At 39.6% G+C, this 144,179-nt stretch overlaps 3 protein-coding genes across 4 annotated transcripts in view; 2 read left to right on the plus strand and 1 right to left on the minus strand.

Moving 5' to 3' along the window:
• Positions 1-33,247: 33,247 nt before the first annotated feature.
• Positions 33,248-44,612, minus strand: preb (prolactin regulatory element binding). The gene is made up of 10 exons (XM_079894237.1): positions 44,426-44,612; positions 40,336-40,497; positions 39,297-39,492; positions 37,696-37,934; positions 37,541-37,621; positions 37,283-37,410; positions 35,874-36,047; positions 35,706-35,778; positions 34,024-34,183; positions 33,248-33,606 (listed from the first exon to the last, which is right to left on the minus strand). The coding sequence occupies exons 2-10, from the start codon at positions 40,468-40,470 to the stop codon at positions 33,512-33,514; spliced, it is 1,281 nt and encodes a 426-aa protein (XP_079750363.1). The 5' UTR covers positions 40,471-40,497; positions 44,426-44,612; the 3' UTR covers positions 33,248-33,511.
• A 3,478-nt stretch (positions 44,613-48,090) lies between these two features.
• On the plus strand, positions 48,091-112,935 carry adcy3a (adenylate cyclase 3a). The gene is made up of 20 exons (XM_079894223.1): positions 48,091-49,856; positions 54,044-54,193; positions 58,445-58,575; positions 58,665-58,776; positions 62,818-62,945; positions 63,082-63,240; positions 66,616-66,781; positions 66,863-66,982; positions 68,964-69,106; positions 70,628-70,789; positions 73,758-73,845; positions 74,961-75,077; positions 78,438-78,706; positions 79,774-79,855; positions 82,121-82,279; positions 94,889-95,035; positions 95,147-95,263; positions 95,359-95,485; positions 95,889-96,013; positions 110,900-112,935. The coding sequence occupies exons 1-20, from the start codon at positions 49,182-49,184 to the stop codon at positions 111,080-111,082; spliced, it is 3,360 nt and encodes a 1,119-aa protein (XP_079750349.1). The 5' UTR covers positions 48,091-49,181; the 3' UTR covers positions 111,083-112,935.
• Positions 112,936-121,672: 8,737 nt separating this feature from the next.
• Positions 121,673-144,179, plus strand: part of wdr26a (WD repeat domain 26a) — a 45,381-nt gene continuing 22,874 nt past the window's right edge. For both annotated transcript variants that reach the window (XM_079894229.1, XM_079894228.1), the window contains exons 1-2: positions 121,673-122,666; positions 141,575-141,674. In XM_079894229.1, the coding sequence (XP_079750355.1) occupies positions 122,422-122,666; positions 141,575-141,674 (345 nt within the window). In that variant the 5' untranslated portion in view covers positions 121,673-122,421. The remainder of the gene's footprint in view (positions 122,667-141,574; positions 141,675-144,179) is intronic.

A 144,179-nucleotide genomic window follows, 5' to 3' on the forward strand; every position in this document is an offset into this window, starting at 1 on the left:
AACTAAAACTATTAAATAATTTTCGGTAATTGAAAAAAGCTGGAATTTTTTTTTTATTAATTTGAAATGTTGCCTGAGATGGTAACTAACTGAAATAAATAAGTTGAAGCTGAAGTACTAAAATTAATAAAACTAAAAAAAAAAAAAAAAAAAAGATCTAAATCTATAAAAAAATTATTGAAAAAAAAAAAAACTAATAAAAATTGCAAAAACACAACAAAGTTACTTAAACTAAAATGAAAACTGAATACATAGAAATAAAAACGAATTCAACATAGTAATACATATTATGATAGTATATAAATAATACTACAATAACTCTGCTTATAATTTTATAAAAGCATTTATTGAACAAATATTTGTCACCATTATGTTCAGGTCTTAGTTCAGTTCACTGACTCTTGCTTGTTTACATTCATCAAGTGTCTCTTTGTCTTTGTGTTCCTGCAACTGATCACTGATCAGTCACCATAGACACTACACTAATCACCACAGCTGTTTGTCATTAAGTTATCATCTTTGTGTTACAATATTGTTGTATAAATCTTGTTGATATTGAAACAGTCAGTATATTCATGTTTATGAAGTGGCCACATTCACTCCATTCCTCCCTCACTGTATGTGTTTTTGGAAATATTTTTTGTAGTAATCAACATTATGCCACAAATGCTTAAGATTGAGCTTAATCCGGAGTATTCCTTTAAAGGAGCCTAAATGAAGATCAAACTTAATAGTTTTGATTACATTCATCAGTTGTGACGGTTTAATGCTAATAACTACCCAGTGCAATCTATTCCCAGCTATGACTTAAGATCCTGTATGAGCGAACAGCTCAGGAACTCTTTCAGAGATAAAGCATGTAGCAGACGTTCTTTACATGATGATGTCACACTCAAATTTACTTGCATCTACCTTGAGACCGTTCTATTTCACTAGTCATATAGCACATATATCTCATATGTGGTAATGTCACGACTAAATGACTCATGTTCTGTCTGTCTGTCTGTCTGTCTGTCTGTCTGTTTTTCTTCCCTCAATCCTTTTTGTGTGTGTTTATGTGAGATTTTATCTGGAAAACATTCGCACATGCCAAGAGAACACTCATCCTTCTTTGAGACGGCCAACACATGGTATAAAATTTTGGAATTAAGATGTGAATACCTTGAACAGATCAGACTGCTCTTACAATGATGATGATGACACACACTATGGCACCGGTGTCGACGAAGATTAGTCATGCAGCCTTTTTCAGACTCAATGATATCATTACAGTTTTGTGAATCACTCACTGTGTCAGTGCTCCTGGATTTTACTGGGAGACAGGGAATATGCTGCTTTAAATAATGAAAGTATAAACACGAGTGTCATCGTGAGAGTTTGGGGAATTTGTGAGCACACTTAACCAGATGACTCACGCTAGTCTACGTGGACGGAGTCGTCCAACAGTCGCCAGTCACGTGTGATCTGTAGAATAATTTGTGTTGGGGAAACTGCTTTGAAATTGTTGCTTGTCAAAATCATTTTCATTTTAAGTAGTTAATCTACACTTTTAAAAAAGTGGATTAAATATATTGAAGGTATATGTAACTTATTTATTCATTAGCTGCTGTAGGTAAATAACTATTACATATATAAAAGGTGCACTCTCAGAAAAAAAGGTACAAAAGCTGTCACTGGGACAGTAATATGTACCATTTAGGTACTAATATGTACACGTTTGGTACCAATATGTACCTTTGAGGGACTTATATGCACTCTTTAGGTACAAAAGTGTACCTTTTGTAAAGGTACCTCCACAGTGACCGCTTTTGTACCTTTTTTTCTGAGAGTGTATGTATACCTTTTATACAACTTATTAATTAGCCGCTGTAGGTAAATAACTAAGAATAACAAGGTTTTGTAAATGGTAGAACTATTTGCGCTACAAACCAGTGTGTTTATGATTGCGGATGACATCTGAAGCCTCAACACTTTTAAGTTACAGATGGAGCCACTATTACATTAACAATAAGGTGGCTATAAAGGGGCGATATCTTTTCAATGTTATAATTGGCAGATTGTATGATTTGACGGGATCAGGTCACACTTTAGTTTGGGGTCCAATTATCACTATTAATTACAACTTTTTTCTCAATAAACTCCTATTTACTATTTATTACAGTTTTTGCCCATTGCTTACACACTAAAACCGAATGCTTAGACCAAAGCCTCAATACCTGAACTTCTTGTAGCATACCTTAAACACAGTGTAACTATAGCTTAAACACATTGTCAACTTTGCACTTTTTTACACTTATTGCAAAACACACACGTTTTCTTACATTAGACACTTTGTTCAAAAATGAAATCACCTGTTATCATTGGGAAAACACTCTGTTCAAAATGCAAAACTCATCTGGCAATTGTAGGCACTTACATACACACCTGAAAACACCAATCGGTCTGAGACCCTTAGCACTACAAATAGGCCATTTTGAGAACTTTGCAAGCATGGAGGCAATGAGAGTCAGAGTAAGAGGAGGACAAAGAGAGAGAGGAGTCGGACGTGGAAGAGGACGAGGACAAAGACGAGGACCAGTGCGGAGATGTGTATCAGATGACATCAGGGCTACTCTGGTGGAGCATGTGATAAATCATGGCCTGTCCATGAGGGAGGCTGGGCAAAGAGTCCACCCGAACCTCAGTCGCTACACAGTAGCATCGATAAGAAGGACTGGAGAACAGGTATATCTTCAAGTTTCTACTCCAGACTGTACCTACTGTATGTGTCACATGATTCTGTATCATATTATAGTATTACTGTACTATACAAAAATGGCTAGTGCTGTGAAGTATATCTGCTCCAAGATTGGTTCAACAACCATAACCATTTCACACTTTTATACCTGCCCCCTTACAGCCCCTTTCTAAATGCAATCGAGGAATTCTTTTCAGCGTGGCGGTGGAAAGTATATGATCGGCAACCACACGCCCGCATGACTCTTCTGCGAGCAATGGAAGAGGCATGCGGAGACATCAAGGTGGGATCAATCCAAGGGGGGATTCGGCACACAAGGCAATATTTTCCCCGATGCCTGTGATGTTGACGAAGTCTTGTGGCCAGATCCGAACAGAAGGCGGGATCCTTTTTTTCCCCCAATAGTAATTTATCCAGTAATTGTTTTGTTTTTTTGTTTTTTTACTTTTGTTTTGTTTGCTAAATTTCATGATTAGTGATTCTATTTTTCTTTATTTCTGTAAGAATCTTGTTTGATTATTGCAGAAATTCCACTTTTGAGGTTTACAAAACACTGAGTCTGAGAAAATGACAATAAAAATAGAAACACAAAGACTGCAGTGTTTTATATAAAGCCCATCGGTGTGTTGCTGGTGATATGTAAGAGTAATTCAAATGGTGCTTGTGTGTATGATTTTGTTGCAAGAATTTCATTTTTATAAAGGAGTGTTAAGTTTTGATTGCAGTGTTTCATTTTGGCATAGATGTGAGTTGTTAATCTCCAAGTGCTATGTCTGATTGGCTTGTGTGTAGAGTTTAGACATTATGAGCCAAATTCTGCAAAAAGTGTGCAAGCAATAGGCAAAAACTATAATAGTTAGTAAGGTAGTTGTTAAGTTTAGGTATTGGGTGGATTAAGGGATGTAGAATATGATCATGCAGAATAAGACACTAATATGTGCTTTATAATTACTAATAATCCTAGTATGCTAATAAGCAACTAGCTAATAGTGAGAATTTAACCCTAAAGTGTTACCCAAGATACATTTTTTTTGCACATAAAAATTATATTTTTAATATACAGACAGAATGTTTGTACAGTATAAAAATCATTATGTCTATGTAGAGTCCCCACAAAGATAATAAACCAGACGTGTGTGTTTGTGTGTGTGTGTGAGAGAGAGAGAGAGAGAGAGTGAGAGTATGTGTGTGTGTGTGTGTGTGTGTGTGTGTGTGTGTGTAGGCCTACACTATGTACTGTGCGTTTGGTTTATATTACATTGTGGGAACCAAATGTCCCCACAAGGATAGTAAAGCCTGAGATCACCTCCATTGTGGGGACCAGCCAGCGGTCCCCATGAGGGGAATGGGTTAATAAACATCCTAAATTATATATTTTTGAAAATGTAAAAATGCAGAAAGTGTTTTGTGATGGGTAGGTTTAGGGGTAGGGTTAGTGTAAGGGGATAGAATATACAGTTTGTACAGTATAAAAACCATTAAGTCTATGGAAAGTCCCCACAAAGATAGTGAACCAGACATGTGTGTGTGTGTGTATGATCATGTTCTACCGCCACCACAGAAGATTTTGGACATTTCACATGTTTCATTGAAAGTCATATAGTACTGCTAATTTATGCTTATGAAGCCTGATTGATTTAAGGAGGTCTGGCTCTGGCTTCGTGTGGATGTGGCCTTAGTTTTCCCCTAAATGTTAGTTAATGCATTAACTATACTAACATGTAGTTAAGACTGCCGTTTTGTGCATGACTCATTATGCCTTACTTTACTCATTACTTGAAAATAGTAATCTAATTACGTAACTCACATTACTTGTAATCCATTTCCACCAACACTATATAGCTGAATCAAAAACATACTGTATATTACATATTTACATTAAATGCACCACAAGGATTTCCAGGAGCACAACAGGAGTGATTGAGAGAGTTGCTTTTTTTAAACCAGTTCATTCAAATGAACCACCCAAACAAATCAACTCACTAAAAATGAATCAGACTTCCCAACAGAGAGACTGTGACACAGTCTAGACATTGACTGAACAATGTTTGATTATTGCCTCAATGTTTGATTATGCCTCAAATGGCTCACTTGGAAAAAATAGTTAACTGTTGGAAAAGCTTAATGGTCAAACTACTGAATAAAGTGGTTCAGTTGACAGTGTCTCCACCGTTAGTTAGTTACTCTCCAACTCTGATAATATTGTGCATTATGGAGTATGTGTATGTGTTTGCGACTGTTGGTTCACGTAGAGCTCTGCTGATAGTTTTCCCTGTGATTACAAAAGCAGCTGCAAGCGTCCGCCAGCGGAAGGAGGCAATATTGACTCAGAGCCCCGTGAGGGCGCTCATGTTTTCATTCGGTGTTTGGGGGCCAGGCAGCTGGAGCACTCAGGGTGACAGAAACTTACTCAACCTTTTTTTTTTTTATTCATCCGCCGCTTTATTTGGGCTGCGTGGGGCCATCGCTGCCAGAGAAAACCTCTTGCTTGCAGAGACTGTGGCTTAGCACAAGGGTAAACACTTCTCTCTCCAATCACAATACATGCTGCCCAAAGCTGCTTATGTTGAAGACGGATCACATTCAAATGTCACTCGATTAACATTTCAAAGCATGATCAAATGGCTAAACACATTACTTTTAATGTAGTGCCCTACAGCAGGCCTCGGGCGGGAGGAGGAGGCATTGACTCCATGGTAGGATTCTGAGGTGATAATAATCAACATTACAAAAATGTAACACAACAAAAATGATTAAATATGAGATCAAATTGTGTGTAAAACACTCCTTTTTTCTAGTAACAGTATCCAGTGCCAGTCGGACATCTGCACTTTCTGTCATTTCTGAATCTAAATGAACTTCAAATTTCTTGAAATTATGGTTTCAGCTCAGTTAAATTAAAAGTACACTTCTGAGCCACTGACATTCATGACACAAATCACTGTCTGCATTGTTTACAGAGGATTCGGAGGCATTTGGACTTATACTGTGTAGAGCCTTGCAACAAAAATGAGATTTGTGATCATGAATTAAGAATTTGTTATCTTTTAGGGGCCATGTTGTACTTATTTGTTGTCCTTTGTTTTAAATGTAGTTAAATTTATGGCTGTGATTTAACTAAACTGAGGAAATTAATTAATTACGTAAAATGAGGTCACCGTGTCACCTTTGGTTTGCTCAGTTGAGTTTAAAAGACAATAAATATTCAATAATATCATTGATTTGTCTGCACTGACACTATCAGATGAGAACAAAACTTTAAATGAATTGAGCTGTCTTCTTGACAGCTGAAATTGATTTTGGTTCATAACTGATACATTTTACAACATTAACATGTTTTTGTTTATTATTGTGAATCTGGCTGCTTTGAAACCATCTTCATTGTATAATGAACTATATAAATAAATGTGACTTGACTTGACTTGAACAAATTAAGTCATGGGAACAAATGCTTAATTCCTGGCCACAATATTTAGTTTTTTCCCCGCATGTCATGAACAGGGTTCGATACTTGAGACAGGACTCTAACACTGAATATGTTCACATGAGATTTGCGCAAAACCAGGCTTCATTCACCCTAATAGAAAGCAAAGTATATTTACACTGTGTGAATCGCTCAAAGTCAAACTGAAGACTCGGACTCGAACCCTTTTCTTATCTCAGTCTTGACTCAAACTCAACCTGTTCAGGTCTCGGCCTGGACTCGGAGTCGAATGAGCTGGTCTTGACTACAACAATGGCTGGTGGCTTATAATTTAGTGTTTTCCCCCATTTCATTAATGAGTTCAAGTCAATTACCCCCATTAGGTGGTAGTCTAAAACAGTGTGCAGTTTTCTTTTGCAATTCAAGACCATCGTTGAGATGAATTTGAAATATAAAAATTGCAACAGCACAAATCTAAAATGTGAACAACATTTTGGGACGAATACATCATTAGACTGTATAGACCTATTGCTGAAACAGACCAATGGTATTACAATAAATGGCAGAAATTGGAATGTCTAATGTGACAGCTCTAGTAAAGTAAGCCCCGACTTAAACAAGTCAATCGCCAATTGGTCATCGCTTTGTCTTAATGTAAAACATACTTTGCTCTGCACTACACTTGTGCATCGGCTGGACCCACCTGAAACATACACCACTGGCCTCAGGATGGCCCACTTCATTTCTCAACATGTTATCATGAAATTCATGGAAGACAATCCCTCTGCGTGTCTATTTCAGACACAATGAGATGGTAGAAGTCCCCAAACGTTTCCATTAGTGCCTGAAGGAGGTTCTTTAACTGTGGGCACTCCTCCAAAACACATATTTTTCTACAGTCTGTGCTATCATGAGACAGTGCCTGCACTGTGTTCAGAGATGCTATAGATGGCCTTCCCCATTTAAGGTCTGTGGTATAATACAAAGCCAGCGCGATCGTATGCCGCACAACCAAATCCAGCGAGGCTTTGATGTGGTGCACACATTCAGCTATACGGCCATTCATTTAACTTACCTTGTTTTCTTTTAACACTCCGTTTTGTGTTTATCTGTAGCTCACATGCACTATTTTCCCTTCCCAATGTGCATTTCTAACCTAAATATATGGCTGAGTAAGATCACACCCGTCGCACCTCGACACAAACATTCTTCTGATCTCGCTGCCAATGTAAGGTGAAGTCATGCGGGCGAGCCTTTTTTATAGCCTTGAATTTACACAATGGGTATGGTGCACTCTGTAATTCTACCTTGACTTTCCCCGCAATATGTTTTTCCATTGATTACTGTCACCTGATGGAGTTTTGGTTCCTTGCCACTGTCGCCATTGACTTACTCAGTTTGCTCAGTTTAAAAGACAATTCATTTTCAGTAATATTATTGATTTACCTGCACGTTATCGGACAAATAATATTTGACATCACCACCGGTATAAAGCACTTAGGAGGTTGACATAACTGTTTTGCTCACCGGCCACTGTGGCTAGTGTTTTTCCAAAGTTGCTAGCCACTCAGCATTTTCACTGGCCACAATTTTGACATCGATACCATAGGGAAAAACTGCAATATAGATATTTTTAATATTATCTCATAATTTGGCATCAGGTTGATTAGGCTGCTGTCACTTTAAGACCTGACGCATGGATACTTTTACACATGCGTTTTCTTTCTCAACTGTTTACGTTCACTTAAAACCTAAGCTAACCTAAAATGACTGTATTTACGTGAATACTTGCCAAGACCAGCATTTTGACATTATTTTGTGTGTATTTGACTGTTTAAGCACAATAAGCAGTGAAATAGAACTCAATTTAGTCCTGAGAGGCGGCTTTATGTGCGCACACTTTGGGTGTGAGTGTAACATCTGCGGGAATGAGTAAAATTATGCGCAATACGTGCAATCCCACGCTGAAGCCTGTAACACCAACAATATTCATCTGGAGCAAAAAAAATTTGTGAGGGGAGGCGAGTTTATGTGTAACTCGCTGTCGGAGAGATGAGAGAGCAAGAAAGCAGCTGGTATCGTGTATCTATTCTGCGGGAAATGAGTATTGGAAGCATTTCAGATATTTAAGTATTGATATATATTGAAAAACTATTTGTGACAACACTACATTGCACTTAGTTTATTATTTCAGACGTCGAAGTGGCTAGTAGGAGTGACTGCCTTACACGCCAATGCTGAAATTCACCCGTATTTTGGCGGGTTGGCGGGTGTTAATGTCAAACCCTGACAAGCACTATATAAATAAATGTGACTTGACTTGATTAATGAAAGAACAGTGAAAGATTAGACAGTAGGATACACCGCATGGAGATTTGTGAAATGCCACTCCTATTGAGAATGAGTTAAAAATACAAAGTGCTGCTGGGATAATGTCTTTAGCCAATCATATAATGCCTGACTAATAGCACAAGTGATCTGGCCAATAGTTGTAGACATTCTAGAGAGCATTCCAGCAGTCTGAATCCAGCCAGTGGTTGACACACAGCATTGCATTACAGACAGACTGTTCTTGTATTTGTCATGGATTTTTGATAGGCCGTCTTTGCCAGGTTCTATGGGCTGTGACGTTCAGAGCCAGATTCACAGGGCGTTCAGGGGTGTGTTGTTTATGAGACCACTGATGGTTTTACCAGAGCATTTTCTTTTTTATTTTTGCTTTATTTATAGAAGTGTCATAAAAACTTGAACTGTTATGTAATACATTCTTAAGAGGGAGCAGTTGTTTAAGCCATTTTAACGTGAAAAGCTATTTAATGCATTTCATATGTTGAGAGATGATTACTGACATCTTTACTAATGTAATATAGGAAGGGTGTGACCAACTATGCGTGCCTGTAAACATATAACAAAGTCCTTACAAGCTTTCTAAAGAGTAAGGTGGAAACTGCACATAACAAATATGAGAGTTTGATGTCGATATGAAGACTTCTAAGTGTACAACTGAGTGTAAAAACACTCAAAACGTAGCAATATGCAAGGGCATCATCACATAGATACACAGATAATGTCAGTGAATGTATATGGAATCAAGACACAAGGTTGAAGGGATCACAGTTTCAAATCAGATCCAATTGATTCAGATGAGGACCGTTGGCCAAGGCTGGAACCTCCAAGGAGGTTAATAATTCCTGGAGAAAGCTAACATTCCCATTCATCTCAATAGCATCCCACATCCCATCTACCTTCAGGGCTAACTAGACCATTATAACTAGCCAAACGGTGACCCCTTGGTAACTACCATAAACTGTAGTGGTATAGATTATTATGTTTTTCAATAGCCAATTCACAACATTTTACTTTTGGTTCCCCTAATGCATATTTGGTTACATCCTCTGTCACTGCTGAAAAATTGGTGTGGATGTGCCAGAGCCCCACTCTCTGAGAGCAGCTCTGGCCTCTGCGTCTAGAAGCAGATTGATCTGCAATCCTAAATCCAGGTTATCCTAGCTGAATCCCATTATCTTGGTTATCCTTCTCAGTCCACCATATATGACATATTATAACCCTGATGATGAGGGTCCACTAATGCATGTACCATTTAAGCTGGACTGCCACTCAATAAATAGCCGGGTAAGGTTGATATTAATGGGCATACAGATCTGAGCATTGCAAGCCAGCCAAACACTATAAATTATAAGTAAGGAAAAACTGACAACTGGCCTTTGAATTATTGAAAAGTAATTTGGTTACTTTATTTTGAAGTGTCCTTGTTACAGTGTAATTATACAGTAAAGTACTGAGTAATATTAATTAACAACATGCACTTAAGGTTAGGGTTAGGATTAGGGTTTGGTTTGGGGTAAGTTGCATGTAGTTGCGCACAATTTACTGTTATTGCTATAGTACAGTAAGTACATGTAACATGTGTAACAAGGACACTGTACAATAAAGTGTTACCAATAATTCCAAGGCCACAGCGTGAAGTGTCCACACCTCAAAACATTGTTTGCTTGGTCAATCTAAATTTGTGGGGTTTGCTTCATTTGCTGTTGCAGGCTGTCAGGAGGACCTTTGAATAAACTGAAATAATTTGGTGAAGATGCCTGTGCGTTTACTGGAAAATAAGCCCACACTTTAAATGGCCAATTAGAATTAAGTATTCAACACTCCTGTGTTTTATTTATTTATTTTAATGGACCAAGTTTCCAGGAAGATTAAATTGAAGGTCACAGATTAAGTGCCACAAGTGACATTCTGCTTAAATTTTTTGAAATTCTATAATTAGTTTGAGACATACATATGGCGCTTGCTTCCCACATGGAAATAACCTATATAAACATATATTTTTTAATATAGGTTTTGATATAGGTTTTTAATATATGTGACATATATAAAATTGGCCGTTTTCCTATATTATATGTACATATATGCACATATATGTACATATATGTGTACATATATATTTGTGCATACATGTACCTATATAGGTACATATATGCACGTATATATGTGTGCATATATGCACGTATATATGCACCTGTATGTTCACCTATATATGCACCTATATGTTAACCTATATGTTTACCTATATATTAGTAAAATTATTCAAATCCATAGCTACTAGCTAGGCAACATAAATAAAAGCCCAAAATGTAGAAATTTACATTATGTATTTACTTAAGAACAATCAAATAGTACAAGAACAAAAATAAGACAAAAAACTGAACAGAAAAAAATAATCTTTTTGATCTTCTCAGCTCCGTGAGCTTCGAATTGATAGATGTGCCTATCTGAGCTAGGCATCATGTATGTATGACAGTTGCCAAAGTGAGATATGAGCTACAAAATGACCAGATCCTGCCATGAGCTATATAGGAGACATATCTTGTATGTACATATAGGGCTTATATGTGGATATAAAGAAGCAATACAGGAGACCTATATGGCCTGTATATGCACATATACACACCACAGTTTTGCCTATATGTGGCATATATACGCATATATGCAGCATATATATTATCATACACTCACCTAAAGGATTATTAGGAACACCATACTAATACTGTGTTTGACCCCCTTTTGCCTTCAGAACTGCCTTAATTCTAGGCATTGATTCAACAAGGTGCTGAAAGCATTCTTTAGAAATGTTGGCCCATATTGATAGGATAGCAGGTCTTTGGTGTTTTATGCCCCCAACGTCGCCTTCCAGGCAGCGAGGGGATGGGTAGGTTTAAGGTTGAGGGTAGGGTTAGCTGCCTCTAAGGAGCCATTGGGGGCATAAAACACCATCGAGCAGGATAGCATCTTGCAGTTGATGGAGATTTGTGGGATGCACATCCAGGGCACGAAGCTCCCGTTCCACCACATCCCAAAGATGCTCTATTGGGTTGAGATCTGGTGACTGTGGGGGCCATTTTAGTACAGTGAACTCATTGTCATGTTCAAGAAACCAATTTGAAATGATTCGAGCTTTGTGACATGGTGCATTATCCTGCTGGAAGTAGCCATCAGAGGATGGGTACATGGTGGTCATAAAGGGATGGACATGGTCAGAAACAATGCTCAGGTAGGCCGTGGCATTTAAACGATGCCCAATTGGCACTAAGGGGCCTAAAGTGTGCCAAGAAAACATCCCCCACACCATTACACCACCACCACCAGCCTGCACAGTGGTAACAAGGCATGATGGATCCATGTTCTCATTCTGTTTACGCCAAATTCTGACTCTACCATCTGAATGTCTCAACAGAAATCGAGACTCATCAGACCAGGCAACATTTTTCCAGTCTTCAACTGTCCAATTTTGGTTAGCTCGTGCAAATTGTAGCCTCTTTTTCCTATTTGTAGTGGAGATGAGTGGTACCCGGTGGGGTCTTCTGCTGTTGTAGCCCATCCGCCTCAAGGTTGTGCGTGTTGTGGCTTCACAAATGCTTTGCTGCATACCTTGGTTGTAACGAGTGGTTATTTCAGTCAAAGTTGCTCTTCTATCAGCTTGAATCAGTCGGCCCATTCTCCTCTGACCTCTAGCATCAACAAGGCATTTTCGCCCACAGGACTGCCGCATACTGGATGTTTTTCCCTTTTCACACCATTCTTTGTAAACCCTAGAAATGGTTGTGCGTGAAAATCACAGTAACTGAGCAGATTGTGAAATACTCAGACCGGCCCGTCTGGCACCAACAACCATGCCACGCTCAAAATTGCTTAAATCACCTTTCTTTCCCATTCTGACATTCAGTTTGGAGTTCAGGAGATTGTCTTGACCAGGACCACACCCCTAAATGCATTGAAGCAACTGCCATGTGATTGGTTGATTAGATAATTGCATTAATGAGAAATTGAACAGGTGTTCCTAATAATCCTTTAGGTGAGTGTATATGTGCATATATGCTGTATATAGGTTTCATATATGCGCATATATCCTCATATAGGTTCTTTCCATGTGGGTTAGTACGTAAAGACTTTTCAGGCGTCATTTGAGGGTTCCCAGAATCAGTGGAACGAAATTGGCTTGTTGGCAGCGACTCTCGGCTAAAGATCCTGTTCATTTCTCTCATTTTCTATTGCTTTATCAAATTAAATTCAAAATGCCACAAAAAAAGGTTTCAAAAGGAGGTTTTCACAGCTATGCCATAGAAAGAAAGTGGAATGGAATGGAATGGAATTGGGGGGGGGGGGGGGGGGGGGGGTTATCCAGCCAATCAGTTTTTGTGAAAACTCTGGTGACAGTGACCTTTGAGATGAAACTGAACTCACAAATAAGTCTAAAACTGAACAATAATTTTCAGAAAGGGTACCAACCACAAGCTCTGATACCGCTGGCTGTGCATGTGAACTCTTTGAATGTGATTCACTTATTTCAGACAAACTGTCGATGCATATAAGTACAATGCTATTTAAAGCAACATGACTTAGCTACCTTAATCAGAGCCCATATTTCTCTGAAGCAATGCATGCCATTGTTGAGGGCTTCCCTCGCTGTCCTGTCCCTGCCGGAGCCCGAGGGGCATGTTAACCAGGTAAAATGAGCTTTCGGAATGAGTGCTCAGTAGGGAAACAAGACCACGAGTTGAGCCACATCTGTAAAGCTCATTACAGGCTAGAGATTGGTAATGTTTTACTGTAATTCACCTCATGATAATGAGGCTGCCCACATCTGGAGCAGCTGTACCAGAGCTCCGATTTATTTTCACGTCATACCACTCGAAATGACCTCTGCCCTCATCTTCTCAACCAACCTTTCAGTGGTGAGTGGAAGAGTTAGCAACTCCCACGAAAGCACACGTCTGCCGCACTGAATCACAACATGTTTGCGCTATGAACCAGACGTATAATTTCATTATATTTGTGAGAGCGTGTGCACAGGCGGCAGGGAAAGTGATGTCATGAGCACGAGAGGAGCCCCCACCGCAAAGCCAGCAGCCTAAAATGTAATGTTACACATGGCTTTGGCTCCGAGCTGCCTTTGAGGTCAGGCACATCTCCCTCATCATTGGGAGCATTAGGGGCCAGACTGTATGTCTCTGGGTGTCTCTACAAATGGGGTATCTTAGCCTACATCTTATAACACACACCCTTCATTTTTATATTTGCGTCATCACTCATTCTCCTCTCCCTGTCAGTGTCCTATATTTCAAGCTCTTTAAGCTTGTGATGTCAGCTCTGTAAGACTTTAAGAGAAGTGTGTCTATCCTTTGACATGTCTGAATTGTGATGTGGCATTACCCCACAAAATCAGTTTTCCAAATGCCTGGCTTCGGTAGACAATATTTCCCGCTTTCCAGACCTTTCTGGGAGCGACAGGAGAAAGTGGAAACGTGACGTGAACGAGTCAGACGTGGGGACACGATTGTTCCGTTCACCCTGTCATTTTCATCCAGAAACCCGAGATACTCTCTCTCTCTTTTTACAAATGTGTTGTTTTTTCCCTGGTATTTATTGGAAGTTGCTTTTAATAGGCAAATTGCCCTCTGGTCGTGTGTGCACCCTAACTAAACTCATCATCTAAAAATTCTCTCTCCCACGCTCACATAAACCGGGCCAATGTGGTGACGTCCTTCTTTTTTCCCCCCAACGGTTTGGGGTTTCGCAAGTCTGATTCATTAGCGCAACTACAAGCCAGTGGAAGACAAATTGTAAGGTTTGGGCCCACAGCGTGCCCCCTCGCTCTCTGGGCAGGACGGCCGGTGGGGAGACGGAGGGGTGGGTCATGGTTGAGTGGTCAGACAACAGCAAAACACCAGAGTCTCAGTCAGAACCACTAAACGCTGCTCAGTGCTTTATTGTGGTCAGACCTCGTATGCTGTAATGGCCAAAATCGGAAACAGTTCCATATCAGATGTAATTAAACAGCATGTATATTTCAGTTCTCCCATGAAAACGCCACATCTGTCTCTCCGCACACAAAATAGTCAAACCGTTTAGCCGGTCAGACTGTTTTTCTAGATGGAACATAGAAAAGCTTATTTTTGCATTTTTGTTTGTGGAAACTGGGCTAATTTTAAAATTACAGTCTGGGGTTGATTGTTTGAGGGCTTGACATGTTGCACAAATTTGATTGAGTTTGTGTTTTTAAATAAAAATATGAGTAAAACTTTAGTTAAGGGTCCACCTCTCACTATTAACAAGTTGCTTATTAGCATGCACATTACTGGAATATTGGCTGTTTATTAGTACTTATAAAGCACATATTAATGCCTTATTCTGCATTACCATATTCTACATCCCTTAATCCACCCAATACCTAAACTACCTTACTAACTAGCAAGCAGCAATTAGAGGTTTATTGAGGCAAAAGTCATAGGTAATAGTTAGTTAATAGTGAGAATTGGACCCTAAAATAAACTGCGACCAAAATATTAAATATTTATAAATAATTCTACATTTTAGGTTTGTATTAAATAATTTAAACTTCTGTCCAATTAAACTAATCCCTAACAAGACAGATGAGGTCACAGATGTATTGTTAGCAAGGTTCAGACAGACAGATGAGGATCAGGAATAAAGTTCAAATGCAGAGTTTAATAATAAATCCAACAGGTAGTACAGATAAAGACACTAACACAAATGAGACCGGACAATTTTAAATACATGAATTTAAATACATATGGTGATAACCTAAATGATGAACAGCTGTGATGATAATTAGTGTCCATGGAAACAGATGAGTGGCGGGAAACTCAAATAAAGGAATACATGTGATGAAAGAAAGCAAAGTAAGAGTCCATGAAAACAAAACTAACAAACACAACTGATGTAACGTGACATGTGTAACCCATACGTTTGGAATAAAAAGTTGGGTTTGGTTCCAAAAACAGTTTGCTTTGTTTGTAAAAGTACATGCTCAGTTATAAGCACAAAGTCTTTTATAAAGTATTCAATTATGAACCGAAAAGGGCATGAAACGACTAGCAAAGTATCAGGCGTTAATATATATGGAATTTGACCAGAGTGGGCATAACCAACCCGATCTCATGAGAAAACAACTATTTTATGAGGGGGCGATTTTGTATGAATTCGTATAATGTGATTTGTACGATACGATTTTTTTAAAAGAAAGCATGAAGGTCCACCCATGCTTTTGGAAGCAGATCGCACGAAAAGGTACTAATGAGATTGTACGAGTTAGCCACCAATTTGCCAAAATGTCAAATAGTTATGAATTGAGAGCATTCATGATGTACATGAGATTGTTCATCAACATCACAATTCATTATATCGAACATTAATGAAATGAAAACTCCTGCTTAACTGTTCCTGCGTATGTATTAGATACGTACCTGCTGCAAAGTGATACAACTAGTATCTACTAAACATAGAGCGGGTGCGAGTCAGAAGAAGCGGGCCTCCCCCTGATCAGTCCGTTTGTGTTCACCACGGCCTCCGGGTCGCACCAGTTGCACCGTCCTAAGCCCAGCCCTGGTTCCAGTGCTCAGCATAAATCAGCATCTGGCATCTGGCCCTGATGGCATTGGCTTTACTTTTCCTATGGTTAGGAATATGACATTTTTAAACTGTGCAATTTTTATGCTAGTGTTTTACTAACTGGACAAACAAAAGGAAATCTGAAATTTTTAGTTTTTGTAAATTTTGTAGTTTGGTTCAATTGGTTCTTTTGACCCGGACCAAAAAATCCTGTTTCACTTAGCATCAACACTGTAATTTTTTAGCTGTAAAGATACAACAACAAAAAAAAAAGGTTTAATGACATATATTTTGCAACAGAACTTACTGAACATCCACAACAATGCTGTGTGTACTGGGATGAATGCACTTCTCATATGTGTGGTACATATGATGGTATTTTTAGCAGTTGAGATCTTGTGAATAGCTTATAAAATGTGTAAAGAAGTCAAAACAGCGGCATGAATCTGCTACAAAGAGACGCTGTTCAGACTCCTGTACCGAACTGTGATGGGCAACATCGTGACTATGATGAGAAAAAACAGGTATGCTTGAGATTTCTGTCCTTTTTAGGGTCACATCTTGTGACATCACATCCAGTTTTTGATTCTTTTAGGTGTCGTTGTGTTCATATTTCAGTCAAACCGCACCAGAGTTCGTTTGAAAGTGGATCGAGGCCCCAGGGTTTCACTAACAGAGCAATCGCACCAGGGTTTGTTTTAATCCAACCAAACATGCCAAGTGTGAACACAGCCTTAGTCTTCCAACCCTGTTCAGATCTTTCAACGTAGTACCAAGAAATAGACAACGGTTTGATTTCTTAACATTGTGTTTTACTAATTGGATCACACTGATGCTAAATTGAATTGTTTTCTAAAAGATGCTGAAGTTCAGAGAGGGGTGAAAGGAATCATTTTTGGCACTCTTCCATTTATCATGTTTACACACTGCTGTGTCTACTTTTAGCTGCATGCAACAGCTTTCCACTTTGGCCGTGTGGCGACTGGTGAGTTGACGTCAGAGATCCACAAACCCTTGCAATGCACTGTAAATAGGATTGGGTTTTCTCCCTGCAACACCCAGCTTACTCACGGCCTCCTTCCTTGTCTGTGTGTGAGGCCGCAGAGGACAAATACTGAGCAAACACAAAACACTTTTACAATTCAGAGTTTAACAACATTGCATTTTAGTTTTATTTTATATGGCTGTACAGCATTTTAAAAATGATATAACTTTACAGTAATCTAAAAAAAAATAGTAATAATACCACACATACAGTTTACGGTAACACTTTAGAATAATGGTCCGTCATTAATAAGTAACTATGCAGGAAGTAATGCAGGACTAATGAGTAGTTCTACATTAACACTTCAGTTTCCACTATTAACTAATATGGAAACAAACTTAACTAATCAGTAAGTAATGTCAAATTTAGGAGATAGTTCATTATTATGTAATCAATAATTACTTAATGAGATAAGCCTCATTAATAACTATTAACTAACTAATTATTAAGAATATTATATCGTGTGTCTGAGACGTAATCAGTCATCATTTTTACTCTGAATGTAGTCATAAAATGCATCACTAATTACTCAAGTGTTACCTAGTAACTATGAAGGAACTTCTAGTGATCTGGACCATTATTTTAAAGTAAAAAAGATGTTTTTCATGTTCCTGCATAGTAACCCTGGAGTAATTAGTGATGTATTTTATAACCACGTTGAGAGTAAAAAAAAAAAGACAATTGCTAACGTCTCAGACATGTTAATGTTGTGATTAGTAATTAATTAGTAATTATTTATAATTTGTCATGATTGCCTATTAGTTCTTAATGATGCCAATATCATAAGGTAATTATTGATTACCTAATAAGGAACTATCTTAGTCCTAAACTTACTGATTAGTTAAGCTTGTTTCCATATTAGTTAATAGTGTTAATGTAGAACTAGTCCTGCATTACTTCCTGCATAGTTACTTATTAATGATAGACCATTATTCTAAAGTATTACCCAGTTTACATGTTTATAATACCAAAAATTCAGCACAGAGAAAAGTGACATTGGGCGTTTACACCAGTGGCATTCTGAAATGAGGAGGCAAAGTTTTGTTTTTTCAACCTGAAATAAAATTAAATAAAGAAATTCTAAATATTATTAAAAACTATAATAATATATAATTGATACTAAAATAACTCTGAATTTAACTCAATTTGGAGAGATATGTCTAATCAGTGGAAAACAAAATCATCTTAATCAGTGAACTTGAATGATAAACTCCCACAGAAATGGTTCACCAAGCCTGAGCAAACAGGGTTTACGGTGAGACAGCGATGAGCCTTTGGTTCACGTTTACAGATCGAGTCACTGTCTGCCACCCAGACGCGGGGGTGAATCCAGATTAGGGGCCCAGCAATTAAAGTTCTTGACACACATTTTTGCTATTTTCTTCCATGCCATGCCCTGCAGCCCTCAGTCAAAAACAAACTCTTTTTGGAAGCTCTTCAGGGTTTTGCCCACCACAAAATGAAACCGTGCAGATCACATTTTACTGTACACACGACCACCAACAACCTCGTTAGCGGTATTTCTCTGTTTATCTTGAGTTTCCATGTGCACAGCAGGGCCACACTCATTCAGTCAAACACGCTCACACACACACACACACACACACACACACACACACATAAATTGAAAATAAATGTACAGCTTTATCTGTGAAATTTAAACCTAACCTCTAACCCATCCACTGCACACTGGTTATGATATGAGTCAGTGAGACAGAAATAATGTGTGTGTTAAAACATGCTGAAGCAATAATACTCTAATGTGTTCCATCTCTCATAAAGCGCTGTACCTGGTGCCACACTGGCGACCCCTCCATCTCATACCAGCACAAATCTCTCCCACACACACTCACACTTCAGCTCCAACATACCTTACACATGTAGTCCTGAAACTATCGAGCTGTGGTCTACTGATGCCTTATATTGTGGAGTTTCTCCCACATTTCACATATGGATGTTTCTCTAGATCATTTTTTGGTCATTTTTTATATATTTCTGAAAGAAGTCTCTTATGCTCACCAAGACTGTGTTTATTTGATCAAAAATACAGTAAATATTTTCAAAGAGTTTTGTATTAAACTGTAATTTATTTCTGTGATCATCAAATCATCAATTATCAGCATCATTACTCCAGTCGTCAGAGTCACATGATCCTTCAGAAATCATTCTAAAATATGCTGATTTGATGCTCAAGAAACATTTCTGATTATTATTAATGTTGAAAACAGCTCAGATTTTTGTGGAAATCATGAAAAAAAAATTTCGGGATACTTTGATGAATAGAAAATTAAAAAGAACAGTTTTTTAATAGAAATCGTTTGTAACATTATAAATGTCTTCACTGTCACTTTTTTAGTATTGAAGTATTCATTTCATATAATTTTATAAAAGCTGCATGTTGATAAATTCCAAAAATAAATGAAAACGAAAAGAAATTGAGAAAAAAAAAGGTTCTATGGGGTTCTAGAACTCTAGTAGCCTGACAAGCCAGACCAACATCAAGATGTTGGGTCTGGGAACTCACCATTGACACGGCTCAATCCGAGGGGCGGGATAAACGGTTGTCTTTCAAATTCCCTCTGCACGCAATAGGATAGCGCTACAACCAACCAGAGCGTTTTCCCACCAGCGGAGCTAGTTGATAGATTAAACTTTTGGCGTATCCGGTCGGCAAAACTCCAAACACATCTTCCTTTTTTAAGAATGACTTCAGTGCCGTTCTTTGTTCTTTTCTCAAAGAAAAGCTTAACACCAAGTCCTCCAGAGTTGCGTCCAAAGCCGATTGGAAAGACCGCTGTTCGCCAGCAGCAGCTCTTCATTGTTTTCAAGTAGCAGGGAATTCATGCGGAACCGTCACAACTCTATCATCATTATGTTAAGCCCGCCCACCGACTCTATACACGATGTGATTGGCCTGACTTTAGTTTGGTTTTTCCAGCTCGCAAGCCAATGGAGAGTTGCTAGAGACACTGGCTGCAAAATAAAATTAGGATGTGTCTATAGATTTCTAGGTTAGAACTCTAGGGTTCTTGACTCAATTTTAAATAACCCTTTATGCCCAAAGGTTCTATATAAGGAGAACTGTTTTAAAATGATGTAAGGGATAATCCACGGCTAGCTGTGCATTAAACGATTTTAATGCACGATGTCGAGGCAAAGAACCACTCAACGTGAAGCAGAGTGCATTCAAATCGTTGAATGCACAGCTAGCCGTGGATTATCCGCTTATACCATGGTAATTTGCCAGCATTGACCATTTTAAGCTGTGATTGATGTTTGCAGAGCAATATTTGAACGGAACAGTTACACGTTAGATCTAGAATTCTGTCTGCTTAGAATCAGACACAGAGATAAAGTAGTGCGGTAAGATTACATTTATTTGAATGAGTGAATTATAGAATATATTTGAATTAATTCTCTAACTCTAACTTTAGCTGGACAATAACTTTATTCTAGAGCGGCTGTAAAGCCAAAGCAATCTCTGTTACTTAAATGTCCTATTATCACTGTAAAGCTGCTTTGAAACAATCTATATTGTTAAAAGTGCAATATAAATGAAAGTGACTTGACTAATTATCGAAGAGAGAGATGCATGTGTGAATTAGCCTACCTTCGTCTGTTCAACATCTCTCTCTATTAACAATGAAGCTGTGAGTTTAATTACTTCAAAAGCAGCGATGTAACCCTCTCTATGCTGAGAAATATAATGTATTGATTCAGTAGCGAATGCTCCTGAATGTTTTTGTGTGCGGAGCGTGATCTCTGACTGATGTGTGTGTGTGCGCTTCAATGACAGCAGCGCATTAATATACAACGGTGATTACACTGACTGGAACTACCTGTGAATTAAACCGTTTTATTGCACACCTTCCAACCAATCACAATCGAGTATTCAGACAGACTGTGATATAATGCATAATACAACATACTTTAATGCTTAATGTTTTTTACTTATTTATAAAGTATGTTTAATTGCTAAAATGTAATGTAAAATAAACACAAAATTAATGAATTGCAACTAAATCCATAAAATGATCCCATGATGTTCTAAAACCCCAAAGGTTCTAAATGAAGCGCCTGACGGAACCCTTTAAGTTCTTTATGGATGAGAATGAAAATAAAGTGCAAATAAATCACTGCAGAAAGCACAGTTTCTCTCAAACATCTGTACACAAAGAACAAGCTTGACATTGAGCAGTACTGTCAGATATTTCAGTGGAGCACCTGTAATAACTGACCTTCAGATGTGCTTCAGTGCAGGCGTGTGTGTGTGTATCTGAATGCACTTCTGCAGGTATTTCAGGCAGTGTGTTTTCTCAGTTGTTTGTGGTGCTGCTGACACAAGCAGAAGCAGGTAATGTTGCTCTGCCCTGTCTGTTTTACATTAGCTTTACTTGACTGTTCTACATTTAAGAGGATTTTTTATGTGAAATTGACCCCAGGAAACCTTTTTCATCTGGCAGAATGCATTTTTCTCTCCTTAATTTGAAATGCTTGATCTTCCTGTGCGTGTTAGGCGGCATCAAGAGAGGCCCTGTATTTATGGGGGAAACGTGCATGTTTCCCATATTTTAAATCACACCTTTGAAATCCCGTCATAAGGCCTGCTGACTTAACCCATAACTCTTTCCAACTCAGAGAGCTGATTTATGGTTTTTACTGAAGTGAGGACCAGGACCAGGCACTTTCAATATAGCTGGGACAAAAAGCTCAGGTTATGCAGGCTACAACACTCATTATATATACGGCGGGTCATTGTAATTTGAGACTGAAAATGGTTTAACCTGTTAAAATGAAAAGGTTACTGCTGAGGTAACATCAGGCCTAACTACCACATTGAGGGACCACCATAGCGGGACTCGTCCACCCCAGTATTCAGATTAGCCATATATATATATATATATATATATATATATATATATATATATATATATATATATATATATATGTATATATATATATATATATATATATATGTATATATATATATATATATATATATATGTATATATATATATATACACACACATTATTTAAATGCCTTCTCAAGAACATTAGAATTCAACCAGTATATTTTAGAATTTGAATAGGTAACTTAGTAATGGTTGTTCCACTCTTTTTTGGTTTGACTTATAATCATATTTTAGCATAACATAAGTAAATTAATAAATTAAATAAATTTATTCCTCAACACGCCACGCAGTTTGAGGAATCATTCATGTCTGTAGAATTTAAAAATGTAATTAATTAAATCATAAAAATGAAAAAATGTAATATTTAAATAATTTTTAAATTAAAAAAAGGTCAAAATAAGTAAATTGTATAATTCAAAACTTTTTCTAAAAAATAATTTATTATGTTATATTTGAATTGCATTACATGAAAGTTACAGAGTTGAAGATTATAAAAAAAAAATAAAAAATGTCTAGTAATAGCCTTAACTCAAATTATATTACAATACACCATATTATAATCACATCACATAAAAAAATTTAGTGGCAATTTTTAAAGTCATGTTCTGCATGTACATACTATAGTTGTTCCGGTTTGTATGTCAGGGTTCTGTCACTTCTGTCTAGTTTATTTCTTGGTTTTGTGACAGAGCCCTGACACTCCTGTTTTGTCTTGTCTGTGTCTGAGCGTGCGGATTTGAGCGTTCTTTTGTCTGTGTGCCTTGTTTCATATGCGAGGTGTGGTGTTTGGATCCCGGCACTTCGGTCTAGTTTGGCTTCGGTTCTGTGGCGGAATTCGGACACTCATGCTCCGTGTGTTTGTATTTCTGTAGTGAGCTCACAGGATGAGCCTTTGCTTGTTCTCATGCACTCTGTCTTGTCACGTGAGCGTGCGGTTTCGAGTTCGGTCGGGCCGTACTCTTCTGTCAGTGTGTGTTGTTGTGTCCTGTGTAGCAAGCGGTTCGTGTTTACATCGGCCGCATGCTTTCATGTCACGTTTTGTCTTGTGCTGTGTAGCACACAGCTTGTGTTTTGTGTTTTACACTAGCTGTGTGCTTTCATGTTGCCATGTTTTGTGTGAACACGTGGCTTATGAGTGTTCTCATTATCTACGTGTTCATGTCTCCTTTTGTGTGAGCACATGGCTTGTGATGTGTTTCCTTGTGCCATGTGCTCTCCTGTCAATTGTTTAGCCCCTCCCATCTTGTTACCTGATTATTGGTTCATTTGCCCCACCTGTCCTCCCTCATTAACTGCCTTGTTTGCTCCCTATTTATTCTCCCTGTGTTTTCAGTGCTGTGCTGGATCTTTGTTTAATGTTACCTCTTGTGTCAAGTCGTGTCGTGTCGTGTCGTGTCGTGTCGTGTCGTGTCGTGTCGTGTCGTGTCGTGTCGTGTCGTGTCGTGTCGTGTCGTGTCGTGTCGTGTCGTGTCGTGTCGTGTCGAGAAAATAGGGATTTCCAGAAAATATTCATCCCAGAATGACCTTAAGTTATTTTTTTCTACATTAGCCCATCTTGTAGGCCTATCTAACCAACCAAGAGCACATGCAGCGTTAAGAGCTGGAAAGACCGCCATATAACTGGCATCTCTGCAGAGACTGGATATTTACATGCACAACTTCTGTTTCTGTCGGACTGAATTCATTCCGATTGATGCATCTGAATGTATTGTAGTTTACATGAACGCTAAACATCGTGATGTGATACATGATCGGGTTGATGTGCGTGTTTATAAGTCAAAAGATTCAAATCGGAACATGAACATATGAACCATTGTGCCGTGCTGTTTGTATTTATCACGCAGTAAAAATGCCCAAAGTCGTCTGTATGATACAAGGATCTGAAACAAGGACTGGTGAGCCGTTGTCCATGCTTCACTTCACAGATGCTGAGTGAAAGGAGAATTATAGAATGACAGGACACTCATTTATGTGACACTTTATTCATAAGGAGAACAGCTCGTTCAGCGCGTCATACGTCGTCCTTTCAGTTTCGGTTTTCAGTCGATCAAGTTTTTTCACGTTCTCTCGATAAACCACCCCTTTAAATCCGATCAAAATTATTTGTAATAGAGCTGACACTTTTAGTTTTTAAAGGGTTATGTTAAAGCCCTACTTGTTATTAATGGTTTTATGAAATATCTCTAGTGAATGCATTAACATATCAACGTATTATATTTACCGCCATGCGAGCCTCAAATTAAAGCTTGGCGAGCCGCATGAGGCTCGCGAGCCGCGCAATGAGTAACACTGGTCTAGGCGGCCATGGCTGTGACGGAGCTGTAGCGACAACCCCCCCCCCGAGATGGAAGTGGAGATCCGGAGGGTTGAGGTGGAGCCGTAGGGTTAGAGGGCCGGAAAGCAGTGGACGGCCCGCAGGTCAGTGGTGTAGTTGACGCGATGACTGACCTAGCAGACTGACCTAGAGCGATGGGCCGAGGCAGAATGGCAATTGCTCTTCAGAAATGGTGTAACCACGGTACTGAGAGGGGGTAAGGGAGGCACTGAGAGGGGGTAAAGGAGGCACTGAGAGGGGGTAAGGGAGGCACTGAGAGGGGGTAAGGGAGGCACTGAGAGGGGGTAAAGGAGGCACTGAGAGGGGGTAAAGGAGGGGGTAATGGAGGTACTGAGAGGGGGTAAGGGAGGCACTGAGAGGGGGTAAGGGAGGCACTGAGAGGGGGTAAAGGAGGCATTGAGAGGGGGTAAAGGAGGGGGTAAGGGAGGTACTGAGAGGGGGTAAGGGAGGCACTGAGAGGGGGTAAAGGAGGCACTGAGAGGGGGTAAAGGAGGGGGTAATGGAGGTACTGAGAGGAGGTAAGGGAGGTACTGAGAGGAGGTAAGGGAGGCACTGAGAGGGGGTAAGGGAGGCACTGAGAGGGGGTAAAGGAGGCATTGAGAGGGGGTAAAGGAGGGGGTAATGGAGGTACTGAGAGGAGGTAAGGGAGGCACTGAGAGGGGGTAAAGGAGGCACTGAGAGGGGGTAAGGGAGGCACTGAGAGGGGGTAAAGGAGGCATTGAGAGGGGGTAAAGGAGGGGGTAAGGGAGGTACTGAGAGGGGGTAAGGGAGGCACTGAGAGGGGGTAAAGGAGGGGGTAAAGGAGGGGGTAAGAGAGGGGGTAAAGGAGGGGGTAAGGGAGGTACTGAGAGGGGGTAAGGGAGGCACTGAGAGGGGGTAAAGGAGGCACTGAGAGGGGGTAAAGGAGGTAGGTAAGGGAGGCACTGAGAGGGGGTAAAGGAGGCACTGAGAGGGGGTAAGGGAGGCACTGAGAGGGGGTAAGGGAGGCACTGAGAGGGGGTAAAGGAGGCACTGAGAGGGGGTAAGGAAGGCACTGAGAGGGGATAAAGGAGGGGGTAAGGGAGGCACTGAGAGGGGGTAAAGGAGGCACAGAGGGGGTAAGGGAGGCACTGAGAGGGGGTAAGGGAGGCACTGAGAGGGGGTAAGGGAGGCACTGAGAGGGGGTAAGGGAGGCACTGAGAGGGGGTAAGGAAGGCACTGAGAGGGGGTGATGGAGGCACTGAGAGGGGGTAATGGAGGCACTGAGAGGGGGTAATGGAGGCACTGAGAGGGGGTAAGGAAGGCACTGAGAGGGGGTAAAGGAGGCACTGAGAGGGGGTAAAGGAGGCACTGAGAGGGGGTAAAGGAGGCACTGAGAGGGGGTAAAGGAGGCACTGAGAGGGGGTAAAGGAGGCACTGAGAGGGGGTAAAGGAGGCACTGAGAGGGGGTAAGGGAGGCACTGAGAGGGGGTAAGGGAGGCACTGAGAGGGGGTAATGGAGGAAATGAGAGGGGGTAAAGGAGGCACTGAGAGGGGGTAAGGGAGGCACTGAGAGGGGGTAAAGGAGGCACTGAGAGAGGGTAAAGGAGGCACTGAGATCTGAAACTCACAGGAGAGCATTGAAGAGGTGGTGGGAGAGGGAAGTAAGGTGGGACCAGCGAGTCCAAAACAAAAACAGGCATGGTAGGGGTTAAATGAAAAGTCCAAGTCCAGCAACTCACTCTCAGTGAGGGGTGGGTAGGCGGGTCTCCAATGCAAACCCTCGAACTCCACGCACATACCCTCGGTTATGGACGGGACAGCCGGCTCACACACTTGGTCAGACGGGCTCCACTCACGTTCCATTACGATGTAATGCTTGGTCGCTCCTGGAGCGGGCTCACACATCATGGCTGAGTCTGGCTCTGTGTGGTGGGCACTTGCTGTCACTCCTCACAGCTGGAGAGATTCTGACTGGGCACTGGATTCTGAGTGGGACTCTCGTCGTCGTCGATGGGTCCGCCGATGCGATCCACAGAGTGCCAGCACCCACTCCATAAATTCGACGAGGCTCCGTCGAGGACTCTCCCCAGACAACTGCACCTTTGTGGCGGTGTTCAGGCTGGCATCCAGTAATGAACAAAAGATGTTTTCCGTGAAGGTAGATCGATATGCGAGGTCAAGAAATTCCTCCAGGTGTTCCTCAAAGGAGCGATTTTCCATGAAGGAAAACAGAACAAAAAAATGCGAACTCACACTGGGAATTTTTTTTTTTTTTTTTTTTTTTTAAATACGCCGCTTATCTTATCTAGGTCCTGCCTTCTGTCACGGTTTGTAGCGAACACGAAGACGATGATGAAAGATCAAAAGTACTTTTAATATAACTCTCAGGAAACAGGAACGCAGGATAACTTCCACAAAGCATTAATGAGGCAGGAAAAACTGAACAGAATCAGAGAGAACTTCAGTACTGGTGATAACGAGGTGCACACAGCTGAACTACATGACAAATCAATTAACAACCATGACAACAAACTAAGGGGAACGGTGCAAACTGAAAACATGGTCCAAACAGTGTGTGAGTGAGACAATAATAACTGAGTACTCACAGTGAATCTACACCTATACCTAACCTTAACCCATGAGTTGCCTTATATTACTCAGTACTTTCACAAGTAACCATTATTTTTGTAAGGAACAAATCTGAAATGAATAACAGGGATTTTTTTTCTTTTCATAACAGATCTGAAACATAGAGCTTGATAACAGCAGCATAAGCTCTGAAATGCTGATAACGGATGTAAGTGGACCAAATTTCTATTTGAACCATGTGGACTATAATGATGTCAATCCCTCCAATATGTTAGAAAGATCAAGGCATTCGTTTCAAGAGGGAATGTCACATAGCAACAGGGTTGAACAGAAACTAGAGCTGTTAATCTCGTGGCGTAAACTGACAATATGCAAAGAGATAAAAATAGTCAATGAATTAGTCACTCCCTCCAGACACAAATCTATGGGATCTCATGCCGTGCTAACACTGATGTTTTAAATAAACGAAGACTCCTCAAACAGGCTGAATTGGCCTTTATTGTATGAGAAAGGCTGAGGGAGAGGAAAAGGGATTGTGTTTGTTCCTCAGCGAGACACTGGTTTGTCTGGGGTGTTCATTTCCTTCTAGGCTCCAGTGTAGGTGTGAGGTGTGTGTTTGCGTGCTGGAGTCGGGTGGAGTGTGTTTAGAGAGCGTCTGAATCCCTGAATGTGGCCTGAAGGATGACATTTCCAAAGGCCTATGCAAACATGAGTCGCCAATCTTTTACGACATCATTCTGTCCTTTTGACCGATGCCTCAGCGCTTTTGCACACACTGGCTTCTGGTTTCACTGTTTCTCGTGCGCTAGACAGGGGTTTTCCCCGGGATCGGACAACAGTGCGGTCACTTCACAAAGAGAGTCGACATCACTGAGGTGACTGCAGACGCCACTGCGCGTCCGGAGATGTGTACTCTGAGGCCGCGTGTGTGTGTGGGAATTGTGCCTCGCTTGGGAAGTGTAGGTTAGATCAACAGCACAGCTGGAGCTCACAGGATCAAGTCAAGTCACCTTTATTTATTTAGCACTTTTTACAATACAGAGTGTTTCAAAGCAGCTTTCCATAACAGGAAAATATGCAACAAAGTTTGTTTCTAGAAGAAAATAGCACTTAAGTAAATTCAGTGATGTTTCATTTTTGTTGTAAAAAAGTTATTAATTTAGTTCATTTATATGTATACAGCCGCTCTGGAGAAAACCGTGATGTCATCGTCCAGCTCAGTTCAGTTCTCATATTATAATGGTGTGAACTATAAACAGCGCCATCTGTCTGTACGGATCTGAAGAAATCTCACTTCTGCTCTATCCACATTATTTTAACGTAAGAGCGGCGCAGACATTTGTAACTTAAAGTTCCCCTGTGGTGAAAATCAAGCTTTTAATGTTGTTTATATGTCTATATGGTGTTTTTAATGTGCTTTACAATCCATGTGTAAATTCATAAGTCGACAGCATTGCTGAGTATTTTCTCCTTAAAACTGCAGTGAACCAAAGACAGTCTCAAAAACACGGTTTGAAATCGCTGGTGTTTCTGACGTCACAAACTACCTTGTAACCAATCAGATCAACGTGTGATCGTCAACCAGTGGATCTCTGAGCTGAGTGAGTGAGTGGAGGCGGGGCTCATTTGCATATTCATAGAACCGCGAATGCTAAATGAACCAAGGGTGTAGAGTTACATTCAAGATATTTTAAGGAATGAAGATTATGTTTTATGGAAAAAAACATTTAAATATGTAATTTTGGTGATCAGAGTTTTAAGGAGTACAATTATTGACTACAGGGGAACTTTAAATGTGTCAGCATTTCTGATGTCATGCTCTGTTATACTAACACAATCTCATGGCAATTCATAACTATTTTATGTTTTGGTGAATTGGTGGCTAATTCGTATGAATTCATACGATCTCATTTGTACGTTTTCATTTCCCATTTTCCCGTGAGATCAGGTTCTTTATGCTGGTTGATATTGCAAACTGGTATTTGTTGTCATATTATTTTAATTTATTATCACAATCATAAACACAGTGCTTTGTACCGCAAACAGTTACTGCAGTTTGTTATTCTTCTAGTTATTTCCCTATAGCATCTCATGAATCAGAAGTCTGGCACATTCACAGGAAATAGCTTTCTTCCACATTGCAAAATAAGGTATAGACCCAAGCATTGTTGTTATTGTTAACTATTAAAAATTGCTATCATTAATGGAAATATAAAAATGAAAAATTACAATATTTAAATAATAAATAAAAAAACGATCAAAATAAAACATTTAGGCTTACTTAAAAGTTATTGAAAAAAAATATTGACATATAGGTTTTGAAACCAGGCCAGTGTATCAAAATGAGAAACACTGCTGTGAATCAGCTCATATGGACCACAGTCAAGTTTTATGTGACAGGAAAAAAAGCAAACACAAATGTAAGTCGTTCACTTAAAGGCCATTAAGCAGCAAATATAAACTTAGACAAAGTGCTTAATTGGATGGCAATAAGAGGACTTATTTACCTTGAGATATTTAAGGCTCTGCTGTAAAACATATAAACAGCGTCCAAAGGGTTTGAGGCTTTCAATCTCATGCTGTCCTAGTTTAAATGGTGGCGTATTCAGCTGGGAAAGGATTCTGTATTATTTCCGCTCCATATCCACCTTTCTTTATAAGGCCGCTAATAAACTGGCTATTGAAATTTCCTTTTCTCTTTCTTCCCATGTTGGCACTAAACAGGGAATGTGGACAACTGTTGGAATCTTTACAAATGTCTAAAGGACTGAGAGTGACAAACACTAACAGTTATCAAGTGTCTGTTCCCACAGCAAAATGACTCTTTAAACGACCCGGACTAAACATTTAAAATGGTCTGCAATCCACAATGATGAGCGAGAAATAGTGGGATTTATTACTTGAACAGAGGAGTAACTGGATGAAAGCATCACTGTTTTTATTGCTCATATTAGGGTGATGGGTTTGTTTAGATCTTTAGTATTAAAAGTTTACAAGAAAAGCTACAATAGGACCAGAACTAACTGCTTCCTGGATCGTAAAGGTACACTCACATTTACCTTTGCTGGGTGAAACCTCACAGGCAAATCAGTCATTTCAATAGGAATCCATGCGTTCGTATGAAAGTCCATTTACGCCACATTAGAGGAAAAAAAAAAACATGCTTTGGTAAATCATAAATATGAGATAAAAAGTATAAATTATTACACACAATATGAAAAGTCAAAATGATGACAAAAAAGTCATAATTATGACTGTCAAAATTTCAACATTATCTCATAATTTGAACTTTTTGTCATAAAAATCTAAATTAGTAAGCCATAATTTCAACTTTTTGTCAATTTTCATGTCATAATTATGACTTGTCAACATTTCGGTAACACTTTATTTTGCTAGTCCCCCAACAGACATTCTACTAACTATAATTAACTTGGCAAGTACATGTCAACTTATTTGAGCTTATTCATCTAACAGTCTATTGACAGTCTTCTACAGTCTACTAATACTCTAATGAGAGTTAGTTGACATTTAGTTGCAAAGTTACTTATAGTTAGTAGAATGTCTAAAGTGGACCATCAAAATAAAGTGTAACCAACATTTCTACTTAGTATGTCATAATTTCAACTTTTTTCATAATAAATTAATAAATGTATGATTTAGTATGTCATAATTTCAACTCTTTGTCACAATTACAACTTTTCATCTAATTGACTCTTTATGCTATAATTTCAACTTCATCTCATAAATATGAATCAGCAAGTCATAATTTCAACTTTTTTCAATGACTTTTCATGTCATAATTAAGACTTAGTATGTCATAGTTTCCACATTTTTAAAAATGGTGACTTAATGTCATAATTTAGATTTTGTCAATTTCAATTTTTCATCTAGTATTTGTCTTAGTATGTTATAATTTCGACTTTTCATCTCATAAATATAACTTTGTATGTCATCATTTCAACTTATCTCATAATTGTGAGTTTTTGTTTTCTAATGTGGAAGAAATCTGCTTCCATATGTTCAGGAGTTTCACGTGAGGGAGAAAAAGATTTCGCTCATGTTCAACTGTAACGCACACAACATAAACATATCAATCCCATACTCAAACTGGCACCAGGTTGATTATCGCACAAACAAAATTCGAGCCCTTTATGGTGTAATGCCGCAAAGTTTCTCTGATGTGCCTCATCTTTAGTCCTTCGCTGCATTCTAGTGTTTGCCAAGTTCCTCTTGGGTGGTGCGTTCAGCAGGGCTACGACCTTTAGAGGCTGGAATTCCCTCTCCCAACATCTCTGTGAAATCCCATCTCTTCCCAAGTTTAAAACTCAATTAAAGACGCATCCGTTTACTCCCTGTCCGTCACTGAAATGTTTATGCACGCTGACTCGGTTCTTGTGATTGCAATCAATTTGTCCCTTGTTTTGTTGTGCTTTGTCTCTTTAACCTTCATTTGTTGAGTAGTTTTTCTTTTCTTTTTGTTTCAGGTCCAAATGTTCCCTGTCATGCAAAGCAAACTGTCCATGTGTTTCTACAAAACTACTAACTTAAAAAACTGAAATATATTCCCATTCATATACTTAATTTCCCCAGTCAAGTGACAAGCCGTGACTTCCTGTTTCACTGGGCTCTAAATAAGCAGTGACACACAGGCCAGATTCCTATAGTCATCCATCACTATGAGAAAGACCTGAGAACACAGTAATGATGTATTTCATTAATACTATATTATCTGCAAGTTCAGTTTGGTAAAAAAATATACTTTTAAAATGTGTACATACAAGTGCACATTCAATACAATTGAGCACACTTCTGTTTCACAAGGGTCAAACTTACTAAACACCGACGGCACTGCAGACAACAGGGAAAAAACAATCCTTAAATACAAATAATACACTGCAACTCACTACATAATTGTGCATAAATAAACAAATAAGCTTATCGACTTCCAAAATATTTTGTTGTTGACTATCAAGGCTGTGTGTCCAATCAAACGACAGCATTTTACTGTATTAATTACATGTCAATGTTTGATTTTAGGGACACTTTGTTTATTTTAGTCCAATATTCAGTTATGTTGTAGGCTCACTGAGTCCTGAAGCAAAACCATTGGAGAACTGCTCTAAATAAAATGCCATGGCGTCCCCTAGTGGAGTGAATGAAAACACCAGTCACTTCAAATCTAAATCACCTCTCACAGTAGAGGACAACATTGATATCTGGCCTTGGAAAATCTTCACCTCTTATTCAAGTATTATTACAAATGTGTTTTATAAGCATTTCATTATGTGCTTGGAGTCCATTGTTTTATTTGTAATAAAGCAATTAAAGGGTTAGTTCACCCAAAAATGAAAATTGTGTCAGTTGTGTCCAACTCCGTCAGAACGGAGGCTCACTATTGGCCGACGCTGGTCATGTGTGTGATGTGTGTGATGCTGGCCAATAGTGAGCCTACGTTCTGACGTACAACCCAGAAGCGCTGTGCTGTTACACTACGTGAACTCACTCAGAGGAACACAGGAGAACATGAATCGTGGAATAAAGTCGTTATTTTTGTTTGTTTTTGCGCACAAAAAGTATTCTCGTCGCTTGATATACTTAAGGTTGAGCCACTGTAGTCACTTGGACTATTTTAATTGTCTTTACTAACTTTTCTGGGCCGGCAAGTTTCAATAACAGAGAAGCCTATGGAGGAGTGAGACAGCTCTCAGATTTAATCACAAATATCTTAATATGTGTTCTGAAGATGAATGAAAGTCTAACGGGGTTGAACAACATGAGGGAGAGGAATTACTGACAGAATTTTCATTTTTTGGTGAACTATCCCTTTAAATTCTGCTGACATCATTTTTGGCCAGGTTGTCATACCAAGAAATTATGAACAAGTGCAAAATAAGAGAGAACCAACAAAATATTAATAACGGATTATGATGTGGTGGTCAATGTATGCTTTTTCCTGTGAGCTTTTTGTGTTTCTATGCAAAATAGTTTAGTCAGATAAATACATTAACCAGGTTTAGTGCTTTGTTCTTCCCTCATATTTAAAATATTTTAAAAAATATATAATATTTTCCTCATATTTTGATGGTTTAATGGAAATTGTAGGGTCATTAAAACAAATAACTGGACAGAGCTGGCAACAGCATATGTTTTCAGATGTATATTTATATTTTTACATGGTTTTAAATATTTAAAAAAATTCACTATTGAATTTCCCTGCATACATATATCTTTTTTTCCCCTCCATTACATTAAAAGGCATTCTTGACGCATGGTGGTGGAGCAGGAGACGTCCTTATGAGGAAATCCAGTCCTGTTTCCAACCAGTTTTTCAATTATCCTGAATGATCAATCTCAATGATTTCTCTCAATCTTCAGGTAATGCCCAGATTCTTCATCAAGTCTGATTCATAAGAATTCAGAGGTCAAATTCACACTCCAGAGATGATACTTCAGTTAAAACATGATGCTAAACACGGTCATTCCCATTTCCATTATTATTTCCAATTAATTAGAACAATTTCATTGATCCAGCTTTGTTTGAGAGTCATTTTAGCATGTGAAATGTTCCTAGGCAACACTAAATGAATCCCGGGAAGAGAGCCTGCAGGAGCAGAATGACTCCGACCACCATCACACCACAGAAGAACAGCACCAGCCACAGCGGGAACGATCCTGAAGAATATAACCGCGTTATTTACACATCAACACGGCCTGATTTAACAGTGTACAAAAACAATACGTTCTTCTAACTTATGTTGATGAGGAAAAAAAGAATGCAAAATGATTATATTAAAAACAATTAAATGTCATACAAAATTACCAATGGCTCGATTGACCAATTAAAATTGAGTATTGCTGAGAGCGGTGTAAATATTACGAATATAATGGTCAAGTCAAGTTAGATTGTATAGTGCTTTACACACATACACTCACTGGCCACTTTATTAGGTACACCTTGATTAGGTACAACTTGCTCATATTGGGTTAGACCCATTTCTGCCATCAAAACGGCCTTAATTCTTCATGGAGTAGATTCAGGAACTGCAGGAAACATTCCTCCAGACCAAAGTCCAATCATGCCATACTTACTCCGGTTGGACAGCGCATGCATCTGACAGCGGCTGTCGACAGCTACGCTCAACATGACCACTTCATTATCGCCCTTTATGGCTTTACTTTTAGGAGCGTCAGGTAAGAACGTCAGGTCTGTGACAACGATGCCATGAGATTCCTGGATGTAGTACAATTTCTGGAGAGTGAATCAGAAGAGAAGGTCAGCACTAATATACGGGCTCTGCTTCAAGACCCAGTGAGCTGCCTTGCTGTCTACTGTGTAAATAGGCAGCGAACTACTATGTCAGCATCCTAACAGAGGGGTAATCTCATATGAGCTGAAATTATTGAAATAGGCAACAGCTTTGTGCATCATACTAAAAGTGCTAAGATACTCGGGTTATAATTATACACAAATATTGAGTAAAACAGTCCATTTATTATTAGATTAAGAAATAGATTGTTTATCTACACTACTGTTTAAATGTTTGAGTTCAGTAAGATTTTTTTAAAAGAAACATTATACTTTTATTCAGTAAAGGAGACATTTGATTGACCAAAAATGACTTTTATAATGTTGTAAAGTATTTTTATTTCAAATAAATAAATGCAGTTCTTCTGACATTTATAATCATCATTGAATCCTGATCAGTTATTTTAGTATCATTCAGATACTATTATAGTTTATTAATATGTTGACTTAGTTTTTATTTTTATATTTTCTGTTTTAATTTTAATTTTAGTTTGTTAAAGTCATTTTTATGTGTTTTTGTTAAATATGTCTGTATAGTTTTTATTACTTTCATTTTCAGTTTTAGTTTTCAATACATCAAGTTAAAAACGAGAAATGTTGCCTTGGCAACTAGCTGAAATATATATTTTAAATCTTTATTTTTTTATAAAGCAAAAACAAGGTTTTTTAAGGTTTTAGTCTCCGTTTCAGATAACTACAATAACCCTGATCCTGATAAATATGCGTCACAGTTTACACAAATATGTGAAGCAGCACAACTGGTTCCAACATTGATAATAAGTCTTCAGTGTCACATGATTCTTCAGAAATCATTCTAATATGAAGATTTGCTGCTCAACAAACATATTATTATTATCAATGTTGAAAATAGTTAACAATTTTTTTGGAAATGGTGATCCTTTTTTTCAGGATTTTAGATGAATAGAAAGTTCAATGAACAGCATTTATTTGCGTTTATTAAATGTATTAAAATATTTATTAAATATAAATCTTTTGTAACATTATAAATGTCTTCTGTCACTTTTTACATATTTAATGCATACTTGATGAATAAAAGTATTAATTTCTCTCTTTTTTAAAATCTTACCGCAGATGTTTGAATAGTATCATTGTTTCCACAAAAAATATGAAGCAGCACAACTATTTTCAACATTGATAATAATCAGAATGTTTCTTGAGCATCAAATCATCATATTAGAGTGATTTCTGAAGGATCATGTGATACTGAAGACTGGACAATGATGCTGAAAATTCAGCTTTGATCACAGGAATAAATTACATTTACAGCTATCAAGTTTTAATAATCCTCAAGAATATTAACAGTTTTTACTGTATTTAAAGTTGCCATAATTTTTTGCCTATTTTGTCTTAAAATGCTGCCTATGAAAGCAGCTGAACAGGTTCAGGAACACAGTGAATGTCTGTAAGTGATTGGTGAAACACCACATGATTCTGCTGTTTGTACCTGCAGGGAAAACGCTATATAGATGCCCACAGAACCCGTCACAGTCCCAAGACCAAGAAATGTTCCCGAGTCACTGAGGAGGAATAACACACGACACAACCATGAAATACATGACAATTCACCATAACCCTGATTACTGCATGAGAGACACAGAAATATACCCTCTACCTCACTGCAAGACAAGATATAACTTCATTTCCACAAGGCTTCGTGAGCAGCGGCAGGAAAGCGCGACCGTCCCATTTGGTGATGTAGCACTGTGGGGGTTTGCGCTCCCGTTTGTGAGGGATTTGGATCGTATAGAGTCTTAAAGCATCTTTCTGGTCCTCTACTTTTGCAAACCTGTTTTTAAGCAAGTGAGCAAAAACACAATGACAAAACATCAGTTCATCTGACAGCTTCTTGTTTGTTACTAGCCGGCCCTTTCCACGAGTAGGGTACACACTTTGATGATGTCCAATTACTTTTTTCAACAGCACTAGTGACTTGTGATGTCCAGTTTACGAACAAATCGTTCTTTTAAACTGAACTGGTTGAACCAGTTCACCAGCTCGAACCGAAGCGCCTGAAACAGTCCGTGGCCCGAGTCAGCACAGATCTACAAGTTACTCAATCAAAACTCACTTTCAGACGTGCCAGACGGTCACTCTGACTCGAAACGAGCCACTATCCAGGAGTATATGTGATCTAGGGCTGCCACTAATGAATATTTTTGTAATTGAGTAATCGGTATATTATTTTGACGTTTAATCGAGTAATCTGACTTTTTTTGGGGGGGAGGGGGGGTAATGAAAATAGACCTAAGCCTTTAAAATGACTTAAAATACATTTATAATAACAATGAGGCAATAGTATTTTATTCAAATAAAGTATCAAAAGCAAGTAATCATATGGTTTTATAGATCAACACTTAAAATTCATAATATACACAATCTTATGTACATTATGTATTATAATAATTGCCTGCAGAGGGCACAATGGCTGGTGATCGTTGTTGTTACACATACAAGATCAAATCCTTGTTTAATATTGGGTAGATGACATTTAATTCAAATGTTTAATATTTGGCCACTTCTTTATGATAGAAATGCTTCAGCCACTGTCATTTTTTGAACAGGAATATGTGTGCATGCAAACACAGTGAGGGTTTACTTTTTTTGTTTTTTCAATCGCAATGAAGAATAGTTTGCATGTTTCGAAACATATTGGTGTAGGTGAAATGGCGCACACTGCGTTCCCAGATGAACACTATAAGCTATATACAGATATAATATACATATATACACACACACACACACACATATACATATACATATATATATAAATTAAATTGTCTGAATTAATAATAGCAGTATGCTATAGTTTTCCGCTTACTCGACACGGTGAAATTGCAAGGATCAAGGATTTTTTAAAAATAGATTACTCAGATTGAATCGAGGAATCGTGACAGCCCTAGATCATATGATGCCGGTTTTTGCCAAGTCATTCAGCACTCCAGTTAGTCCAAAATGACTCAAGCCCTATTTTTTACCCTATTCATGTAAAGTGGCATCTGTCAGGAAGTGTGCACAACTCGCCTGCATGCCTTGTAGCGGTACGTCTTCTCTGTGATCTGAGGCATGCTTTCATGCCAACACAAACCCACGGCCAGCTGATCGCCGCTCCACACGCTGCACGCGAAATCACGGCCAACCGTTACAATGTGCTACATTAAGAAAGAGAACATAATAGTGGACAAACCACGTGAAGCAGCCAACATCAGCATACTATTCACAATAGAGAAGCAGTTCTTAGTTGCTTTAATAAAAATCTTCACTGAACAACACACAAGCTACCTTTTTATCATGACTGATGTCTATATCCTCCAGTTCATCATTGTGAGCTTTGAAGTTAAACTTCTCTTTCAAAGAGGGGAACTGCAAAGAGAGAAACGTGTTGAGACAAGGACAGTGCTTGGGAAGAACGTGTTCAGACTGATGGGAAAGCTCACCTCCCACACCCTGACGTAGCCGTCGGCCCCTCCGCTCAGCAGAAGCGTGAGGTCAGCACTGAAGCGCACACACTTCACGCAGGGGTCCTGTGGGCTGAGGTCTCCCTGAACCACAGCAACATCCTCCACTGAGACCTGAGGAGAGTCCTGCTTCATCTGGGGCGCGTCTCCTCCTCCTCCTCCATCTGCGTTCTGGCCTTTCCCGCCTCTCTTCCTCGCTGCACCTTTATCTCCCGCCCCTGTTAACAAGTGCAATGGGAAAGGTTTTTTATATATATATATATATTAGATACATGAAAATGGGTATACATGACTATGAACCATTTTCACAGACTGTGATGATGTGTTTCCACTGTTATTAACATTGTAAAGCTTTTTGCTTTTTTTTTTTTTTTTTTTACAGTACCTGGCAAAAGTTTTCATTATGTTTTTGAAAGAAGTCTCTTCTGCTCACCAAGGCTGCATTTATTTAATCAAAATACTGTAAAAACTGTAATATTGTGAAATATTATTACAATTTTAAATTCCTGTGATCAAAGCTGAGTTTCCAGCATCATTACTCCAGTCTTCAGTGTCACATGATCCTTCAGAAATCACTCTAATATGATGATTTGATGCTCAAGAAACATTTCTGATTATTATCAATGTTGAAAACAATTGTGCTGCTTCATATTTTTTGTGGAAACAATGCTACTATTACTATACTATAAAAGAGAGAAATTAATACTTTTATTCATCAAGTATGCATTAAATAGGTAAATAAAAAGTGACAGAGAAGACATTTATAATTTTACAAAAGATTTATATTTAATAAATACTTTAATACATTTAATAAATGCTGTTCATTGAACTTTCTATTCATCAAAAAATCCTGAAAAAAAAAATCACCATTTCCACAGTTTTTAATGTGCAGCACAACTGTTTTCAACATTGATAATGATAATATGTTTGTTGAGCAGCAAATCTTCATATTAGAATGATTTCTGAAGGATCATGTGACACTGAAGACTGGATTAGTGGAATAAATTACATTTTGAATGTATAAAATTGATTAAAAAAATGTAATAAAAGAAAACATTTTAGATTTTTTTTTAAATTGTAATACTATTTCACAATATTATGGTTTCCTGTGTTTTAATTAAATTGCACAATTACATCCGTGGTGAGCAGAAGAGACTTTTAAAAACGAATGTTTCCAAACTTTTGACAGGTACTGTATATGTTCATTAAAAAAAAAGTACATTAATAACAATATACTTTGTGTTTTATTGCCTTGACATTAAACTACGGAAGCTGTTTCACTCGGATCCACGCCACAATAGGGAAGAAAACTCGATCATCTTAACGCTGCGGTGTGTGTTTGATGGAGTGACGGCAAATTTGGCTCTTTCTCTCTTCTGACTACCGTAATCAAGCTCTACATCATTTATTCCCTCTTTTAGAAAGTCATAGAAATGATACTGTGGATTTCTTGTGATATTGGGCCAAATGGAAACGAAACAATTATATTTGTTGTAGTTTCGACTATGACACTCCCGAGAATCCCTGAATGTGAAAAGGGTCCATTAACTCATCAGTGTTTTGATCTGGCCTCTACTGACCATCTTTGGCTGCAGGTTTCTGAGCCTGTTTGGCCGGATGATGACTGAACTTCATCAGGCTACAGCTGCCATCCTGTCCCGCTGCGATCACGTCTCCACCCAGACACATGTTCATGGTGGCTCGCGTGTCTGTTTCGTGAGTGTGCAGCAAGGTGGCGCTGTGCACACCACCGACCAGCTCCAGACTCAGGAAGTGCTGCAATGAAATGGCAACATTAAACACCAACAATCCAAACAGTGGAGCTTCTTAATAAATAAGCATTATGAATATTTGAAGCCAAAACAAGAACATTTTTTCCCTAAAAAGAAATCAATAAAACAACCTAATTCTACTTTTCACCCTTATAATAATACCTTATATATCCTAACACAAAATAAATAAAATAAAATAAAGTTTTCATGTGTTTTGTTGGGTATCATATTTGATATTATACCTGGCTTTTATGGCTGATATAGTTTAATGTAAAAGAATAAGGAAAACACATCTGAAACTATACAAAAAATATGTAATTTGTTTCAGATGCTGATATTTATATAACCAAAAAGTAAGATGAAATTCTGATGCTTGTAATGTAAAGCAATGAGATCTTCATAACAGTATACAGCGAATACTTACATAAAATGCACATAAATATCAGTTGTCTCTCTAATATGTCTTAGTAATATGATATTTAAACGCTTTATGATCAAAGCTCTGTAGTTTCAAATATATAATGCAACGCAATACAGTGATGATTGAGAGATGAGCAAATAAACCTTCCTCAAAAGCCTGATGATCATATTTGATACTCACATTTGAACATGATTTTTATTTTAAAAAAAGAAAAGAAAAAGATGTAAGGATAATCAAGTAAAGCTAAGTTGCTTTAGTCCACGACCACAGGCAGAATGTTTTTATAATTATATAATTACGTAATTCTAATTAGCCTTTTACTTGTTAAAAAAAAAAAAAAGGATAAACTATCAATCAGACGATTGAATGCTTTAGGTTTTTTAGGAACGTTTGATGATCATGTTTATGGTTTGTTAAAGACAGTACCACTCCATTCTTGATCCCGGTCTTGGACGCGCCTCCTCCTCCAGCTGTGATGATCAGTCCCGTCTTCGGGTCGATGTTAACAGTATAGAGAGGGAAGGGGGCTCTGTACAGCTCAGGAGCTCTGCGTTTACCCATGATGCTCTGTGATCTCTGGACTCTCGTCTGAAAGTAAATTACTGATCGTTACACAAGCAAATCGAGCTGCTGTGATAGAGTTGTGTTACTGTCATGTCCTCATCATACATCTCTTGATATACCGGTAAACTATTAAACACATTTTCAACAGATGATCATATTAGTAAGTTTTAGGCTAGTAATCACACAGCCAAAAATAAGTGAACATAAGTGTGGTTTGAGTTAATGCTATTGGCATTTTAACAGGGAATTTTCCACTTCTTCTTTTTTCTCTAATCAAAATGTTTCAAACAAAACTTTTTGATTGGTATTGTTTTAATTAGACACGCACCGATACTAAATATCTCCGCCACTATTCAGATATCCGCTGATACCGATAGTTTGATTTATACTTGTGTTCCCAAATAATGTTGCAAACTATACAGGAACCCTCTCGTGTGGTACATTACTATAATATTAGAGTTTACAATTAACAACAGCGCTCAAACTATTATATTAAACTGCTATTTATTTTCACATGTAATAATTAGGGGTGTAACGATTCCCTCATGTCACGATTCGATACATATCACGAAACTGAACTCACAATATGATATTATTGCGATACTCTAAGACATGATAAAAGGTTGACATTTTTTTTCTGTTGATTACAATTATAAATTTGACATTACATTGTTTGGACTTGGTGTTGAAACCCAATGAACAGAACAATAGAGACACCAGAATAAAAATATTCATGATTCTGAAGCTGAAAATACACAGTTATTTTAGACAAATATGCTAGATATATTTATAATAATATAGGCCATAATACATTTGGCATTATAAGGACCCACACATATCCCCCGTTGCATTATTACACATTATATTCAACATTAAAACTCTGAAAACTTTTTTTTGTTTTGTTTTGAGTAAATTATACACATATTGTCACTATCCACGATACATATTGTTGCATTTTTGTATTGCCATATACACTCACCTAAAGGATTATTAGGAACACTTGTTCAATTTCTCATTAATGCAATTATCTAATCAACCAATCACATGGCAGTTGCTTCAATGCATTTAGGGGTGTGGTCCTGGTCAAGACAATCTCCTGAACTCCAAACTGAATGTCAGAATGGGAAAGAAAGGTGATTTAAGCAATTTTGAGCGTGACATGGTTGTTGGTGCCAGACGGGCCGGTCTGAGTATTTCACAATCTGCTCAGTTACTGGGATTTTCACGCACAACCATTTCTAGGGTTTACAAAGAATGGTGTGAAAAGGGAAAAACATCCAGTATGCGGCAGTCCTGTGGGCGAAAATGCCTTGTTGATGCTAGAGGTCAGAGGAGAATGGGCCGACTGATTCAAGCTGATAGAAGAGCAACTTTGACTGAAATAACCACTCGTTACAACCGAGGTATGCAGCAAAGCATTTGTGAAGCCACAACACGCACAACCTTGATGCGGATGGGCTACAACAGCAGAAGACCCCACCGGGTACCACTCATCTCCACTACAAATAGGAAAAAGAGGCTACAATTTGCACGAGCTCACCAAAATTGGACAGTTGAAGACTGGAAAAATGTTGCCTGGTCTGATGAGTCTCGATTTCTGTTGAGACATTCAGATGGTAGAGTCAGAATTTGGCGTAAACAGAATGAGAACATGGATCCATCATGCCTTGTTACCACTGTGCAGGCTGGTGGTGGTGGTGTAATGGTGTGGGGGATGTTTTCTTGACACACTTTAGGCCCCTTAGTGCCAATTGGGCATCGTTTAAATGCCACGGCCTACCTGAGCATTGTTTCTGACCATGTCCATCCCTTTATGACCACCATGTACCCATCCTCTGATGGCTACTTCCAGCAGGATAATGCACCATGTCACAAAGCTCGAATCATTTCAAATTGGTTTCTTGAACATGACAATGAGTTCACTGTACTAAAATGGCCCCCACAGTCACCAGATCTCAACCCAATAGAGCATCTTTGGGATGTGGTGGAACGGGAGCTTCGTGCCCTGGATGTGCATCCCACAAATCTCCATCAACTGCAAGATGCTATCCTATCAATATGGGCCAACATTTCTAAAGAATGCTTTCAGCACCTTGTTGAACCAATGCCACGTAGAATTAAGGCAGTTCTGAAGGCGAAAGGGGGTCAAACACAGTATTAGTATGGTGTTCCTAATAATCCTTTAGGTGAGTGTATTGTGACACAATATATTGTTACACCCCTAGTAATAATCATACTTAAATACTGAAATGTTTGTATGCATCATAAACACCTGTCTTCATGGCAAATTAATTCTAACATGCATATATAATTAACAGTAAATATTAAAGTCTTTCCGCGGTTGAAACACTGATTGAGGGACTACGAGACATGATACATTTCGGTAAGTTGTACCGTATTTTTCAACATTTTTTGATCTTCATGCATGTTTTTTCATGCTATAACTCGTCTTAAAGTGGAAGAAAAGACTTGAACTGAGGTGCTACAACGATCTGTCACGTCAAAATTTATGTAAGAGAATTTATTGTATGATTTTCTTGATAAAATAGACAGAATTTGAAAGCTGAGACCTGTTTCTTATCAGAAGTAATGGAGCACAAAGCTCTTTGCGATTACTAGATGAGAGGTGCTACAAATAATGTTTGGTGTCGGGAAACACAGCGAACCTGGCCAGGGTCAAATACAGCCTGCTTTTATGAAGCTATTTTTACTGTTAATGTGTTATTGTCACGTTAGCTTGCCCTAAATTCAACACGAGAGAGATTTGCTTCACACACAGCATGAGTTACAGTCTTAACACATTTTTCCGCCCCCTTTTGATTGACAGGATACAATCGGCCCTGATCATCGGCTATTTATAAAAAAGACTTGCTTTTATTGGTCGACACATCGGTGCATCTCCAGTCTTAACTGGTATCAGTATTCATCAATATCCCTGTCCATACTCTTTCTGAAAGGAGTGTGTATAAGCATTTGTTTCTGAGATGATAACTGGACTTCACTCTCATGCTACATACTGTAATGTGACATTAATGTCACCGTGATACTAATGTTTGAAAAAAATTGTGTACATTTCTAAGAATAGTAAGCAATTTTAGAGTATAAGCTGCAGCAGTTTTCAGAAAATACAAAGTGCGCTATTCTGATCATAACCTTAATCTGTATAATATCCCTTCAACAAACTAAAGCCGGTTCAATAAAACGATATTCCAGGAAGGTGGGAAAACAGAACATCATTAGATTAGCAATGGATTTAATGAATTTTGTAAGGTTTTGTTATAAGATGGCACGTCTCAGTCTAAAAATATTACATTATGTTTGATAAAAGTTCAGAAATTAGTCTCAAATTTCAAAAGACATTTAAGAACATTAATATTAATGAGCTAAGATGATTGTTCTTGGCCTACTTCAGCTCTGTCCATCCTGCTAGGAATCCAGTTATTGTTTCTGCTCATGTGTAAATAATACAATTTTATTTCTAAACTTGATCAGAGCCTTTTCTGAATGTATAGTGTATCATTTTAGAGACATATTTACACAAATATTTGATAGCCTATATTAGTTTACAGAGTTAAAGTAATAAACCAGACCACAGAGGCTTATGAAGATATCTTAGAGTTCATTCATCACTGTATGTTGTTATTTAACAGTATAATCTCTGAGTTTTCATTCACTCACTCACTCACTCACTCCAGCACCTTCATCTGCTCTTAATCTCTCTCATTTTGCCAGTCGCATTTCCTGTCAACAAGACACGCTACATGATCCTATACGCTTATTTTTACAGTCTATGGTTTGAACCAACACTAGAGAGACAGTTTCAGCTTTTAAACTCTTCATCTCTGATTTATGTCTGTGTGTTTGTTGTCTTTGTTCGCTCTCTCTCTCTCTCGGCTCGAGCCGCCTCGCAGATGTCAGTTAAAGCTGTCAGTGTTGGTGTAGGTCACCGCACCTGAGTCTGCCAACGCACTCCAGTCTCTTACTACAGTCACTCCCGTGTTTAGTGGACATGCCACTGTCTTTTCCCACTGGATCTCTCACAACATTTGTCAAAGAACCACCATCTACTTCCTCGGTTTCCCTAGATACACGTCAGCACAGCGTCACATCCTGTCATGTCACACGCGCGACCGTAATACATGTAGTAATAATGCAACCGGAAGTCAGAATGGAGGAAACTCGTTTGAAATGCTTTGCAAGGTTGTTGAATGTAAGCTAAACAGCCCTGCACAGAATACAGAAACTGAGTGTTATAACAATTACACAAAATTAAATTAATTCATTGTTTTAATTCAATTACATAGCTACTTAAGTAAACAATGAATATAACGTATATAATAATAATAATAATAAAAAGAACAACTTAAAAAAAAAATGAATGTGTTTGTAGCATAAAGTGGTGTTAGCCTATATGCAAATGAAAGGAACATAACAATGAACCAGGTACCAAACATTCTATGTTATTTTAGTTGCCTTTTGGCAATTGTAGCATTTATTTACCTTGGTAACTTAAAGAATTACATTTTTTAAATACATTTTGAAGAAAGGTCGCTTCATCAGCAAGTATTTGGTAATATTTGGTAATATTGTTTTCTATGGTTACACTTTTTTACCTAAGCTATTCATTTCTATTTATTATTTGGGTTATATATATATATTAGGGCTGTCAAAAGATTAATCGCGATTAATCGCATCCAAAATAAAAGTTTGTGTTTACATGTATGTGTGTGTACTGTGTATAATTATTTTGTATATATAAATACACACACATGCATGTATATATTTAAGAAATATTTGCATACATATACTGTATATATATTTATATAGTTTATATTATATATAAATATATTTTTTTATATATAAATAACACATTTTTCTTAAATATATACATGCATGTGTGTGTATTTATATATACAAATTTAATTATACACAGTACACACACATATATTATTAAAAACAAACTTTTATTTTGGATGCGATTAATCGCGATTAATCTTTTGACAGCCCTAATATATATATTTGTGTGTGTGTGTGTGTGTGTGTGTGTGTTATCAAATTTATTAATCACATTGGACATAAATGTCTGTGTAAATACGATAAATGTGTGTGTATTATTATCACACACACACACACACACACACACACACACACACACACACACACACACACATTTATCGTATTTACACAGACATTTATGTCCAATGTGATTAATAAATTTGATAACACTAATATTTCAGCTATATATATATATATATATATATATATATATATATATATATATATATATATATATATATATATATATATATAGGCTATATATTATAGCTATATATATTCAGAAGTACTTTCAAAACCGATGATACTACAGTGGACATATGCTTTTTATTTATTTATTTATTTATACATACATAGCCTACATAGATACTTCTTCTTTATTTTCTCCTGCTTTACCCCATTTTCAAAGTTACTCCTCAGGCTTTAATTCAACCATCAACTGTAAAAAGTTAAACACTGATTTGTGGAAGTGAGTTTCATTGCCATTTTCCTTTTCATAGCAGAGAGGAAAACAAAATGGTGTTATAAGAAGCCATGGCTCGGCAATCAACATTTAAGAAACGTTATTTACAACAGCCCAGAAGCACAGTGTCAGAGACTCTATTAACCCCCTGATCTTCCTCCGAGCAAGCGCTTCACACTGCAGTAAACAAAGAGCTTTTAACATGGACTGGACAATGCGAGTGCTGCAGAAGAGAAAATGACTAAACAAGGTGCTAAAAGGTCAGTTTCTTCACTCTGCTTTTCCCTGAAGCTTTAAAGTCCCAAACTTCCACATGTATAATGAAGTATTCCATAATTGTTCCCCTATGAACCTCTGAGGCAAAGCGAATTTAATAATTACCATGCTCCCTGTCTCCCTCGGGTTCTCACTGCGTACTTAGCAACAAGAGCCTGGGAATATATATTAATCACAGCAAACAGTGTTGAGGTGCACAGCAGTGACTCCTGCGCGTTCAGGATGTTATCCACAGAAACTCATGTGATGTCACATTCACGCTTGAGTAGGTGATGTGATGCATCTGTCAGGCATGATGTGGTGCTGATGCCTTCTGTACGCTTTATAAAGCTCAGCTGCCTGACTATTGATCACTTGTTCAATACTGAGTTTCAGTGGAATAATCAATACGACCCCGAGGTGATGTCAGTGGTGTCAGACAGTCAACGTCAGATTTACCAGTAGCTAAAACGTCATTTTATGTAATGCTATTGATAAACGTTAAAGCGACCCTTCTTGAACATGTATGGCCCTGTCCAACTGTGAAATACTGGCCCACAGCTATCCAAACACACATACATTTAGCCCTCACTGCGGTAGAGCAACTTCCCTGTGTGTGTGTGTGTGTGTGTGTGTGAGAGAGAGAGATAGAGAGAGATCTGGGTATTTATATATTTAATTAAAAACCTTATTATGTGTCTTTATGTTACTTCATATCGTCTCACTCCAAACCAGGCTTATAGTTGACTAAAACTAAAACCATAAAACATTTTTGTTACTTGAAAATAAAATAAATGTTAACTGAATTAAAAAAAAAAATAAAATAAAAAAAAAGACTATAACCAACTAAAAGGAAAATGAAAACAGAAAATACAACAATAAAACTCATTCAAAATAAAAATAAAAAATTCTATAATAATATCTCAATAGTTTCAATTCAATGTGAACTTGTGCTTTGTGAATCCTTTAGCAGTATATTTGTATTCTTTACATTTTGTTTACGCTGAGAGTGTTTACAGGTTTGTAAATAATCGCCTAAATGTAAGAAAGCCTAAACAAAGATTTATTTATTATTATTTTTTTTTGCATTGAATTTAGGCTATAGATTCATAGAAATGTGTTTGATTCATGAGGTTTGTAGCAAGATGGGCTGAATAATTTTAGCTGTTGACACAGTCTGGCCAGTGGCCAATCCTACTATAGAGAAGGTCACGCTCATGAATATTAAACAGGATGCGTGTTTGGACACTTACAAAGATACGTCAGCACAATCAAATGAATATTCTCATTGCAAGCCGCCGCCATAGTACGATAGAGAAGTCTGATTCATTTCAGCGAATCGGTTCGCTCTGAAGGATCGATTTAGAGAATCAATTCAATCGAGTCATCGCTGAAAAGTGTTCCCAAAAGTCTTGTGCGGCTTATTTATTTTAAGTATATGCATTTTAAGCTGCTTATAACTATGTTTCCCATGACATAGACTACATTCTGCTTTCAACATGTCATCTACATCTTACTCCTTCCTTAAATTGATAAATTTACATTTTGCTAAATTCGATTACGAATTTTAGATAACTAAGTTGTCATTCTTCGACATTCTTAAAAATATCTTCTTTGGAGTTCAACAGAAGAAAGAAACTCATACGGGTTTGGAACAACGTGAGGGTGAGTAAACGATGACAACATTTTCAGTTTGGGGTAAACTATCCCTTTATTTCATTTTGAGGTAAACTATCCCTTTAACTCAAACTTTCTCCATTAGAATGATTCGCTAAGGCTTAGAGAATCGGTTCATATGAATCATTAATAAGAACCGGCTCAAAACAACGGTTCCTCCACGAATCGGACATGATGTTCGCTTGCGTTTAGAAAGTGAGGACGACTGATTCTCTCCGTATTTATACACAGACTCAATGAAAACTGCCAGGTCTGGTCTATCAGGGCAGGAGAACTGAAGACTGTGCCAATATCTTCTGTTTTCATCCTTCAAACGGAAAGTCGGATGATTATTGATGACTTTTGGTGGGGGGAAAAGCCTTCGAATCAAGCATACGGTGATTTTCCTGCGTTTTACGGGTGATTTTGTGATTGATCTGTGCCACATTTTACATCTTCGAAGGACTGTGTTGTGTTATGTGGATATGTTACGGATAAAGGCAGCGCTGCAAGATAAATAAATCCACGTTTTTATCACTGAACATCTGCGAAAATCCCGTTTTGCACGTCTTGTGGTGTTTTCACTGGTGAAAATTTCAGGATATGTACCATTTCTTAGCATAACAGAAGACAGCAGCGGCGTATGGTGAAATGCATTTCCATATTTCGGGAGCGCAACATGTATTTCCTGCGTGAATCCTGATAATGCACAGGAAGAAGAGAAATGCATTATAATAACAGACTGTATCTGGCCACGATACGCACTCCGATCACGATCACGTCTGTTCTGTCCATCTAAGCTTTTTTATTCTCCTTATCACAGGGTGTCATGTCGATCTGGGGCGAAACATCTCGTTCAATGGTCGTATCTCTTCCTTCCTGATGTTCTTCATCCATGCGAGGATTCACCATGGAAACCCACAGTGAGCGCTGGTGGACACCGAGACTGGATCCTGGATTGGGAACAGAGAGTCTCATGGATGTGTAAACGGCTTCCTTTTTTTGTCGCCAACTTGCTGGGGCCTGTCTTTGCAGACATCAGGAAAAACAAAAGGCGTGTAGCTTCTCGAAGTGCCAAAGCGCCAATGCCACGGACATGCATGCAAGATCTAAACATGCGCCATGACAATCAGGTGGCGACTTCGGATCTGATCTCAGGATTGGACGTTACCCGACACGTTTCAAGCGACCCAAGCACAATGTTCTTAGAGCGCCGGTTGCATTAAAACCCAAAAAGAGTACTAGTTTTCATAGCGTTTTTCACAATCCAACGCCCAGAATGCCTCGAAACCGGGCTTTCTCGGAGCCGGAGTATTCTGCGGAGTATTCGGCGGACTGTTCGGTGACCCTGCCCTCTGACCCGGGACAGGCCGTGGGACGCACACACGAGGTGACCGTACGCAGCTCCGGCTGCTGCCTGTGTCTCCCGCGGTTCATGCGTTTAACTTTCGCTCCAGACTCTCTGGAGAACCTCTACCAGACGTATTTCCGGCGGCAGCGGCACGAGACCCTGCTGGTGCTGGTGGTGTTCGCGGCCCTGTTCGACTGCTACGTCATCGTGATGTGCACCGTGCTTTACTCCAGCGACAAGCTGGCGTCTGTGGTCGTGGCGTCGGTGGGACTGCTAGCAGACGTGCTCTTGTACGTGTTGTGCCGGTTCGGTCTTCTCCCCGACCGCGTGACCCGCCGCCTGGTGCCCTACGCCTTATGGGTGCTCATAGCGGCCCAGATCTTCTGTTACCTCGGACTGAACTTTGCCCGCTTCCATCAGCCCAGTGATACTGTAGGCTGGCAGGCTTTCTTTAGCTTCTCCTTCTTTCTGACGCTGCCGCTGAGACTGACCCCTATAGTTCTGATCACGTCTGTGTCCTGTGGCGTACACACACTGGTCCTCGGTGTCACCATTGCCCAGCAGCAGCAAGAGGACATTCAGGGAGCGGCTCTCGGAAGACAGGTGAGAAAAATGATGGAGAGGAGGAGCGAGAGATGGCGGGAGTCACTCTTAAAATGAAAGGTTCTTTATTGGAATCGATGGTTCCGTGAAGAACCTTTAACATCCATGGAATCTTTCCATTCCACCAAAGATTCTTTAAAAATAAAGGGTTCAAAAGGAGGGTTTCACAGTGATGCCATAGAAGAACCATTTTTGGTTCCCCAAATAACCTTTGAGTCAACAGTACAATTTAAAGAACCATTTTTTTTTAAACAAAAGTCCACAAAGTCTCTAAAAAACCTTTTCCACTATACTTAATAAAGGTTCGACACCAAAATGCTTTTTTTTTGGGGGGGGGGGGGGGGGATCTATGGTCCGCGAAGAACCTTTAACATACATGGAATCTTTCCATTCCACGAAAAGATTCTTTATACTCTCTTAAAAAGGAGGTTTTCACAGTGATGCTATAGAAGAACCTTTTTTTGGTTCCCCAAAGAACCTTTGAGTCAACAGTACAATTTAAAGAAGTCCACGAAGTCTCTAAAAAACCTTTTTCCACCACACTCAATAAAGTTTCGACACCATCCATGGAATTTTTTTCTTTTAAGAAATTCTTTGTGGGCACCACAATTGTTCCTCTACACTCTCAAAAATGTTTATTGGAATCGATGGTTCCGTGAAGAACCTTTAACATCCATGGAATCTTTCCATTCCACAAAAGATTCTTTAAAAATAAAGGGTTCAAAAGGAGGGTTTCACAGTGATGCTATAGAAGAACCATTTTTGGTTCCCCAAATAACCTTTGAGTCAACAGTACAATTTAAAGAACCATTTTTAAACAAAATAAAAGTCCACAAAGTCTCTAAAAAAACCTTATCCACTATTCTTTTTTTTTGGGATCAATGGTTCCGCGAAGAACCTTTAACATCCATGGAATCTTTCCATTCCGCAAAAGACTCTTTATACTCTCTTAAAAAGGAGGTTTTCACAGTGATGCTATAGAAGAACCTTTTTGGTTCCCCAAAGAACCTTTGAGAGTCAACAGTACAATTTAAAGAACCTTTTTTTAAAGTGTGAAGTCCACAAAGTCTCTAAAAACCCTTTCTCCACTACACTTAATAAAGTTTCAACACCATCCATGGATTTTTTCCTTTTAAGAAATATTTGCTGAAAGGTTATTTGTGGGCGCCACAGTTGTTCCACACTCTTAAAAATATTTTTTCTTGGGATCAGTGTACCGTTCAGTGAACAGAACCATTTTTTTTTTTCTTAGTGTGAAGTCCACAAAGATTTTAAATAACCTTTTCCCACTACACTAAATAAAGTTCCTTTACTGGCATTGATACCTTTAACATCTATGGAGTTCTTTTCCTTTTAAGAAATATTCACTGAAATTTTTCTTCTACAATATAAAAAATAAATTTTCTTGGGATTAATGGTTCCATGAAGAACCTTTAACATCCATGGAATCTTTTCATTCCACAAAATGTTCTTTATATTGGAAAAAAGGGACACTTTATTTTAAGGTGATATACGTTACTACATGTACTTTCTATAGTAAGAACAGTAAATTAAGCATAATTACAAGTAACTAACCCTAACCATAACTCTATAGTAAGTATATGTAGTTAATTTATATTACTCAGTACTTATTTGTGTAAGTACAATGTGACTACTGTACTGTACATCACCTTAAAATAAAGTGTAACCAAAAAAAGTTCTTTAGATTTTTTTAAATGTTCTTCACACTAAGAAAAACATGCCGAAACATGCATTCACTGAACGATTCTTTGGGAAACCCAAAGTGGTTCTTCTATGGCATCGCTGTGAAAACCCCCGTCGGGAACCTTTATTTTGAAGAGTGTAGATGAAGCACAGCTCCTTCTGAGGATTCTGATCAAAGTCTGATTCATCTGGTGTTAAAACCTGAGAAAGACTCAGTGTCAGTGACAACAATTTTTATCAAACACATGCATTTTATTAAATTTATATATATATAACTTGTACTTACTGTATAACAAAAATTTTCTCTGAGTTACAAATCCACCTGCCAATGTTTGTTTATAGACGTGCTAGTTCATAGATAGGATAAGGTCCCATAATGTTAACTAACATTATGTAAAAAAGAGCAATTCATTTGTTATAGCATTTATTCATCTTTGTTAATGTCGAATGACACATACAACTCATTATAGTTTCTGTTAGCTTAGGTCATAATATTAACAATATTAACTTATGATCTGAATAATGTATTAGTAAATGTTGAAATTAACATTAACTAAAATGATCAAATGCTTTAGAGGTATTATTCATTGTTAGTTCATGTTAACTAATGTAGTTAATAATGTTAACAAATGGAACCTTATTGTAAAGTGTTACAGATATTAAAACCGATTTGATCAAATTAAGGATTTAATGCATAATACTAATTTCTCGATAGAATAGTTTTTGTCTTTTATGGTACTAATTATTTAGGAAATGGTTCCTACATTAAAATGTGAAATGTGTTACATTTTGTTTACTAAAATAGATTGTTTAGATGATATGTGAAGAAACAGTGAATTAAAGATTCAGAATTATATTGAATTCAATTTTTACTTCGGATCTCACATGCGAAAATCCCAATGTAGTAGCTACCATACACTCACAAAAAAAGGTTCTTTATTGAGATTGATGGTTTAACATCTATGAAAACTTCCCATACCACAAAAGATTCGTTATAGTAGAAAATTATTGTTTAGAATTTAGATTATTAAAATGTTCGTCACAATGAGGAAAAACCTGGTTCTTTTAAGAACTGATCACTGAAAGGCACTTTAATTTCAATTTCAAAACACTTTATTAATTTTGTCCCCAAGGGGAAATTAACGAGGCCACGTAGAGTCACGTAAACAATATACATAAAAACATCATGCATTAAATAAATAACACAAAATACATATTAGGGAACCAAAAATGGCTGCGAAAACCCCTTTATGGATCTTTTACTTTTGTCTTTTAACCAGCGACCTAGAGATGAAGTAGATATATATATAAATTTAGATAAGTTTAGTTAGCTGAACTAAACATGATGTTAGCCATCATCATGGTGGCATGTTGTACTGCCCTACATTTATCTTGTCATGCACATAATAATGTTACAAATCCAAAAACATCTGCTCTTTCATTTTTGATGCAATATAATAATAGAATTTAGATTTTTGGACGAAATATGACTGTGCATGCTTTCATCAGATTCAGGTGATGCATCATAAATATATTTGTGATTGTTGTACTTGATATGAGCGTGGTGTGATGCTGTCAGCCTTGTGGCACTGCAGTCGTAAGATGGTCGAAGGGCCAGAAGGGCCGGCAGGTGTCCAGTCGAGATGCTGAGCTCTTCTTACTCAGCAAGACTGCACCCCCGAGAGACGTAACACGGAAAGCAGTTTATTAGAATGCATTACAGAGCAAAAACATGAAGATCAACGCGTCATAGTGGCATTATTGTGCAGTGCAGGTCCTTCTGTAATAGAGTGAATCTCACAAAATGTCTGGGTCATTTCACCCTAAAATCAAAACATAAAAATAATGCATATTTTGGGACATCGTGTGTTTGTTTGTTTTTCTCTCTGTGTGTGTGTGTGTGTGTGTGTGTGTGTGTGTGTGTGTGTGTGTGTGTGTGTGTGTGTGTGTGTGTGTGTGTGTGTGTGTGTGTGTGTGTGTTTTGTTAATGGAAGGTGAAAAAAATGTATTTTGTTATTTTACATTTTCAAATATTTAAACATCATGGTAGTTTTTAAAGTTCTTGACAGTAATTTCAATCACTTTGTTTATTGTTTTCAATTAATTATGTTTTCTAAATCATATAAACTGGCAGTCAGTATTTGGAATAACTGTTGTCAACATTGATGATAATCATAAATGTTTCTTGAGCATCAAATCATCATATTGTAATGATTTCTGAAGGATCATGTGACACTGAAGAGTAATGATGCTGAAAATTCAGCTTTTGATCACAGGAATACATTACATTTAAAATATATTACAGTAGAAAACAGTTATTTTGATCAAATATCTTCAAACTATCACAAAAAATCATAATTATTCCAAATGTTTGGCCATATACGTAAACATATAGCTTATATAATACAGCTTAGACTCTAAGTCAAGAAGGGTTGTGTAAGAGCACTGGATGCGTGTCATGATTGTGCTGTTCTGTCTTGCAGCTGCTGGCCAACATTGTGATCTACTTATGTGCCATCACAGTGGGCGTCATGTCGTATTACATGGCCGACCGCAAACACCGCAAGGCCTTTCTGGAGGCCCGGCAGTCGCTGGAGGTGAAGCTCAACCTGGAGGAGCAAAGTCAGCAGCAGGTGAGAGAGAAACAGCACAAAACCGAGATGAGCGTGGGAATGTTCTTGTGCTGAGCAATCGGTTCCTTCGTAGAGATGCTCATCTGATGAGCTCAGCAGCATTTCCTGTTTTGCTTATTTGCAACAGCACAAATTCAGTTTTATTTCAATTAATCATGCAGCCCTATTCCTGGTCTTATGATTCGGTCTCGTTAGCAAAAGTTCGGAGATATTTCACAAGGATAAAGGTATTGTGTCTGTAGTGTAGCGGTGTATGAAGGTTCTTCAAACCAAGCAGCTTTGTGTTGGTCAGTGCAGCGAATGTGCACGAGAAACTTGAACCTGTTCGCATCACGGCGATGCCTCGGGGTGGACTGGAGTCAAAGCAAAGCCACTCGTTGTGATCAGTTGTGAAACATGTTTGGGACTGAAATCCCCTACTGTGATTGGACATGTTAACAGGTTGCCATCTGGTGTATCGGTTCCTGGGGTCTCATTTATAAAACTGTGCGTAGGAACCTTACTAAAAGTGTACGTGCGCCCCAAAAGCCAAAAAAGGCGTACGCAAAAAAATATTCAGATTTATAAAACCGTGCGTACGCCAGAACCTGCGCAGAATTCACTTTATAAATCCCAGTCAGCGGAAGATTGTGCGCACATGCTCTCCACCCTGAAATAACCATATATGGAGCTTACAACGCCTAGTTTTACTATGCAGATCCTCATCTGCATATCATTTGCATATGATTATTCATCCACGTGATAACGTTTAACGGTACAAGACACATTACATTAATAAAAATCATGTAGTTGCCTATCCTTGCCTTGTTTTTGAATACATAAATCAAATAGGCCTAGTGTATAAAATACATTTCAGAGAAAGTTTTTCTCACTCTTTTCCACTGGCCGAATTGTATTTTTAATGGAAGCAGATAGGCCTTGGGCATTATTTGCACGAAACTATTTTCTCAGACAATCTGGTATTATCATGATAAGCAATTATCTCTGTGGTTAAAACATTTAAACACAGCACGCCATAGGAAAAGTGTTCAAAAACATGCATCCACAACAAATATTTCTATTGATTGAATTTGAATATAAAAAATGTTGTAACTTCTCAGTAATGATTTCATGTTGAAGTGTTTAACTCCATTAATTTGAATGGCATATTTAATCTAGATGTTTATATCAGAAGTAAAACATAGTTTAAATCATTATTTTATTTATTTAAACTGTTATTTGCGTCAGTTTCACTAAACGGCCCAACGCGCTGTACATTTAAGATGGGATGGATATTTGCTTCAATTGACAGGCTTGGTGAGTGAAAGTATATTTGTATTTCTTTAGATTTTCTGTCTAAAAGTGACCAAAAAGACACTTAACTCCAGCTCACCATCGGTGTCGCCAAACTGCTCCATCTCCAAAACGTTCGTACGCATGGGTCAGAGTTTGCGTGCAGGTGCGCAAATTTTCCCGTCAAGTTTGTTTTTATAAATCACAACTTATGCGTCGGAAGTTGCGTACGCCTCTTTCAGGGCCTGTTTTGTGCGTACGCAACGGTTATAAATGAGGCCCCTGGTCAAGGAACATATTTGACCAATACCTTTTCATTTTTTTTTTTGTGTATGTTTTTTCACCCTCAAGTTTCATCTGCATTTCCTTTAGCTTTGAACGTATATGTAGGTTTGTCGCTATCTTTGAAGTAATCAAAATAAGGTTTTATGGCTTTTAGTCCATGTCTGTTTATACATTGTTTGAATTTTAGCGATTCCAATTACAATTCTTATCAATTCCCAGTTTCGATTCCAACTTTGTAAAACATTAATTCAAGATATTGTTAAGATATTGAACATGTTTACTCTGTCTTTTTGTTGGTCGATGCAGTGAATTTGCATGACAAACTTGAACCTGTTACGAAATCTGCATGGGAAAATCTTTCACGCTTCCTGATTGCGCGGATTGCTATTGAAATTACTCGATTTTGACAGTGATAATTCACCAAACAATGATTGTACTTTTATTGTACTCAATGAAAACATTTTTTAATCGTATTTTCGTATAAAAAGGTAATAACTTGATTTTGTTAATCACCTGGTGATGTCATGCTATGTAGCCCCGCCCACTGTGGAATCTCATTGGCCTAAAATCCCACCCTAAAAAACTGTATATTAATCAATGCTGCCTTCATATGCTATCGCAATTAGCATAAATACAAGTTTCCTAGTTAAAAGTTGGACGAACGCCCTCTCAAGTCGTATTTACCACTGGGAAGTTTGAGGATAGTTTTGATACCCAAGTTCCCGAGATGGACGGGCCACAAACTTTAAACATGGCGGAGGGAAGAACGATTGTGGCTGTGACTGCTTTTTCCCCCCGTTTTTTCCACAACCGATACATCGTCTTGTCTTGTTGTTAAAGTAGTGCATATTTACATGAACAATCATTTGAAGCGTATTGTATGTATTACACACAGCAAAAATAGCCTGTATTTGACCGAAATTCCAGAATCGTGACCAAGCTGAGTATAGAGACTGTGGTCGATGTTTGCCAAATATTCGCTAATTATCAAGATTTTCCCAATTAATTGGCAAGAATAACCTGGTGTCCTCCATGGTTTTCTGTTCTTCCTGACAACGATGCACTTGAATGCGACGAGTGTGTAATCACGACTTCAGAAGTGGGAAGTAGGAAATTTCCGAGAGCATCTGACATGTTCTGATTGGCTGCAAATGTGTGATGTCATACTGGATTTTTCCAGTTTTTGTGTGGGCAGAAAATTGCTTCATGTATGTGTGTACAGATTCAGCAGTCAGTTCATCACTTACAGAGCAAACACTTCCTATTAGCGGAAAGTTGAGAAGGAAAATAGGTGCGTATATGTGTGAGAGAGAGAGAGTGCAAAACAGGCCGATAAGAAGCATATGAGGAGAAACTCCCTGAATACTAATGGAGAAGCAGGGGCTGCTGGGATACGGGGTCTGCAAGCCAATCAAGGAGCATCCGGCTACAGCGGGTTACCATGGCGACCAACCTCCTGAGACAGTGTCAGCTGTAATCACACTAGCGACTCCCTCCTCTTGATCCCTTCCAACCTTTATCTTCTTTTATTGTCACACTCTCGGGTGATTATACTGACCTGATATGGTGTCAGCTGCCTCCTCTATTCATGTGTGTGTGTGTGTAGGAGTGGTAGAATGTGTTGGAGGAGAGCGGCAGTGTGTGGGTGGGTGTGTGTGTGTGTGCGAAAGGGCTCTGCGTTGTCCTGCTTGTCGTGTCAGAGTCGTATCACGGCGATGCCTCGGGGTGGACTGGAGTCAAAGCAAAGCCACTCGTTGTGATCAGTTGTAAAACATGTTTGGGACTGAAATCCCCTTCTGTGAGTGGACATGTTAACAGGTTGCCATCTGGTGTATCGGTTCCTGGTCAAGGAACATATTTGACCAATACCTTTTCATTTTTTTTGTGTGTGTGTGTTTTTCCACCTCAAGTTTCATCTGCATTTCCTTTAGCTTTGAACGTAGGTTTGTCGTTTTTTTTTTTAAGCAATCAAAATAAGGTTTTGTGGCTTTTAGTCCATGTCTGTTTAATACATTGTATGAATTTTAGCAATTCCAATTCTGCCTATGGATTACAAGTCTTATCAATTCCCAGTTTCGATTCCAACATGGTAAAAAAAGAAGTCAAACTAACATTTAGGCTAGATTTTGAACATATTTATTCTGTCTTTTTGCCAAACATTCTGTTTCAGCTGAATACCATGAATAAAAATCAGCAGCCTAAAGAACGACTAACTAATAAACTAGACTGACTAATATAAATCTCAAATATTATTAAAGACAAGTATATGGTCAGTCATATAATAAGAACAATAAGCAAATTAGCAATAGCACAAATAAATACAAATCATTTGTGAAATCATATGTAAAAGAACACTTCTTAGTATGGAAGTTTGTTTTCGCCACAGAATAAACTAATTAAAGATAATTGTGAGTTTTTATCTCACAATTTTGATTTTGTTTTCCTCAGAATTGCGAGCAATAAACCAACATGAATGTATTGCAGATATCATTAATTAATTTTAATGTACAACATAATTAGATAATTTTAGTCTGACGAAAGGAGGAGCTGGGGAGGGAGGAGGGAAATTCGCTTACAGGGCCTGGGACAATGTACCTGGCCCAAACAGTTTTTCTAGAAGAATTGTTTTTTTAAAGAAAGAAAATTGCCGAATGAGTATTTAGCAAACATCAGTCGATGTTCTTTCTCGTACAGGAGCGTCTCCTGCTGTCCATCTTGCCCAAGCACATCGCAGACGAGATGCTTCAGGACATGAAGAAAGAAGCCAGTCAGAAAGAGATGCAGCAGTTCAACACGATGTACATGTATCGGCATGAGAATGTCAGGTGAGTTTGTTGCAGCTTTTCAGTAAATGAGGGCAAAGCTTGATGCTGATTGTTTCTAAAAGGAGCCTGTTATTGTATTTCTGTTGCAGTATTCTGTTCGCAGACATCGTGGGCTTCACACAGCTGTCCTCGTCCTGTAGTGCGCAGGAATTGGTTAAGTTGCTTAACGAATTGTTTGCCCGTTTCGACAAGCTAGCAGCTGTGAGTTACTGTTATCTCTTTGCATGCTTTTTTCAATATACGTTTAGTAAAGTTTAAAAGATTAAATAATTTTTGGTGTTCACAGATTTTAACCTATTCATATAGAGTGCAACAGTAGAGTTTAAAGTAAAAAATCACATTAATTTTCTCCATAGAGAACCTGATTTTATGGCTTGTGTAGATGCTATAAATCAGACTGATTTCAACTTTGTCTAAAACAAATGTTAAATGCCAATATAAATCCTGAAGACATGACATAGTTTAGTCAAGTTTGGGGTTTGTAAGATTCTTTTTAATTAATACTTTTATTCAGCAAGGACACATTAAATTGATAAAAAGGCATTTATAATATAACGAGATTTATATTGGAGACCACCGTTGTGAAGCAGATGGGGCTGAAGACCACAGTGGCTCTGGAAGGACAGAGAGAAAAAGCCCAGAGAGTTCAGATAAGTTCACAGAAACAGGTAGCGCAGAGAGTTCAGGGATGGTTTAAACGGCCGTGATAAGGGACACAGAGAGTCCAAAAGCGACCTCCATGGCCGTAACTGGGCGGACAGATGTTCATAGACAGCCTCTGTGGCCGTGACAGGGCAGGCAGAGGGTTCAGGAGGAGACGCAGCCACCCCGGGAAGAGCTGTTGTGGTCGGGTTTGAAAGTGCTGAGACCCCCGGACTTAGGACCACCGGACTTGGAAGTGCTGAGACCCCCGGACTTAGGACCACCGGACTTGGAAGCGCTGAGACCACTGGACTTGAAACAACCGAACTTGGATGCGCTGAGACCACCGGACTTGGAAGTGCTGAGACCACCGGACTTGGAAGCGCTGAGACCACCGGACTTGGAAGCGCTGAGGCCACCGAACTTGGATGTGCTGAGACCACCGGACTTGGATGTGCTGAGACCACCGGACTTGGAAGCGCCGAGACCACCGGACTTGGAAGCGCTGAGACCACCGGACTTAGGACCACCGGACTTGGAAGCACTGAGACCACCGGACTTGGAAGCGCTGAGACCACCGGACTTGGGACCACCGGACTTGGAAGCACTGAGACCACCGGACTTAGGACCACCGGACTTGGAAGTGCTGAGACCACCGGACTTGGAAGCGCTGAGACCACCGGACTTGGAAGCGCTGAGGCCACCGAACTTGGATGCGCTGAGACCACCGGACTTGGAAGCACTGAGACCACCGGACTTGGAAGCACTGAGACCACCGGACTTGGAAGCACTGAGACCACCGGACTTGGGACCGCCGGACTTGGGACCATCGGACTTGGAAGTGCTGAGACCACCGGACTTGGGACCGCCGGACTTGGGACCATCGGACTTGGAAGTGCTGAGACCACCGGACTTGGAAGCACTGAGACCACCGGACTTGGAAGCGCTGAGACCACCAGACTTGGATGCGCTGAGACCACCGGACTTGGAAGCACTGAGACCACCGGACTTGGGACCGCCGGACTTGGGACCATCGGACTTGGAAGTGCTGAGACCACCGGACTTGGGACCATCGGACTTGGAAGTGCTGAGACCACCGGACTTGGGACCGCCGGACTTGGAAGCGCTGAGACCATCGGACTTGGAAGCGTTGAGACCATCGGACTTGGAAGCACTGAGACCACCGGACTTGGGACCGCCGGACTTGGGACCATCGGACTTGGAAGCGCTGAGACCACCGGACTTGGGACCACCGGACTTGGAAGTGTTGGGACCACCAGACTTAGGACCACCGGACTTGGAAGCGCTGAGACCATCGGACTTGGAAGCGTTGAGACCATCGGACTTGGAAGCACTGAGACCACCGGACTTGGAAGCGTTGAGACCATCGGACTTGGAAGCACTGAGACCACCGGACTTGGGACCGCCGGACTTGGGACCACCGGACTTGGAAGCGCTGAGACCATCGGACTTGGAAGCGCTGAGACCACCGGACTTGGAAGCGTTGAGACCATCGGACTTGGAAGCACTGAGACCGCCGGACTTGGATGCGCTGAGACCACCGGACTTGGGACCACCTGACTTGGGACCACCGGACTTGGAAGCGCTGAGACCATCAGACTTGGAAGCGTTGAGACCACCGGACTTGGAAGCGCTGAGACCATCGGACTTGGAAGCGTTGAGACCACCGGACTTGGAAGCGCTGAGACCATCGGACTTGGAAGCGTTGAGACCATCGGACTTGGAAGCACTGAGACCACCGGACTTGGGACCGCCGGACTTGGGACCATCGGACTTGGGACCATCGGACTTGGATGCGCTGAGACCACCGGACTTGGGACCACCAGACTTAGGACCACCGGACTTGGAAGCGCTGAGACCATCGGACTTGGAAGCGTTGAGACCACCGGACTTGGAAGCGCTGAGACCATCGGACTTGGAAGCGTTGAGACCATCGGACTTGGAAGCACTGAGACCACCGGACTTGGGACCGCCGGACTTGGGACCATCGGACTTGGGACCATCGGACTTGGATGCGCTGAGACCACCGGACTTGGGACCACCTGACTTGGGACCACCGGACTTGGAAGTGTTGGGACCACCAGACTCCGGACCACCGGATCCTCCACCTCCTCCACGGTGAAAGGGGGAACCTTTCAACTGAAGGACGTACTCCAACAACTCACACAGCAACCCTCGAGCACCATCACAGAGAAGTATTGATTGAGAATGGTTATTTAGTCAATGGAAATAGAAATCAATGAGGGCAAAGTCCAGGAGGTCAGTCAGATAAGCAATGTCCAAGAAGTCTCTAGTGTGGTCCTCAAGTGTATGTGTTCCTTCACGGAGCCGGATTCATCTTACTGCTGGATCCACATAGTCTGGTGTTCTGTGACGGGGCTGTTGAAACGAGGGAGTGTCGGATCCAAGTGCAATACACACGTTTATTTAAACAAAACAAGATAAGTAAATCCAGGCAGAAAACAGGATATTCCAAACACAGGAGAAACAGGACTAAAACAAACGCATGTAACATCCATAGAGGAAATCACTAGACAATAGTGATGGACGCTTTCAAAAAACGCTTCGTGAAGCTTCGAAACCTTTGCAATGAATTTGTTTTGAACCAGTGATTCGGAGCATGTATCAATTTTATTTTTTGAAAAGCTTTGTTTCTCCCAACACTACCAGATAAAGACAAAGAGAAACTCGGGGTAGAAATGCACAAGCTAACAGGTGTGGGAAATGAGTTGTTATGGTAACTAATGAGGGTAACTATGGAAACAAACAAGAGAGTGATAGAAACAATGGGTGCGTCTTAATATGCTATCTAGTTCAGTAGTCAGGGCACTGATTAGGGTTCCTCAAGCGCAAAATCCTACCAGTGCACTGAAACATTCGCTCCCTAAAAAGACCCACAATGCACTGTGAAAACCAGAGAGCGTCGATGCTCACTATGTTCCCTAAATGGAAGTTCTGAAGCGCGAAACATAAGTCATGTGAGCCAACTTATTACACATAATGACACACAATAGATGTTTTTTTTAAAAATACAAACCATCATTTTATTATATTTCAGCATAAACATACAACACTAGACAGGCAATGAACATAATCTAGCTAACATTTATAATTCAAACAGGGCTGAAATGTTGCACGTACTGTATATGTGTCACGTTTCTGTTTGTGTTTGGACTTCCTCTATGTTCATTGTGTTCAGTTTCTAGTCACTCCTCCTTCATCAGTTCATCCCAAGCCTGTTTGTTACTATGGTTTCTGTCATTTATCATAATGTAGCAGTAATCCTTGCTGTCCTAACCAGTGCCCGAATTCATGTACACGATGTGGATTCACCACCTAGGAAACTAGGGAGCTGATTGAGACGCACCCAAAGAAAACATGAACTAATCACAGAAAGACAAACAGCAGGAACAATAGGACAATCGTCTCTGTTAAGAAAATGATGATAACCTAGGCAGCTGAAAAAGTGGCCGTACACTGTTGCACTCTATTGACGCTTTATCGGCTATTGGCTGATCATTTTTTGGACCAGTAAATCCTGAATAAATCTAAAGGTGCTGTACTTTCTTTCCTCGTCAGAAATACCACCAGTTGAGGATCAAGATTCTCGGCGACTGCTATTACTGTATTTGTGGCCTTCCAGATTACCGTGATGACCATGCGGCCTGCTCCATCATGATGGGCTTGGCTATGGTTGAGGCCATTTCGTAAGTGATGCATAATCATTTAATTCGTGAGCTGTAATCAGGATTGTTCATGGAATTAGTGACTGGTTCATAACAATTATTTATAAATAGCCGTGTTTGAATATGACAAGGTTTGACACATTCATCTGGATTTCAGATATGTCCGAGAGAAGACGCAGACCGATGTGGACATGCGTGTCGGGGTGCATTCTGGGACAGTCTTGGGCGGGGTGCTCGGACAGAAGCGCTGGCAGTATGATGTGTGGTCTACTGACGTGACGGTGGCCAACAAGATGGAGGCAGGAGGAATACCAGGGTAAAGACCTGCACCTTTCTGTTTTGGTTCAGAATGCTGGGGTCAGTTCACTAGATTTGGCCATTTCATACGTTTTTACTGTAGGGCTGCACGATATCGGAAAAATAATCATTTGTTTTTCTGCAATGTACAGTAGTGGCCAAAAGTGATTAAAGCATCAAAAGTTCAATTAAACCATCAAAATATGAGGGAAACAATATTTTCAATGCGAGGGACGAACAAAACAGAAAGCTCACAGGAAAAAGCATACATTGACAATATAGAACATAATTAGTTATTAATATTTCGTTGGTTCTCTCTTGTTTTCATAGTATCTTTGTATGACAGCCTGGCCAAAAATTATGTCTGCACAATTTGACATGTTTAATTTTGTTATTGTCACAAATAAAACAATCAACTTTGCAATATGCTTACAAAATCTTTTTTAATAGTATTTGAATAAAGGGTGAAGATGTAGATTTTCCAAGGCCGGACAACAATTTTGGCCGCTGCTGTATATTGCGGGATGAAAATATACAGTTTTTTTCCCCAGATGACATTAATAGCTCTATTTAGAAATAATTAATAATAATTTTTAAAAACAATTAATTATTTTTTTAGTTCAATGCATTAAAGATATTTAACACAATTAAAGCACTCTTAAAGCACTGTTTACAAGGTTACATGGGTCAAAAACAACGAAAACAAGAATTTTATTGTGCATTTTAGCAGGGCAAGTAGAAAAAAAACCTTAGCGTTGAGCCCTGATATTAAAGGCACAGCTAAATGTGACATTTATTACAATAGGTTTATGTGAAGATTGTTTTAAATTCTCTTAAATTTAAAAAGTTTTTATATTTTATAAGCCTATTTAATGTTCAAATCGGTAGCTTTGAATTTTACTGTAATGTTGAATGGCTATAATAAGTGTCTAAAATTGTAGGGGGAAAATCCATTTAATAGAGACATCAGTATCAGTATTGGTAAGACTGATACTTCATTCATAGTGCTTAGGTAAAACAAATATTTAAAACATATCTATCTTTATGTTGTTTCTGCATTATTTTTGAGGTTCAGTGTGAAAGTATTACAATCTAAAAAATATCAAAAACTTTAATGTCGTGCTATTAATAATTTTTTATTTTTTTTTATCGATTGTCAGCACTTGTTTGGGAGTGAATATATTTTTTAAAAATTGTTTTTCTCTTTACAAGAACCAACACAAACCATAAATTCAACAGTTAATAAAAAATCTCTTTCCACTTCGGTTTTCATAGGCCACATTCACACCGTTTCTGACCAATTCAATATAACTCTAAAATAATAATTTTTATAATTTTATTGTGATTATTATTAAATGTGGTAAACAAAATAAGAAATATATAGTAAAATTAACCTTGTGGCCTAAAAAAAATCAGTTTTATTTTACTGTAAAATTACAATATTTTTATGTCTTAATTTCCTAATTTTCAAATACGCGTATAAATGAACATAGTGCTTTCACTCTGAAACCTACAGCGCATTTATTTATTTGCTGGTAACCCATCAAAATGAAAGCTTGATGGTATACCGCTTGAAAATTAAGAAATTTAGACATAAAAAATATTGTAATTTTACAGTAAAACAAAATTTATTTGATGAATATTTTACAGCACAAGGTTATTATTACAATATATTTCTTATTTTGTTTAATACATTTAATAATTATCACAATCAAATCTTATTAATAATTATTATTATTTCAGAGTTATATTAAATTGCAGCGGTTCTGAGACACTGTATCATGAACTACACACGTGTAAATGACGCCCTTCACTATAAAAACGGTAGCACGTATATTATTTACTTAATTAAATCACAGCCTGTAATTGATTGATTGATTATATATCATGCAGCTGTTCATTCATGTGTGTATCCAGTGTAAATGCCCTCTGAGACACAGAGAAGACAGACGGCAGATCAGTCACTGCAAAAATGACTCAGACAAGTGTATATGCATCTGGTTATTCAAGTTAAACTTTACTCCTCCCTAACTGAATTACACCCACACACTGCAAACCAAACATGGATAGACACATCTGGATATATGCCAGATTATTAGACCCTTATCCGTCGTCAACAATACACAATAACAATGAGACCCACCCTTGTGAAAAAGAAGTGCGCTTAATTGGTTTTAATGTGCACTTGTAGTGTACAGCATATCTTTAAGTTTTTTTTTTTTTACAATCTGCACATATTAATGAAATAAAAGGCCTCTTAAGTGTATTTAAAGGGAGTACACTTATATGACTACTAATAATGTTAACTTTAGAGTATATTTTAAATCATTATGTTTTAATAATCTTTTGTCTTGCTTCAAAGAAGTACACTTATGTTTATGTTGACTAACATACTAAAGCACATGTAACATACTATACTATAAATACTAGAGTTATTTGATATTAGATATATTTTAAGTGCACTAAATTAAAACTTCATCATTACAAATGTGTAATTACAAATATATTTGAATACATGACATACAGGTTTCAATAGAAATGACCTTAAAGTAAATTTTAGTTTCCCATAAATGCTTGTCAGTGCATTCAGCAGTTCTCTTTAACCATATTTCCTAGACAATAATTATGAAATTACATATAAAGATGTACTAGTCCTACCTCACTGAGCCAAACAAGCACTCATAAGTTCAGCTAATTATATTTAATAACATTACATTACAAGTATATTCTTTTAAAGTCTCTTATTATTTCTGTGTATTTTTCCAAATAGTTACTAATATGTTTGCTAAAGTGGACTTATTCTTCACAAGGGCATATGTGACCCTGGACCACAAAACCAGTCACATGGGTCAATTTTTTTTTAAATTGAGATTTATACATCATCTGAAAGCTGAATAAACAAGCTATATTTGGTCGAGATACAACTATTGAAAATCTGGAATCTGAGGGTGCAAAAAAATCGAAACATTGAGAAAATCTCCTTTAAAGTTGTCCATTTATGTTGGCGATTGTGCTGCATTCACTCACAAAAATAAATGTTTTATATATTTACGGTAGGAAATTTACCAAATATCCTCATGAAACATGATCTTTACTTAATATCCTAATGATTTTTGGCATAAAAGAAAAATCGATATTTTTGACCCATACAATGTATTGTTGGCTATCGCCACAAATATACCCGTGCGACTTGTGACTGGTTTTGTGATCCAGGGTCACATATACTTAAATGCTTCCAGCTCAGCACTAAACCAGCACAGATAAGAACAGGTGAAGGTGGTTTGCGGGTGGTTAGTGGCTCTTGAGTTTTCAAGTGTTGTGTAATCAGCAAAAGAACTGGCAGTAACGGACTCAGAAAACAGGTTATGCTTGAACTCAGATGTGTGTCTTGTAGGCGAGTGCACATCTCCCAGAATACCCTGGAGTGTCTGCACGGGGAGTTTGATGTGGAGCCAGGGAATGGAGGAGACCGCTGTGAATACCTGAAGGAAAGGGGCATTGAAACACACCTGGTGCTGGTGCCCAAGGGCCCCGTGGGCAAGAACGGCATCAATGGAGTCGTGGGTGTCATTTCCTCTTTCTGTCATTTCCATCTCTGTGTGTCTCTCTCATTCTCACGCCCTCCACTGTGTTTTCTCCAGAAGCTTTCGGTGACGTCATCAAACGGGAATTCTCCACTACTGATCAACACCAAGGAATGTAATGGGAGCGTCCACACGGCATGCACCACACCGGAGGATCCAGAGGAGCTGGACACACGGGTATTCACTATTCACACACTCCATGTACAGTCAAACCAGAACTTATTCAGACACCTTCAACATTTCTCACATTATCACAGTTTACTCGCTATAGTTTAGAAAATGGTGATAAACATGACAAGAGTTCTCAAATCAATTGATATTTCACTGGTTTTGTCCATCCATCTGTCTCACACATGAATTATGTTGAATATCTGTCAGCTGTTAAATTCAACTACACAATTAGATGATACCAGTTTAGCTCAACCAATTACCAAACAATGCTTCATTTTGTTCAGTCTGTGTGTAAAAAGCGCATTAGCAATTAAAGAAAAAACACTTCAGCAAAACATGATCAGCTCAAAGTGTCTGAATCAATTTTTGGTCCCAAATTTGTATAAATGTTACTGGTAGTCACTGTATGAAGACTTTTGGGGTATAATCTGTCACAGTTTACTTTATTTTGCTCTCCTCACTTACATACATGAACTATAGTGTCCTGCACCCACTAGTAAAGAAATATCAAAAATGATATCTGGTGTCTGAATCATTTTTAGTTTGACTGTATGTTTCCATCCACCCATTTCTTTCTTTTTTTTTTTGCTAATTTTGGGTACGCTGTATGGAAATTCTAAAAATTCTAAATTCTAAAAATTCTACATTCTAAAAATTCTAAAAATTCTAAATTCTAAAAATGCGCACAAAAAAGAATGTGCTCAGTTTAGGCGGATATGTTATTAATGTTATTTTGAACTTTCGGTTCATCAAAGAATCCTGAAAAAAAATGAATATTTCCACAAAAATATGAAACATTGATAATAATCAGAAATGTTTCTTGAGCATCAAATGGAGTAATGATGCTGAAAATTCAAATTTAATAGACAACAGTTCTTTTAAATTGTTTAATTAAACTATTTAAAGAATAAATATAAATAAAATAATATATAGTTTATAAACAAAATAAATAAATAAATAAATAAATAAAATTTAAAGTTAAATATAAGCAAAAGACACTACATTCAAAAACATTAAAAAATCTTACTGGCCCCAAACTTTTGAACAGTCCTATATTTCCATAAAATGTTTTTTTTATGATTCAGGGAGAAAACGGATATAGTGGGATTTTACTTTATATAGTTCCTTATTTGGCAGTAGGGATGTGCAAAACTGATCGACTAGTTGTTGAATTGCCCAAAGAACTAGGCGACTAATCGAAGCCCTGTCTAAACTTTTACATTTAAACATTTTACTTGAAAAGTTGATGTGATGTATTTTTTTTTTTTATGTTAAAATAATTATGGATTAAAATCTCAAAGGATTTTACATCAAAAAATGTCATTCATGAACAAATGCATTAGTAATAATGTTAAAACATAATGTTTTAGCTATAATAAACTTAAATAAAGTTGCTAGGTGTTTATATGTGTCTAATTATAAATTATCCATAATTACATGCTAACCATAGACCAAACCCCAACCCTTTAAGAAAGACATGTAGTTAATTACTATTACTCAGTACTTAAATGTGAAATTACACTAACAAAGACACCTTAAAATAAAGTGTAAACTAAAAGTATGACAGGATTTTACTCATTTGAAAATAATCTGCTAACTGCTGACTTGCCTGAACAACTAGTTGACTAATTGGTTTTAAAGAACGCTGTATAATTACAGGACTGGGATTGAAAAAGCCCTTTAAACTCTATTTTTCAGTATGTTTATGTAATAGCATGATCATTTTAGACACATTTGCCAAAAGTAAAATTCTTATTGGTCCAAAATGTTCTTCAATGTCTGCACAAAAACAAAAAAACAAAATTTTACAAATCATTGTAATATAAAATATGAATTTTCATAACTAGTGTGAAAGGATCTATAGGGATGCATTGTTTCATTTAACAATTTTGCCATGCTGTTGCACTTGGATTTTCTGTATTTGTCATGATAATGGTTTTGGATATGCATGCAGATCTCATGTGTGAGTGTGTGTGTGTGATCGCAGGTGGTGAACCCCTCGTTCCCAAACCCGCGGCGTCGGTTACGTCTGCGTGATCTGGCCGAGAGAGTGATCGACGCTCAGGAGAATGAGCAGGAGCTCAACAAACTCCTCAATGAAGCTCTGCTGGAGAGAGAGACCGTACAAGCGTACGTAGTGTGTGTGTGAGCGACTGTGTGTGAGTGTGTGCGCGTAAGAGAGTGTGCATGTGTGTGTATGAGAGTGTGTCTGTTCGAGAGTGTGTGTCTGTGCGTTTGAGTGTGTCTGTGTGAGTGTGTCTGTTCATATGTCTGTGTGAATGTGTCTGTGCGTGTGCTCGTGTGTGTGTGTGTGTGTGTGTGTGAGAGAGAGAGTGTGTGTGTGTGTATGTGAGTGTGTCTGTTCGAGAGTGTGTGAGTGTGTCTGTTCGAGAGTGTGTGCGTGTGTGTGTGTGTGTGTGTGTGTGTGAGAGAGAGTGTGCGTGTGTCTATGTGAGTGTCTGTTCATGAGTGTGTGTCAGTGTGTTTGTGTGTGTCTGTGTGTGTGTGTGTGTGTGTGTGCGTGTGTCTGAGTGAGAGAGAGTGTGTGTGTGTGTGTGTGTGTGTGTGTGTGTGTGTGTGTGTGTGTGTGTGTGTATGTTAGTGTGTCTGTTTGTGAGTGTGTGTTTGAGTGTGTCTGTGTGTGTGAGAGAGTGTACGTGTGTCTATGTGAGTGTGTCTGTTCGTGAATGTGTGTGTGTGTGTGTGTGTGTGTGAGTGAGTGAGAGAGTGTGTGTGTGTGTGTGTGTGTGTGTGTGTGTGTGTATGTTAGTGTGTCTGTGTGTGAGTGTGTGTCTGTGTGTCTGTGAGTGTCTGTGTGTGTGAGAGAGAGTGTGCATGTGTGTTTGTGAGTGTGTCTGTTCGTGTGTGTGTGTGTGTGAGTGAGTGAGAGAGAGAGTGTGTGTGTGTGTGTGTGTGTGTATGTTAGTGTGTCTGTTTGTGAGCGGGTGTCTGTGTGTTTGAATGTGTCTGTGTGTGTGAGAGAGAGTGTGCATGTGTGTTTGTGAGTGTGTCTGTTTGTGAGTGTGTCTGTTCGTGAGTGTGTGTGTGTGTGTGTGTGTGTGTGTGTGCGCGCATGTGTGTCTGTGTCTGTGTCTGTGTCTGTGTCTGTGTCTATGTCTGTGTCTGTGTCTGTGTCTGTGTCTGTGTGTGTGTGTGTGTGTGTGTTCCAGCAGAGCAGAAAGACGTTATGTCAGATAATAGAGTTTGCACTGAATGTAATAGTAGCGTCATGTTTTGGGTTCGTCGACAGCATCTGTGAGCCGTGTGGTTACAGGAAGGCTTTTACAGTAGAAATACACCGGGCGTAATCGATTACAGCATCCAGAAATCAGTGTCGATGGAGCTTAACTTTCTTTAATTAGCATACTTTTAAAAAGAGAACATATTCTAGAAATAGGAGACTTCAAAAGAATATAATGAAAAAGTGTAGTCATGACAAATGTGAATGTAAATCTCTTTTACATTCATGGCCTTATATTTCATTAATATTATATTATCTGATGTTTTAAAAATATACTTTTAAGATTTGAAGTACACTCCATTATATGTTTCTACATTACTACACTACATTATATTACACCCAACTACATTTTTCACAGTGGTCGTGTTGTGTGTGTATGTAACTCGTGTGTGTGTGTGTGTGCTCTTCAGGCTGAAAGGGAAGTACACTAATCGTCTGTCTCTGCGCTTCACTGACCCGGAGCTGGAAACGCGTTTCTCGGTGGAGAAGGAGAAGCAGAGTGGAGCCGCTTTCAGCTGCTCGTGTGTCGTGTTGCTCTTCACTGCGGTCATGGAGGCCCTCATTGACCCCTGGTCAGTGAAATATTAACAAATCACCCCACAAACACTGCCAAAGGTCAACCGAGGCCAGTCATAATCTATTTACAGTTATTATAGCATCTGTTTATTGCTCTAAAATAAGGTCCTGTTGCTACTTAGCGTTCCCCTTTGTCTCTGGCTTTGAAATATCCATCTTCATTTAAGGCTGGGAATCATACGGATGTCCTGATTCAATTAGATTCGGATTTTGATTTGATTTCAATTCATCTGTGCGGACCCTTGTGAAAAAGAAGTACACTTCAGCATAGTTTTAAAAAGAGCACTTATTGTGGAAATAATATATTTTAAGACTATATACTTTAGTGCGAACTGAACGTTTTTAGACACCTATTGTATTATTTATTATTATAGTTTAAATGTATATTAAATGCAATTAGTTGAACTCAAGAGTACTTTTGTGACTCACTTAAGTAAAACTTAGATACTGTATGTAATTTTAGAATTATTTATATTGTCTTGTGAATGTACTGACAAGCATTTATAGTAAACTAAAATAGACTTTAATGTCATTTCTATTGAAACTTGTCTTGTTTTTAACTATATTTGTAATTACACATTTGGAATGATGAAGTTGCAATTTAGTGAATTTAAAATATGTTAACTTGAAGTGTAATATTAAACAACACACTATATTACATTGTAATCAAGTACTCTACATTTGATGTAGTATGTTAGTCATCACATCAAAATAAGTCTACATCTTTAAAGCACATAAACGATTATTAAAACATAATTTTAAGTGTACTTTAAAGTGTACTTGCTTGTAGTAATCCATTAAGAGAGATGCATAACGCAGATAACAGTTTTAATAAACACTAGGAACGAAAGAACATGAACTGAGGAGAACTGAGGGCTTAAATACACAGAGGGAAGAACATCAGCAGAACAGGAAACAGGTGTGGAGTAGAAACCATGACAACTGATGAAATCGCCCCCTATACCCTTAAATAGGGCACTATTAGAAGGGATAGACATTTGTAGGGGTGTCCGAAACCATAGTGGACATTGCCTAGTGCACTCATTCAATCCCACAATGCACTGCAATAACGAGTGTTCAACCGCTCAACGGCTAGAGAATACCCATAATGCACTGTGAGGATCGTGCCGAATGAATTCCCGCGTCTGACCAGAAGATGGCGCTCGCTGCTGAATCATCCATTCATTCATTTTCCAAACTGCGCTGCTCCAGTGTGGCATCATACAGATATAAATTCCTTTTGAATTGATTATTTAATTGTTTAATTAAGGTTTATACATAGTTCCCATGACAGAGTTAAAGATAAATCTGTTCATCACTACTGGAGTTGCCAGTGTGCTAAGTTTCAAATGAATATTAAACGGCACAAACTATGCAAAAGCTGCAGTGCTTCCGGCGCACTCGCTGTCCGAATTCACTCACTCGTTTTCATTCACTCCTTCTAGTGAACTATATTAACTGGAGTGATGTAGGGAATAGTGAATGAGGGTATAGGGGGCGATTTCAGACACAGCTTAGAACTAAACAAGACAGAGGAACTAAACATGACCGTGACAGTACTTTAAAGTAAAGGGCCGTACACACCGGGACGAATATCGGCGCGCGTTATTCGCCAGCGTTTTTTGTGTTCACACCCAAGTGATTTTCGCTGACGATGAGCCGAGTGAACATGCAAATTCATTCCCTGACATTAGATGGCGCTTAATGTAAAACAGAAACCACTCCATAACAGTTCTCTTTTATCAAGATTTTTGTAGTCGCTGTCGCGTTTGTCATATAGTTCTTTATGTTCTGACACCAACGAGACCAGCGGCTCTACAATCATCTTGCCTTGCATCTTCCTCGTCTTATTTCTTCCCGGCAGTGTAGACGCTACTTGGCGCATATCTTCTTTGCCGTTACGTATGTGTGCTCGGCAAGACCGTTTTGTGTTTGAGCGCCCCCAAGTTGTGTTTTACTGTAACTTCAGAAGCTCCAGACACGTGAACAAAAGCGCCAATCTCATTGGTCGGATAGTTTTTGACGCGGCGCGTCAAACCAAAAAAACGAACCCGAGGCGTTTTTTAAAAAATAATGCTTTTACTCGTGGCGTTTTTCGCGTCGGTGTGCACACTCACATTGGCGCCCTTTGTTTAGTCACGAGGCGTTAAACGTCGGCGAATATCGCGCGCGAAATTCGTCCCGGTGTGAACAGGCCTTAAGACTTTTAATTTGACATTACAAGGTGCACTTTTTGACATTACAAGGTGCACTTTTTCGGTTCGCTTGGTTCATTTGGTCTGGACGAAAACAAACAAACAAAAAAACATTTAGTAACAGGTAGTAAGTACTGTACACAGTGGAAACCCCCCCAAAAGTGAGCCGTACCATGCAGTGGAAAAGCACCATAAGTGTGTTAAGAAACATATTCATGAAAGTGTGCTCATTTAAGTACACTTAAGTGTCCTACTTTTCAGATTTAAAGTACAGAATAAGCACACATTAAAGAAATAGTTCACTTTTAAAATGAAAATTCTGTCATCATATACTCACCCTCATGTTGTTTCAAACCTGAATGAATTTCTTTCTTCTGCTGAACAGAAAGGAAGATATTTAGAAGAATGTCAGTAACCAGACAGTTTTTGGGTCCCATTGACTTCCATAGTATATTTTCTTCCTACTATGGAAGTCAATGGGACCCAAAACTGTCTGGTTACTGACAATCTTCTAAATATCTTCCTTTCTGTTCAGCAGAAGAAAGAAATTCATACAGGTTTGAAACAACATGAGGGTGAGTATATGATGACAGAATTTTCATTTTAAAAGTGAACTATTCCTTTAAGCACACTTTTCCACAAGGGTTTGAAATGCATTGGTCCAGTGTGATGCCACTGTGTTTTTTCATTGCTGTATTACTGTGTGTTCTGTGATGTTCTCATGTCTTTCTTTCATTTTCCCCCGTCTATCTATTTTTGCTCTGCACAGGTTGGTCGCAAACTACGTGACTCTGGCCGTGGGAGAAGTCTTGCTGCTTATTCTTACTATCTGTTCGCTGGCAGCCATTTTCCCACGGGTGAGTTACTGTTCTAACACCTCTATTAACCAATCACACACAGCTGTCACTCAAACATAAGTCACGAGTTGGTTGCAACTTCCGTTTTATGTCAACAATCTCAAATGCATCTCATTACTAACTGATTAACGTGTGTTCATTACTTCAATGAGCGCAGGACCTCAGATGCAGCAAACTCTGAATCAACATGCACCAATGCTAAATGTTCTGTATATCCTGATCATTTGGTAACAACATGTATTCATTACATCAATGAGCTGCGTTAAAGCTAAACGGAAAAAAAGATTGTTTCGACACTTTCTGGCATTTCCATCAGCTATATCGGTAAACGTTTTGAAGCGCTAAACCTTTTTTCACAAAATAATCTTTGGATAGAAATCGGGCTATTGATGTACAAGTGTATTTTGCCACGTCACGTGAAGTTCCCAGTGAAATCACCGGGTCTTATCTGGACACTCCTGAAAAAAAAAGTTCTGTCTTTTGTGTCAAAGTTCCTTCTTTGTACTGAGATTTTCCTGAAAATTGCATGATTATGCTTTCCATTAGGCTCCGGGGTCACGATCCACGTTCTGCTGAACAAGGTTTCCGCATCTAATGCTAATCTTTGTCGACTTCTTATGTAATACTAATGTGACGGGTTACATGAGTGAAATGCTGTTGCTGAGGCTCATCCTCTTCCAGTTATTGTTCCAGCATGCACCAGTATATTTGATTCATCCTCATTAGCTAGGTCAACATATAGTTACCAGTATTGATTCCCTCGCAGCCACACATACACACACAGGTTCAGCGAGTGCAGAGATAATGTGATTTTGAAAGGAGAGGCGGTCACACAACGCATCCACTAGGCAACAAGGACATATAAATGTATTGATTTTAAAAATCATGTTGTTGTGGATTAAATCAATTGTTTCCACAAACACTGTTCATCCAGCCACCCCAGGGCTGAAGTCAACGCACACACACTGTGATTAGATCACAGGCCTTTCAATTGACTTTACTGGTCACTTACTGTGATAACAGGTCATGTGCGTACAAGGTTAAAACCATTTCCTATGACTGGATGTTAGTGTTTGGATTTCTGAGTGTAAGTTGCTTTTTTGTCTTGTTTTCAGGTTTTTCCAAAGAGATTGGTGTCGTTCTCCACTTGGATTGATCACACGCGCTGGGCTCGCAACACTTGGGCCATGGCAGCCATTTTCATAGTCACAATGGCCGACATAGTGGATATGGTAAGAAACAAGTGAATGAATTAAAGAAATATCTATCTATCTATCTATCTATCTATCTATCTATCTATCTATCTATCTATCTATCTATCTATCTATCTATCTATATCTATCTATCTATCTATCTATCTATTTTTGTCAATGAGTACTATCTATCTATCTATATCTATCTATCTATCTATTTTTGTCAATGAGTACTATCTATCTATCTATCTATCTATTTTTGTCAATAAGTACTATCTATCTATCTATCTATCTATCTATCTATCTATTTTTGACAATGAGTACTATCTATCTATCTCTATCTATCTATCTATCTATCTATCTATCTATTTTTGTCAATGAGTACTATCTATCTATTTATCTATCTATATCTATCTATCTATCTATTTTTGTCAATGAGTACTATCTATCTATCTATCTATCTATCTATCTATTTTTGTCAATGAGTACTATCTATCTATCTCTATCTATCTATCCATCCATCCATCCATCCATCCATCCATCCATCCATCCATCCATCCATCCATCCATCCATCCATCCATCCATCCATGAAATATGTTTCCATCCATCCATGAATTGTTTCCATATATATATATATATACAGGGCTTGATACATTAACACCCGCCAACCTGCCAAATGTATGTGTGTATTTTAGCAGTGGTGTGTGTAACGCAGTCACTCCTACTAGACACTTGTCGGGTTGAATTTTATATATAATATATCATTTTTTTTTATTATAGTCTCTTAAAATGGCAATGTAAGTGCAATGTAGTGTTGTCACCAATCTAGATTTTTCAATACATATCAATACTTAAATATCTGAAATGCTTCCAATACTCATTTCCCGCAGAATAGATAGTCGATACCAGCTGCTTTCTCGCTCTCTCATCTCTCCGACAGCGAGTTACACATAAACTCGCCTCCCCTCACTAATCTTTTTTGCTCCAGATGAATATTGTTGGTGTTACAGGCTTGGATTTCAGCGTGGGATTGCACGTATTGCGCATAATGTTAGATACCCGCAGATGTTACACTCACACCCAAAGTGTGCACACATAAAGCTGCCTCTCAGGACTAAATTGAGTTCTGTTTCGCTTATTATTGCGCTTAAACAGTCAAATACACACAAAATAATGTCAAAATGCTGGTCTTGGCGAGTATTCTCGTGAACACAGTCAGTTATGTTTTAAGTGAACGTAAACGGTTGAGAAAGAAAACGCATGTGTAACAGTATAATGGATCTGTGCGTCAGGTCTTAAAGTGACAGCAGCCTAATCAACCTCCTGCCAAATTATGAGATAATATTACAAATATTTATATGGCAGTTTTTCCCTATGGTATCAATGTCAAAATTGTGGCCAGTGAAAATCTGAGTGGCTTGTAACTCTGGAAAAACACTAGCCACAGTGGCTGTTGAGCAAAACAGTTAATGTCTGAATGTCCTATTCTGAATGATGTTTCCATCTATATATACATATAAAGTATTAAAATCAAGTCAGAGAAGTTTCCAAGTTTATAGCTCTGTACCAAAACCTAGTTAGCTGTCTTGTTGTTCACTGCCTAAACAGTCATCTGCCTTCTAAGGCAACACCAAGATGAATAATTTTTCTTTTGAAACATTTCCACACAAACATTAAACGATGTAATACCAACCAACAACGACTAATTTAATAGTGCAAGAGTAAATGACAAGTACTGAAATGACATTAAAATCATGAAATTTTCATTGCGATAGAGAAATGTGCCTTTTTGAAGAGCCTCTTTTGTTTTCCACAACTTTTTGCACTCTCAAAATACTTGTTTTTAACACACTGTGGATCATATAAACTAAAGTACCACTCAAAAGTTTGTGATCAGTAAGAAATTAACTCTTTTATTCAGCAAGGATGCATTAAATTGATCAAAAGTGACAGTCAAGACATTTATAATTTCAGTTTCAAATAAATGATGCTTTAAAGGGGACATATCATGCTAAATCCACTTTTTTAGCCCTTAAATGCATTTTGTTGTATATTTGGAGTGTTTAGAAGTACAGAAAAGTTGAAATTATTCTCTTCAGGTGTTTCGTTGATATCTTTATATTCTGTTTTGGCCTTATTTTTCAACCTGTTCCGATTTTTCTGTTATCTATGACGTTTTGTGAACTATTACGTCACAGTATTTGCAGCGGAACTGCCAAATAAGGACATTGACTTCCAGCCCAACACTTCGAGCAATCCGCCATTTTTATTTCTCGCTGCAATTTTGTAGTCCAAGCTAAACGATGCAGAAGTTACGAGAGGGTAAGTTAAAATGTTCGGTTGTTGGATGTAGTAACCCACACGCTTCATTACACCGTCTGATGTAGATGAACTGCCGCGCTTGTGACAGGGCGCATGTTTAACTGAAAGAACGAGCAGAGAGAGAGACCCGGTCGCGCGCACGCACTCTCTCTCTCTTAGGAGCCAGGCGAAAGTGTAAACAAGACACCGTCTCCAAACTAGACGCTGTCTTGCTCTCTCTCCCTCGCACGTATTAATCAAAATAAATCGACACGGTGGTAAAAGGTCGGAAGACCAAAGTTTCATGTGTAAATACAGTAACACACCATTGCGATACATTCATATGAAGACGTTGTTCTGCAGGTTCGTCGTCTTCATTTTCATCTCGCTCCGGCTCCGACTCTGGCTCGAACATGTAAGGCTGGCTGGACAAGTCTTCCGTTGTTGACATTTTGTTAATAACGTGTGAATAAAAAGTTTCTGTGCCGCTAGATAATCGTATCTCTGCTATCAAACTACAAAAATGGCCGAACGGGGTGGAGTTGTCACCTCTGCATCCTGGAGAGGGGGCGGGGTATGACGTGTCTCAATTGTATTTAAAGAGACCGCACCAAAACGAGTTGCTCTCAGACGCACATCAGAAAAGGGGTAGAAACGGGGCCTGTGGAGCTATAATAATGAGGAATTCAGACCCAAGCATTGCAGTTCCGCTTTATATAGACTACAAATGTATGATTTATATGTAAAAAGGAACGATTTAAAAGCATGATATGTCTCCTTTAAAACTTTCCATTAATCAAAGAATCCTGAAGTAAAGCATCACAGTTTCCTCAAAAACAACTGTTTTCAAGACTAATAATAATAAAAATATCAGCTTTGCTATCACAGGAACAAAATACATTTTAAATCAAATAAATGCAGCCTTGGTACGGACCCCAGACTTTTAAACGGTAGTGAAACACCAACATTTTATAACACCAATGAGTTGAAACAAAATGGACAAACATCTAAAACACAGAAGAAAAAAATCCCACACATTCCCTTTAGCTGATGTTATTGACCACTGTGCCTCTGTCTGATTCTGCTGTGTTCTGTAGTTAAGCTGTCGGGCTCCTCCGCCCTCCACCAATGAGGCGACTGCCGTCCCTTCAGTCTCAGCGCCCGCCAGGAACTGCTCGGAGAATCCTAAATACTACAGCTACGTCGCAGTCCTGGCTCTCATGGCCACCACCATGCTGGTGCAGGTCAGCCACATGGTCAAGCTCACGCTCATGCTGCTGATCACTGTAGCGACGGGTGTCGTCAACATCTACAGCTGGACGGACATCTTCGACCTCTACGATCGGGACCGGTTTAAGGAATACAGGTGTGTCAAGCGCGAATCTCAGTCAGATCACTGTAGAAGTTGGGTTTATTCAAGGCAAGCATCACTGTTACTATTGCATTAGGACTTGAACTGACTAACTGTCAGTATTTCACCTATTGGATGACAAAATGATCAAACTTAGATTGATTGAAGTGTACTCGTTACATGTAGTTACTATAGTAAAAACTATAAATTATGCATAATTACATGCTTTTTGTTGCTCTAAGCGATGTTGGGTGACGTCACTTCTTGTTGACGTTCAAAGTACTGTCAAACAAAACAGAGGCTAGCTCGACCCTCCCTCCTCCTCATCCCGTCCCCTCCCCCTCCCTTCCGTGCTTCCTGAAACAGTCATGAACCATTTAGAGAAAACAAACTGGATTTACCCTGTCCAGCAAAAACAGAGCCGCCTGAATGTGGGATTGGAAGCTCTTCTGTCGGCGGAGTTCTCACCACCTTTTTAACGCTTTTACGATGTAAATTCGGGACTTCGCGCATTCCTTCTCCTTTTCCCTCTTTTTTGTTATTTGTTCATCGGAACGTCGTCTCTTTGGTCGCGTGTCGGCCATATCAAAATTCTCAAGAATATAAATTTTTAACGTTAGTCGTTGTCGTTGTCTAGGACATCTCTCCTCTAGCTAACTTCCCTCTTCATGCTTCTCTCTCCTCCACCCCACACACCCCCCTTCATGTGCACGCGCACTAACCCCCCAACCCCCACCCCCACCCTCAAATCATTCTTGTCGGTTATTGGCTGGAACACTGTTTGTTATGTTTCGTGGTCCAGGCTGGGCCAGTTTGTTTTTCTTGTTGTTTGTGGAGCCTGGGCAGTCTACAGAGACCGCGTTTTTTTACAGTGTGTTCAGGGGACAGGCAGCTAGCGGATAGTGAGGAGATGTTTGCTGGATGTGACAAAAAATGTTTTGGCCTAAAAAATGCATGCCATCACTTAGAGCACCTTTAAGCATTTAAATATCATCTTACTTGGACATATTACTCCACTTACATTTTCCTGGATGTTATTTCATGTCAGGCTTTACAGGGTTAAGTTATTTCTTTTTTTACAGAGTTTATCTTGTGCCCTCCAAATACACCATGAGTGTGATGATCTTCATCATGATGGTCAGCTTCTACTACTTCTCTCGACATGTAAGATTTCTCTCTTTCTGAACGATTTCTTAAAGGCGTAGTTCACTTAAAAATAAAGTCTCCAAAATTACGTCAAATCACCTTATTAATATCATTACGCCCATATGACTCGTGTTATATCCCAAGTTTTCTGAAGTCGTACGATCGCTTGATTTGAGAAACAGACCAAACGTTTAGTTGTTATTCACTGAAAATCATGAATAACAAAGCTGTCAAATCAAATATGGCACATGGCATATGGTTAAAAGACATGTATGTAGAAGGTATGTCACATAATCTGCTTTCTGGAATACCCCCCAGATTTGAAACCGCATGAGGGCGAGTAAATGATGACAGAATTAAAATTTTTGGGTGAAATAAAGCTAGCATATGGCTTTAAAGGGCTTGGGATAAAGAGCATGAGTCATATGAATTACTTTGCTGTACTTTTATACTGTTTATATTTTCATTTTCGAGCTTGGCATTAGGGCTGGGCGATAAAACGATAACGATAATTATCGTGATATAATTTTTCTCGATAAAACGATATCAAGAGGTCGATAAATGTTCGATAATGTTTATGCGCCAAAAGCGGAACGAAACTCATTTGAACCGCGCGCCACACGGACCATTTATCCGCTCGGCTCAAAGTCCAAACGGCAGCGCGAGCTCACTAGGGCCGATGCGTTTACTCTGATCGGTCTCGGTCACGAAATCCAGTGAGAAGCGCTTGAATTCAGCGATGAACACAAATGTCTCAGTGATTTAAACCAGTTTAAAGGCAGATGAAACAGCGCTGACTAACAGGAGAAACGCTGAGCGCAACGATACAGTCAGAAGGCTTTTCCGTCTACAAGTTCCCATCATTTACCATGGATTTACTGCACGTTAGCCTAGTAACGTTAATATTAACTGCACTATGAAATGTGGGATATACATATTGAATTGTATTATATTATTAATGTAGACAATGTATTAAAGGACTAATGGAATATAATTATAGTATTTAATAGTGTATAGGCTACTGTTTTTCATACAAATACCATAGAAATCATAGTTACATTTTGCCATGATAGTGAGGTGCTATAGGCTATGCCTGGTTTCATCTGTGGTTGTCATGATCTAAATGCATGATACTGGGTGACCAATAGTTAAGTTTAATAAAACTCAAACAGTCAGAATATTACATTTTACCCCCCCAAAAAAAAAAAAATTAGCACATGCAGAAACTAATAAATTGTCCAATAAATATATTTATTTTGTTAAGGAAAAATGACAAATGTTTGAATGTTCTACCTCAGATTTGTGAAATGTTCACCTGTTTGGCAAGTGTTTGTCATGATATGTTCTGACAATAAAGAGTAGTTTAAAACCACAGTTAACGCTCTGGTTTCTACAACTTTCACTTAGGAGCAAAAATCTGCCTTTAAACTTGAAAGAAATAATGATTTGACTTTTATCGTGATAATTATCGATATCGACTGATATAAAAAAATTTATCGTGATTTTTTTTTTTGCCCATATCGCCCAGCCCTACTTGGCATGCCAGTTCCCATTTACTAGCATTATTAAATTAGTCAACAATACACTTTTTGTGTTCCACAGAAGAAGAAAAAAAGTCAAATGGATTTGGAATGACATGAAGTTGGGCAAATAATAACAGAATTTAGTTTTTGTGTTAAATATTCGTTTAAAGTCTCACCAAGGCTGCGTTTATTTGATCAAAATACAGTAAAAACAGTAATATTGGGAAACGTTTTTACAATTTAAAATAGCTGTTTTCTATGGAAGCTTGTTTCTGCCACAGAATAAACGATTAAAAAGGTAACTGCGACATTTTATCTCACATTTCTGACTTTTTTTTCTCACAATTGCGAGTTTACATCTCACAATTCTGACTTCATACCACGCAATACTGACTTTATAACTTGCAATTCTGAGAAATAAAGTCTCAATAATCTTTCAAAAATGTTTTAGTCTGTGGTGGAAACAAGCTTCCGTAGTTTTCTATGTTGTAAACTAATTTATTCCTGTGATCAACATTGAATTTTCAGCATCATTACTCCAGTCTTCAGTGTCACATGATCCTTCAGAAATCACTCTAATATGATGATTCGCTGCTCAAGAAACATTTCTGATTATTATCAATGTTGAAAACAGCTGTGCTGCTTCATATTTTTGTAGAAACCGTGATAGATTTTTTTCAGGATTCTTTGATGAATAGAGAGTTGAATAAGCTGTCACTTCCTGACATCTGAATGGTGTGTGTTCTCGCCCGTGGCTCAGGTGGAGAAGCTCGCACGCACACTGTTCCTGTGGAAGATTGAGGTGCATGAGCAGAAGGAGAAGGTGTACGAGATGAGGCGCTGGAACGAGGCTCTGGTCACTAATATGCTTCCGGAGCATGTGGCCCGGCATTTCCTGGGCTCCAAGAAGAGGGATGAGGTGAGAATCCTGCGCTCGGTCTCGTGGCCTGTTGATAACGGGTCACTTCATGCCTTTTTACGGATCGGATAGCTATCGGATTTGTTAAGTGCTCCATGTACTCTTGGCCACATAAAGGTGTCTCTGCGATACGAAAATAAATTTTACATTATAAAACGGATAGTTCCAGTCCTTGATTCTGATTGGTTGAGCTGTGTTCGAAGCCGTTGTAAATTACTCGACAAACACGCACCTGCGACCGCATTACATTAGTGTTACTGCGCAACTGCCGTTTGTGATGCTTTGTTGCTGCATGTGTTGCTTAGCAACCTCTTTGGAACTACATTGCTTGGCGGAGGAATAAATGTGTTATAACGTTATATTTTTTGTTGCTGGTGTTTATTTTATGAATAAAATAAATATTAAAATGAATATTTTTATGGAGTAACCATTTTATAAAAGCAATAAGCCCCTTAAAGCCGTGTTTTAGGCAACAGCTGTTCTAAATCCACTGTAAAACACGGCTTCGCGGGGCTTATTGCTTAATTTCAATAGGAGAGAAAGCGGCATCAGCACATTTAGTCTCACTACTTTTAATGAAGATGAGTGTGTGTTGAGCTTAAAACTTTTTTTCAGTTGCTCATCTGCGGCGGGTCATATCTGTGGATACCGGGAGCCAGTACAACAGGATCTCGCACATTTAGTTTTCTACCATTTTGGGAGGAGTAAAATTTACATATGTGGCTTCAACAATCAAAGGCCCTGTGTAATCATCCTTCCCTCGCGGGTCAAAATGACCCGAAGCCCTAAAATTATACTACTTTTTTTTTTTTTTTTTTTTTTTTTTTTTGTCCAGAAAGCTTATTTTATTTCATTTTGATAATACTTTTTAATGCTTTTTTTTTTTTTTTTTTATCTTTAAATTACTAGATTTAATCAATAAATAATAAATAAATAGTCATTTAGTAATTTAAGCACATTCCTCACAATATTTCAACTTAAATTCAAAAATATAGCTGCGAGCAGCGATTGCGGGCCCAAGCCAGTGGCACCGCCAACCTGGTGCCTTTAGTTACACTAAAGGCACCGGGGTGGCGGTGTCACCGGGTTGGGCCCTCCATCGCTGCTCGCAGCTATATTTATATATATATATATATATATATATATATATATATATATATATATATATATATATATCAGACAAGTAATATTCTTTGTCTTGTCACTTAAAAAAAAAAAAAAATATATATATATATTCTTTTTTTCCCCTATTTTTAATATATATATATATATATATAATTACCTTTTTTTGGATGCTAAACTATTGTTTATTATATGCTTTGTACTTCACTCACGTTCCAATATCGAAGGGAAAAATGATTCTCTTCACATGCGCAAAAATGTGCTTGGAAAATTCACAGTGGAGCGGTGCTTACTGTCATTGTACGAATTGTACTACTGACTATTTAGAGCAGTGTAATCTTTATATGTTAGGTTAACCATTTTATTATTATATTTTATTAAGTCTATAATGAACAGGCTGCAATGTCAAGATTGCAATGCTGGAGTGTGTGTGTGTGTGTGTGTGTGTGTGTGTGTGTGTGTGTGTGTGTGTGTGTGTGTGTGTGTGTGTGTGTGTGTGTGTGTGTGTGTGTGTGTGTGTGTGTGTGTGTGTGTGTGTGTGTGTGTGTGTGTGTGTGTGTGTGTTCGTGTGTGTTCGTGTGTGTTCGTGTGTGTTCGTTCATGTTTTTCTGTCCCGGTGGGGACTTTAACCTGAATGCACACAGATTAATGGGGACTCGTATCACAGTGGGGACCTAAATAGAGGTCCCCATGGGTAAACAAGCTTCATACAGAATGAGTTTTTTTGGAAAAGTAAAAAGGCAGAAAGTTTTCAGTGATGGGTAGGTTTAGGGGTAGGGTTAGTGTAAGGAGATAAAATATACAGTTTGTACAGTATAAAAATCATTAAATCTATGGAGAGTCCCCACAAAGATAGTAAACCGTGTGTGTGTGGGTGGGTGTGTGTGTGTGGCGTGGGCGCGATTGAACAGTGGACACATAAAAACATACTCCGTCATTATACAGGACGACATTCAAACTGCAAAGTGTTAACTTATATTTGTGTACAGTCGCAATAAAACACAACATTGTGCTTTTGTAAAATAATTTCAAGCAATCAACCCCCGAAAGGCGCTAATTTTAAAATTAAACTAAAATGCTCATGGCTGCACGGGCATTCATAACGGTGCGCATCCACGGCGAGGAACGAGCAGAACAGAGTGAACGTTTTTCAGTTAATTCCTACTTCCATAGGAATTCATTTGAAACGCTCGCTCAACCACTATCAATGTCAGTGTGGACGAACATATTTTACTTTCGTTTTTAAGTTGGCGATTCAAAAGCCCCCAGCGGTGTCACACGTCGATTAACCGGTGGTAAAATATTCTCACCGTCACATACCTAGTATATTTTTATGTAGATACAATAGGCCTACCTGATTTTGAACACAAGAGGGCAATATAGCCCTATGTATGACTTGACTTTTATGGGACTAAATAGTACAATTACTATTTTTAAACTTATAAATATTTATTAAATTGAAAAAAAAAGAATAAAATTGGTTTAGTTGTGATATTTTTATACTTTTATATAGAAATAAATGGTGTTTAATTACATTTTTAGAAGATGAGGCTTTAAGTGTTACTTTACTTTAGTCCCTCACTATAGCAAAACCGTTTGAGATGTTTAATATCCGTTCACAATTTAGCATCTTTAATGTATCTTTATCATTTTGAAAAAGTTTGGTGTGAATAAAATAAACAAGTTAGGAAGAGTAGCTAAAAACTAAAAAAATCCACATTCAAACAAAAATATCTGACTTCCTTTTGCTCTGAGCTAATAACTGTAAATTAGAAAGTTGTCCGGCTCGGTGAGACAAATATATATACTGATTTTTGTAACTGTTGGTAAAACTAACCCACCCACTTTTGTCAAAAGCATGTTGAAAGTGACACACTTCCTGCTGCAAGTTGGTGGCGCTATAACTTTGACTCACAATAGTTACATCCATCTGATCTGCCTCTTACCACGAACACACTGCTGAAGTTTCATCAAGATCAGTTAATGTATGCAGAAGTTATAACACTTCGTCTCCTCTCTTTTCTCGCCATAAATTTGTTTCCTCGCCACGGCCAAACCGTTCGAGATATCATAAATCCGTCCGCAATTTAGCATTCTCAATGTCTTGACTTCATGCTGACTGAGTTTGGAGGTGATTGAATGAATTCTCTAGGAGGAGTACATCACATTCCACAGCAAGCGTTTTCCAAACAACCCATAATAGCCGACTTCCTGTTGGGCTGGCGTTAAACTTGACAGAGGGAAAGTTGTTCGGCCCGATGAAATCTATATGTGTACCGAGTTTCATGTTAATTCATGCAAGCGTGTTTGATATATGGACCAAGTTTTCAGACCCTGTTCAAGAGGGCGCTGTTGAGCCCCCCTGCCACGCCCGTTTCTGAAACTTTGCACATGTCTACTGGCTAATAAGTGTTATGTGTCTGTCGAGTTTCATCCAATTTCAAGCATGCTAAGAGTCTCAAATGCATCCGAAAAGAATATTAAAATTTGATGCGTTGCCACGGCAACAGTATCTAAGATATCAATAATCCTTTCACAGGTCTACATCTGCCGTGTGTTTACATTATACACATAAAGTTTGAAGCAAATCGGGTAAAAGTAAGAGGGTGACTTCAAAGCATTTTGAAAGTGACACACTTCCTGCTGCCAGTTGGTGGCGCTATAACTTTGACTCACAATAGTCACATCCATGTGATCGGCCTCTTACAACGAATACACTGCTGAAGTTTCATCAAGATCAGTCAATGTATGCAGAAGTTATAACACACTTCCTGTGTCCCATTATTCGCCATAAATTCGTTTCCTCGCCACGGCCAAACCGTTCGAGATATCAAAAATCTGTTCGCAAGAATTCATCCTCAATGTCTTGACTTCATTCACACCGAGTTTGGCGGCGATCGGATGAATTCCCTAGGAGGAGTATTTCACATTACATTGTATGCGTTTTCCAAACAAAGTATAATAACCGACTTCCTGTTGGGCTTTTGTAAAACTTAGAGCACGAAAGTTGTGCGGCCCGATGAGATCTATATGTGTACTGAGTTTCATATAATTACATGCAAGCATGTTTGATATATGGACCAAGATTTCGGACCCCATTCCAGGGGGCGCTGTCGAGCCCCCCTGCCACGCCCGGGTACCAGCTTCAGTCCGGCCCTGATGGCCGCGGGTTCTGACGTGTGTGCAAAGTTTCAAGAGTTTTTGAGCATGTTAAGGGCCCCAAAAGTGGCAAAAAGGCAAAAAAAAAAATAATGAAGAAAAAGAAAAAGAAAAAGAAAAAGAAAAAAAAAAATATATATAAATATAGCTGCGAGCAGCGATTACGGGCCCAAGCCGGTGGCACCGCCACCCTGGTGCCTTAAGTTACCTAAAGGCACCGGGGTGGCGGTGCCACCGGCTTTGGCCCTTCATCGCTGCTCGCAGCTATATTTATATATATATTATATATATATATATATATATATATATATATATATATATATATAAGACAGAAACCTTATTACCTTATTCTGATTTTATGATACACTCAAAATATCCCACAACAAATCTTTTAAATTTAATGTAAAAATTAAAACGAAAGTAAGCACTGTTGGGCTCACGTAACCCTCTCATTAGAATCAAAATGTTTCAGCATTTGCGATGTATTTGGATGCTAAACTATTCTTTATTATAGGCTTTGTTCTTCACTCGTGTTCCAATATCGACAGAAAAAATCATCCTCTTCACACGCGCAAAAATGTGCTTGAAACATCACAGTGGAGCGGTGCTTACTGTGAATGTACGAATTGTACTACTGACTATTTAGAGCAGTGTAATTTTTATATGTTAGGTTAACTATTTTATTATTATATTTTATTAAGGCTACAATGAACAGGCTGCGATGTCAAGATTGCAATGCTGGAATGTGTGTTTGTGTGTGTGTGTGTGTGTGTGTGTGTGTGTGTGTGTGTGTGTGTGTGTGTGTGTGTGTGTGTGTGTGTGTGTGTGTGTTCATGTTTTTCTATCCCGGTGGGGACTTCAACCTGAATGCACACAGACTCATGGGGACTCGTGTCACAGTGGGGACCTAAATAGAGGTCCCCATGGGTAAACAAGCTTATAAATCATACAGAATGAGTTTTTTTTGGAAATGTAAAAATGCAGAAAGTTTTCAGTGATGGGTAGGTTTAGGGGTAGGGTTAGTGTAAGGAGATAAAATATACAGTTTGTACAGTATAAAAATCATTAAATCTATGGAGAGTCCCCACAAAGATAGTAAACCGTGTGTGTGTGGGTGGGTGTGTGTGTGTGGTGTGGGCGCGATTGAACAGTGGACACATAAAAACATACTCCGTCATTATACAGGACGACATTCAAACTGCAAAGTGTTAACTTATATTTGTGTACAGTTGCAATAAAACACAACATTGTGCTTTTGTAAAATAATTTCAAGCAATCAACCCCCGAAAGGCGCTAATTTTAAAATTAAACTAAAATGCTCATGGCTGCACGGGCATTCATAACGGTGCGCATCCACGGCGAGGAACGAGCAGAACAGAGTGAACGTTTTTCAGTTAATTCCTACTTCCATAGGAATTCATTTGAAACGCTCGCTCAACCACTATCAATGTCAGTGTGGACAAACATATTTTACTTTCGTTTTTAAGTTGGCGATTCAAAAGCCTCCAGCGGTGTCACACGTCGATTAACCGGTGGTAAAATATTCTCACCGTCACATACCTAGTATATTTTTATGTAGATACAATAGGCCTACCTGATTTTGAACACAAGAGGGCAGTATAGCCCTATGTATGACTTGACTTTTATGGGACTAAATAGTACAATTACTATTTTTAAACTTATAAATATTTATTAAATTGAAAAAAAAAAAGAATAAAATGGGTTTAGTTGTGATATTTTTATACTTTTATATAGAAATAAATGGTGTTTAATTACATTTTTAGAAGATGAGGCTTTAAGTGTTACTTTACTTTAGTCCCTCACTATAGCAAAACCGTTTGAGATGTTTAATATCCGTTCACAATTTAGCATCTTTAATGTATCTTTATCATTTTGAAAAAGTTTGGTGTGAATAAAATAAACCAGTTAGGAAGAGTAGCTAAAAACTCAGAGTCTGAAATATCCAAAAAATCCACATTCAAACCAAAATATCTGACTTCCTTTTGCTCTGAGCTAATAACTGTAAATTAGAAAGTTGTCCGGCTCGGTGAGACCAATATATATATACTGATTTTTGTAACTGTTGGTAAAACTAACCCACCCACTTTTGTCAAACGCATGTTGAAAGTGACACACTTCCTGCTGCCAGTTGGTGGCGCTATAACTTTGACTCACAATAGTTACATCCATCTGATCGGCCTCTTACCACGAACATACTGCTAAAGTTTCATCAAGATCAGTTAATGTATGCAGAAGTTATAACACTTCGTCTCCTCTCTTTTCTCGCCATAAATTTGTTTCCTCGCCACGGCCAAACCGTTCGAGATATCATAAATCCGTCCGCAATTTAGCATTCTCAATGTCTTGACTTCATGCTGACTGAGTTTGGAGGTGATTGAATGAATTCTCTAGGAGGAGTACATCACATTCCACAGCAAGCGTTTTCCAAACAACCCATAATAGCCGACTTCCTGTTGGGCTGGCGTGAAACTTGACAGAGGGAAAGTTGTTCGGCCCGATGAAATCTATATGTGTACCGAGTTTCATATTAATTCATGCAAGCGTGTTTGATATATGGACCAAGTTTTCAGACCCTGTTCAAGAGGGCGCTGTTGAGCCCCCCTGCCACGCCCGTTTCTGAAACTTTTCACATGTCTACTGGCTAATAAGTGTTATGTGTCTGTCGAGTTTCATCCAATTTCAAGCATGCTAAGTCTCAAACGCATCCGAAAAGAATATTAAAATTTGATGCGTTGCCACGGCAACAGTATCTAAGATATCAATAATCCTTTCACAGGTCTACATCTGCCGTGTGTTTACATTATACACATAAAGTTTGAAGCAAATCGGGTAAAAGTAAGAGGGTGACTTCAAAGCATTTTGAAAGTGACACACTTCCTGCTGCCAGTTGGTGGCGCTATAACTTTGACTCACAATAGTCACATCCATGTGATCGGCCTCTTACAACGAATACACTGCTGAAGTTTCATCAAGATCAGTCAATGTATGCAGAAGTTATAACACACTTCCTGTGTCCCATTATTCGCCATAAATTCGTTTCCTCGCCACGGCCAAACCGTTCGAGATATCAAAAATCTGTTCGCAAGAATTGATCCTCAATGTCTTGACTTTATTCTCACCGAGTTTGGCGGCGATCGGATGAATTCCCTAGGAGGAGTATTTCACATTCCATTGTATGCGTTTTCCAAACAAAGTATAATAACCGACTTCCTGTTGGGCTTTTGTAAAACTTAGAGCACGAAAGTTGTGCGGCCCGATGAGATCTATATGTGTACTGAGTTTCATATAATTACATGCAAGCATGTTTGATATATGGACCAAGATTTCGGACCCCATTCCAGGGGGCGCTGTCGAGCCCCCCTGCCACGCCCGGGTACCAGCTTCAGTCCGGCCCTGATGGCCGCGGGTTCTGACGTGTGTGCAAAGTTTCAAGAGTTTTTGAGCATGTTAAGGGCCCCAAAAGTGGCAAAAAGGCAAAAAAAAATAATGAAGAAAAAGAAAAAGAAAAAAAAAAAAAAAATATATATAAATATAGCTGCGAGCAGCGATTACGGGCCCAAGCCGGTGGCACCGCCACCCTGGTGCCTTAAGTTACCTAAAGGCACCGGGGTGGCGGTGCCACCGGCTTTGGCCCTTCATCGCTGCTCGCAGCTATATTTATATATATATATATATATATATATATATATATATATATATATATATATATATATATATAAGACAGAAACCTTATTACCTTATTCTGATTTTATGATACACTCAAAATATCCCACAACAAATCTTTTAAATTTAATGTAAAAATTAAAACGAAAGTAAGCACTGTTGGGCTCACGTAACCCTCTCATTAGAATCAAAATGTTTCAGCATTTGCGATGTATTTGGATGCTAAACTATTCTTTATTATAGGCTTTGTTCTTCACTCGTGTTCCAATATCGACAGAAAAAATCATCCTCTTCACACGCGCAAAAATGTGCTTGAAACATCACAGTGGAGCGGTGCTTACTGTGAATGTACGAATTGTACTACTGACTATTTAGAGCAGTGTAATTTTTATATGTTAGGTTAACTATTTTATTATTATATTTTATTAAGGCTACAATGAACAGGCTGCGATGTCAAGATTGCAATGCTGGAATGTGTGTTTGTGTGTGTGTGTGTGTGTGTGTGTGTGTGTGTGTGTGTGTGTGTGTGTGTGTGTGTGTGTGTGTGTGTGTGTGTGTGTGTGTGTGTGTGTGTGTGTGTGTGTGTGTGTTCATGTTTTTCTATCCCAGTGGGGACTTCAACCTGAATGCACACAGACTCATGGGGACTCGTATCACAGTGGGGACCTAAATAGAGGTCCCCATGGGTAAACAAGCTTATAAATCATACAGAATGAGTTTTTTTTGGAAATGTAAAAATGCAGAAAGTTTTCAGTGATGGGTAGGTTTAGGGGTAGGGTTAGTGTAAGGAGATAAAATATACAGTTTGTACAGTATAAAAATCATTAAATCTATGGAGAGTCCCCACAAAGATAGTAAACCGTGTGTGTGTGGGTGGGTGTGTGTGTGTGGTGTGGGCGCGATTGAACAGTGGACACATAAAAACATACTCCGTCATTATACAGGACGACATTCAAACTGCAAAGTGTTAACTTATATTTGTGTACAGTTGCAATAAAACACAACATTGTGCTTTTGTAAAATAATTTCAAGCAATCAACCCCCGAAAGGCGCTAATTTTAAAATTAAACTAAAATGCTCATGGCTGCACGGGCATTCATAACGGTGCGCATCCACGGCGAGGAACGAGCAGAACAGAGTGAACGTTTTTCAGTTAATTCCTACTTCCATAGGAATTCATTTGAAACGCTCGCTCAACCACTATCAATGTCAGTGTGGACAAACATATTTTACTTTCGTTTTTAAGTTGGCGATTCAAAAGCCTCCAGCGGTGTCACACGTCGATTAACCGGTGGTAAAATATTCTCACCGTCACATACCTAGTATATTTTTATGTAGATACAATAGGCCTACCTGATTTTGAACACAAGAGGGCAGTATAGCCCTATGTATGACTTGACTTTTATGGGACTAAATAGTACAATTACTATTTTTAAACTTATAAATATTTATTAAATTGAAAAAAAAAAAAGAATAAAATGGGTTTAGTTGTGATATTTTTATACTTTTATATAGAAATAAATGGTGTTTAATTACATTTTTAGAAGATGAGGCTTTAAGTGTTACTTTACTTTAGTCCCTCACTATAGCAAAACCGTTTGAGATGTTTAATATCCGTTCACAATTTAGCATCTTTAATGTATCTTTATCATTTTGAAAAAGTTTGGTGTGAATAAAATAAACCAGTTAGGAAGAGTAGCTAAAAACTCAGAGTCTGAAATATCCAAAAAATCCACATTCAAACCAAAATATCTGACTTCCTTTTGCTCTGAGCTAATAACTGTAAATTAGAAAGTTGTCCGGCTCGGTGAGACCAATATATATATACTGATTTTTGTAACTGTTGGTAAAACTAACCCACCCACTTTTGTCAAACGCATGTTGAAAGTGACACACTTCCTGCTGCCAGTTGGTGGCGCTATAACTTTGACTCACAATAGTTACATCCATCTGATCGGCCTCTTACCACGAACATACTGCTAAAGTTTCATCAAGATCAGTTAATGTATGCAGAAGTTATAACACTTCGTCTCCTCTCTTTTCTCGCCATAAATTTGTTTCCTCGCCACGGCCAAACCGTTCGAGATATCATAAATCCGTCCGCAATTTAGCATCCTCAATGTCTTGACTTCATGCTGACTGAGTTTGGAGGTGATTGAATGAATTCTCTAGGAGGAGTACATCACATTCCACAGCAAGCGTTTTCCAAACAACCCATAATAGCCGACTTCCTGTTGGGCTGGCGTGAAACTTGACAGAGGGAAAGTTGTTCGGCCCGATGAAATCTATATGTGTACCGAGTTTCATATTAATTCATGCAAGCGTGTTTGATATATGGACCAAGTTTTCAGACCCTGTTCAAGAGGGCGCTGTTGAGCCCCCCTGCCACGCCCGTTTCTGAAACTTTTCACATGTCTACTGGCTAATAAGTGTTATGTGTCTGTCGAGTTTCATCCAATTTCAAGCATGCTAAGTCTCAAACACATCCGAAAAGAATATTAAAATTTGATGCGTTGCCACGGCAACAGTATCTAAGATATCAATAATCCTTTCACAGGTCTACATCTGCCGTGTGTTTACATTATACACATAAAGTTTGAAGCAAATCGGGTAAAAGTAAGAGGGTGACTTCAAAGCATTTTGAAAGTGACACACTTCCTGCTGCCAGTTGGTGGCGCTATAACTTTGACTCACAATAGTCACATCCATGTGATCGGCCTCTTACAACGAATACACTGCTGAAGTTTCATCAAGATCAGTCAATGTATGCAGAAGTTATAACACACTTCCTGTGTCCCATTATTCGCCATAAATTTGTTTCCTCGCCACGGCCAAACCGTTCGAGATATCAAAAATCTGTTCGCAAGAATTGATCCTCAATGTCTTGACTTTATTCTCACCGAGTTTGGTGGCGATCGGATGAAATCCCTAGGAGGAGTATTTCACATTCCATTGTATGCGTTTTCCAAACAACGTATAATAACCGACTTCCTGTTGGGCTTTTGTAAAACTTAGAGCACGAAAGTTGTTCGGCCCGATGAGATCTATATGTGTACTGAGTTTCATATTATTACATGCAAGCGTGTTTGATTTATGGACCAAGTTTTCGGACCCCATTCCAGGGGGCGCTGTCGAGCCCCCCTGCCACGCCCCGGTACCAGCTTCAGCCCGGCCCTGATGGCCGCAGGTTCTGACGTGTGTGCAAAATTTCAAGAGTTTTTGAGCATGTTAAGGGCCCCAAAAGTGGCAAAAAGGCAAAAAAAAAAATAATGAAGAAAAAAAAATAATAATAATCCTTACGAAAACAATAGGGCCTTCGCCCTTTCAGGGCTTGGGCCCTAATAATCCTTACGAAAACAATAGGGCCTTCGCCCTTTCAGGGCTTGGGCCCTAATAACTCACAATGTCATGCATAAACCTTTTAATTCAGCTCAAAATATCTTACATTGGGTGTCTTTGCCGACCTCTTGTGGAAAAAAAAATAGATAGCATGATATTTCATGACTCAAGCCACCAGATGGCCTTATAGCTCTATTTGAAGCTAATGAGCTGTTCTGCTGGGTCCTAAAGCCATTTTTTTTCAGGATGCATCCAGAGACAAATGTAGACATTATACAATTATTTTTTGGTAAAGGTTTAGCATTTTTAGTTAGAATTTTGAGCATTTTTAGGTTTTTCTATGTGTATTGAAGCATTCCTCGCATTCAATTCATTCCTATGGGGGTCAAATTGACCCGCAAGGGAAGGATTTGTTACTTTTTAAAATTTCAACCCCAAAATTGTTTTGTTTTGTGTGCATTCTTGGTTCAAGTGCAACAAAAGTCATTGGGTCTTGGACCCCTCCGATAAACACTGAATTTTTTTAATTAAAAAAAAATTATATTCTGTGTCAAAATAACCCGAGCGAAGGATGAGGTTTGCGTTTTGGTCGATCGGATCACAAGGAGACGAGGCAGACACATCCTCTTTACACCTGGTGTTTTAATCTGTCTCTTATGTCCACTTTTAACCACTTCTGTCCTGATTTCTTCGAGGGGAGGATCTATGGGCGGGTACATGTATATGTTTTTTCAGATCTTTCAATCTAATGGACGAAATAATTTTGCGCAATTTCATATGAAAGTGGAAACATACGGAGAGAATCAGCTTTCGTTTCTGCTCTGACAGCCTCAAGGCCAGCCGAACGCTGTGAGTGAGTGTTAGAAATCAGGAATGGAGAGAGAACATTGTGCTTGATACGTTTTTCGTCTTGAAACCAAACTTGGGTCTTCAGTCGACAAAGTTTAAATCCTGTCTACGAAAGCAATCCAGTCGAATGCGTTTTTGACTACCTCTGGAAGTGGCCGAGAGTGGACAAACTCAAAACGTTTTAGACCCCATTTATACTTGTATATACTCGTCCACTTATGATCCGATCGACCAAAATGCTTCTTAATACCAGGTGTAAACAAGGCCTCTGATGTATTTACACTTGTTTAGTTTTGTCTCTAATGCATCTCAGACCAACTCCTGAAGTGGTTTGAGCGTTCGGATTTAAATCCATCTCAAAAGCATTTCAGAGAATGCATGAAGTGGCCAGGCCCAAATGTTTTACATGCACAAACGCAGCCTAACTCAAGTAACTTCTCTGGTTTGGTTTCTCAGGAGCTCTACAGCCAATCCTATGATGAGATTGGAGTCATGTTCGCCTCCATCCCAAACTTCTCTGATTTCTATACGGAGGAAAGCATCAACAATGGCGGGATTGAGTGTCTGAGGTTCCTCAATGAAATCATTTCTGACTTTGATAGTGTAAGTTTTTTTTTTTTTTTTTTTTACAGTTTAAATTTCACCCAATTGTTTCCAATTATAATTAGAAGTAGAGATTTTATACCATTACTTGTTTGCTTTTGTGCTCGTTAGCTTTTGGATGAGCCACAGTTTCGCTTTATAACCAAGATCAAGACTATTGGCAGCACCTACATGGCAGCATCAGGAGTCACTCCAGACAACAACACCAACGGTTATGCTTGCATGAAGGTAAAGGAGGTGCAGATGGGATCTTTCTAGAAGCAATATATCCATCTAGTGCTGATAACAATGGTAAAGAGGATTTTTTGTGTCCTTCCCAACAGAAAGAAGAAGTTTCAGACAGGGAACGGTGGCAGCACTTGGCAGATCTTGCTGATTTTGCTCTGGCCATGAAGGTCACGTTGATGAACATCAACTACCAGTCCTTCAATAACTTCATGCTTCGCATCGGTTAGTGGGCTGACATCCATCTACAGTAGTGCCTAAAGTGGCCTAGATTTAGATTTAAAAATTTAGATCTTCACCCTTTATTCAAATATTACAAATTTGTTTGAGATTTTTAAGCATATTGTGTTGTTGTGCCTTACCTCATCTTGTAGTTTGCCTTTTTTGCCAAATAATTTTGTCAGATAAATACCTTAACCAAGTTTAGTGTTTTGTTCTTCCCTCATATTTACAATATTTAAAAAATATAAAGTATTTTCCTCATATTTTGATGGTTTAATCAAACTTGTAGGGACATTAAAAAGAAATATCCCTTCTAAACATCATTTTTGGCCAGTGTTGTATGTGCAAATGACAACGATTATGCTGAATGTTTTGCTGTGTGCATTATGAAATCTTTTCTCCACAGGGTTGAATAAAGGGGGCGTTTTAGCTGGTGTTATTGGTGCCCGTAAACCTCATTTTGACATCTGGGGAAACACTGTGAATGTCGCCAGTCGCATGGAGTCTACAGGGGTGATGGGAAACATCCAGGTGATGGGTTTCACATTGCTGATCTGAACACACACTTCCTAAATTTTGTTCAACTATTCTGCATCAGGGACTCAAAGTAGCAATGCAACAGACTGCATTTAAACATTAAAAAATGCTGTTTAAAGTATTAGTTCACCTAAAAATTAATAATTTACTCACCCTCAAGTCGTTCCAAACCCTTAAGAATTTCGTTCATCTTTAAAAGATAATGAAGATATTTGTAATGAAATCTGAGAGATTTCAGTCCCTGCATTGACAGTCTACTTAAAGGGACACTTCACCCATTTGCATTAAGCTTTGTATTGTTAGAAACCCAGTCATATATTATAATAAACGTGGATTTTTCATTAATTTTTTCCTGAGATGGGAGAAATAAGGATTTAAGTGTTTTAAGTCACATTTCATTGAAAAGTGTAGAGACTACAAACACTAGCTCCTCATTATTCCAGGGGGCGGGACCCGCTCACGCTACAGGCCTATTACAGATCAGTGGGTGGGACTTCACTTTCTGAAACTAAAAGCAATATCCTCCATCTTGTTTGGAAGCTAAGCTAACAGGCACTGTGGAGCCAGCTGTGAAGATATGACAATAGCGGAGGGTAACGTTACTCAATATGATGTAGAAGAAGAGGATTTCGGAAGTCTGATGCTTCAATCAGGTGTTTGTGGCTACCTTTACGAGCCGCATAGCGAAGAGCAGCCGAGGCAGAAGACCTGCCTGCCGCGGACGAGAAGCCCAGACTGGCTCGAGCTGGGGGCGGACTGATGGCGCCGGTGATCTCACTATGCAACTACGAACACAGAGCTAGAGTCCGTCTGCTGCAAAGAATTTAAAAGATGCCAATTTCTCCTGGACGAAATCTCTGAATCAGACGAGGACACGGACGTTTGTGTTGTGAACCATCCTAGTTTCGCACCGCATCTGACTGAACATCCCGGTAACGTTACCATGCAATAATTCACCACTTCGAAAGAAATACATATGAGGAGTAATTCACTAATGAGTTCGCCAAATAACTAACGTTAGACATTTTGTGTGAAATGAATTTCAAGCTCCGGTGGTAGCTAGCCTTATAGATGGATGAGTGATTCATATGCTGTTCTGGATTAGTAGGAGTGGCTTGCGCAGCTGTGCAATGTGGTGCATTGTGGGAGTTGTTGTCTTTCATACAAATGCGTCCTGAAGTTACTTTCTTTCTTTCCTCGGTCAAGAAGGCACCAAATTCAAAATTTATTTTACAATTCGACTACATATATGACCCACTTTCAATAAAGATCAATGTTCCCATGGGTGAAATGCTCCTTTAACTATCACTGTTATGCTTCAAAAAGTTCATATAGAGATCGTAAAACTAATCCATATGAATCGAGCAGTTTAGTCCAAATTTTCTAAAGAGACTCGATCACTTTATATGATGAACAGATTGAATTTAGGCTTTTATTCACATAAACATTCATCAACTCACACATCAGTTGTGGTAAATGGAAGCTCAAACACTGATGGCAATAAATGGTGTGCGAGAACCAATGAGGTTCATTCTCGTGTTACGCAGCACGTTTGAGCTTCTGCAAGAACCAATGAGGTTCATTCTTGTGTTACGCAGCATGTTTGAGCTTCTGCAAGAACCAATGAGGTTCATTCTCATGTTACGCAGCATGTTTGAGCTTCAGCAAGAACCAATGAGGTTCATTCTCGTGTTACGCAGCACGTTTGAGCTTCAGCCAGAACCAATGAGGTTCATTCTCGTGTTACGCAGCATGTTTGAGCTTCTGCAAGAACCAATAAGGTTCATTCTCGTGTTACGCAGCATGTTTGAGCTTCTGCAAGAACCAATGAGGTTCATTCTCGTGTTACGCAGCATGTTTGAGCTTCTGCAAGAACCAATGAGGTTCATTCTCGTGTTACGCAGCATGTTTGAGCTTCAGCAAGAACCAATGAGGTTCATTCTCATGTTACGCAGCATGTTTGAGCTTCAGCAAGAACCAATGAGGTTCATTCTCGTGTTACGCAGCATGTTTGAGCTTCTGCAAGAACCAATAAGGTTCATTCTCGTGTTACGCAGCATGTTTGAGCTTCAGCAAGAACCAATGAGGTTCATTCTCGTGTTACGCAGCATGTTTGAGCTTCTGCAAGAACCAATAAGGTTCATTCTCGTGTTACGCAGCATGTTTGAGCTTCTGCAAGAACCAATGAGGTTCATTCTCGTGTTACGCAGCATGTTTGAGCTTCAGCAAGAACCAATGAGGTTCATTCTCGTGTTACGCAGCACGTTTGAGCTTCAGCAAGAACCAATGAGGTTCATTCTCATGTTACGCAGCACGTTTGAGCTTCTGCAAGAACCAATGAGGTTCATTCTCATGTTACGCAGCACGTTTGAGCTTCTGCAAGAACCAATGAGGTTCATTCTCGTGTTACGCAGCACGTTTGAGCTTCTGCAAGAACCAATGAGGTTCATTCTCGTGTTACACAGCGCGTTTGAGCTTCAGCAAGAACCAATGAGGTTCATTCTCGTGTTACGCAGCATGTTTGAGCTTCTGCAAGAACCAATGAGGTTCATTCTCGTGTTACGCAGCACGTTTGAGCTTCGGCAAGAACCAGTGAGGTTCATTCTCGTGATACGCAGCATGTTTGAGCTTCTTCATGAACCAATGAGGTTAATTCTTGTGTTACGCAGCATGTTTGAGCTTCTGCAAGAACCAATGAGGTTCATTCTCGTGTTACGCAGCATGTTTGAGCTTCAGCAAGAACCAATGAGGTTCATTCTCGTGTTACGCAGCATGTTTGAGCTTCTGCAAGAACCAATGAGGTTCATTCTCGTGTTACGCAGCATGTTTGAGCTTCAGCAAGAACCAATGAGGTTCATTCTCGTGTTACGCAGCACGTTTGAGCTTCAGCAAGAACCAATGAGGTTCATTCTCATGTTACGCAGCATGATTGAGCTTCTGCAAGAACCAATGAGGTTCATTCTCATGTTACGCAGCACGTTTGAGCTTCTGCAAGAACCAATGAGGTTCATTCTCGTGTTGCGCAGCACGTTTGAGCTTCTGCAAGAACCAATGAGGTTCATTCTCGTGTTACGCAGCATGTTTGAGCTTCTGCAAGAACCAATGAGGTTCATTCTCATGTTACGCAGCACGTTTGAGCTTCTGCAAGAACCAATGAGGTTCATTCTCGTGTTACACAGCGCGTTTGAGCTTCAGCAAGAACCAATGAGGTTCATTCTCGTGTTACGCAGCATGTTTGAGCTTCAGCAAGAACCAATGAGGTTCATTCTCGTGTTACGCAGCACGTTTGAGCTTCAGCAAGAACCAATGAGGTTCATTCTCGTGTTACGCAGCATGTTTGAGCTTCTGCAAGAACCAATGAGGTTCATTCTCGTGTTACACAGCGCGTTTGAGCTTCAGCAAGAACCAATGAGGTTCATTCTCGTGATACGCAGCATGTTTGAGCTTCTTCATGAACCAATGAGGTTAATTCTTGTGTTACGCAGCACGTTTGAGCTTCAGCAAGAACCAATGAGGTTAATTCTTGTGTTACGCAGCATGTTTGAGCTTCTGCAAGAACCAATGAGGTTCATTCTCGTGTTACACAGCATGTTTGAGCTTCTGCAAGAACCAATGAGGTTCATTCTCGTGTTACGCAGCATGTTTGAGCTTCTTCATGAACCAATGAGGTTCATTCTCGTGTTAGGCAGCACGTTTGAGCTTCTTCATGAACCAATGAGGTTCATTCTCGTGTTACGCAGCACGTTTGAGCTTCTTCATGAACCAATGAGGTTCATTCTCGTGTTACGCAGCACGTTTGAGCTTCATGAACCAATGAGGTTCATTCTCGTGATACGCAGCATGTTTGAGCTTCTTCATGAACCAATGAGGTTAATTCTTGTGTTACGCAGCACGTTTGAGCTTCAGCAAGAACCAATGAGGTTAATTCTTGTGTTACGCAGCATGTTTGAGCTTCTGCAAGAACCAATGAGGTTCATTCTCGTGTTACACAGCATGTTTGAGCTTCTGCAAGAACCAATGAGGTTCATTCTCGTGTTACGCAGCATGTTTGAGCTTCTTCATGAACCAATGAGGTTCATTCTCGTGTTAGGCAGCACGTTTGAGCTTCTTCATGAACCAATGAGGTTCATTCTCGTGTTACGCAGCACGTTTGAGCTTCTTCATGAACCAATGAGGTTCATTCTCGTGTTACGCAGCACGTTTGAGCTTCATGAACCAATGAGGTTCATTCTCGTGTTACGCAGCACGTTTGAGCTTCTTCATGAACCAATGAGGTTCATTCTCATGTTACGCAGCACGTTTGAGCTTCTGCAAGAACCAATGAGGTCATTCTCGTGTTACGCAGCACGTTTGAGCTTCTTCAAGAACCAATGAGGTTCATTCTCATGTTACGCAGCACGTTTGAGCTTCTGCAAGAACCAATGAGGTCATTCTCGTGTTACGCAGCACGTTTGAGCTTCTTCAAGAACCAATGAGGTTCATTCTTGTGTTACGCAGCACGTTTGAGCTTCTTCAAGAACCAATGAGGTTATTTCTCATGTTACGCAGCACGTTTGAGCTTCTGCAAGAACCAATGAGGTTCATTCTCATGTTACGCAGCACGTTTGAGCTTCAGCAAGAACCAATGAGGTCATTCTCGTGTTACGCAGCACGTTTGAGCTTCAGCAAGAACCAATGAGGTTCATTCTCGTGTTACGCAGCACGTTTGAGCTTCAGCAAGAACCAATGAGGTCATTCTCGTGTTACGCAGCACGTTTGAGCTTCAGCAAGAACCAATGAGGTTCATTCTTGTGTTACGCAGCACGTTTGAGCTTCTTCATGAACCAATGAGGTTCATTCTCGTGTTACACAGCACGTTTGAGCTTCTGCAAGAACCAATGAGGTTCATTCTCGTGTTGCGCTGCACGTTTGAGCTTCTGCAAGAACCAATGAGGTTCATTCTCATGTTACGCAGCACGTTTGAGCTTCTTCATGAACCAATGAGGTTCATTCTCATGTTACGCAGCACGTTTGAGCTTCTGCAAGAACCAATGAGGTTCATTCTCATGTTACGCAGCACGTTTGAGCTTCTGCAATAACCAATGAGGTTCATTCTCGTGTTGCGCTGCACGTTTGAGCTTCTGCAAGAACCAATGAGGTTCATTCTCATGTTACGCAGCACGTTTGAGCTTCTTCATGAACCAATGAGGTTCATTCTCGTGTTACGCAGCACGTTTGAGCTTCTGCAAGAACCAATGAGGTTCATTCTCATGTTACGCAGCACGTTTGAGCTTCTGCAATAACCAATGAGGTTCATTCTCGTGTTGCGCTACACGTTTGAGCTTCAGCAAGAACCAATGAGGTTCATTCTCATGTTACGCAGCACGTTTGAGCTTTCTGCAAGAACCAATGAGGTTCATTCTCATGTTACGCAGCACGTTTGAGCTTCTTCATGAACCAGTGAGGTTCATTCTCATGTTACACAGCACGTTTGAGCTTCTTCAAGAACCAATGAGGTTCATTCTCATGTTACGCAGCACGTTTGAGCTTCTTCATGAACCAATGAGGTTCATTCTCATGTTACGCAGCACGTTTGAGCTTCAGCAAGAACCAATGAGGTTCATTCTCATGTTACGCAGCACGTTTGAGCTTCTTCATGAACCAATGAGGTTCATTCTCATGTTACACAGCACGTTTAAGCTTCTGCAAGAACCAATGAGGTTCATTCTCATGTTACGCAGCACGTTTGAGCTTCTTCAAGAACCAATGAGGTTCATTCTCATGTTACGCAGAACGTTTGAGCTTCTTCATGAACCAATGAGGTTCATTCTCATGTTACACAGCACGTTTGAGCTTCTGCAAGAACCAATGAGGTTCATTCTCATGTTACGCAGCACGTTTGAGCTTCTGCAAGAACCAATGAGGTTCATTCTCATGTTACGCAGCACGTTTGAGCTTCTTGAAGAACCAGTGAGGTTCATTCTCGTGTTACGCAGCACGTTTGAGCTTCTGCAAGAACCAATGAGGTTCATTCTCATGTTACGCAGCACGTTTGAGCTTCTTCATGAACCAATGAGGTTCATTCTCATGTTACACAGCACGTTTGAGCTTCTGCAAGAACCAATGAGGTTCATTCTCATGTTACACAGCACGTTTGAGCTTCTGCAAGAACCAATGAGGTTCATTCTCATGTTACGCAGCACGTTTGAGCTTCTTGAAGAACCAGTGAGGTTCATTCTCGTGTTACGCAGCACGTTTGAGCTTCTGCAAGAACCAATGAGGTTCATTCTCATGTTACGCAGCACGTTTGAGCTTCTTCATGAACCAATGAGGTTCATTCTCATGTTACACAGCACGTTTGAGCTTCTGCAAGAACCAATGAGGTTCATTCTCATGTTACACAGCACGTTTGAGCTTCTTCAAGAACCAATGAGGTTCATTCTCGTGTTACGCAGCATGTTTGAGCTTCTTCATGAACCAATGAGGTTCATTCTCATGTTACACAGCACGTTTGAGCTTCTGCAAGAACCAATGAGGTTCATTCTCATGTTACGCAGCACGTTTGAGCTTCTTGAAGAACCAGTGAGGTTCATTCTCGTGTTACGCAGCACGTTTGAGCTTCTGCAAGAACCAATGAGGTTCATTCTCATGTTACGCAGCACGTTTGAGCTTCTTCATGAACCAATGAGGTTCATTCTCATGTTACACAGCACGTTTGAGCTTCTGCAAGAACCAATGAGGTTCATTCTCGTGTTACGCAGCACGTTTGAGCTTCTTCATGAACCAATGAGGTTCATTCTCATGTTACACAGCACGTTTGAGCTTCTGCAAGAACCAATGAGGTTCATTCTCGTGTTACGCAGCACGTTTGAGCTTCTGCAAGAACCAATGAGGTTCATTCTCATGTTACGCAGCACGTTTGAGCTTCTGCAAGAACCAATGAGGTTCATTCTCATGTTACGCAGCACGTTTGAGCTTCTGCAAGAACCAATGAGGTTCATTCTCGTGTTACGCAGCACGTTTGAGCTTCTGCAAGAACCAATGAGGTTCATTCTCGTGTTACGCAGCACGTTTGAGCTTCTTCAAGAACCAATGAGGTTCATTCTCGTGTTACGCAGCATGTTTGAGCTTCTTCATGAACCAATGAGGTTCATTCTCATGTTACAAAGCACGTTTGAGCTTCTGCAAGAACCAATGAGGTTCATTCTCGTGTTACGCAGCATGATTGAGCTTCTTCAAGAACCAATGAGGTTCATTCTCGTGTTACACAGCACGTTTGAGCTTCTGCAAGAACCAATGAGGTTCATTCTCATGTTACGCAGCATGTTTGAGCTTCTTCAAGAACCAATGAGGTTCATTCTCATGTTACGCAGCACGTTTGAGCTTCTTCATGAACCAATGAGGTTCATTCTCATGTTACGCAGCACGTTTGAGCTTCTGCAAGAACCAATGAGGTTCATTCTCATGTTACGCAGCACGTTTGAGCTTCTTCATGAACCAATGAGGTTCATTCTCATGTTACGCAGCACGTTTGAGCTTCTGCAAGAACCAATGAGGTTCATTCTCATGTTACACAGCACGTTTGAGCTTCTGCAAGAACCAATGAGGTTCATTCTCGTGTTACGCAGCACGTTTGAGCTTCTGCAAGAACCAATGAGGTTCATTCTCATGTTACGCAGCACGTTTGAGCTTCTGCAAGAACCAATGAGGTTCATTCTCATGTTACGCAGCATGTTTGAGCTTCTTCAAGAACCAATGAGGTTCATTCTCATGTTACGCAGCACGTTTGAGCTTCTTCATGAACCAATGAGGTTCATTCTCATGTTACGCAGCACGTTTGAGCTTCTTCATGAACCAATGAGGTTCATTCTCATGTTACGCAGCACGTTTGAGCTTCTTCATGAACCAATGAGGTTCATTCTCATGTTACGCAGCACGTTTGAGCTTCTTGAAGAACCAGTGAGGTTCATTCTCGTGTTACGCAGCACGTTTGAGCTTCTTCAAGAACCAATGAGGTTCATTCTCATGTTACGCAGCACGTTTGAGCTTCTGCAAGAACCAATGAGGTTCATTCTCATGTTACGCAGCACGTTTGAGCTTCTGCAAGAACCAATGAGGTTCATTCTCGTGTTACGCAGCACGTTTGAGCTTCTGCAAGAACCAATGAGGTTCATTCTCGTGTTACGCAGCACGTTTGAGCTTCTTCATGAACCAATGAGGTTCATTCTCATGTTACACAGCACGTTTGAGCTTCTGCAAGAACCAATGAGGTTCATTCTCATGTTACGCAGCACGTTTGAGCTTCTGCAAGAACCAATGAGGTTCATTCTCGTGTTGCGCAGCACGTTTGAGCTTCTGCAAGAACCAATGAGGTTCATTCTCGTGTTACGCAGCATGTTTGAGCTTCTGCAAGAACCAATGAGGTTCATTCTCATGTTACGCAGCACGTTTGAGCTTCTGCAAGAACCAATGAGGTTCATTCTCGTGTTACACAGCGCGTTTGAGCTTCAGCAAGAACCAATGAGGTTCATTCTCGTGTTACGCAGCATGTTTGAGCTTCAGCAAGAACCAATGAGGTTCATTCTCGTGTTACGCAGCACGTTTGAGCTTCAGCAAGAACCAATGAGGTTCATTCTCGTGTTACGCAGCATGTTTGAGCTTCTGCAAGAACCAATGAGGTTCATTCTCGTGTTACACAGCGCGTTTGAGCTTCAGCAAGAACCAATGAGGTTCATTCTCGTGATACGCAGCATGTTTGAGCTTCTTCATGAACCAATGAGGTTAATTCTTGTGTTACGCAGCACGTTTGAGCTTCAGCAAGAACCAATGAGGTTAATTCTTGTGTTACGCAGCATGTTTGAGCTTCTGCAAGAACCAATGAGGTTCATTCTCGTGTTACACAGCATGTTTGAGCTTCTGCAAGAACCAATGAGGTTCATTCTCGTGTTACGCAGCATGTTTGAGCTTCTTCATGAACCAATGAGGTTCATTCTCGTGTTAGGCAGCACGTTTGAGCTTCTTCATGAACCAATGAGGTTCATTCTCGTGTTACGCAGCACGTTTGAGCTTCTTCATGAACCAATGAGGTTCATTCTCGTGTTACGCAGCACGTTTGAGCTTCATGAACCAATGAGGTTCATTCTCGTGATACGCAGCATGTTTGAGCTTCTTCATGAACCAATGAGGTTAATTCTTGTGTTACGCAGCACGTTTGAGCTTCAGCAAGAACCAATGAGGTTAATTCTTGTGTTACGCAGCATGTTTGAGCTTCTGCAAGAACCAATGAGGTTCATTCTCGTGTTACACAGCATGTTTGAGCTTCTGCAAGAACCAATGAGGTTCATTCTCGTGTTACGCAGCATGTTTGAGCTTCTTCATGAACCAATGAGGTTCATTCTCGTGTTAGGCAGCACGTTTGAGCTTCTTCATGAACCAATGAGGTTCATTCTCGTGTTACGCAGCACGTTTGAGCTTCTTCATGAACCAATGAGGTTCATTCTCGTGTTACGCAGCACGTTTGAGCTTCATGAACCAATGAGGTTCATTCTCGTGTTACGCAGCACGTTTGAGCTTCTTCATGAACCAATGAGGTTCATTCTCATGTTACGCAGCACGTTTGAGCTTCTGCAAGAACCAATGAGGTCATTCTCGTGTTACGCAGCACGTTTGAGCTTCTTCAAGAACCAATGAGGTTCATTCTCATGTTACGCAGCACGTTTGAGCTTCTGCAAGAACCAATGAGGTCATTCTCGTGTTACGCAGCACGTTTGAGCTTCTTCAAGAACCAATGAGGTTCATTCTTGTGTTACGCAGCACGTTTGAGCTTCTTCAAGAACCAATGAGGTTATTTCTCATGTTACGCAGCACGTTTGAGCTTCTGCAAGAACCAATGAGGTTCATTCTCATGTTACGCAGCACGTTTGAGCTTCAGCAAGAACCAATGAGGTCATTCTCGTGTTACGCAGCACGTTTGAGCTTCAGCAAGAACCAATGAGGTTCATTCTCGTGTTACGCAGCACGTTTGAGCTTCAGCAAGAACCAATGAGGTCATTCTCGTGTTACGCAGCACGTTTGAGCTTCAGCAAGAACCAATGAGGTTCATTCTTGTGTTACGCAGCACGTTTGAGCTTCTTCATGAACCAATGAGGTTCATTCTCGTGTTACACAGCACGTTTGAGCTTCTGCAAGAACCAATGAGGTTCATTCTCGTGTTGCGCTGCACGTTTGAGCTTCTGCAAGAACCAATGAGGTTCATTCTCATGTTACGCAGCACGTTTGAGCTTCTTCATGAACCAATGAGGTTCATTCTCATGTTACGCAGCACGTTTGAGCTTCTGCAATAACCAATGAGGTTCATTCTCGTGTTGCGCTACACGTTTGAGCTTCAGCAAGAACCAATGAGGTTCATTCTCATGTTACGCAGCACGTTTGAGCTTCTGCAAGAACCAATGAGGTTCATTCTCATGTTACGCAGCACGTTTGAGCTTCTTCATGAACCAGTGAGGTTCATTCTCATGTTACACAGCACGTTTGAGCTTCTTCAAGAACCAATGAGGTTCATTCTCATGTTACGCAGCACGTTTGAGCTTCTTCATGAACCAATGAGGTTCATTCTCATGTTACGCAGCACGTTTGAGCTTCAGCAAGAACCAATGAGGTTCATTCTCATGTTACGCAGCACGTTTGAGCTTCTTCATGAACCAATGAGGTTCATTCTCATGTTACACAGCACGTTTAAGCTTCTGCAAGAACCAATGAGGTTCATTCTCATGTTACGCAGCACGTTTGAGCTTCTTCAAGAACCAATGAGGTTCATTCTCATGTTACGCAGAACGTTTGAGCTTCTTCATGAACCAATGAGGTTCATTCTCATGTTACACAGCACGTTTGAGCTTCTGCAAGAACCAATGAGGTTCATTCTCATGTTACGCAGCACGTTTGAGCTTCTGCAAGAACCAATGAGGTTCATTCTCATGTTACGCAGCACGTTTGAGCTTCTTGAAGAACCAGTGAGGTTCATTCTCGTGTTACGCAGCACGTTTGAGCTTCTGCAAGAACCAATGAGGTTCATTCTCATGTTACGCAGCACGTTTGAGCTTCTTCATGAACCAATGAGGTTCATTCTCATGTTACACAGCACGTTTGAGCTTCTGCAAGAACCAATGAGGTTCATTCTCATGTTACACAGCACGTTTGAGCTTCTGCAAGAACCAATGAGGTTCATTCTCATGTTACGCAGCACGTTTGAGCTTCTTGAAGAACCAGTGAGGTTCATTCTCGTGTTACGCAGCACGTTTGAGCTTCTGCAAGAACCAATGAGGTTCATTCTCATGTTACGCAGCACGTTTGAGCTTCTTCATGAACCAATGAGGTTCATTCTCATGTTACACAGCACGTTTGAGCTTCTGCAAGAACCAATGAGGTTCATTCTCATGTTACACAGCACGTTTGAGCTTCTTCAAGAACCAATGAGGTTCATTCTCGTGTTACGCAGCATGTTTGAGCTTCTTCATGAACCAATGAGGTTCATTCTCATGTTACACAGCACGTTTGAGCTTCTGCAAGAACCAATGAGGTTCATTCTCATGTTACGCAGCACGTTTGAGCTTCTTGAAGAACCAGTGAGGTTCATTCTCGTGTTACGCAGCACGTTTGAGCTTCTGCAAGAACCAATGAGGTTCATTCTCATGTTACGCAGCACGTTTGAGCTTCTTCATGAACCAATGAGGTTCATTCTCATGTTACACAGCACGTTTGAGCTTCTGCAAGAACCAATGAGGTTCATTCTCGTGTTACGCAGCACGTTTGAGCTTCTTCATGAACCAATGAGGTTCATTCTCATGTTACACAGCACGTTTGAGCTTCTGCAAGAACCAATGAGGTTCATTCTCGTGTTACGCAGCACGTTTGAGCTTCTGCAAGAACCAATGAGGTTCATTCTCATGTTACGCAGCACGTTTGAGCTTCTGCAAGAACCAATGAGGTTCATTCTCATGTTACGCAGCACGTTTGAGCTTCTGCAAGAACCAATGAGGTTCATTCTCGTGTTACGCAGCACGTTTGAGCTTCTGCAAGAACCAATGAGGTTCATTCTCGTGTTACGCAGCACGTTTGAGCTTCTTCAAGAACCAATGAGGTTCATTCTCGTGTTACGCAGCATGTTTGAGCTTCTTCATGAACCAATGAGGTTCATTCTCATGTTACAAAGCACGTTTGAGCTTCTGCAAGAACCAATGAGGTTCATTCTCGTGTTACGCAGCATGATTGAGCTTCTTCAAGAACCAATGAGGTTCATTCTCGTGTTACACAGCACGTTTGAGCTTCTGCAAGAACCAATGAGGTTCATTCTCATGTTACGCAGCATGTTTGAACTTCTTCAAGAACCAATGAGGTTCATTCTCATGTTACGCAGCACGTTTGAGCTTCTTCATGAACCAATGAGGTTCATTCTCATGTTACGCAGCACGTTTGAGCTTCTGCAAGAACCAATGAGGTTCATTCTCATGTTACGCAGCACGTTTGAGCTTCTTCATGAACCAATGAGGTTCATTCTCATGTTACGCAGCACGTTTGAGCTTCTGCAAGAACCAATGAGGTTCATTCTCATGTTACACAGCACGTTTGAGCTTCTGCAAGAACCAATGAGGTTCATTCTCGTGTTACGCAGCACGTTTGAGCTTCTGCAAGAACCAATGAGGTTCATTCTCATGTTACGCAGCACGTTTGAGCTTCTGCAAGAACCAATGAGGTTCATTCTCATGTTACGCAGCATGTTTGAGCTTCTTCAAGAACCAATGAGGTTCATTCTCATGTTACGCAGCACGTTTGAGCTTCTTCATGAACCAATGAGGTTCATTCTCATGTTACGCAGCACGTTTGAGCTTCTTCATGAACCAATGAGGTTCATTCTCATGTTACGCAGCACGTTTGAGCTTCTTCATGAACCAATGAGGTTCATTCTCATGTTACGCAGCACGTTTGAGCTTCTTGAAGAACCAGTGAGGTTCATTCTCGTGTTACGCAGCACGTTTGAGCTTCTTCAAGAACCAATGAGGTTCATTCTCATGTTACGCAGCACGTTTGAGCTTCTGCAAGAACCAATGAGGTTCATTCTCATGTTACGCAGCACGTTTGAGCTTCTGCAAGAACCAATGAGGTTCATTCTCGTGTTACGCAGCACGTTTGAGCTTCTGCAAGAACCAATGAGGTTCATTCTCGTGTTACGCAGCACGTTTGAGCTTCTTCATGAACCAATGAGGTTCATTCTCATGTTACACAGCACGTTTGAGCTTCTGCAAGAACCAATGAGGTTCATTCTCGTGTTACGCAGCACGTTTGAGCTTCTGCAAGAACCAATGAGGTTCATTCTCGTGTTACGCAGCACGTTTGAGCTTCTGCAAGAACCAATGAGGTTCATTCTCGTGTTACGCAGCACGTTTGAGCTTCTGCAAGAACCAATGAGGTTCATTCTCGTGTTACGCAGCACGTTTGAGCTTCTTCATGAACCAATGAGGTTCATTCTCATGTTACACAGCACGTTTGAGCTTCTGCAAGAACCAATGAGGTTCATTCTCGTGTTACGCAGCACGTTTGAGCTTCTGCAAGAACCAATGAGGTTCATTCTCGTGTTACGCAGCACGTTTGAGCTTCTGCAAGAACCAATGAGGTTCATTCTCGTGTTACGCAGCACGTTTGAGCTTCTGCAAGAACCAATGAGGTTCATTCTCGTGTTACGCAGCATGTTTGAGCTTCTTCAAGAACCAATGAGGTTCATTCTCGTGTTACGCAGCACGTTTGAGCTTCTGCAAGAACCAATGAGGTTCATTCTCGTGTTACGCAGCACGTTTGAGCTTCTGCAAGAACCAATGAGGTTCATTCTCGTGTTACGCAGCACGTTTGAGCTTCTTCATGAACCAATGAGGTTCATTCTCATGTTACACAGCACGTTTGAGCTTCTGCAAGAACCAATGAGGTTCATTCTCGTGTTACGCAGCACGTTTGAGCTTCTGCAAGAACCAATGAGGTTCATTCTCGTGTTACGCAGCACGTTTGAGCTTCTGCAAGAACCAATGAGGTTCATTCTCATGTTACGCAGCACGTTTGAGCTTCTTGAAGAACCAGTGAGGTTCATTCTCGTGTTACGCAGCACGTTTGAGCTTCTGCAAGAACCAATGAGGTTCATTCTCATGTTACGCAGCACGTTTGAGCTTCTTCATGAACCAATGAGGTTCATTCTCATGTTACACAGCACGTTTGAGCTTCTGCAAGAACCAATGAGGTTCATTCTCATGTTACACAGCATGATTGAGCTTCTTCAAGAACCAATGAGGTTCTCGTCCATCAATCAAGTACGGTTTAGCTTCTGTTTATGTTCGCTGATCAATGTTTATATGTCAATAAAAGCCTAAATTAAATCTCTTTATGAACTTTTTGAAGCAGCAAAGTGGTAGTTGCGTAGACTGTCAATGGAGGGACAGAAATCTCTCAGATTTCATTAAAAATATTCTAATTTGTGCATCAAAGACGAATGAAAGTCTTACGAGTTTGGAACAACATGAGGGTGAGTAAATGATGACAGAACCCTTTAAATGAACAGAAATGTACTGTAGTTGCTGTTGCTAACTACTTGTACTTGTGAAAAACAAAACAAGCTCTGTTGTCTTGTAGTCGATTTGTTAGCAATGGCCTTTTTTCAAGACATGTAAAAACTTTAACAATCACAAGGGGGTTTTACTAATGTATTTTATGATGTAGAATAAAACATGACATTATCTATCAAAAACCCATTATGATAGAACCGGAAGTTAGAATAAAAATGCAAACTTATTTCCGGGTTGTAAGACTCATTACTGTGAGTTACTAACCCTAACTTTAACCCTAAACACACTCTGCTCCCCCCAGGTGGTGGAGGACTGCTACTGCATCCTGAAGGACTACGGCTTCCGCTTCGTGAGGAGGGGACCGATATTTGTCAAGGGGAAAGGAGAGCTGCTCACCTATTTCTTAAAGGGACGTGAAAAACAAGGCTCCTTCATTAACGGCTCTTTTGTCACCCTGCCGCACCAAGTGGTGGACAGCTCTTGACCAACACGCACACACACACACACACTGTCGTACTCTTCAAACTTGCTCGCGCAAACCTCACGTCATACCTCTTCTGCCGAGTACATGTGCTCCAGTAATTAGTACTTTCAAATGTGTTTTCTCTATTTATTAGCCTGAGGAAAGAAATTTTGGCGGGAAATGAGACAGACTGTCTGTTTATATAAGAGAAGTACTATAAAATATATGTTTTGAAAGTGTGCACAGCCAGAATGAATGAAACAAAAGTTGAATGATTTTAATAGGCTGCTGAAGTGATAAACAGTTTGAGAGGAGGTTGTTTTTAAACTCATACCGCACAGAATACAAGGAACTCTACTCTATATTACACAATGCGCTGCTCAAAGAAACCTATTTTTGTTGTTCTTTCATTTGAAATCCTTTTATTATTTAATCCTTTATTATTTAAAGATTACCCTGACGTGTCCAGATATATCTGAATGTTGTTTGAAAAGCTACTCTGAATGCCTGCGTAGGAAAGCATACTGACTGCCTTTGCATTGTGTGTGTGTGTGTGTGTGTGTGTGTGTGTGTGTGTGTGTGTGTGTGTGTAGACATGCATTTCTATTGTCTCTAGTCACCTTTTCTTTATTTATTGACTTTATAGTGGATAAACATGGGGTTCTGAAGTCTGAGGCCACATCAAATCATGGGTTTTATTCAGTTTAACCCTGGAATTGAGTTCTAGGATTTTAAAAACTTTTTTAAAAAGTTCTATAATACATAGCTTGTTAACATTCAGTGTCCTGGTAGCAGGAGACTTGGCACTCTTTTTTTAATTGCCTTTTCCCCCTATCAGATATTTTAGAAATCATCATGAATTAGGTATCATTCGAAAGTTTAAACACTCAAAATTCGTCCTGTGAAACCGTCTTGAAATTGGACATTGCATTACCATGAAAACGGTACTTTGATGTCACCATGAAATTAAAATTGGCAACATTTTTTTTACAGAATATTGCAGTGCTATTATAAATGATTTATTCGTGCACATCATTATTTTTATTTTTTTCAATTCATATGCCCTCGTTAGCCTCCCCTCCGCCTGAAATGACGTGCGTCTCGGAGAGTGAGACAAAACATCCTCCACAGCTCAAACTGACATTCAGATCTGCCTCCATTTAGTTAGCAACTTCCTACGATCCAATCAATTCCCAAAGACAAAATCTGGATCAAAACCCAGATCTGGACTGACACTATGTTGCTGTCTGGGTAGAGTTTTTATTTTTGCAGCAATTTTAGAGTCCAAGTTGTTTTGCCAAATATATATTTATAGTTATGCCAAAACTTTGCTTTACAGCAAATTTGAACGTTTTTACACTTTAATTTTTTAAGCTTTTTTCACACAAAAAAAGACCAATCTTTGGTCTGTATTCCAAAGCTTTCATGATTTTTTTATGGCACACTTCATGTGCACTTTCGGCCTTGTGAACTGACAATGACCGCTGCATAAGCGTGAAGTCCACGAGACCTTTGGGTGTCCTATTGGTCATGTTAGGTTTCAGAAGAGTGCTGATCTTTGCTGCTGATATTCGCCCCCTTAATGTGAGTGTGTGTGCCCTTTTATATCCTTAAAAAGGGTGTGACGACACTAACTACAAGTATATTTAATATTGTAAAAACACTGTATTAAGTTCTACAAATAAAAACAAGCACTTTCACTGGTGGTCTCAGACTTTTGGACCCCACTTTTGGGTTGTTCTAGTAAAGTGTTCCTCACGTGCCAAATACAAGCCACTACGTGCGTCAGATTGTGGTACTCTGAGGACGCAGGGGTGTAGGAGTATCACTGTGAACGGGTTTGTTGCACTACATTCATGGCAGTATTGCAGGGATGAATGTTTCTTAATTCAGAATATATTCCCCATGGTGTCTTTCCTCAAAGATTAGATGAATGTGCAATAGTTTTATTCTTTTACGCCATTCTGCTCTCCAGTACAGTTTTAAAAAGAGCCCTCCTCTCCCAGCAAGTCATATTTTTATATTAAGATGTAAAAGTTGTAGTTAAAGAGGATTGTACAAAGAGACGATGGAACGGTGTGTCTTAAAAACTGGCCAAACAGTTCATTTATTACCAGTGTCAGGGACGTTCTGTTGGTAAGCAGAAGTCACATCTGATTTTGACTTTGATATGTTAAAATGGTTTATGAAGGCATGACATTGTGGCCGATCTCTGTGGTTTGATACCAGACTAAAATTTGATATTTTTGAATTATCCTTCGATATGGAATAAAATGGCACTTTGAATGATCTGTTACCTGATGCTGTGTGAGATTGATTATTTGAACCTTTTATGTGTTTAATTGAAATGTTACAAAGAACCTTCTTTGGATTAAAAAAGAAACAATAACTCTTCCCACAACTATGATTTTTAATTTTACAAATACTTTTCATATTCAACATAATGGTTCACCAAATACCAGAGCTACTCCAATAATTGGTTCTACAATAAAATTTTGGTCACATGGTATAACAACACTGTAATCGATAAAATAGGATAACACTACAAAAATCTGATACTGACGAATGTTTCACAACGATAACTTTTTTGTAAGGGCAAATGGTTAATTATCTTTGTTTGCATTACTCCATCAACATACCACATTAAATCCAGCCTAAGGTGGTTTGCTGGTCTGGTTTTAAAGGAGTTTTTAGGCACTGGTCACACTTTATATTAAGTGTCTTTATGTACTTACATAAAAATAATTTAGATACAATGTACTGATTGTGTTGATGTATTAAAAAAACTCTCGTGCTGCTATTTGTCAGGGATCAGCCAGGCTGCTTGGAAGACCTACAGGGTCAGCCGTCACACTTAACCTAACCTAACCCTAACCCTAACCCTAACTTTCTCTTTGGCTCTCAACGAAGGCGGTCGCATTTTCTTCCCCTCCTGTCCCTTATCTCCCCTGCTTTGCTGCTCTCGTCTCGTCTACTGTCTTGTATGTACTTTGAGAGACTCTCTCTACACTGCTCTACAAACTAAGAAATTATGGATTTGATCAACTGGTCTCTCAACGCAATTGACACCATCTTCTCGACGAGAAGCTTGGGTTCGGGGGAACCTAACTGCCCTGCCGGGACGTTCGCAGCTGGCTACACAATGGACGCGTGGGAGAAGTGGCGGGTCGTGTGTCTGGCGGCTCTTTCCGTGGAGGACATTGAAGATATCTACCTATTCGGAACCATGATAACAGGTTTTCTGCTGTTTGGATTAGGCATTGCCCTGGGTTATCGAGGAATTAAGAAGACGGTGACAGCTGTCCAAAACCCCACAAGGCTGCCCGTGATGATTGAAGCAGTGGGCAGAGCTGTCAGCACTCAGACTGTGAATATGAACCACTATATGGATAACATCATGGAGAAGCTCACAGCTTTGGAAAGGAAAGTGGATCGTCTCGAAGACCAAGATGGACCAGGAGCTGTGTAAATTGGAATGCGGCTACTCGTCCAGAGACCAAACAACCCCAATCTTATCTGCTTTCGGCCCCCCTCTATCAGCAGTGGCCTTGGCCGAGGCCTGCTGTTGGAACAACAACTCCTCCGGATGAGCACTGCAGCAAGACGCTCTTGCGTTCCTTCCCCCACTCCCCACAGACACCTGCTGATTGTTGACTCTGTCTGGGACCTGACCAAGGTTGTCTCCATGGCAACTGCTGTGTATCGCTATGACATCCTGCGGACTGAGGCACCTAGATTAGGATGCCAGGCGTAGCGACTCTCCAGGCCTACACATACACAAACTCTTACATATATACAGATATGCAATCACCCCCCCACCCCCAATCCCTCGCCTTCGACGCTTTGTACCACCAGTCTGACAGGCGGGTCTGTGACCAGCGCCGAGAATGGCTGCAGGACCGGATGGCTGCTTGCCTGTGCTGGGTTACCTCCATCCCCCACTCCCCTCCCCTGTTGCAAGTCTTGTGTGTTCATGTTGTGTACTGATTATGTGCAAATGTTGCTGAGGTGTTTTTTACTGTTCCCAAACTGTACTCCTTACAGGAGCATAGTCTGGGGGTTGCCTTTTTTTCTCCTCACCTCTCCTCATGTTATGCTGTATTTTTTTCCTCAATGCTCTGTCTTCCTGTCCTGTCTACCCCCTTGTCATATTGTATGTATGTTTTGTATGGACAGGTTGATGGCTAATTTCGCTGGTACTTGTGACTAGTGACAATAAAGCTACTACTACTACTACTACTACTACTTCCCACCTTGCCAACCAGAGCATACCAGCACTCCAGAAACGCAAGTGGATAAGACTCGTCTCACAATCACTGAGCGGCAGAGGAGGCTGACCCAGGGTCTTTGCTTGTACTGCGGCGCTGGTGGACATATCATTACAGCATGTCCCATCCGTCCACTGCGTCCTATGGTGAGTGTCATCCGTTCATCCTCAGTCAACATGAAACCCCTCACCACTGAAGTTATCCTTACTGCCTCACATGTATCTCCCAGTACACGCCCTCCTTGACTCCGGGTCAGCTGGAAACTTCATCTCCGATTCCCTCTGCCGCCAGCTCAATCTCCAGAAAAGGCCCACCAAAACCCATTATCAGGTTCACTCGATAATCGGTAAACCTCTCAATAAGAACATATGTTTCTCCGTGGGACCTCTCCAACTGTAAGTGGGACAGCTGCATACTGAATCCATCTCTCTACTGGTTCTGGAGAATTCCACCGCTGGTATCATCCTAGGGTGCCCATGGGTAGTGCAACACGATCCCGCTAGTAGTGTAACAGGAGAAATCCTGAAGTGGGGTGATAGCTGTTTTCCAGGATGGTTTCCACACCTTCCTCAACCGGTGATTTCCCTTCCGATCAACTCCACCTCTATCGAGAGCCCTGTAGAACAGCAGTCTATCGACCTTCCATCCTGCTACGCCCCCTTCAGTGACGTCTTCTGCCCCAAACGAGCTTCATCGTTTCCTCATCAGCCATGGGACTGCGCCATTGACCTCCTTCCGGATGAGCCAGTGCCCCACGGTAAAATCTATCCTCTGTCTCTTCCTGAACAGAAGGCTATGGAGGAGTATGTGGAAGAGGCCCTCCAGCAAGGTTACATCCGCCCTTCCACCTCCCCTGCTTCTTCAAGATTTTTCTTCGTGACGAAGAAGGACTGAGGCTTGTGGCCCTGCATCGCTTACCGAGCCCTCAACAATATAACAGTCAAGTTCCGATATCCACTTCCTCTCGTCCCAGCAGCCCTGGAACAACTTTGTGGAGCAGCCATGTTCACTAAGTTGGACCTCCGCAGCGCATATAACCTCGCCCGGATATGTGAGGGGGACGAGTGGAAGACTGCCTTTCGAATACTCAGTCAAGCCACCACGTTGCGGAGGTCCTCCAACGCCTCTGAGAACATCAGCTCTTCCTTAAAGCCGAGAAATGCTCATTCCATCAGTCTACCGTCCAATTTCTCAGCTACAACATCAATGAACACTGCATCCAGATGGACGAGAAGAAGCGGTTTGGAACTGGCCAACCCCTTCTACCATCAAGGAACTTCAGCGTTTTCTTGGATTCGCAAATTTCCATCGCCGGTTCATTCACAACTACAGCTCCATCACCTCTCCGTTAACCAATCTCCTCAAGAATAAGCCAAAGTCTCTGTCCTGGACACCTGCTGCCACCCAGGCTTTCCAGAGCCTCAAGGACTTTCACCAATGCGCCACTCCTAATCCACCCAGATCCCAACAGGCCGTTCATCATTGAGGTCGACGCCTCCACCACCCGGGTAGGAGTGGTGCTATCTCAGCAGCAGTGTAATCTATCACGTCTCCATCCATGCACCTTTTCCAAAGTTATCCCCAGTGGAGATCAATTACGACATCGGTAACCGAGAGCTACTGGCGATCAAGCTCGCATTGGAGGAGTGGAGACACTGGTTGGAGGGTGCAAAGGAAGAATTCACTGTACTCACTGACCACAAACTCCAATACCTCCGAGAAGCCAAATGACTCAACCCCAGACAGGCAAGATAGGCTTTTTCACATGGTTCCATTTCACCATCTCCTATTGTCCAGGTACAAGAAATCTTAAAGCAGATGCTCTATCCTGTCTCCATACTCCCGAAGAACCTGAGCCCATCTTATCCAGTGGTCCCTCGATCAACAACTCTCCTCCAATGTCTCCGAGCCATCTCTGCCGGGGTGTCCTCCCGACTGCACCTATGTCCCCAAGTCTCAACGCACCAATCTCACTCACTCAGCACATGCATCCATGGGCACTGGCCATCCAGGGGCCAACTACACCCTCTCACTGCTACAAGATCGCTTCTGGTGGCCCAATATGCTCCAAGGATGTCCTGATTGCGCCATCTCGAAGAGCCCACGCCACCTTCCATCCGGCAAGCTCCTTCCGTTGCCCGTTCCCTAACGTCTCTGGTCACACCTGTCAGGGATCAGCCAGGCTCCATTACCATCCAATCACAATGATCACTATCACCTGAGTATTAAAGCTACACCAAAGACTTTTTCCTCTTCAGTTGCCCTACAGGTTGGAAGCGGAATTGTCCATTACCACTGTCGTAAATAATTTAGCCTACCGCAGCCTACTGTCGCACGCAAGCTCACTGTTTATCCAGCACCGGCTTTGGAATGAACGACGTCCACAGACAAGGTAGAGTATGTTGCATGATTTTATGAAAGTATGATGTATTGCGACATAAGAAACGAAGAAAAACCAAATGACTATTGTAATGCCGTAAAGCAAGTTAAATTTGTAGTTTCTTATGTCTCATTCGAACTACGGAAACGCGACCCGATCTGGCAAACTTGCATAGTGTGGTTATAGCAGATAAAGGACCGCAAAGCGGAGGCATAAGTGCCTTTCAACCTGTTACAACTTGACGAACCACTGAAACGATTTAGGGAACATTATTTTAAGGTAAAAATCTTTATTGTTGCTTTAATCACCAGCACCTGCACGCCATCTGCTCATCACCACAAACACTTAAGCACACACCTCACTCTGGCACTTTGTCTGGTCTCGTACATGAGTAAGGACTCTGCTTATTGTCTTCTACCTTCCATGCATCATTGGCAAAGTATCTTCGTCTCCCAGAGTGTGTCTCCTTGTCTCCAGTATCTTCCAGTTCTTTGTCTTCGTTCTGCAATCACTTGCTTCTCTTCCCGCACAGGTGTGTGTGCTTCCACCATCCTCCGCTCCATCCAAAACCTCAACCATCTAAACCGAAAAGACTGTCAGTATCTCCGTTCATCATTACTCACAGACATTTACCTTTAAAGGTTCCTGCTACTGCTATTTGCTTCATATTGTCAATAAACCTGTTTCTCACCATTATCTACCATTATTGTTTGGAGTCTCTGTTCTGTCACACTATTGAGGTGGGATAGGGGTAAGGTTAAGGACCGGTTTAGTGGTCTGGGCAGGTTTAAGGGTGGGTTAAGGTGTAAGGGAAGGGTCAACAGTGTAATTTCTGGTGTTATTACATTATAGAATTGTCCTGGAAGACCAGCTGAGACCTTAAATGGTCTTTAACGGAGAACCAAAGTCCTGGGTTTTTTGGTGTCCTGTCCCTGGACACCTCACAAATTCACTGCAAAAAACCTGGCCAGCACCGCATCCAAAAGCACAAATGTACACTAACATTTAAAAAAAAAAAAAAAAATCGATTTAAAAGTTTGTAAATACCTTACACAATAGGCTATATTCATCATTTCTGGAAATGAAAATATTAAATACAATTTGAAAATATTGAAAAAATAAAAGTACAGTTTTATTTAACATATATTCGTATTTGTTGTTTTACTAGGTAACACTTTATTTTAAAGTGTTCTTGTTGCACGTCACATGCTGTAGTAATAACTAAATTAGGCATATTTGCACGCAACTAATCCTAAACCGAACCCTGGCCCCAAAGTAAGTACATGTTGTTCATTAATATTGCTGTAAAAATTGCATCTTAAAATAAAGATTAACCTTTTCTTTTTTGTAATGAAGTCACTGGCTGTGTCTGAAATCGCCCATTAACTATTTCCTACATCACTCCACTAATATAGTTCACTTGAGGGAGTGAATAAAAACGAGTGAGTGAATTCGGACACCGAGTGCGCCGGAAGCGCTGCTGCTTTTGCATAGTTTGTGCTGTTTAATAATCATTTGAAACTTAGCAAACTGGCAGCTCCAGTAGTAATGGACAGATTTATCTTGAACTCTGTCATTCTCTGTTGAGCGCTTGCTATGATCAGTGTTGGGAATAGTGTATTACAAGTAACACGAGTTACGTAATCAGATTACTTTTTTTCAAGTAACTAATAAAGTACCGCATTACTTTTTCAACAAAATATCTGAGTTACTTTTTCAAATAAGTTACTTTCTTTTCCCATTTATTGACTGACAGCTCTCCTGTTGCCATATTGAGAGAAATCACGAGTAAGTGCAGAAATGTTGTGTGCGCTGTGTGTGAACATGAGTATTGAAGATCTAGACTAAATGTGAGCAGGCATTTACTCATCTCACTGCCACAGAACACTCAGTATTCCTCAAAATAAATAAAAACAGTTAAATGCAAACTCAGAATATTATGCAAACCTGCAATACTTAAATGTTAAATTACACAAAATATACTTAATGTATTTAATCTCTGCCTTTACTGCTGACCTTCGATGATCCAATTCAAATTATATAAATAAAGCCCATATTAGATGTAGAAAAGTAACATAACACATTACTTTCCATAACAATTAACTAAGTAAGTTACTTTTCAAGGAGTAATGCAATATTGTCATATATTACTTTTAAAATTAACTTTCCCCAACACTGGCTATGATGTGGTTGAGTGAACATCGGTTGTACACTTGTTTTTGCGGTGCATTGTGGGATTGAATAAGTGTTCTCCATAATGTCCACTGGTTTCGGACACCACCACTACATCCTCAAATATTGCCCTATTTAAGGGTATAGGGGACGATTTCGGACACAGCCATAGCATTGTTATCACAGTATATTGATATCTTTGCTTTTTGCAATGGTTACTGTTTATTATTTCTTCATAGTGTTTTTCATGTGATTTTGGTGATTTGTATTAAAAACAGATAGGGTTTAGGCTACCCCGCAAACATCATAATAATTATTGTTATATTTTTTATTCATTATATATTCAAAAACATACAAAAATGTACTCTCCCTGTTTTTTACTTCATGACAAGTGAGATTTCAATGATACTTTGACCACTAAATTAGGACATTTCCCCAGTTTCCATTTAAACAAATCTGCTGGCCATATTTTAGTATTTCTTTAATCTCCCTCTCCTCAGGGTAAAGGTCATGCCGGAGAGCACATCTGTACCACTAACAAAAACATTACAAAATTACCATGGTATAGTTTTGAGGATACGCATTTCATGTTTTTGAACATCAAATACCACGACAATACCATGGTATTTTTCTTTTTTTAAATACGAGTACTACTGTAAATAACGTGGTACCAGGTAATCATTCGATACAGTATTTCTGGAGACAGTTGATCGGTGTACAATAATGCTGCCACAAATCTTTTCTAAGTCCACTCCATCCAGATGTTAATACATTGTTGTAATGCCAGTTCATGGTGTTGTTTACTCATTCAGAAAATATCAGCATTGCTGTATGGGACTGCCAGTACTTTGTTACTGAACAACTTTGGAAAAGTATTGACACATTTATTAATGATAATATCCTATGATGTAACCATAACTTTTAAAGACTTACTTTAGGACACTATGAATCTGAAGACAATCTTGGTTTTTTATAAAGTTAATTTATATTCTTTGCCAATTTAATTTCCAAAAATTCAAGATTTACCAAAAACAAACCATTTTTAAAAGAATTTAAAAAGTATTTCAACATCATTTAATCCTCAGTTAGAAATCATGTAAGACTTGTATAAACTAATTTCTTGGCCGCATGTTTTTTTCCCCTTATCTCTCCCATCTTTCTAATGTTTCTGTCGTTTGCAAGTTATTGTTAATTAATTTTTTTCCCCCTCTGTATTCTGTTGACAAGGGGAGTATGGTTGTTCATTTGTATGTGTATTATAAACATGCCAACTCTGTATTTTCTGCATTCATTAAAAAACAAACATTATATACACAAACTATATTATAAACATGTCAACTCTGTATTTTCTGCATTCATTAAAAAACAGAATTATTGCTGTGACGGACCGCACACAAGGATAAAGTGAACCTCTTCAACAAAAGACAACATTTAATAACATGCTTTTACTATAAACTCACTTCATAACGTTAGTGCAGCCAGTTCATTTCTGGAGTGTGGCTTTATGATTTGAGCGATTTTATTTGTTGTTGATTTTTATTTATTTATTGAGAACATTATATAAACAAAGAAGGAAACAGTCAAAATGTAAAACAAATAAACGAGAGAAAAAGAAAAAAGATACAAGACAGGGGTATATAACTAATCAGAAAAGATTACATATCAAAGGAAAAGATTAAAAGACTGACATTTCAGTTGTTTTTAAAGCCTTCTTGTTGCAAGAGTCAAAGATTGTCCCAAAGTAATGTTGTACTTCAGCAAGCAAAACATGAGAAAGTGCTTTCTGACATGACTCTATTTGTTTTTATTGATCTTTCAAAAGTTCTTAACACATTTCTTTTACACATTTTCACATTTTGAAACTAAAACTTGAAACACAACAATAATTTAAATAAAAAGAAACAACAACAAAAAATAACTGTTACAAACTGTTAAATTAATTTAGCAGAGAAACAGTTCTTTGGGCTTTTCGATTTTTTAAAAACTTTATAGACTCTAAATACGTTTTAAAGGCTGCTTTAAAAATGAGCAAACTTGGGTTCTGAGTTACTCCATTTAGTTTGATTTTCAATCATTTTACTTTGACGTTTAATTTTCCTAATAACAAAAAGAGCGAGTTCAAGGTTGTTGCGGCGCTTCCGGTGACGTCATCGCGCTCCGACGTCCATAATGGACTTGCAGCTGTTCAGTGACAAACAATAACAAGAGCAGCGAGCGAGCGAGCGAGCGGCTTCCGTGTCTGTAATCGCGCTGGTGTTATTAAAAGCCCGTGAGGCATCTCGACTCTGACATTGTCGGCGAGGAAAACTCTGGCCTCCGCTGCCTCTTCCTCCGACTCGGACACCGGCGGAGCTTCGCCGCCCCCGCGGAAGAAAAGCCGAGTCTCGGCGGCGGAGGGAGCAGGAGAGAGCGGGGCTTCTGTCACCGGGATCACGGGCCTCTCTGCGGCGTCTCTCCCAACCCCCCACCAGCACTCGGCCATCCGCCTCAACAACAGCTCGCAGTCGCGCAGATCCGCCTCTGCAAACGCGCTTAATAACATGCAGGCCAACGGGACGGGAGGCCAGGAGCCGGAGCCGCAGATGTCCTGCAGGAACGGGGAGTCCTCGTCGTCCGTCGCGGGAGCCGTGCACTCAAACGGGCTGATGCCCTCCGCGAATAACGGGCTGCCGTCCACCGAGAGCCCGGAGCCGGACAGCGGCGTGAAGAAGAAGAAGAGGCTGTCTCAGAGCGACGAGGACGTGATCCGGCTGATCGGACAACATCTCCACGGGTTAGGACTCAAGTGAGTGTCGCTGAGATGAAGCCATGATGCTGTCAGTGTCAGCGCTGCGGGTCGCGCTTGTGTCAGTGGCGTTCTCGTGTTTGGCACTGCTGATTTGGTGTTTGTATTATTGGTCAGTGGTGTTTTTGTAATGTATCAGTGGTGTTATTGTTTTCATAACGCCGTCAGTGCTGTTTTTGTTCTGTCATGATGGTGTCAGTGGTGTTATTGTTTTCATAACTGTGTCAGTGGTGTTTTGTGATTTCATGGTGGTGTCACTGGAGATTTTGTAATACGTCTGAGGATTTTATTGGTTTTAGTAGTGTTTTTTGATGGTGTCAGTGGTGTAATAGTTTTTCAAGACCGTGTCAGTGGTGTTTTGTGTTTACATGAAGGGTGTCAGTGGTGTTTTTGTTCTGTCATGACAGTGTCAGTGGATTTTACTGGTTTTAGTAGTGCTTTTATGATGGTGTGTCAGTGATGGTGTTATATTTTTTCATGACAGTGGCAGTGGAGCGTTTGCCTACAAGAGGGTTTCAGTGGTGTTTTTAATGATGGTCAGTGGAGATTTGTGTTTTCACTATGGTGTCAGTGGACATTTTGTAGATTTTATTGGTTTTTATGATGGTGTGTCAGTGGTGTTATAATTTTCATCACAGTGTCACTGATGTTTTTGTTATTTCATAATGGTGTCAGTGGTGTTTTTGAGCTTTCATGATGGTGTCAGTGGTGTTTTTGAGCTTTCATGATGGTGTCAGTGGTGTTTTTGAGCTTTCATGATGGTGTCAGTGGTGTTTTTGAGCTTTCATGATGGTGTCAGTGTTTTTTTTAGCTTTCATGATGGTGTCAGTGGTGTTTTGAGCTTTCATGATGGTGTCAGTGGTGTTTTTGAGCTTTCATGATGGTGTCAGTGGTGTTTTTGAGCTTTCATGATGGTGTCAGTGGTGTTTTTGAGCTTTCATGATGGTGTCAGTGGTGTTTTTGAGCTTTCATGATGGTGTCAGTGGTGTTTTTGAGCTTTCATGATGGTGTCAGTGTTTTTTTTAGCTTTCATGATGGTGTCAGTGGTGTTTTGAGCTTTCATGATGGTGTCAGTGGTGTTTTTGAGCTTTCATGATGGTGTCAGTGGTGTTTTTGAGCTTTCATGATGGTGTCAGTGGTGTTTTTGAGCTTTCATGATGGTGTCAGTGGTGTTTTTGAGCTTTCATGACGTGTCAGTGTTTTTTGAGCTTTCATGATGGTGTCAGTGGTGTTTTTGAGCTTTCATGACGGTGTCAGTGGTGTTTTTGAGCTTTCATGACGGTGTCAGTGGTGTTTTTGAGCTTTCATGATGGTGTCAGTGGTGTTTTTGAGCTTTCATGACGGTGTCAGTGGTGTTTTTGAGCTTTCATGACGGTGTCAGTGGTGTTTTTGAGCTTTCATGACGGTGTCAGTGGTGTTTTTGAGCTTTCATGACGGTGTCAGTGGTGTTTTTGAGCTTTCATGACGTGTCAGTGTTTTTTGAGCTTTCATGATGGTGTCAGTGGTGTTTTTGAGCTTTCATGACGGTGTCAGTGGTGTTTTTGAGCTTTCATGATGGTGTCAGTGGTGTTTTTGAGCTTTCATGACGGTGTCAGTGGTGTTTTTGAGCTTTCATGACGGTGTCAGTGGTGTTTTTGAGCTTTCATGATGGTGTCAGTGGTGTTTTTGAGCTTTCATGATGGTGTCAGTGGTGTTTTTGAGCTTTCATAATGGTGTCAGTGGTGTTTTTGAGCTTTCATGATGGTGTCAGTGGTGTTTTTGAGCTTTCATGACCGTGTCAGTGGTGTTTTTGAGCTTTCATGATGGTGTCAGTGTTTTTTGAGCTTTCATGATGGTGTCAGTGGTGTTTTTGAGCTTTCATGATGGTGTCAGTGGTGTTTTTGAGCTTTCATGATGGTGTCAGTGGTGTTTTTGAGCTTTCATGATGGTGTCACTGGTGTTTTTGAGCTTTCATGATGGTGTCAGTGGTGTTTTTGAGCTTTCATAATGGTGTCAGTGGTGTTTTTGAGCTTTCATGACGGTGTCAGTGGTGTTTTTGAGCTTTCATGACCGTGTCAGTGGTGTTTTTGAGCTTTCATGATGGTGTCAGTGGTGTTTTTGAGCTTTCATAATGGTGTCAGTGGTGTTTTTGAGCTTTCATGACCGTGTCAGTGGTGTTTTTGAGCTTTCATGACGGTGTCAGTGTTTTTTGAGCTTTCATGATGGTGTCAGTGGTGTTTTTGAGCTTTCATAATGGTGTCAGTGGTGTTTTTGAGCTTTCATGATGGTGTCAGTGGTGTTTTTGAGCTTTCATGACCGTGTCAGTGGTGTTTTTGAGCTTTCATGACGGTGTCACTGGTGTTTTTGAGCTTTCATGATGGTGTCAGTGGTGTTTTTGAGCTTTCATAATGGTGTCAGTGGTGTTTTTGAGCTTTCATGACCGTGTCAGTGGTGTTTTTGAGCTTTCATGACGGTGTCAGTGGTGTTTTTGAGCTTTCATGATGGTGTCAGTGGTGTTTTTGAGCTTTCATGATGGTGTCAGTGGTGTTTTTGAGCTTTCATGATGGTGTCAGTGGTGTTTTTGAGCTTTCATGATGGTGTCAGTGGTGTTTTTGAGCTTTCATGATGGTGTCAGTGGTGTTTTTGAGCTTTCATGATGGTGTCAGTGGTGTTTTTGAGCTTTCATGATGGTGTCAGTGGTGTTTTTGAGCTTTCATGACCGTGTCAGTGGTGTTTTTGAGCTTTCATGACGGTGTCAGTGGTGTTTTTGAGCTTTCATGATGGTGTCAGTGGTGTTTTTGAGCTTTCATGATGGTGTCAGTGGTGTTTTTGAGCTTTCATGATGGTGTCAGTGGTGTTTTTGAGCTTTCATGATGGTGTCAGTGGTGTTTTTGAGCTTTCATGATGGTGTCAGTGGTGTTTTTGAGCTTTCATGATGGTGTCAGTGGTGTTTTTGAGCTTTCATGATGGTGTCAGTGGTGTTTTTGTGCTTTCATGATGGTGTCAGTGGTGTTTTTGTTCTGTCATGACAGTGTCAGTGGATTTTACTGGTTTTAGTAGTGCTTTTATGATGGTGTGTCAGTGATGGTGTTATATTTTTTCATGACAGTGGCAGTGGAGCGTTTGCCTACAAGAGGGTTTCAGTGGTGTTTTTAATGATGGTCAGTGGAGATTTGTGTTTTCACTATGGTGTCAGTGGACATTTTGTAGATTTTATTGGTTTTTATGATGGTGTGTCAGTGGTGTTATAATTTTCATCACAGTGTCACTGATGTTTTTGTTATTTCATAATGGTGTCAGTGGTGTTTTTGAGCTTTCATGATGGTGTCAGTGGTGTTTTTGAGCTTTCATGATGGTGTCAGTGGTGTTTTTGAGCTTTCATGATGGTGTCAGTGGTGTTTTTGAGCTTTCATGATGGTGTCAGTGTTTTTTTTAGCTTTCATGATGGTGTCAGTGGTGTTTTGAGCTTTCATGATGGTGTCAGTGGTGTTTTTGAGCTTTCATGATGGTGTCAGTGGTGTTTTTGAGCTTTCATGATGGTGTCAGTGGTGTTTTTGAGCTTTCATGATGGTGTCAGTGGTGTTTTTGAGCTTTCATGATGGTGTCAGTGGTGTTTTTGAGCTTTCATGATGGTGTCAGTGGTGTTTTTGAGCTTTCATGATGGTGTCAGTGTTTTTTTTAGCTTTCATGATGGTGTCAGTGGTGTTTTGAGCTTTCATGATGGTGTCAGTGGTGTTTTTGAGCTTTCATGATGGTGTCAGTGGTGTTTTTGAGCTTTCATGATGGTGTCAGTGGTGTTTTTGAGCTTTCATGACGTGTCAGTGTTTTTTGAGCTTTCATGATGGTGTCAGTGGTGTTTTTGAGCTTTCATGACGGTGTCAGTGGTGTTTTTGAGCTTTCATGATGGTGTCAGTGGTGTTTTTGAGCTTTCATGATGGTGTCAGTGGTGTTTTTGAGCTTTCATAATGGTGTCAGTGGTGTTTTTGAGCTTTCATGATGGTGTCAGTGGTGTTTTTGAGCTTTCATGACCGTGTCAGTGGTGTTTTTGAGCTTTCATGACGGTGTCACTGGTGTTTTTGAGCTTTCATGATGGTGTCAGTGGTGTTTTTGAGCTTTCATAATGGTGTCAGTGGTGTTTTTGAGCTTTCATGACGGTGTCAGTGGTGTTTTTGAGCTTTCATGACCGTGTCAGTGGTGTTTTTGAGCTTTCATGATGGTGTCAGTGGTGTTTTTGAGCTTTCATAATGGTGTCAGTGGTGTTTTTGAGCTTTCATGACCGTGTCAGTGGTGTTTTTGAGCTTTCATGACGGTGTCAGTGTTTTTTGAGCTTTCATGATGGTGTCAGTGGTGTTTTTGAGCTTTCATAATGGTGTCAGTGGTGTTTTTGAGCTTTCATGATGGTGTCAGTGGTGTTTTTGAGCTTTCATGACCGTGTCAGTGGTGTTTTTGAGCTTTCATGACGGTGTCACTGGTGTTTTTGAGCTTTCATGATGGTGTCAGTGGTGTTTTTGAGCTTTCATAATGGTGTCAGTGGTGTTTTTGAGCTTTCATGACCGTGTCAGTGGTGTTTTTGAGCTTTCATGACGGTGTCAGTGTTTTTTGAGCTTTCATAATGGTGTCAGTGGTGTTTTTGAGCTTTCATGACCGTGTCAGTGGTGTTTTTGAGCTTTCATGATGGTGTCAGTGGTGTTTTTGAGCTTTCATGATGGTGTCAGTGGTGTTTTTGAGCTTTCATGACGGTGTCAGTGTTTTTTGAGCTTTCATGATGGTGTCAGTGGTGTTTTTGAGCTTTCATGACGGTGTCAGTGTTTTTTGAGCTTTCATGATGGTGTCAGTGGTGTTTTTGAGCTTTCATGATGGTGTCAGTGGTGTTTTTGAGCTTTCATGACCGTGTCAGTGGTGTTTTTTAGCTTTCATGACCGTGTCAGTGGTGTTTTTTAGCTTTCATGATGGTGTCAGTGGTGTTTTTGAGCTTTCATAATGGTGTCAGTGGTGTTTTTGAGCTTTCATGACCGTGTCAGTGGTGTTTTTGAGCTTTCATGACCGTGTCAGTGGTGTTTTTGAGCTTTCATGACGGTGTCAGTGGTGTTTTTGAGCTTTCATAATGGTGTCAGTGGTGTTTTTGAGCTTTCATGACCGTGTCAGTGGTGTTTTTGAGCTTTCATGATGGTGTCAGTGGTGTTTTTGAGCTTTCGTGATGGTGTCAGTGGTGTTTTTGAGATTTCATGACGGTGTCAGTGGTGTTTTTGAGCTTTCATGACCGTGTCAGTGGTGTTTTTGAGCTTTCATGATGGTGTCAGTGGTGTTTTTGAGCTTTCATGATGGTGTCAGTGGTGTTTTTGAGCTTTCATGATGGTGTCAGTGTTTTTTGAGCTTTCATGATGGTGTCAGTGGTGTTTTTGAGCTTTCATGATGGTGTCAGTGTTTTTTTTTAGCTTTCATGACGGTGTCAGTGTTTTTTGAGCTTTCATGATGGTGTCAGTGGTGTTTTTGAGCTTTCATGATGGTGTCAGTGGTGTTTTTGTGCTTTCATGATGGTGTCAGTGGTGTTTTTGTGCTTTCATGATGGTGTCAGTGTTTTTTTTAGCTTTCATGATGGTGTCAGTGGTGTTTTTGGGCATTCATGATGGTGCCAGTGTTTTTTGAGCTTTCATGACGGTGTCAGTGGTGTTTTTGAGCTTTCATGATGGTGTCAGTGGTGTTTTTGTGCTTTCATGATGGTGTCAGTGGTGTTTTTGAGCTTTCATGATGGTGTCAGTGGTGTCAGTGGTGTTTTTGAGCTTTCATGACGGTGTCAGTGGTGTTTTTGAGCTTTCATGATGGTGTCAGTGGTGTTTTTGAGCTTTCATGATGGTGTCAGTGGTGTTTTTGAGCTTTCATGATGGTGTCAGCGGTGTTTTTGAGCTTTCATGACGGTGTCAGTGTTTTTTTTAGCTTTCATGACGGTGTCAGTGGTGTTTTTGAGCTTTCATGATGGTGTCAGTGGTGTTTTTGAGCTTTCATGATGGTGTCAGTGTTTTTTTTAGCTTTAATGATGGTGTCAGTTGTGTTTTTGAGCTTTCATGATGGTGTCAGTGGTGTTTTTGAGCTTTCATGATGGTGTCAGTGTTTTTTTTAGCTTTAATGATGGTGTCAGTGGTGTTTTTGAGCTTTCATGATGGTGTCAGTGGTGTTTTTGAGCTTTCATGATGGTGTCAGTGGTGTTTTTGAGCTTTCATGATGGTGTCAGTGTTTTTTTTAGCTTTCATGATGGTGTCAGTGGTGTTTTTGAGCTTTCATGATGGTGTCAGTGGTGTTTTTGTGCTTTCATGATGGTGTCAGTGTTTTTTTAGCTTTCATGACGGTGTCAGTGGTGTTTTTGAGCTTTCATGACGGTGTCAGTGTTTTTTTAGCTTTCATGACGGTGTCAGTGGTGTTTTTGAGCTTTCATGATGGTGTCAGTGGTGTTTTTGAGCTTTCATGATGGTGTCAGTGGTGTTTTTGAGCTTTCATGATGGTGTCAGTGGTGTTTTTGAGCTTTCATGACGGTGTCAGTGGTGTTTTTGAGCTTTCATGACGGTGTCAGTGGTGTTTTTGAGCTTTCATGACGGTGTCAGTGGTGTTTTTGAGCTTTCATGACGGTGTCAGTGTTTTTTTTAGCTTTCATGATGGTGTCAGTGGTGTTTTTGAGCTTTCATGACGGTGTCAGTGGTGTTTTTGAGCTTTCATGATGGTGTCAGTGGTGTTTTTGAGCTTTCATGACGGTGTCAGTGTTTTTTTGAGCTTTCATGACGGTGTCAGTGGTGTTTTTGAGCTTTCATGACGGTGTCAGTGGTGTTTTTGAGCTTTCATGACGGTGTCAGTGGTGTTTTTGAGCTTTCATGACGGTGTCAGTGTTTTTTTTAGCTTTCATGATGGTGTCAGTGGTGTTTTTGAGCTTTCATGACGGTGTCAGTGGTGTTTTTGTGCTTTCATGATGGTGTCAGTGGTGTTTTTGAGCTTTCATGATGGTGTCAGTGGTGTTTTTGAGCTTTCATGATGCTGATGGTGTCAGTGGTGTTTTTGAGCTTTCATGATGCTGATGGTGTCAGTGGTGTTTTTGAACTTTCTTGATGGTGTCAGTGGTGTTTTTGTGCTTTCATGATGGTGTCAGTGGTGTTTTGAGCTTTCATGATGGTGTCAGTGGTGTTTTGAGCTTTCATGATGGTGTTTTTGTGCTTTCATGATGGTGTCAGTGGTGTTTTTGTGCTTTCATGACGGTGTCAGTGGTGTTTTTGAGCTTTCATGATGGTGTCAGTGGTGTTTTTGAGCTTTCATGATGGTGTCAGTGGTGTTTTTGAGCTTTCGTGATGGTGTCAGTGGTGTTTTTGAGCTTTCGTGATGGTGTCAGTGGTGTTTTTGAGCTTTCATGACAGTGTCAGTGGTGTTTTTGAGCTTTCATGATGGTGTCAGTGGTGTTTTTGAGCTTTCGTGACCGTGTCAGTGGTGTTTTTGAGCTTTCATGATGGTGTCAGTGGTGTTTTTGAGCTTTCATGATGGTGTCAGTGGTGTTTTTGAGCTTTCATGATGGTGTCAGTGGTGTTTTTGTGCTTTCATGATGGTGTCAGTGGTGTTTTTGAGCTTTCATGATGGTGTCAGTGGTGTTTTGAGCTTTCATGATGGTGTTTTTGTGCTTTCATGATGGTGTCAGTGGTGTTTTTGTGCTTTCATGATGGTGTTTTTGTGCTTTCATGATGGTGTCAGTGGTGTTTTTGAGCTTTCATGATGGTGTCAGTGGTGTTTTTGAGCTTTCGTGATGGTGTCAGTGGTGTTTTTGAGCTTTCATGATGGTGTCAGTGGTGTTTTTGAGCTTTCATGACGGTGTCAGTGTTTTTTTTAGCTTTCATGATGGTGTCAGTGGTGTTTTCGAGCTTTCATGATGGTGTCAGTGGTGTTTTTGAGCTTTCATGATGGTGTTAGTGGTGTTTTTGTTATTTCATAATGGTGTCAGTGGTGTTTTTGAGCTTTCATGATGGTGTCAGTGTTTTTTTAGCTTTCATGATTAGGGGTGGGGAAAAAAATCGATATTGCAATATATTGTTGTGCTCTCTGTCGCACTAAATAATCGATACACTAACGCCCAATATCGATATTTTATTACAACACAAAATGATTAATTTACCCGTTGTCATTGTCACTGTCACTACCCAATATCTACCATTCTGTTTGCGGGGGGCGCTGTTCGAGTAAATAGGGGTAAAGTGGCGCAAACAGCGGCCGGTGAAGAACACAAGTTAACTAACAACAACAGAGAATTGCAGAAAAAAAGAGAAGCGAGAAGAATGGCGGAAAACAATAAACAAGTAATAAAAACTCAGTGAGTGTTTTAGCGCAATTTTCTCACGTCATGGGATCACAACACTAAGAGATAGTAAATCTTTTCCTGGATTTTTTTTGTGCGTTCCCGAGATTAGACCTTCCTTAACATACTGCCGAAAAACCCGAAGTCTCTAGGTGGTCTGGTTGAGGAGTAGATAGAAGTGCAAGATTGGTGCGCACAGACAGAACAGAAATCATGAGTTAACAATCGCAATTTTGTCCGGTGGAAAATTGCGCTAAAAACTAATCAAAGACCCACCCGCTAGTTTCCACTCTAAAGGGTTTTACGAGACAGTCGACGAAAAGGCACTGGATAAAGACTATGCAATCTGCAAGAACTGCTTTGCAAAGATAAAATATAACAGCAACACTACGAATCTGCAAATGCACCTCGTTCGCTACTGACGTTTCAGTATTATGGTTTACACATGTTAATGTTCATGTTGTTTTGTAATGTTCATGCACTTTTATCTGTCTAGATGTACAGTGTTTACATTTAAGACCAGGAGGCAGTGAGTTATTATGCAAATGCATATTTCTTTGCACAATGTTGGAAATGTTGGCATTAATAAATGCATAAAATTTCCTTATTCCTTCTTTTTCTTTTCAGTCACATATATCGTGATATATCGTTGATGAAATTTCTTCCAATATATTGAATATCGTAGATATCGCGAATCGTGATATTATCATATCGTGGACCACATATCGCCACAGAATTGAATCGTGAGGTACCTGTATCGTCCCACCCCTATTCATGATGGTGTCAGTGGTGTTTTTGAGCTTTCATGACGGTGTCAGTGTTTTTTTTTAGCTTTCATGATGGTGTCAGTGGTGTTTTTGAGCTTTCATGATGGTGTCAGTGGTGTTTTTGAGCTTTCATGATGGTGTCAGTGGTGTTTTTGAGCTTTCATGATGGTGTCAGTGGTGTTTTTATTTTATAATGGTGTCAGTGGTGTTTTTGAGCTTTCATGATGGTGTCAGTGGTGTTTTTGAGCTTTCATGATGGTGTCAGTGGTGTTTTTGAGCTTTCGTGATGGTGTCGGTGTTTTTAAACTTTCATGATGGTGTTAGTGGTGTTTTTGTTATTTCATAATGGTGTTTTGAGCTTTCATGATCAGTGGTGTTTTTGAGCTTTCATGATGGTGTCAGTGGTGTTTTTGAGCTTTCATGACAGTGTCAGTGGTGTTTTGAGCTTTCATGATGGTGTCAGTGGTGTTTTTGAGCTTTCATGATGGTGTCAGTGGTGTTTTTGAGCTTTCATGATGGTGTCAGTGGTGTTTTTGAGCTTTCATGATGGTGTCAGTGGTGTTTTTGAGCTTTCGTGACCGTGTCAGTGGTGTTTTTGAGCTTTCATGATGGTGTCAGTGGTGTTTTTTTTAGCTTTCATGACGGTGTCAGTGTTTTTTTTAGCTTTCATGACCGTGTCAGTGGTGTTTTTTGAGCTTTCATGATGGTGTCAGTGGTGTTTTTGAGCTTTCATGACGGTGTCAGTGGTGTTTTTGAGCTTTCATGATGGTGTCAGTGGTGTTTTTGAGCTTTCGTGACGGTGTCAGTGTTTTTTTTTTTAGCTTTCATGATGGTGTCAGTGGTGTTTTTTAGCTTTCATGATGGTGTCAGTGGTGTTTTTGAGCTTTCATGATGGTGTCAGTGGTGTTTTTGAGCTTTCATGATGGTGTCAGTGGTGTTTTTGAGCTTTCATGACGGTGTCAGTGGTGTTTTTGAGCTTTCATGATGGTGTCAGTGGTGTTTTTGAGCTTTCATGATGGTGTCAGTGGTGTTTTTGAGCTTTCATGATGGTGTCAGTGTTTTTTTTAGTTTTCATGATGGTGTCAGTGGTGTTTTTGAGCTTTCGTGATGGTGTCAGTGGTGTTTTTGAGCTTTCATGATGGTGTCAGTGGTGTTTTTGAGCTTTCATGATGGTGTCAGCTGTGTTTTTGAGCTTTCATGACGGTGTCAGTGGTGTTTTTTAGCTTTCATGATGGTGTCAGTGTTTTTTTTAGCTTTCATGACCGTGTCAGTGGTGTTTTTGAGCTTTCATGATGGTGTCAGTGTTTTTTTTAGTTTTCATGATGGTGTCAGTGGTGTTTTTGAGCTTTCGTGATGGTGTCAGTGGTGTTTTTGAGCTTTCATGATGGTGTCAGTGGTGTTTTTGAGCTTTCATGACGGTGTCACTGGTGTTTTTGAGCTTTCATGACGGTGTCACTGGTGTTTTTGAGCTTTCATGACGGTGTCACTGGTGTTTTTGAGCTTTCATGACGGTGTCACTGGTGTTTTTGAGCTTTCATGATGGTGTCAGTGTTTTTTTTAGTTTTCATGACGGTGTCAGTGGTGTTTTTGAGCTTTCATGACGGTGTCACTGGTGTTTTTGAGCTTTCATGACTGTGTCAGTGGTGTTTTTGAGCTTTCATGATGGTGTCAGTGTTTTTTTTAGCTTTCATGACCGTGTCAGTGGTGTTTTTGAGCTTTCATGATGGTGTCAGTGTTTTTTTTAGTTTTCATGATGGTGTCAGTGGTGTTTTTGAGCTTTCATGACGGTGTCACTGGTGTTTTTGAGCTTTCATGATGGTGTCAGCTGTGTTTTTGAGCTTTCATGATGGTGTCAGTGGTGTTTTTGAGCTTTCATGACGGTGTCACTGGTGTTTTTGAGCTTTCATGACGGTGTCAGTGTTTTTTTTAGCTTTCATGACCGTGTCAGTGGTGTTTTTGAGCTTTCATGATGGTGTCAGTGTTTTTTTTAGTTTTCATGATGGTGTCAGTGGTGTTTTTGAGCTTTCGTGATGGTGTCAGTGGTGTTTTTGAGCTTTCATGATGGTGTCAGTGGTGTTTTTGAGCTTTCATGACGGTGTCACTGGTGTTTTTGAGCTTTCATGACGGTGTCACTGGTGTTTTTGAGCTTTCATGACGGTGTCAGTGTTTTTTTTAGCTTTCATGACCGTGTCAGTGGTGTTTTTGAGCTTTCATGATGGTGTCAGTGTTTTTTTTAGCTTTAATGATGGTGTCAGTGGTGTTTTTGAGCTTTCGTGATGGTGTCAGTGGTGTTTTTGAGCTTTCATGATGGTGTCAGTGGTGTTTTTGAGCTTTCATGATGGTGTCAGCTGTGTTTTTGAGCTTTCATGACGGTGTCAGTGGTGTTTTTTAGCTTTCATGATGGTGTCAGTGTTTTTTTTAGCTTTCATGACCGTGTCAGTGGTGTTTTTGAGCTTTCATGATGGTGTCAGTGTTTTTTTTAGTTTTCATGATGGTGTCAGTGGTGTTTTTGAGCTTTCGTGATGGTGTCAGTGGTGTTTTTGAGCTTTCATGATGGTGTCAGTGGTGTTTTTGAGCTTTCATGACGGTGTCACTGGTGTTTTTGAGCTTTCATGACGGTGTCACTGGTGTTTTTGAGCTTTCATGACGGTGTCACTGGTGTTTTTGAGCTTTCATGACGGTGTCACTGGTGTTTTTGAGCTTTCATGATGGTGTCAGTGTTTTTTTTAGTTTTCATGATGGTGTCAGTGGTGTTTTTGAGCTTTCGTGATGGTGTCAGTGGTGTTTTTGAGCTTTCATGACGGTGTCACTGGTGTTTTTGAGCTTTCATGACGGTGTCAGCTGTGTTTTTGAGCTTTCATGACGGTGTCAGTGGTGTTTTTTAGCTTTCATGATGGTGTCAGTGTTTTTTTTAGCTTTCATGACCGTGTCAGTGGTGTTTTTGAGCTTTCATGATGGTGTCAGTGTTTTTTTTAGTTTTCATGATGGTGTCAGTGGTGTTTTTGAGCTTTCATGATGGTGTCAGTGGTGTTTTTGAGCTTTCATGATGGTGTCAGTGGTGTTTTTGAGCTTTCATGACAGTGTCAGTGGTGTTTTTGAGCTTTCATGACGGTGTCACTGGTGTTTTTGAGCTTTCATGACGGTGTCACTGGTGTTTTTGAGCTTTCATGATGGTGTCAGTGTTTTTTTTAGTTTTCATGATGGTGTCAGTGGTGTTTTTGAGCTTTCGTGATGGTGTCAGTGGTGTTTTTGAGCTTTCATGATGGTGTCAGTGTTTTTTTTAGTTTTCATGATGGTGTCAGTGGTGTTTTTGAGCTTTCGTGATGGTGTCAGGACTCAGTGGTGTTTTTGAGCTTTCATGATGGTGTCAGTGGTGTTTTTGAGCTTTCGTGATGGTGTCAGTGGTGTTTTTGAGCTTTCATGATGGTGTCAGTGGTGTTTTTGAGCTTTCATGATGGTGTCACTGGTGTTTTTGAGCTTTCATGACGGTGTCACTGGTGTTTTTGAGCTTTCATGACGGTGTCACTGGTGTTTTTGAGCTTTCATGACGGTGTCACTGGTGTTTTTGAGCTTTCATGATGGTGTCAGTGTTTTTTTTAGTTTTCATGATGGTGTCAGTGGTGTTTTTGAGCTTTCGTGATGGTGTCAGTGGTGTTTTTGAGCTTTCATGATGGTGTCAGTGTTTTTTTTAGTTTTCATGATGGTGTCAGTGGTGTTTTTGAGCTTTCGTGATGGTGTCAGTGGTGTTTTTGAGCTTTCATGATGGTGTCAGTGGTGTTTTTGAGCTTTCGTGATGGTGTCAGTGGTGTTTTTGAGCTTTCATGACTGTGTCAGTGGTGTTTTTGAGCTTTCATGATGGTGTCAGTGGTGTTTTTGAGCTTTCATGACGGTGTCAGTGGTGTTTTTGAGCTTTCATGACGGTGTCAGCTGTGTTTTTGAGCTTTCATGACGGTGTCAGTGGTGTTTTTTAGCTTTCATGATGGTGTCAGTGTTTTTTTTAGCTTTCATGACGGTGTCAGTGGTGTTTTTGAGCTTTCATGATGGTGTCAGTGTTTTTTTTAGTTTTCATGATGGTGTCAGTGGTGTTTTTGAGCTTTCGTGATGGTGTCAGTGGTGTTTTTGAGCTTTCATGATGGTGTCAGTGGTGTTTTTGAGCTTTCATGATGGTGTCAGTGGTGTTTTTGAGCTTTCATGACAGTGTCAGTGGTGTTTTTGAGCTTTCATGACGGTGTCACTGGTGTTTTTGAGCTTTCATGACGGTGTCACTGGTGTTTTTGAGCTTTCATGATGGTGTCAGTGTTTTTTTTAGTTTTCATGATGGTGTCAGTGGTGTTTTTGAGCTTTCGTGATGGTGTCAGTGGTGTTTTTGAGCTTTCATGATGGTGTCAGTGTTTTTTTTTTGTTTTCATGATGGTGTCAGTGGTGTTTTTGAGCTTTCGAGATGGTGTCAGTGGTGTTTTTGAGCTTTCATGATGGTGTCAGTGGTATTTTTGAGCTTTCATGATGGTGTCACTGGTGTTTTTGAGCTTTCATGACGGTGTCAGTGGTGTTTTTGAGCTTTCATGATGGTGTCAGTGGTGTCAGTGGTGTTTTTGAGCTTTCATGACCGTGTCAGTGGTGTTTTTGAGCTTTCGTGATGGTGTCAGTGGTGTTTTGAGCTTTCATGATGGTGACAGTGGTGTTTTTGAGCTTTCATGACGGTGTCAGTGGTGTTTTTGAGCTTTCATGATGGTGTCAGTGGTGTTTTTGAGCTTTCATGACCGTGTCAGTGGTGTTTTTGAGCTTTCGTGATGGTGTCAGTGGTGTTTTTAGTTTTCATGATGGTGTCAGTGGTGTTTTTGAGCTTTCGTGATGGTGTCAGTGGTGTTTTTGAGCTTTCGTGATGGTGTCAGTGGTGTTTTGAGCTTTCATGATGGTGTCAGTGGTGTTTTTGAGCTTTCATGATGGTGTCAGCTGTGTTTTTGAGCTTTCATGACGGTGTCAGTGTTTTTTAGTTTTCATGATGGTGTCAGTGTTTTTTAGTTTTCATGATGGTGTCAGTGTCAGTTGAGCTTTCGTGATGGTGTCAGTGGTGTTTTTGAGCTTTCGTGATGGTGTCAGTGGTGTTTTTGAGCTTTCGTGATGGTGTCAGTGGTGTTTTTGAGCTTTCGTGATGGTGTCAGTGTTTTTTTTAGCTTTCATGACCGTGTCAGTGGTGTTTTTGAGCTTTCATGATGGTGTCAGTGGTGTTTTGAGCTTTCATGACGGTGTCAGTGGTGTTTTTGAGCTTTCGTGATGGTGTCAGTGGTGTTTTGAGCTTTCGTGATGGTGTCAGTGGTGTTTTTGAGCTTTCGTGATGGTGTCAGTGTTTTTGAGCTTTCGTGATGGTGTCAGTGTTTTTTTGAGCTTTCATGATGTTGTCAGTGGTGTTTTGAGCTTTCATGATGGTGTTAGTGGTGTTTTTGAGCTTTCATGATGGTGTCAGTGGTGTTTTTGAGCTTTCATGATGGTGTCAGTGTTTTTTTTTAGCTTTCATGACCGTGTCAGTGGTGTTTTTGAGCTTTCGTGATGGTGTCAGTGGTGTTTTTGAGCTTTCGTGATGGTGTCAGTGTTTTTGAGCTTTCGTGATGGTGTCAGTGTTTTTTTGAGCTTTCATGATGGTGTCGGTGTTTTTGAGCTTTCATGATGGTGTCAGTGGTGTTTTGAGCTTTCATGATGGTGTTAGTGGTGTTTTTGAGCTTTCATGATGGTGTCAGTGGTGTTTTTGTTATTTCATAATGGTGTCAGTGGTGTTTTTGAGCTTTCATGATGGTGTCAGTGGTGTTTTTGAGCTTTCATGATGGTGTCAGTGGTGTTTTTGAGCTTTCATGACAGTGTCAGTGGTGTTTTTGTGCTTTCATGATGGTGTCAGTGGTGTTTTTGAGCTTTCATGACGGTGTCAGTGGTGTTTTTGAGCTTTCATGATGGTGTCAGTGGTGTTTTTGTGCTTTCATGATGGTGTCAGTGGTGTTTTTGAGCTTTCATGACGTGTCAGTGGTGTTTTTGAGCTTTCATGACCGTGTCAGTGGTGTTTTTGTAATGTATCAGTGGATTTTACTGGTTTTAGTACTGACCACAAAAGTGTCGGCGAGTGAATATCGCAACTAAAATTGTGCAGTGTGTACCTGGTGTAACTTGTCTGTGGTGTTTTTGTGTTTTCATGATGTGTACCTGTATTTTTTTTTTTTTTTTTTTTTTTTTTTTTAACTTGTCAGTGCTGTTATTGGTTTCATAACAGTGTCAATGGTGTTTTGTAACATTTTAGTGGATTTTTCCCGTGTTTTTGTACCTTTATATGGTGCCAGTAGAGTTTGTGTTTTCATGGTGGCGTTTTTGTGTAATTTGTCAGTGTTATTATTGGTTTCATGATGATATCAGTGGTGTTTTTATGCTTTCATGTTGTGTCAATTTTGATTTTTCACTGTTATTAGTGTTTTTGTGTCTGTGTTTTGATTAAATGTTTTCGTATAATGTCAGTGGTGTATATCAAAATTTACATTATAATTTAATATGCTGATAAATAGCCAGGGTTGGACCGAGTACAAAAATCCTTTAAGACCTAATATAACAAAAAATAAAAACCCAGAATTTTAATAAAATCTGAAAATCTGAGTTTTAATAAAAATGTAAAGTTGAAATAACGCCTAGGCCTATATGTAGGCTAGCCTATATATTAGGGCTGAATGATTATCGAAATATCGTAAATGTACATATCGTGATATGCACAAGAACTTGCGAGTTATTGTGATATGCATATCACGATATGTACATTTACGATATTTCGATAATTTTAATACTTCAAAAGTTAACAAAAGTCCACAAAAAGTAACGGTTACATACGTGTGACGTGCTTAATGTTATTAAATGCAATAATCGAAGAACTCACGCGCCTCTCGGACAACACGTGATCCCGAAATCAGTTCTCTTCTGCAGCTTATATGGTTCAAATACACACAAAATTCTGTCAAAATACCCTTGTTGGTGAGTATTCACATAAACGCAGTCAGATAGCCTATGTCTTAAATGGAGTTGAGAAAGAAAACGTGCGTGTAACAATATATTGGATCGGTGCAGCTCTTTAAGTGACAGCAACCTAATAAACCTGCTGTCATCTGTGTGCTTAATGTTAAACAACGAAAGACAGAGAAAAGAAATCACTCACTGCTCTTGACTGAATAACTTTTGTAGCTTTAATAAGAATCAGTATTTAATTCGTACAGTGATGACTAAGCATTGCTTTATTTTTATATATTTGATTATTACATTTTTGTTGTCAAATAAACCTAATGTAGGCCTAACTGAAATCCTAAACCCTGGTTTACCCTGATGTTAAAGTGACACTTAGCCTACTTTTTATGTAATGCTACTGTAAAACATTGCTGTTCACTTTCAGAAGCTGTAGGGATGCTTTCTTCTCACAAAAAGATTGTGAAATGTATGTTGGTTATGCCATTTTCAGTTTTTAAATACATTTAAATATAATTTAAATTTATTTTACACACTTAAAGGGTTAGTTCACCCAAAAATGAAAATTACCCCATGATTTACTCATCCTCAAGCCTTCCTAGGTGTAGGCCTATATGACATTCTTCTTTCAGACGAATACAATTTGAGTTGTATTAAAAAATGTCCTGGCTCTTCCAAGCTTTATAATGGCAGTGAATGGCTTTATATTTTTTGATGTCCATCAAAGCACATCTATTCATGATAAAAGTAAATCCACACTGCTCTGGGGGGTTAATAAAGGCCTTCTGAAGCGAAGCGATGCGTTTGTGTAAGAAAAATATCCATATTTAAAACTTTATCGACTAAAATAACTAGCTTCCGGCAGACGGCCGTACACATCGATTTACGCCAAAAGAGCAACCCTTGACGATGTGTGACGTAGATGAAGGAGTAGCGTAAGCTTTGACGCCTCTCACAGTTCAAACAAACAGGGCTTGGCAACAAACTCAAGCTTTCCCTTTAAAAATTCTCCTTTTAGACTTCTAATTCGCACTTCCGTGTTCATCAATGCGTGAAGTCAAAGGTTACTCCTCTGCTGTAAATTGATGAGTACGGCCGTCTGTCGGAAGCTAGTTATTTTAGTCGATAAAGTTTTAAATATGGATATTTTTCTAACACAAACGTATCGCTTCGCTTCAGAAGGCCTTTATTAACCCCCCAGAGCAGTGTGGATTTACTGTTATCATGGATGGATGTGCTTTGATGGACTTCAAAATAGAAACGCCATTCACTGCCATTATAAAGCTTGGAAGAGCCAACAGGGCTCGACACTAAGAACTACACTACGTGATTTAGTCTTATGTCTAAATAGTCTGTATGTGTTTTATATTTATGTCATTTAATATAGTTAACCAATATTACACGAAGAGTGCCATTTTCTCCAAATATCAGCATGATACAAATGAGACATTGATGTTATACAATGTACAGTTTAATAAACAAGTTAATATTAAGCGACTTACATTTTAGACATCAAATCACCTGTTTCGCTCTATTCCGCCAATGAAAATATTTCCAAACGAAGTCCACAGCACTGTTTTACGTCTCTGAGCAACACACGACGGTGTATCTTTACTGATTGAATCAGCTTTTTGAACGAATCAGCTGAATCATGATTCACTCAATAAGAATGAATCAGCCGTTTGAATGAATCGGTTGAATCTCAATGACTCTCTCATTAACAGTGACTTGGTGCCACCTCCTGGCGGGTTTAATTTCACATGTGAAGTATCTTTTCATTTTTAAATAATTTAAAATACCAGTATTTAACGTTTTATATATTCAACATTTCAAAACATTATTTATGTATCTTTAACGGCACTACACTGATTAACCTGAATAAAGGTTGATCTATAGTTATATAGTTATTAGATTACAATTAGATTATACATTATACAATATATACATTAGATTACAATTTCTATACCTGAAAATCTCTTGTTTAAACCTACATGAAAAAGCTGAAAAGCACCGTTTATTTCATTTATATGTTTGTTCTGTTGTATTTATTTGTGCTTTTGCTCGTAATTTGATTATTTGCTCCTATTTTATTACTTGCTGTTTAAATGAGTTAATCTAGTAGCTTTTGGTGTCATAACCTTATTTAAAAAAATAACAAAAACAATACTAGGCTTATTTTATAGGCCCGTTTTCTTTTCTTTTACTTTATTATTTGTTTATTGTGGGGCCAGTGAAAATGTTGGCAGGACAAGTAGAAAACATCCTTAGCGTTGAGCCCTGGCCAGGACATTTTTTAATATAACTCTGATTGTATTTGTCTGAAAGAAGAAAGTCATATACACCTAGGATGGCTTCAGGGTGAGTGAATCATGGGGTAATTTTCATTTTTGGGTGAACTATCCCTTTAAAGCATTAGTCCATTAGTTTGCTCTTTCATATTGACAAGGTAAAAGCAAAGTAAAATAGCTTGTTGCAGTAATGCATCTTGCCTAACATAGTCTTTGTTAGGAGTGTTATCCCTGTTTGCTCTTCTGGTGTAGAAAACCAGATGAATTGGTGCTCCACACAATTTATAGTGAACACAGTGGGAGAGGCGTTCCTTTCTAGGAAATGAAACATTCAAGGGTTTATATGTTAATTATTGCTTTCATGAATCAAACACTGACTTCTTGTTGCTAGGAGATTGGAACTCTGTGTGTGTGTGTGTGTGTGTGTGTGTGTGTGTGTGTGTGTGTGTGTGTGTGTGTGTGTGTGTGTGTGTGTGTGTGTGTGTTCTCTAGTCCGAACTCTATCATGTAAAAGGAATATGAATCCACTTCACATTCTTAATTAACATATTTCTTTTTGTCGTGTTTCAGTCAAACTGTGGACCTGTTAATGCAGGAATCGGGCTGTAGACTTGAGCATCCCGCTGCTACCAAGTTCCGGAATCATGTGATGGAGGGAGAGTGGGAAAAGGTGAGTCTTCACATGGCCTGTCTAGAAATTGTAGTTATTGAAATTGTAGAAATCATCTAGAATTACTTTACGAATGAAACAGAATAGGAAAATGTAGAAATCATATCATGTGAATCATTAGAAAAATGCACTGTAATGGTACACTGATGGCATTAGCTTTATTGCCATGTTACTGAGTGACTGACCTGTGTACCGTAGTATTTACATAGAACTAAAGAAGCTTAAAAAGATTAAAGGGTTAGTTCACCCAAAAATGTAAATTCTGTCATTAATTACTCACCCTCATGTCGTTCCAAACCCGTAAGTCCTTCGTTCATCAAGTCTTTATGTGTCATGCATTATAAAAGTATTTTATTGCAGTAATTATGCCTTGTAATTCACTTTTATAATGCATTGTATGGTCTCATAAATAATTGTAACCACAGTTATATTACATTATAATACTTGCATTGTTATACCTTTAGAAAGTATAATGCATGACACACAACCAATGTCAGATGTTACAAGGAATCTGCAAGTATTATAATGCGTTTTAACTTTGATTATAGTTATTTATGAAAAGATATGATTCATTATTATAACATACATTATGAATATGCATTATACTGTACATACAGGCTTTAAAGTCCCTCTGTAGTCAATAATTTTAATCCCTTAACTCATATTTGATCACCAAAATTACATATAAAAAAAAAAAATTAAAAAAAAATTGTGTGAAAAGAATTTCTTCATGCCTTAAAATAGCTTGAATGTAACTCTACACCCTTGATTCATTTAGTATGCGGAACCATTATGCTAACTAACCCCGCCTCCACTCACTCACACCAGCTCAGAGATCCACTTGGTCTCGGGATCCACTTTACTGTAGTAAATGCTGCACAATGATAAGAGGAAATACTGGTTTAATTCAGCCATATACACTCACCTAAAGGATTATTAAGAACACCTGTTCAATTTCTCATTAATGCAATTATCTAATCAACCAATCACATGGCAGTTGCTTCAATGCATTTAGGGGTGTGGTCCTGGTCAAGACAATCTCCTGAACTCCAAACTGAATGTCAGTATGGAAAAGAAAGGTGATTTAAGCAATTTTGAGCGTGGCATGGTTGTTGGTGCCAGACGGGCCGGTCTGAGTATTTCACAATCTGCTCAGTTACTGGGATTTTCACGCACAACCATTTCTAGTGTTTACAAAGAATGGTGTGAAAAGGGAAAAACATCCAGTATGCGGCAGTCCTGTGGGCGAAAATGCCTTGTTGATGCTAGAGGTCAGAGGAGAACGGGCCGACTGATTCAAGCTGATAGAAGAGCAACTTTGACTGAAATAACCACTCGTTACAACCGAGGTATGCAGCAAAGCATTTGTGAAGCCACAACACGCACAACCTTGAGGCGGATGGGCTACAACAGCAGAAGACCCCACCGGGTACCACTCATCTCCACTACAAATAGGAAAAAGAGGCTACAATTTGCACGAGCTCACCAAAGTTGGACAGTTGAAGACTGGAAAAATGTTGCCTTGTCTGATGAGTCTCGATTTCTGTTGAGACATTCAGATGGTAGAGTCAGAATTTGGCGTAAACAGAATGAGAACATGGATCCATCATGCCTTGTTACCACTGTGCAGGCTGGTGGTGGTGGTGTAATGGTGTGGGGGATGTTTTCTTGGCACACTTTAGGCCCCTTAGTGCCAATTAGGCATCGTTTAAATGCCACGGCCTACCTGAGCATTGTTTCTGACCATGTCCATCCCTTTATGACCACCATGTACCCATCCTCTGATGGCTACTTCCAGCAGGATAATGCACCATGTAACAAAGCTCGAATCATTTCAAATTGGTTTCTTGAACATGACAATGAGTTCACTGTACTAAAATGGCCCCCACAGTCACCAGATCTCAACCCAATAGAGCATCTTTGGGATGTGGTGGAACGGGAGCTTCGTGCCCTGGATGTGCATCCCACAAATCTCCATCAACTGCAAGATGCTATCCTATCAATATGGGCCAACATTTAGAACAATAGGGGTCAAACACAGTATTAGTATGGTGTTCCTAATAATCCTTTAGGTGAGTGTATGTTTGAACCAGAAACTGAATCAGAAGAAGTGGAAGAGTGAACTATACAGGCTCGTATCGTATATAAGTCACTGTATCAGGATGGTAATGTGTTTTATGTATTGCTCTCTATGTCGGACATAATAACAGGAATTAATATGATTAGCCTTTTCCTTGACTACGTTATCAAACAGCTAATAATGTGCTGCTAATGTTACACAAACAATGTTCCCGTTCGACAGCTTCCTTCTAACAATCAGCATCCCTAGAAACGCTTTGAACAACTCAGAACATCAGTGGAGATCATCATAACATCGTAATATACATCATATACATAATTCACCTGCTATATTGCTAAATGCGGCAGATTTTTCATATCAACAGAACTGGGATAACCTGGCTTCTCTTGAGACTCTCCTACTTCGCATCAGTTAATGATATGCTA

Source organism: Squalius cephalus (assembly GCF_949319135.1).
Source record: "Squalius cephalus genome assembly, chromosome: 15".
In the NCBI taxonomy this organism is placed as follows: Eukaryota; Metazoa; Chordata; class Actinopteri; order Cypriniformes; family Leuciscidae; genus Squalius; species Squalius cephalus.

Coding starts and splice junctions, on each gene's coding strand:
- preb (XM_079894237.1), bottom strand. CDS start 40,470: ATGGGTAAACGCAGAGCTCCTGAGCTGTACAGAGCCCCCTTCCCTCTC. Junction 39,493..40,335: donor CCGGGATCAAGAATGGAGTG/GTACTGTCTTTA, acceptor ATTTCATTGCAG/CACTTCCTGAGTCTGGAGCT. Junction 37,411..37,540: donor ACATCAGTCATGATAAAAAG/GTAGCTTGTGTG, acceptor TTCTTAATGTAG/CACATTGTAACGGTTGGCCG.
- adcy3a (XM_079894223.1), top strand. CDS start 49,182: ATGCCTCGAAACCGGGCTTTCTCGGAGCCGGAGTATTCTGCGGAGTAT. Junction 49,857..54,043: donor GAGCGGCTCTCGGAAGACAG/GTGAGAAAAATG, acceptor TCTGTCTTGCAG/CTGCTGGCCAACATTGTGAT. Junction 66,782..66,862: donor AGAACGGCATCAATGGAGTC/GTGGGTGTCATT, acceptor TGTTTTCTCCAG/AAGCTTTCGGTGACGTCATC.